This window comes from Argiope bruennichi, chromosome 10 (assembly GCF_947563725.1).
Source record: "Argiope bruennichi chromosome 10, qqArgBrue1.1, whole genome shotgun sequence".
Taxonomy (NCBI): Eukaryota; Metazoa; Arthropoda; class Arachnida; order Araneae; family Araneidae; genus Argiope; species Argiope bruennichi.
In genome coordinates, this window is record NC_079160.1 from 27,056,321 (window position 1) to 27,184,020 (window position 127,700).

The window sequence follows — 127,700 nt, forward strand, 5'->3', positions numbered from 1 at the left end:
AATCTAAAATATCCAACTCAAAGAGTATTTTTTCCAAACAAGTTTCGGTGATTCATTAACCCCACCAAACCCCTCTCGTGATGTACAAAGACAGTGACCTCTTCAGAGAGTAAGGGAAAGTTTTATTGGTTAATCGTTTTATTGGGGGTGGTTGATGGGTCAGTTGACCGCACAGTTTGGCGTACATTGTAAAATCGCCAAATCTTACATGCAAAGATAAAGTTTATAATGTGGTAGTCTTTCTTGACACTTGAGCGGAAAGGGGGAAATTTATCGAGCGCAAGTGGCATAGAAGCGTTAATGATACAACTCCGTAAAAATGCAATAACAGACGATAAAAGGTTGAAAGGCAGTTAGATGCAAGTAAAAAGGTAAATTGCTTTTAAAAATGTAAAAATATTTGGGTGGTATTTCTCACCCACCAAGTCGATTAGAGTGACGGATGATGTATTGAAAAAGCTGACACGATGGGGATGGTAGGCAGGACATTCAATTAAAACATGCTTAATACTTAAATCAACATGACACTTCTGACACATTGGTGCCCTTTCGCCAAAGATCAGATGTTTGTGAGTATAGCGCGTATGTCCTATACGGAGGCGTGTTAGCTTGACATCTACCTCACGGATAGGAAGAGGTGGCCACATAGCAATGGACGGCATGACAGAGTGCAATTTATTGTGGGTCAATAAATCCCACGTTTCTTGCCAAGTAATCAAAACACGCCAATAGTCTCTTGACATCACAGTATGGGAGTTCTTGGTTTAGGAAGGAGGATGCAAATTTAACTAAAGAATCCGCCATCTCATTTCCAGGGATACCAACATGACTTGGCACCCAGCTGAAAATGACATTAAAACCATCGGCCTTCAAATGACTATGGATTACTGGGATCAAAAAGTATCAGGAATGCTTGCTTTATAACGCACACTAAAATTCATGTGCAAACTCTTATAAAACATTTTTACAAAAACACTTGCAAAAGCATCCGATAAATATTCAATATTTCATTTCTTATTATTTTCTAAAAATAAATTTATTTCCGCAATGCAATCTCTACTATAAAAATGGTTCAAAAGAAAAGAAAAAAAATTCGTGTCGTATAAAGTGTTTTAAAGATTATTGAAAGTTTAGACGAATTACTCTGGTGGATCATCCTTCTCATTTAATCAAATCAGCGATTTGATGTTTAGCGGTAGCAAATAAACAGGTTCTACTATTCTGTGAGTTTGTATCGAAAACAATTTGCAATGTGGCGAGGTAACTCGTTTAGTTTAGTTTAGTTATATTAACGTCCCGTTTGAAGCAACACAAGGGCTATTTTTGGACTGACCTCGTTATTTTGAACCGCGGTCAGATGACGAGGACGACACCTGAGCTGGCACCCCCCTCTCCGCACCACGCCACACCAACGGGAGGACGGCGAGGTAACTCATAGTTTTGTTTCACGAAGACATTATGAAAAGTGCCTTTATTATTCGTGTATTTTTACAAATAAATAAATACGTTACCAAAAAGTGGGCTGTATTTCCCGAATATAGAACCGTGGGATTGTTCTTATTTTCACGATTGAAACATTTTTATCATTTTGAGTCTATTGGTGCAACAAAAGAAAATTCGAAACGAATCTTGGAAGAGTTTTTACAAAAACAGCCTTAAAGCTTATTCGGGAGGCTCAAAAGTAATTTTGGTTAAAGTACTTAGTAATCCGAAGAGATTTTTCTTAAAGAAGATATAATAAATGTTTATTAATATGGTGATAGCTCTTCTTTCATGCCATCATTCCCGATGATTTCAGATCATAGTAGTAAGCCGGCATTTGCTGATATACATAATGTTTTTCGATTAAAAATTGGAGATTATATTTTTCAGAAATTAAAATAAATTATGCCATTCAAATATATAAAATCGTGCAGCAAGTAAATTATTCCCCAAAGAACATTGAGAAGAATGCAAAATTATTGCATTGTATCGTGAAAATGAGAGATATATACAGTACACTCCGGAATATCCGGCCTAATGTTTCGGAAGGGCAGGCCGACTAACAAAAAAGGGGTGTAAATCAGAGTTCTATGCCCACCGATACCAGAAGACAAAGTTTTTATACCAAAACTCACTCGTATTATAGGTATTTTCTCACTTCTTATTGAATACTATACCTTCTATTTATCTCAAGCCACGTAGAATGTGAACGCGGCTCGGTGAATCATCGAAGCAGTTGCCGGTAATGTGTCAAGTTAAAATAAAAGGCTCTGTACTGATAGTTTATATATATGTAATGATATTTAAAACTTTTAATTTCAATTTAATTAATTTCCAAGATTTTATCTTAATTTAGCTCATAGTAACTTCATTCTAAAATATTCTCTTATTTCGTGATCCAATTCCACTGTCTCTACTTAATTAATTCAAGAGAAGCTTCGTTAAATTCCTGAATCAGCTAAAAGTCTAACTTTCCCACATTTTTAATATGTAACATCATTTTGTTTGTGAAGCGGGATGCAGTTTGAAGACAGTAAAGATACTTTTAACATTTTTAAATTCTTTTTAATCCATCGGAAAAGCATAATTATTTACAAGCAGAGACGCGGATAAGACGTTCGCCACAGCGCAATACAAAAGCTGAAGTAGGGAGGAAGGGACGAAATAAATTATCCCTCGTCTTATATAACCTTAGATTTTGATAGGGAAAATATTTCTTTACAGTGCTAATATATAATGAGATTTCGAGAGGGATTTTCGTTACACACGCGGAGAAGGCAGGGGAAACACAGGGAAATTTTAAAAAAGAATTTGCCTCTTCACGCGGAATGTGGGAAAGTTAGACTTTTAGCTGATTCAGGAATTTAACAAAGCTTCTCTTGAATTAATTAAGTAGAGACAGTGGAATTGGATCACGAAATAAGAGAATATTTTAGAATGAAGTTACTATGAGCTAAATTAAGATAAATCTTGGAAATTAATTAAATTGAAATTAAAAGTTTTAAATATCATTACATATATATATATGTACTGCACTGCACGTTTCAAGAACTTACTAGAGAAAAAGTATGTTACAGTATATAAACTACTCACATTTTAACACAAGTTCTGCAATGCCCAACTTAAATACAGGAAACACAAAATGTTAATGCAAATTGTAGGCCCTAATTCTTAAGAAAATGAACTCAAACTGATTTTATTTCTCGCTAATAAATGATTACACGGATATGAAAAGGTATCCTTAAGACAAGAGTCAAAACTTAGTTTTTATTTTTGAAAAAGTCCTTAATAGATGATTGCTTCTGCATTTTAGTTTTCTTATTTAATTACGATAAAAGAAAATTAGGTCGGATATTCGCGAAGTGTATTGTATTCATAAAAGATATTTAGGGTCTAATGATAACTTAAATACTAATTGTTTTGAACATAAATAAAAAGGTGATTGTATAGACTTAGATATAGAAAAATAGTATTCATTTATTGAAGGACATAGGATTACAATAGTTAAATAAACATATTTACACAATCATATAAGTACAGTATTATATAAACAATGCATTTGCAGAAGAATGGTAGCAAAGTAACATCAATAAATATATTTAAAAAAAAATCGGTATGATGTTTTAAGTCTCTTAAGAGGGAACTAATCAAACTCGTTGACACTCCTTTGCAGATGCATCAGAAAATTAAACATTGATCTCTAAATTAACCCTTTCTAGGGTCGTGGGAAGTATGCTTCCCACCAAATTTATCAATCTTTGTATGAATTTATGTAGGTTGGCATAAGTTCTGACAAAATTTTTTAGAAAGACAGAAACTTAGATGCTTCAGTTCTTTTTCTCACACAAAATGATGTGTCTTGTTTTGTTACTTAATTATTAATTAATTAAATTTATCTAATAAGCTAAATGAATCCCTTTTCTTATTCTAATTTCAAGCCTAAAAATATTTTAACATAATATGACTAGAAAAAAGGGCCCTTTAAAGGGTTAAAGACAATATACCAAATTTCAACCGTCCAGCTGTCAGACGATGACGGGATCTGAGATAATCGATGCTAATCTGGATCCAATTATAATTTAAAATCATGCAAGTATAGATAACCTATAAACTCCTATATTGGGCAAATTTTCATTTTGTAGAGAACTCTACAATCCATAAATTATACCAATTCTAAACATATTCACATCAGTCAATTTATTTACTTAATTTACGTCTATTTTGCCAAAGCCTCACATTTCTCTCCACATCAACAATTTCTATAAATTTGTTCAGTTCCAACAGTCAAAATTTCCTGAAATCTAATATTTTATTGAGCAAACTTTGCTTCCTGTAATTAACTTTAAAAATTTGATTTTTTTTTTTTTTTTTGATTTTAGGAATTATTCAAATGAAAAGGAAAATTAAAAATGGAGAGACATTTTGATGCTTTACTCCTTGCGGAACTTTGATAACCGTTCTGTTCCTTCTCTCTACAACAAGTTGGGCCGCGGTGGCCTTGGTAAGGTCTCGGCGTCGGAGGGCTTGAGTCTCAAGACCAGATTCCACCGAAGAACCGTCGGGTAAGCGTGTCTGGTGCACGTTAAATCTGTCGAATCCAAACGTCCTCCCACTGGTGTGGAAATGTGCGGAAGGGAGTTGCCAGCCGAGGTGCCGTCCTCGTCATCTGACAGCGGTTCAAAATTAGAATTTCTGTTCCAAAATCCCCTAGTGTTACTTTAAAACGGGACGTTGATATAACTAAACTCCAGAACAAGCTGGTTTTGTTCAGTGATTATTTTTTCTAGCCCTGCAGATTCAGCATCAAGCAACTGATGAAAAATGAGGAATTGCTGACGTTTATGATAAAATTCCTGAAGCGCACCCCCCCCCTCTCAAATATATACGGGGAATAACACAAGATAAAAGGAAAAGTAGAGGAAAAAAGAAAAACTACAAACCATCCAGGGATCTATACAGAGAGCCCCATCAGTGAGGGGGGGGGAGGTAATGGGAGTAATCTCTAATTGGGATGCGTTATCAATGCCGGAGTAGTGCAAGAATCCGAAGTTGGACCAATTTTGTTCAATATCTACGCTTATGACATTCCCAGCTTTGAATGAACTGCCAGATCGAAATCTGTAAGTATATTTGCCAACGACACTGCCGTTGTGAGGACATCTAGAATGGTAATGGAACAACTAAATAAATACCTGGACCAATTGGGCCAATGTTCATGAGAAAACAATAGTTAACGCAGACAAATGTCAAGCAGTGTATTTCACCAAGAGAAAAAGAGTTCTGCACCTCACCCTTCCAAAAAAATTATATAAAAGAAAACACAATTAAATGGAGAAATAATACAGAGTACTTAGGAGTAATACTCAACAAAAAACTAACTTATAAGATCATATCATGCACGTAAGAAAGAAATTGTGGGCCATGAAAGCAAAATTATACCCACTTATAGACAAAAAAAAAGCAAAACTCTTTCTGAGAAACAAGCTCTTGCTCTACAAGGCAACACATAGACCCATCATGAGCTACGCACCCCCAGTGTGGGGCGCAGCCGCCGAAACTCACATCAATAAACTGGAAAACCTACAAAACATAGTTGCAAGGCAAATAACAGATTCCCCATGGTTTATCAGAAATAAATATATCCAAAAAGATCCAAACCTTCCCTCCATAATAGAATAGAAATTCTTAGAATTTCTTCAATAAAATAGACAGCCATTCTAACCCCGCGATCAAAGCAAAACCGACCTACTATCCTCTGAACCCAAATACGAAAAGACCTCGTGCCCTAATCGCTTAATTGAATAGCTGTGGGGCCCGTCGTTCCCCGCCGTGATTCCAAAGATCAGAGGTCAGGACGGGGAAAATCACCGATGTGTGTGTGTGTGTGAAAGGGGGGGGGCAGAATGTGAAAGACTTTTTCCAGCTGGAATAGTTAGGAATTTACAATAAAGGAGTTTCGACTGAAAGGAAACGGGGTCAGTTACGGGCTTACAATCCTTTGAAAAGGGGCTAGAACTATTTGAAGTTAGAAGTTTTGCAGTTCTATTATGGAACTCCGAATGTGAGACTCAGACACTTAGTAATAATTTTTCTGTTTCTGTTAGAAGATTCTGTTAAAGCTGCTAATAATCAAGTTGGAAAAAATAATCGATTGCACCAAAACTATATTTCCTTAATAAAGGAACCAATTCAAACCTAGTCCAAGATACCGGGAAAAGAGGGGTATCGTAACTTCAGAGGGTAAAGATCCCTGAGCACCCAAAGGCAGAAGTCTGGTTGTCGCTCCACAGGGGAGGTTTTTTTCCACACACCTCACAAATAGAAAACAGGGTAAAGAGCAATCATGCCCGAACCAGGACTCGAACTGGGACGCCCAGACCACGGGGAAGACGCGCTACCCCTAGGCCAGGACGCCGGCAGATTTAGAAGTAATCGAACCTTGCAATTTAAAAGAATCAAAATAAAATTCCTATTACATGCCAATTAGAAATATAATTAAGAGAAATAAAAAGTAGCTTTGTTACATAGATGTTTTTCCATTTATCTTAACATTTTTTGAAGATTTTGAAAAACCGCCAAAAGCGACATGTGTAGGCTTTTTTTTTTTAATTGGCTATTTTTCAACTAGTTGTGGTAGAAAGTTATTTCATAAGAAAAATTGTATTAATTAAAAAATTTATGTATATACGAGTTTTGTGAGTTAAACTAGCCCTCGATGAATTTCATCAAGGAACTTCTCTGTTAGTCACCTCATTAATGCAAAGAGACACTAAATGTGTTTTTTAAAAAAAACTTGAAACTTAAAATAACATAACGAGATTTTTTGGGTAAATGTCCTGGATGAAAAATTTTATACCTCAGTATGAAGGGGGTGGGGGATATTATTATTTTGTGGCTTGCCAGATTTTGACATTTAGTTTTATGCTTTTAAAATGTTAACACATTTCATTATGTATAAGTTGGTTTAGAAAGACTATTGCGTTTCTAAGAGTTTTATTGATAGAAACACAGTATGAGGAAGGAGAGTAGTGGATTTTATATTTTTGTACTACAGTGAACATAATTTGAATAGTATTTTGACACTTGTTTGCAGCTATAAAGTTGAAAATTCATTTGTTAAACTTTCTACATCATAAACTTTCAACTAAAAATTTAGTGTTAAAGCCAATGATACACAATTTTTATTTGTTTTCCCTGTCCCATCTCTTTGTTTACAAAAATACAACAATTAACGATGATTTAATTCTCCTTTGTAAAATATAATACAGTTTCTAAATAACAAAAAAGATCATGCTACAAAGACAGTATTTCTAATGATATTTTGCTACTTTATTAATCAGTTAAGAGAAGATTTGAATTAAATGCAGTTGTAAAAACATTCAATGCAATAATCTCAGACATTCGTACGGTGCTTACTTACATTTGACTGTTGCCATTCGACAGTAAGTAATACGAACAATTTCTATGCTACACATTAGTGTTTTTTATACATAGAAATATACATATATCAATGTTTTAAATTATTATTCAACCACGGTTTCGAGAAGTTTCATAAACGAAAATGTAACCAAGACAACTTTTGAGATTTATTTATGAATTAAAATTATGTACATAAATACCTGTTCATTATTTCTTTGTTAATATTTATTTATACCAAATCGGAAATCTAAATATTTTTATTGACTTAATACTTAATCCTGTTAATTAGAAAGGCGAAATCTAAATTATACCAAAATGCATCACTGCTCATTTAAAAAAAAAGTTTTCTATTACTGCAAGACACCATTTGTAATAAAAACGATTTAATAGCGAAAAATTAAAGGAAAATCTCCAGAAATAAAAAAATCATGGCTAATGAGCATCAATTCAGTTGCAGCTTTTTTCCAGCAACTGCTGACGTAGTACGGAAGGTTTTTAATGGGAGAGGAGGGGATAACGGCTCAGGTGTCAGTTTTGTCATATGACCATGTTCCAAATGTGATTTACGAGTTCATTTTTTTTACGCAATGTCCCATTTCAAAGCAACACTAAGGCTGTTTTGAGACGGACATCGTAATTTTGAGCCGCAGTCAAATGACGAGGACAGCACTTGGGCTGGTACCCCCTCTCCAAAATTCACCAGCGGGAGGACGTTTGGCCCCGACGGATTTAACGTGCACCAGACCCGGTTCTTCGGTAGAATCGGGTCTCGAACCGGAAACCCTCCGGTTCCGAAGCTGAGACCTTACCACCAGACCACGGCAGTCCCATGTGATTTACGAGATCCATCTAAAATAGTATTAATGGCGTTTTAAAATGAGATGTTATCAAGTTGTTATTTAGATGAATTTGGAAAACTGATCGGCTCATATTTCATTCTTCTATACTGTACGAACTTGAAGACATTAATTTTTATTAGTATATTTAGTGTGCGCCAGTGCCACAATAGAGCTGATCTTCGATTGAATTCGAACCCACGATCATTTGATTCGAAGTCAGGACCTCACCAGAGTATCAAAGGCTTTGTAGTAAGAAATTCGATTCCATAAGTGCTCCGTGTACGGCCTTGTCCACTCTGAATCTGATTTTGAGATCGAATGTCATCCTCTTGGTAAAGTAAGGAAGCTTAAAGATGCCGACTCGGGTATCAACCTCGTCATCTGAACGCAGTTCAAAATAATGGCTGCCACACAATAGAATGGTCTCTGAAACTTTCACGCATATTCTCTTACGATTGAGTAGGCGGGACGTAGAGCAGGATGTCCTCATTTGCATGGGCGCCCAAATATTTCTTGGTAAATAGTGTATTTTGTAGCTGAGAAAGCGAAAAATCTCTTGTGTAGTTTCAAAACACGATGATAATATTAAATTGAACCCACATCTTTCAGTATATCAGCACATTCTTCCTTAGTGTTCGAATCCAAATATCCAACCTTTTTATGATTTTTTTTTTTTATCAACCGTCATGATTTCTGAGCGCAACCTTGAAGAAATTTCTAGAAGAAGAGCATCACGAATTAACTGGAACTGTCTTTATCTTGCTAAAGCAGTGCAAATTAACTAGTTTCCTTTTGGTCGTTTATTGCGTGATATCTTATACAACACTGATAGAAATTATAATGGCTTGAGAATGGTTTAGTTCAATTTTATTCGTTCATTCTTTGCTGATTGCTTTGTAGAGTAATGGTTATCTAGTTACTTGCCCTCTTTTTCTTATTTGGCACCATATTGGAACTTGTACGTTAGAATACAGCGGAAAAAACAAGGTAAGTTTATTCTTTGTTCATAAATACGACGATAATTTTTTAAAAGGGTTTTTTTCATTCTATTAAATTGGATTTGATTTTACGAGTGAAATTTTTGCTGTATTTAAGAAGTAAAAGTCGTTATTGAATGAAATTTCCGAAAAACCACTTTCTCTAGGTGAATTTTTATATGCAGAAAATGTAAAAGTTATCAACTTTTTATTTTGTATTGAATATTTGTGTTGAATTTTGTATTAACATATTTGTATTTTCGCCGAAAATATAATACAAATATATTAATACAAAGCATGAATTGATTGGTTAGTCAAAATTAATCCACTAATGAATAGCTAGTTTTACTCTTTAAATCTCAGTTGCATTATTTCGTTCGAATCTTTTGTACTACTTCCTTGCCTTATTAATAATGTTGCTGGAAAAAAGATTAGCAAGTATTCTTAGTAGATATTGAATAGATAGCGGGTCATTGTCTCTCATTTTTTTTTTTTTCCTACAAAGACGAGAAAGATTAAGATCTCGAAATGTTCAAGAACTTTGGCTCTTTTTTAGGATTCGGGTGCTTCAAATTCTTCTGGTAAAATTATATATCTGCCCGGAACTTAGAAAAAGCGAAACGCTAGCTCTAGAAAAAAATATACTGTCGCATTACTAGTTAGTACGAGCAGTATTGTGCTGTTACTTTTATTTTGGTGAATTGCTTCGGCTTATGTGCTGTTGATTTTCAGTTCGTGTTGATAGTTTCGGTGTCCTTTGTGTATATCCTGGCTACTTTTGTGCTTCATTTCGTGTGGAATAAAATGCAATTTGCTATTATCTAATTTCTAATTAAATTCATCATGCAACTACAGTTCGATTTGACATGACAAATTAGGTAGGGCATTTGTTGTCTTAATTCTTCTTTCAGGCATTAGAAAGTTATGTTTCTTATAGAATACCGATTCATATTCAAATCGGGATTATTTAAATAACACTGTCTTTTAAGACGTAAAAAGATGCATAAAAGAGAACTTGTAATTGAGATTTCATCTAACGACTATTTTGGCAAGTTTTATTGCTATTAATGCAATTTCCTTTATTAATAATCTTAAAAATTTTAAGAATGCTATTATATTTTAAATAGAATTAAAAACCATCGTTGGAATTGTAAAGGGCAAATGCTTTTATTGTGTATTTTCGTTATTAATATACACTTATTTCATGTATGAATATACGTCTCTAATTAAAAAATAGTCGTATGGCTTGATTGCGAGTATGAAGTATACATTATAAATAGAATTATGTTCACTGAATATTCTTTTTATTAGTATTTTGACAAACTCGATTCGGTCTTTTTCTTTGCATCTTTAAAGGAATGTGAAATGATTTCACATTTGTTTTCGATTAAATTAAGTAGAAAGGGAGGTAAAGGAGGCATTAATTTCTGCATTCTAAGAAGTGTTTCTCCATTAAAGGAATGGAGAAATAATGATTGAGGTAGAAAATTCTAGTATTTTAGAACAGGGACGGGACTATATCATTAGAATGGGAATCGGAATTGCGATGAAGTAATATGAATTAGAAGCATATAAATAATGCTTTACAATAGTTATAAAAGAAATTAAAATCGGTTGAAAATACCATCGATATTGAAACTTTGATAGACAATTGCATCCATTTAAAGATGATTATAGTTAAAGTGTTAAACTATTTATCAAGATTTTCATTTTACTGCAAATTATCTCTATGAATTCAAACGAAATTTAAAACGTTGTAATCAATGTTTTCTTATAATAATTTTGCATCAAAGAGGTATAATGTTCAGAAACTTTCTTCCAAAAATTGAATTTTTTTATTAAGTAAAAACTTGCGTTTAATCGCAGTTTGCATAATAAATTTATAATGGCTTTATAACAAATAAAAGAAACTACGATTATTAGGATTTTTTGTGCTGAAACTTCCCAGATTACTTACGTAAAACCATCTGCTGCCCGAAAATATTTCAGAAATTGTCAAATTTTTTTACAATGTAAATTTTAAATAAATTTGCTATTTTATGTTTAAATTATATTTGTATATTAATATTATGCACATTTAAAACTTGTTTCACGCATTTTTTTGATTAATAATTTTTGATTATTTTTAAATGTATTGAAGATATGAATATTTTTTGTTGCTTATTATATTTATATAATCAGGCACTTCTACAGTTTTTATATACACGTTATCATTGCTATAATTACGAGTAAACTTTGTAAAGTAAATCGCAAAGATAAACTTCGAAAATCTGAATTAGTTTTAAAAAGATTAAATACTTCTTAATGTTCTTTGGGTACCATTATTTCTATGAACTGCGTAATGTAGAAAACGTCACTCGCAGAATGCAAAAGTTGATGCAGTCAAGCCAGGTGAATTTAATACAGAATATCTAAATACATTATGCTATGATGTTAGATTCGAGATTACTCTCCTTTAAAATTTTACAGAAAATCTTACAGAAACTAGCATATTCAAAGCCTTTAAATGAAAGAATATTTAAAGTTGTTAAAAATTTTGTGTATTTTCATTACTACACTTAAATTTAACATTTATGATGCTGTTGCTTTTGCTCAGTTACTTTAAACTTTTACATTCTGGAATGTAACAAGATGCATAAACATTCACTTAATATTAGAGCTCATATCCATGTTGCGAGAAGTAGAAGAATAGAGTCGTATAAGCTGTATAGTTTCTCGAAAAACTGAATTCCGAAAGTAATTGTCTTCCAGAAATTTCAAAATGGTGCTCCGTTTTAAATAGTTCCTCTGAACTGTCTTTGGAATACAGAATATCATATTCAGCTTAATATCGCTTGCAATAATATAGGCCAGTGTTTTTTTAAACTACAAATCGCGACTCGAATAGGATAGGCCAGGAAAGTAATGAAGGATATGAAATCATTTGAACCATTTCTTTCCGATTCGTCAATGTTTTACTCAAATGTTCATGGATGTGGGAACTGTTGACAGATCTCATTCCTGTATGGCGCCATGTTTGCCATGTAGCGTCATTAATCACATGCTTTCCCGCCATTATTGGAAGACGCGAGTTGGGTAGTGAGATTGAAAGACGTGCAGCACACGCTCATGTATTTTTTTGTTCTATGTTAGTAATGTTTTGTCCTTTAATCTTAAATATATTTCACATATCGTTCACAGGTCGTTGCCTTTCCCCACATATATAAATGTTTGCTTTGCTAAATTGGTCATTTTTAAAGTTATCTTAAGATATTTTTTAAATTTTGGAATGAAGGCAAAATTTTTAAGGATATTTTTTCTCTCTCAAAAATGAGCTTAGTTTGCAATGGTTCAAGAAATTCGAATTCAAACTAATATTAATTTTTAATAAAAAATATTATGACAGAATGATAGTACAATACCTAAAATCTTTAAGCATTATATTAGCAGGCTTAATTCGTATTTTTAAAGCTTTTGATTCAAATTTGATCAAACAAACGATTCACCGAATAGCGAATTTATTCTCTGTGGATGTAAAATGAGAACTACTCTTACGTTGTTGCCAGTGTAAATGTCTAATGAAAAATATATAGCATTTGTCAGAATGCAACGCACACGCAAATAAACGCATTTCTTAAACATATTTTTTATCAGAAAAGTATGCAAAATATTATAAAATTATCTTTTAGGCATCTTTTTTGACTAAAATAGGGATATTTGCACAAAACATCTTTTAAATCTCGAAAATTCTCTCAAATTAATTTTTAAAGAATTATAGAATTTTATAAAATAGAAGAATTTAGTTAATTTCAAAGAATTATTTAATCACTTCGATGGGTATCTCAGAAACAAATAAAATTATTTAAAATGTTTAAAATATTTTAATTTGGAAATGGCAAACTAAAGATAACTTATTCTATGCACGGAAATAATGTTTTAATAAGAGATGTTTACAATTTTTAATTCATACTGAAGTCTACACTAAAAGCTCTTATGCGGACAGAATCTGAAGAAAATATTTGGATTTCTAAGTTTACAGTCCGTCCATGCACCTATGACAAAGATAATTCAAGAACACTTTGAGCTAGACGGATGAAATTGGTATACGGTCTTTATATCAAAATTTTAAAAATTTCTGTCGCATTCTGAGTAAAGACGGAGGAACTGCAAAACGAAGAGGACTAAATGGATAAAATCAGATTAGCAGATTTAACGTCAAACACCTGTCAAAATTGGAACGAAATTCTACAAGGGTTTGGCTGTCTGTTGGTTTGTATTTTCAAAAATAGGTAAACTTGATGCCCCGAAAACGCAATGACTTAAAACTTGAGATTTTACCATCAGTTGGGGAAAAACTTGTCTAAAACACAAATTTGAATTTCGGATAATATTAAACGCATGCCAGGGATTAATCACCAAAAAAATAGTCAAGGATCTATAACTATTTTATATTTATGCCATGTAATGTCTTTTCTGGGATAACACCTTTATTAAAGAATGTGCGAGAAAATTTCGGGGAGACCACTTCTAAATTTTATCTTACAGTAAAATCGAATGATTACGGTGCAGATGTGAATGCAATAATTTCAGACCTAGTCCAAGTGATAATGTGAAAAATTCGCCATTTCTCAATACTCTCGCTTTTATTTCTTGGTTAAGTTGAAATATGTGTACTTTCACGATATTTTCAACTAAGAAAAATTTATTTTCATTTCAACGCTCGGAGCAACCACTGGATTTTTCTATAAGATTTGACTATTTTGTGTTAATTATAGCATTTTTTAATACTTAAAAAAATTATCGACGGAATATATATATATGTAAGCATTATTTTGTTTGAAGCAGAAGGCAGGTTTGAATACATAGATGAAGCCTTTTGATTTCGTGACGTCGTTTTATTTCATATAGAAGTGCGCATGATTATTTACAAGAAGGCGCGGACCTTGCACGTCCGCCACAGTGCAGCACAAAAGCAGAAGTGGGGAAGAAGAATGAAATAAATTATCCCTCGTCTTACATAACATGAGATATGGATAGTTAAAATATTTTACAGTGCTAATATATTAAGATTCTGATAGTTTTCTGACGCATGTCAATCGCATGTAAAGGAAACACAGGGATCTTTTTAAAAAAATGTGCTTACTGGACAGTTTTTCTGTCCCTTCACGCAGAGCGTGTGAATGTGTCGGCGTTTAGCCGATTCAGCAATTTTATAAAGCTTCTCTTGAATTAAGTAGAAAAAGTGGAATTCGATCAAGAAATAAGAGAATGAACTTACTATGGGCTAAATTAAGATAAAATCTTGGAAATTAATTAAATTGAAATTAGAATTAAACTATCATTACATATATAGAATGTTTCGGCTTTAAATCTTTGCTACAACTGATACTATTTCTTTTTTTCAGTTTTAATACTTCACAGGAAGGTGATGGATGTCTGATATTTCTTCAGATTTCAAACAATTATGTTCAATATTCAAGTAAAACTGCTAATGCCTTTCAGGATGAGAATGGCGTCTTTTAAAATTCCATTTTCATTGTACATTGGTGATGCATTAGCAAGTATTGGATACGGATAATTTGTTACAGAATATGGTTTTTCTTAATGGGGATAGTTCAGGTGGAATGCTTCCATTAATAATGAACTAAATCGAACAAGACGGCTAATTTTCGGAATTCGGGTCGATCCTCAGTTCATTGTTAAAAATTTCGAAGTTCAATATAGTAGAGATAAGTGAAATAAGAATTGATGGAAACTATTGTCTAATTGTCAGATTAAAGAAGACTAGATATGCGAAGGTGCAATGAGAAAATCGTTCTTATGCAGTTGATAAGGTCAATATTTGCCATGTAATCGGTAACCTAAACATCTTGCCTCATTTTCGAAACTTAAAATTTCTGTTTGACTAAAGAACTTCACGATTCTTGCAATATTTGGTAAATTCTATGAATGGCAACTAATTTCATTTTTTAAAATGAATACCGATGGGTCCAAAGGGTTTTTTATTCAATGGGATTTCATTTCGGGACATTTATGATGCTTATTTTAATGCATTTGGAGGTTAATGAGTTTCTTTTGGCTTTGATTTTGCCGAATTCATCACGCTGGCGCAAAATTAAATATAATTTGATACATGTATTCAATGCTTTTTAAGTTTTGAAACTTCAGGCTATGAAGCTGATTAGAAAACCAGGTAGCAAAAAGGTAATTTATGACGTTGTATAATAAAATTGTTCTGAAACTGTTCCGTATTTGTAAGTGATCAACTTAGGCTGAGGTAACATTGATATGTTCCATCGTACATAAGCATTTAAAATTTAAATACGAGGCTGGATGATTACTGTATTTTATATTTTAAAACGGGGAATAAAATTCCGACATTTAAAAATGAAATCGGCTGCATTTCAGATGCTTCTGAACATTCTGAAAAGACAGTTTAGATAAAAATTAAGTAATAAAATCAGCTGGCGTGTTTCCCTCCGATTTCCTAATACGCGTGCACAATATGAAGACATTTCTCTTTAGTTTCGTAGGATAGTTAAAAGGAATGGTGTATGTATTTTGAATCTCTACCTGTTCATCGATCGAGTCCAATATTCAACATAGATCCGATTTGGGTGGCAAGACCATATACAGAATTTTTATATTACCTAGCTTATATGTTATTCATTGATGTTGACATTACACACGGACAAATAGTCTATCCGCTGTCTAATTTCCCAAAATTAAAGATAATTGTATTTTATAGGTAAAGTTTTAAAATTGAAACTCGCTTATTTTCCTTCTTGCATTCGAGTTTTCGCATTTATTGAAGTATCAAACATAACTTCGACAAAAAGGTCTGAAATTGATATAAATCCATAATTCTGGTGATAAAATCATTCGAATCTCATCTATGTAATTCGATGCGTTGTTCATTTGATGTACTCGTAAATATAGCGAGACAGTCAACTTCCATTAGATGGATTGTCCAAATTAGGTAAAAATGTATAACTTGGTTCTAATGACTGCTTAACAAATAAGTTTAGCTTGCCGCGCTTCTAAATCATCTAATTAGCAAAGAAATATTTCCATATATATAATATTTATTATATATACATATTATATATACATATAATATACATATATTTCCATATTCCAGAAATATTTCAAAGAAATATTTCGTTTTTTGGTTTTAGGAAGGATTAAAATTTGAATGTCCAGAAGCCCGATGTCGATTTTTGTGACGATATTGCTTCTTGCTTGAGTATGCAAGTAAATAAATTCAGATGGCAGAAATATTTAATAAACCCATTTAGTTCAATAAACTGATTATCAGGACTGAAAAATATATATATAATACTCAGCGATACTGTACATTTTTTTAATTTTTAGATATATTTGATATTCAGGAGTTAGAAAAGACTTGATTTTTCTTTCTAGAAAAGGAAATAATCGATGTAATCAATAAGAGTTGGGATTTTTTAAAATATGGATTGGACAATTATAGTATAGAACTTTGCAAATGTACCAGAAATCTAAAATTTCAACTTAAGCAGTCATTTTTTACACGGTAAGGTAAGTTTTTTTGTTTCTTCCATAAATCCGCGATTTTCAATAAAGCTGGTCTAATATTGAACCATTTCTTGTTGGAAATTTGGGTTATTGAGAGGAGATTTTGAAAAAGATGCCGAAGGAGAAACTCGAGAGCAGGATCTGTAGAAAAAAATCAATAGTCTCTTCGAAATACGCTTACAATTTTCTGAAAATCTTGTAGACCACTTGACGTGTGATAAATATCAAATTCGCTCTTATGTGTTCACATAAGATGAAAAAAATGTTATTGCAATAAAAATATAAGGAATAGTTTCAGATCAATTATGCAGAGTTGATAGATGATACTGGTAAGAAAAGATTTAGATTTTTTGCTTTATCTTCAGAATATCGCTAGGTATATCTTACGCCATGTCATTTTGGTATAATGTCCATTTCTGTTCTATATTTGGCGTATCTATACGTGGATAAATACCAAATGAAATATACGGAATATTAGGATTGTAAATTGCGTGATTGGGCAATATTTGGAGCAAGAGGACTGTGGCTGATGACGGTATGTTGTATGTGGGTAATTCTTAGTGTGAGGAATGAGAATTATTGCAATGTCTTATGAAGTGAACATTGTACTGAATTATGACAAATGAATGTATGGAATTTGAACATTGAGATTGTGAATGAGAAAATTGATAAAATGAAGGCCAATGGGAAGTTGGCAGCTATGCATCGTGGAAGTGGATATCTACAGAAGTTAGAAATGTGAGATGTATGGAAAGTGTAATAAGTGGAGGAATGGATAATGCGTGGGGAGAGCATCGTCTCGGTCTTGGAGTGGGTAATGCGTGGCGTCTGTGATGGCTGGGTCGGTGGAGAGTGGGTAATGCGTGGTGTCTGTGATGGCTGGGTCGGTGGAGAGTGGGTAATGCGTGGTGTCTGTGATGGCTGGGTCGGTGGAGAGTGGGTAATGTGTGGTGTCTGTGATGGCTGGGTCGGTGGAGAGTGGGTAATGTGTGGTGTCTGTGATGGCTGGGTCGGTGGAGAGTGGGTAATGTGTGGTGTCTGTGATGGCTGGGTCGGTGGAGAGTGGGTAATGTGTGGTGTCTGTGATGGCTGGGTCGGTGGAGAGTGGGTAATGTGTAAAATATGGTAATTGTGTCTTGTGGCAGATGACATTTTAAATTCGGGTAATGAAAGCAGAAATATTTGTGGAAGTGAAAACTGTCGACAGAGATGGTATGAAAAGAAAAGTGAGTTGTGCGGCGTGAAGAGTGAAGTATTGTATAGTGAAAAGTGTGAATCTTTGTGAGTGTAACTGTCTGTCGGGAATTATTTGAAATAAGTGCTGCTGGATTTTAATAGTTTCATGTGATCTAGAGGTCGTGGTAAATGTGTCATGCGATGTAGGGGTCGTGGTAAATGTGTCGGTTATGGGTAATGCCTCAGTTAAGCGATTTGATTTAGGGAGTATCAGAAATTCGGAAGAAAATTTCATTCTTATTGGTTTATAGTATGCAAAGAGCTTGCTATTTTGGGTAACTGTATATTTTTAGAAAGTATTCTTAAATTAAGAAATGTTTACATTTCTTTTGTCATGAGGCAGCTATTCTACTCGTATTAAGTGAATTTGGGGAAAGTTAACTTTTTGAGGCACTTGATATTCACTAGTGTGTTTAAACTCAAAATTCTAAGTTTTTTTTTTTTTTTTTTCCTACTAAGAAGAAAAATTTATCAATCTGGTTTCCTTCTTTACGAGTAAATCAATTCCAATTGTAATTGCTTAATTTCTTGGATTAGGTATTCATAATTCTTTGGAAGCATAGTGTTTCATGTTTGCGTTTCCAACAACCTATTTTAATAAATAAAATCATTCCTTACAGTAAAGCAGTTCAAGTATTTCAGAATTTTTTATTTTTAAATTTAATTTTACATGACAGTAGCAGTAACAAGGCTTATAAGACCCTTCTAGGCTTTCATATTCTGTTTTATTTTCTAAAGCTTCATTCCAAACTCAAGAGTTTGGTAAAAGTCGCAAATAGAAATGTTCAAATTTTCTGTCGGTTTTCTTTTAAAATTCATGCCAAAAAAACAGCCTTGTATACTTCCGTAAGGTTTTGCAACTGAACAGGTATCCGAGTGCAAAATCAACCTTTCACTCAGACAGCTTTGAATAGTGATCAATCTCTACCTGGTTACAAAATACTCCGTTTGCGATAGATAGTTCAAGCTCTACTGCGATACATTCTAATTTTCAAAACTTTTGGAATCGGTTCACTTCCTTTCCGACAACTTTTGCTAATAAGTCGGACAGTTAAGAAAAAATCTGGAATCTGGGTGGATGCTAGCATTCATTGAGTTACTAACATTGAATTGAAAAACATGGAACCTATTCAAAAAGTTGCGATCACACGGCATCGTACAAGATCCAAAAATCTACCGTTCCCGAGATGAATTTTTCTTTAATTTAACATCTAGACGACCGAAAACAAATTTGAAGCAGTATATTGTCTTCCAGAAGGAATTTGTAGACTTAACGAAATATTAAGAAAGAAATATCATTTCTGTAAAATTGGCTGTTTTGGATTGTGTTGTATGACAATCAACCACAAAATAGGAAGAATAAGGAATTAAATTGTAGTTGACATTAAACCAGATATTAAGGCATTTGAGATTTTAAGACAATGCAGTATACATCAGAGAACCTCTTATGACTTGTAAATTTTAGTGAATTGATGATTACAAGTGATAATTGCGATTGATTATCTTTATAATGTGTGAAAATGAATTTTCGATGTTATAAGATTTGACATTTAAAGATTCATCAATTTTACGAAGGAACACAAATTCCGATTTCTACGTAGCTTCTGCGATTCATTTTGGGTGAATCAATTTTCTGAAATTCCTTGAGGATACGTTGGATACAAAATCGGGAGCTTCATTTAATTTAATATTTCGCATCAAAAAAATTATGGAATTTCTTAGAATTTTTGCAATTTTTTAATGCAATACTCGTTTATCCCAAAAATTAATCTGCTAGGACCTACTTGTAAATTTAACTTTCAATTCTGAATATATTTTTATATCTACGCAACATGCAAGACTGTTGAAGATTATCAGTCTTCATCCATTCCTAGTCCTAAAAACCCTTTCGTAATTATTTTTGAGTATATACGGTAACTCAAAAGCACAACGAACTACACTAATAGAATTCGTTAAACTTTATTAGGTCCAAATTGTGTTTCTTTTAGAATTTAGTCAATTCGTTTGCTGGAAGTTGTATCCATGCGTGTTGACTGTCAATTATGCATCTGAACACATCAAATGAATAGCTTAATGAACTACATCGATGAGACTAGGTATTTGAATTTACCAACAGAATTATGATGTGTATCAATTTTTGATCTCATCGTCGAAGATATATTTATCGATACTTCTATACATGCGAACGCGAATTCAGTAATTCGAATGCAAAAGCAAAATGTCTGAGGACAGACTATTCATCTGTGTGTAATGTGAACATAAATGAACCAACACATAAACTAAATAAAAATTCTGTATATGGTCTTGTCATCGAAATCGGATCTGTGTAGAATATTGGACTCGATCGATGAATAGGTAGAGGTTCAAAATGCATACGCCATTCCTTTTAAATATCCTTTTAAATATCCGAAAATAAGGAGAAATTTTTCCGTATTGTTCATGTGTACGCGAAAATCGGAGGGCGATTTCTCGAGTTGATTCATTAAATTTTTAGGTAAGTGGTTTCTCTAAATTGGTCAAATATCTTGTAAATATAACCAACTCATTTAATTCAAAATGTTCAAATTTTATTCCCTAAAAATTATTAAAAAGTATATAATTAGGTAGGTTTCGTTGCTAACTTTTCTTAATGTGGTTAATTATCCATGTGAACGTTAACGCTTGATGAATCGCATAACCTTAAATTTTTTTCGTGACGATTACAGAAGTCTTCCTTAGAACTCGAACATTCCAACGAAACGAACATTTCCGAAATCAATGCATTTAGAATGAACTGTCATACAAGTGGGTGAAACGAAAATCAAATTTGAATTGGATGATGAAAATAAGATTGTTATTCAGACTTAGAATTTTCCTGCTAAAACCGTGCAATGAAGGAATTAATAAGAATTAAGTTTGAAAACTTGTCTTGGAATTAGTTTTAGAATCGATAATTGTAAGAACTAAAATAAGCGGATATTAAAATTTTCGAGTTTTCCTTCGAATTTTAAGTTCAGTTTGTAAGTAGTACTTAATTAGCTATGAATGGTGTTAGATTACAGTATAAAACCAGCTTCTTTACGAACATTATGATTTAGAAACATGGCTTGATCTTTACATGCAGTATAAGACAGGACTTCAAAACATGTTAAAGATCTATCTTTCTAAAATTCATCTTACAACTTCAGAATCCAGGCCTAATGGATTTTAGCTTCTAGGTTGTCGCAAGCAAGTTTTTATAAATATAGCATAATTTAAATAAGACTGCCAGATTAAGATTTTAAATAAGAAACGAGGGCTGTACTTTTCCTGTAGTTTTGCTCGCTTGATCAAATGTAAGGCCAGAGAAATCAAGTATTTTACCTTATTCATTACGGAGTTTCATACGAGACTAGAATTGACACACGAGGCTGGTTTCTTCATTAATGCCATTATTTTTGGCATGAATGGATCTGAATGAATCGTCTCCTTAATGAAGACATGACGCCATTCTCAGACGCTGATCTTCGAATATCTTCAGTCAACATTTTGTTCTCTTGGATCTTCAAGAAATGTGTCAGATGTTGAATTCAAGTTCAGACTTGGTAAGTTATAATAAAGATATAAAAACTAATTTCATTTGTAAATATATTGTATATTCATTTATTATGTTCTATTCAATTTTATGTGGTATCTTATAACTGCACGCAAACGCATCGAAGACAATGAAAAAGTTAATGTTTTCCGAAATAATTATTAAAGCTGTTTAACGTTTATTTAAAGCATTCCATTGTATCTTGAAATGACTTTGATGAATATTTAAATAAAAGCTTTATTAAATTAAAGGCAAATTTTATTGTATTTAAGAAAATTCCAATTCGCGAGTTACCACCATACATAGAGATGCATTCTGTTCAATATTGCAGTAAAATCTGCTCTGAATAATTGCAAATATTTTTATTGTTGCAGGTTTTACTCAATGCTGACGCTTCATTTGGAAGAACAATCAAAACAATACCGAAAGGTAACTGCTTGCACATTGGCTGCCAGTGGGTGGTAATTAATAAAGCCGTCTAATAAATGCAGTCAATTACCTAAACAAAGAATAACCTAAATGATCTCGCATTCCTTCCTCGTAAAAATCAAGAATTCTCTTCAGTTAAAAAAAAAAAAAAGTCCAAGAACTGGTAAGTGAAAGGCGGGTAGGAGGTAAAACATCGATAAATTATATTAATAGAAACTCAGATAAGACAGGTTCTTGTGAAATAAAACTATACAAAGCAAGCTTAAGATGTGATGTATCTTTCATATAATTATTGATGAGACCTCATTTTCTGGTTTACGCCTTACTCAATAATTAATGTAAGGTAAGTTATATAAATTTGGATACATAATTTTTTAATGCATGATGTACTATTAATTGCTTAATGGGTCGAATTACTGACTACTACTTCAATCAAAATACTGATATTTTTTTTATATAACTTCTTCGAAACGTGTAATTGTGCAGAAACTATTTTTACATCACGTTTAGATAAAATTCTCAAATTAAAATTTTACTTCCGTGCAGTTTTTAAAATTTTATAAAATACGTTTAAACACAATTTTATAGTAATACTTCCTTTTTATATAACCACTTGAAACAAATTGATAAATAAAATATTTATTACATAGTTGTCATGAGACTCAACAAAAATAATTTCTCAATTTATAACTAAAGTTCAGACTTGTTTAAAATTCTAGATGTTTTAACAACGTTTTTATGTTGACTTTCTTAATTTAAATTAAATGAAAATCGACTCTTGCTTGTCCCCTCCAGAACCGCATTGTGGTTATACAGAATTTTCGAAGCTGCAAGATGAATCATCACTGAGAGAAGGGTATTTCCTAATATAATATTTCAAGTCAATTTATTTTTAGTAATGAAGCTTTTAATGAAAAACTTCTGGATGGATTTCATCGAAGGAAAAAAGGTACGCATTATGAAGGCAAAAGAATTTCAGATGTTAATTTTTATAATTTTCCAACTTGTTTACTAATTAAGAACAATATAACTAAAGAACGAATCTTGTGGCAATAAAATACTTTTTAAGAATTCTGTATGAGTTCTCACTTTGTACAACATAGCGCGTTTTTAAATTGAAACTGGAAGTAATTTGGGGGAAAAAAACAAAAGGCTTCAGATTTGCTCCAGATTTTGGACCTGTTCAATTGTAGATAGTTTCGAAATGTGGTCCAAGGAGGGTTTGAAGCTGTCTTAATCGTAAATAGGATCGTCTTGTGAGCTGCTGGATTGTAAATAGGAATATATTTAGGAGTTTGTTTCGAATGCGATACCTTATTTTTAAAAAAATAACAATCGTGAAAAAACAATTCGTCCTCGAGATTGACTAGTCTCCACGTTTCAGACAATCACGAATCCAAAAAAACCTTTTTGGATTCATATTTGTCTTTGAACGTTACCAAAATGCTTTGAGTAACAAATTAGTGGTTATTATATTATCAAATTTGTAGTTTTCTATTGAATTTTGAACAAATCTATTCCCATGAAGTTTGTCAAAGTTAAAAACTTTTAAACTGAACATTATAACTATGAAATGAAGTAAAAGATAAAATTTAGTGTAGTTTTAGAATCTAAATTAGATTTATGCCAAAATTATAAAGCAAATCCATCATTTGGTTGATCACCCGACTGCCTGTATATTCGAATGCATATAAACACAATAACTTGAAAAACACAATTTAGGTAATGAAATTTAATGTGCGATATCGTTACTAAATGTATAATTGTGTAACAATTTTTAGTCAGCTAAAGTCTCCAAAATGCATATTCGGTTTTCTTCATTGTACTACTCAATCACAAAATAAAAATCTAAGCATTCGGCTTTGTTCCAGATTCAATTTTATATCGCGGAGGGAACACCTTTACTTGGGTACATACGAAAATTTTCGAGGTGAGCATTCTTATCGATTCTTCCTGCCTATAATCATCTTAATGTTTGTGCAATGTGCTCTATTATTTCTTTTATCATACATGCCCACTTTGATATATATTTTTATTTCTTTTTAGTTGTCTAATCTGGACATTTTGGACGTATATATCGGCATGCATGACGAGATCTCGGCTTATGTATGGTGCCACGAAATGTAGATGCAGATGGATCTTCCTAAACAGGGCCAAGAATTGCCGTGACCATTACTAAGCTCTTCCAATTCTAATCCTTTGACAGAATATAGGAAACGGTAGGCACGTGAAAAAACAGCTTGAGTCGAGGGTTATGGAATCTTATGAAGCTATCAGTATAAGATGTAATTGTCAGTTGTACCAGCAGTAACTTGGAGTTCCCAAAATATTATCCACGCAAACGACTCTCGTATATGCTGAATCTAACGCTTGAATAGATTTACAAAGGCTTAGAGCATAGATTTACAAAGGCTTGGAGCATAGATTTAAAAAGGCTTGGAGCATAGATTTACAAAGGCTTGGAGCATAGATTTACAAAGGCTTGGAGCATAGATTTACAAAGGCTTGGAGCATAGATTTACAAAGGCTTGGAGCATAGATTTACAAAGGCTTGGAGCATAGATTTACAAAGGCTTGGAGCATAGATTTACAAAGGCTTGGAGCATAGATTTACAAAGGCTTGGAGCATAGATTTACAAAGGCTTGGAGCATAGATTTACAAAGGCTGTCGTATATGCTGTATCAAAAGGCTTAGAGCCTTATTAAGTCCAAATGCAGCAGTATACTGTACCAAATACAGTACCAGATATGAAATATATTAAAATGCCCAGTAATGAGAACAGAACCGTTTCCCAGGGTCTATCTTTTAATCGAAATTTCCTTGTATATTGATTTTTTTAAATATTTGCTCCTTCCCTTTTGAAACACAGTTGCTGTTAAATGTACCTTATTTGACTTTCTTGCAATCTTCAGTGCAACATTTTGGTTAATGATTTAGAACGGTTTTTTTTTTTTTTTTTTTTTTTTTTTTGCAAGTCAATATATTTTTGGATTATCTAAAAATTAATGTCTATTTGGAAATTCAAGGAACAAATCGTTTGACAATTATATTTAGATGTATTGAGATGTTTACTCAGAATTTTTCTGTTTAAGTAACGTTAATTTTGGCCGATTCTTAGAAGCTTATGCCTATATTAAGCTTCGAGAGAGAATGCGTCTTTTGGGAAAACTAAAATTCAGTTTGAGGCAGGTGCGCACAAATTTTGATCTAAGTTTTTTTTCCCTAGGAGCTCAAATTTTCCTAGTCGATTCAGTTTCTTAACCGTAACAATTTTTTTAACAGATAACAATGGTTAATCTATCTTCGTAAGTATAATTAACATTTTTGAGGTTTCACATAAGAATTTTTCTTTAACTCGCTCTTTACACATAGCTCTAGTGGACTAAGTAGTAAAAGCAGCAGTCTGAAATTATAACTCTTATAGAATGGTTTAAAAAACATATAAACATATGTTTTCCTTACTCTCAAGGACCTTAAAACTTTCAAATAGGTCAGTTTATCTCGATATAATTTAAGTATGGCAATCTCTGTAAAAGCACTTAAAGTTTAAAAATATTAAGAACTCGTTTAATTTTTAGTAGACTTTCGATTTTCGCCAATGAAATATTGCTAAATTCTATTTGTCAGTTTTTAATTTTCTTGAGTGATTTCATCTGTATTTGTCTAAAATTTTTTCATTTATTGATATTTTCGCAATGATGCTATCTGCATATGCAATGTTTATTTTAAGACGTATAAAGTGGATGTTTTCTTCCCATTGATTGTTCGGATAATTGACTCATTTTTGGTATTAATTTATGCTTTATAATGGAGACTTAGTGTTAAATTATCGTATATCTTTAAAAAAAATTAGTATTTATCATATTTGCATTATTCGAGACTAAATTTCTTTTCTGGTTACGAAATTGGTTATTGTTTATGAAACAAAAATTTGTTACAATATATCTGATTGTAATCTTGTTGAAAAGATCTTGATCCAAGAAATTTTTATAATTGTAACTTGTAAATAAGCAAATGTGCCCTGAAAATCTATTGGCTTACATGAAACTAAGCTGAATATTGTGTATTAATTTTAATTGTTAATTATGAAGTATTTTAGATGTTTAAAGCATAAAATGACCATTTTAAAACTTAAAGAAAAAACCTCAAAGTAATTTTATTGACAGTTTTTTATATAATTAAAAATTGTTAGTATTTTTGATGAAAACTGAAAGATAAGCCCTGCGTATCAATTATTGGTTAGTTCAAACAGAACTTAAATATATAACAGTTAAAGGCTATCTTTTAAAATTTTTCTTTTATCACTTTTACAAGCAATTTAAAATATATTGCCATTTTTTGCATTCTTAAACATTTTACAAAGTCCCGCTTATTTAACTTTATTTTTAAACTTAAAATTTGCATCCAAAATTTAATATATTAAACTTCTTTCATTTTGTTAATATTCTTGTGTTTGTAGGAAATTCTCCTTTCTAACGGTTTTCGCGCAGAAATGTCCGATTGGCTCGGCCGGCCAGTCAATCGGATATGCTTTTCATCTAAAAAACTTGATCATCATGCTTGATCAACATGATGATCAATATATTTTAAAAGAAAAAGAATGTGAAGTTTCATAGAATTAACTTTAAAGTTAAAATGATTATAGATAGCTTTTGACGAATAAAATATTAAATTTCTAGAATTATGGAGGCGAAGAATGGCAATGGTAGAAAGCGCATACTTTTAGCTTTTATTTCTATTAATCTTAATAAAGGATTTCCTTTCCAAAATTTTTAAACTTTTTTTCTGCTGAATTGCTAAAAAATATTTTAAAGCTAAATAAAAATACTCTAATATTTTCATTCTAAAAAAAAATTAATCGAGTGATTTTAAAAATGTTATTAGGAATTTATAGTACCATCATAGAAGTTTGTAGAAATATAATTAATTTGCTCTTTCGAACATTTATATTCTATGATTGTTTTACTTTGGAAATTTTTCAACATTATTTGCATACTGAAACTTTTTGATTATTTTACCATTTGAATATTTTTATATGCTTCTAATTTGTTTCAAGTTTGTAAAAATTAAAAATTTTAATATATTTTTCATTTCTACAATACGTTAAATTATTGAAATTGTTCATTCGCATTCTCGATGACCATGTACAATGTTGTAAGAATTTATTTGATTACATTTTCTATTTTGTATCAGTGGTGCCATTTTAATTTTTAAAAAATAATTCCAATACTTTTATTTATATTATAAAGTCTTGAGTATTTTAACAAGTTTAAGACTATTTTATTAACTTTGATTAATTTGATTTATTTTATGTTTACGAAGATGGAATTCCGTAAATGATCTCTTAACTCATTTTCTGGTGTTTGGTTATTAAATAGCGTATACTTGTATGTTCTTGTTGGTAAATATTTTCGTATTGCTTTAATTATAATTTAATGCTTGATAGCAGAATTTGAAGTTTCTCTAACACTTATAAACAAGTAAGAAGACACATTTGAGGTAATTAATAGGATCCTATTAAGTAATAATTACGACCTATTAAGGGATGAAATTCTCCAGATAGTTTTGAATGACTGGTATGCGATATGAGTGAAATTTGAATTGAACGATAAAAAATGAAGTCGTTCTTCAGCCTTTGAATCTGCGTTCAAAAGGATGCAGTTAAAATAAAAGAATGCATAAGAACAGAATGGGAAGTTTGGTCTTCGGAGTCATTTTAGAATAGACAGCTGTAACAACCGAGGTAATCGGATATTAAGTTTTGGTGTCTTTCTTCGAAGTTATTTTATTATAAGCTTACTTCACATTATAAACTGAACTCATTTGGCTTCAATAATGTTAAATCACAATACGAGGGCAGCGCAATTCATAAAGATTCGTAGTGACTTTACGAATACTATTGTTTTTGAAATGATTTGATTTCTACCTTGCTTTCAGTGCTACCTGCATACAAAATTCTATTTCTAGAATTCACTCCAGAGCTTTAGAATCCAGTCCTATAGATTACTGATTGATACTAGCTTCTAGATTTTAGAAAGTGTCTGCAAATGTTGCATGTGATGATTTTAAAGAAGCGAGGATTGTACTCTTACTGCAGTTTCTCATTTGATAAAATGCAATGGCTGAAAATTCATCAAGTATAGATTTTACCTTCTCGTTGGTTTCTTGATAAGACCAAAATTCACAAACAAGGATGGTTTATTCATTCATGTGGGTGAAGATATGACGCCATTCTTAGGGACGTTTATCCTCAAATATCTTCAGTTCACATCTTGTTCTCCTGGATATTAAGGATACTTTTCAGATGTGGTATGGAAGGTATAGCAGCTCAAAAACTTGGTAAGTAATAAAGTACAATTATGATCCAAAATTCAAATTTAATTGGATGTTATGTTTATTTAGTATTTAAATTCTATTCATTTTTATTTTATGGATTACTTAATATTTGCACATGAAGGTATCGAAAGTAATGAGAAATTTAAAAAAAAAACATTTTTACAATTAATAAAATTATTTAAAACTATGTTTAAATCGCTTCGCTGTACATTAATTTTTTTCCAGATATTGATGGAAAAAAAGCTTTAGTTAAGTTGAAGGAAATTTTTTTATCGTTTTCAACTACTGCAATAACGATAAAATTTCAGTGGTATTGTGGTGGATTGGAATGATGCGAGGATAGAACTTGGGACCTTGTGGTTAGCAGCCGTGTAATATGACCACAATACAAAAGCAATTGCTCGTTCAGCGAAACTGTTAACTGGCTAATAAGCTTTTCACCACAGTATAAATTCACGATTTATCAATCTATTGTAGGATATATTCTCATCAGTACTGACTTCATATCTGTTCTAAATAAATATAAATCTTTTTTTTATTTTTCCAGGTTTTATTAATGCTTTGTTTTCAAGAAAAACGAATGTAAAAACCAAAACCGCTTGAAAGGTAACAGCTTGCCCACTGATTGCTAGTGAGTAGAAGCTAAAACCACTTCTTATAGCAGTCAATTCTGTACACAAAGTCTAAAGTACCTCGTATTTCTTCTAGTAAAAATCGAGTTTTCTTCATTTGAAGTCGAGGAATTGGAGAGTTCAAGGGGAAAACACATCAATAAACTATATTAACAGAAGCTCTTAGAAAAGACAGGCTCTCGTGAAATAAAACTACACAAACCAAGCTAAAGATTTGATTATTCTGACCGCATAATTCCTGATAGACAAGCCGAGTATTGTTTAGCTTACCGACGCCTCACCTGATTATTAGGTAATATACCGAAACTTAAATACTTAAAAAAAAATTAAGTGTTTATATGCTGGCGTACTAATTGCATACTGTTTGATAAATTGCATAAAGCACAAATTGTTTTAAACGCATTGCAGGCAGACATTTGGATTATTAATTACAATTAAGCATTTATTTATTACTTCTTGGGTCTTCAGTTAGAAATGATTTTTAGGTAAATAAAAAAAATGCAGTAAAAAAATTCATTCGATTTTTTTTAAAAATAAAAATCAATCTAAATGTTAATGCTTTGTCTATAACCTCTAAACGTATAACCGTACAAAAACCAATTTTAGGCCACGTTTAAATGAAGATTGTTCTAAAATATAGATTTAATTTCCGTACATTTTTTTGATAAGTTTTATTAAAATTTTATAAAAGTTTTGAAGACAATTTTGTAGCAATGCTTTCCTTTCATATAACCACGTGAAACAAAATGGTACCCTTGTAAATAAACTATCAATATTTTAAATGCTGTTGTGTGAAGCAGCAAAATTTTCTCAATTTATAACTAACATTTTAGCATGTTTTAAAATATTGGATGTTTTTTTAGCATGGCATTTCTATATTGGTTTTCCTTTTTAAATTGCCTGAAAATTTTCACTTGTTTTTTCGCTATATAAAAACTCTGTATGATCATGATACAATTCTAAAGTTGTAAGATGAGGTAAAAAATGACTTCTAAGAGGAGAGGATTTCGTGTAATATCTCAACTCAATTTATTTTGAGTAATGAAATTTGAGATGAAAAACTTTAGAATAGGTTTAATCGATGATAAAAGGGTAAGTATTACGATGACGAAAGAATTTCAGATGTTAATCTTTAGTTTTTCCATATTTATTTACTAATTAAGAATTCCCGAATGAACTCGTATTTTGTGTTGCATAGCACATTTTTAAGTTGAAAACTGGGTGCTATTTGTCAAAACTAATGGATTCTGATTTGCTCCAGGTTTTGGGTCTTTCAACTGCAGGAAAAGTTTCAATAATGTGATCCACGAATAGTGGAAGCTGTATTCAGGAACTTCTGGATCATAAGTAGGAATTTTTTTTATAAGTTGATTATCAATATTGCATTTTTTTCAAACAGAATTTGCATATGTAATTTTTAAAATTCATTGACCTTGAAATTTTGACTAATCTCCACTTTTCAGATCTCTATGAATCCGAAAACTTTAAGAATCATGCCCATGATGCGATAATTCAGTTATGTTCCGAACTTGACGAATAAAAATGGGTGGTTGGTCTTAACACGAAATTTGTATATTTCTGTCGAATTTTGAACAAAATCCATTCTCAAAAAAGTTTTCACTCTGGGGAAACTTTTAAGCTGAACACTATTAAATACAAAATGAAATAACAGATGAAATTTGGTGCAGTGTTAACACTTAATTTTAGATTCATGTCAAATTTTAAAGCAAATCCATTATTTGGTTTGAACATCGGACGGTCTATATATTCACATACACGTAAACGCGATAACTGAAACGCATCTATTTCGATAATGAAATTTGTTATGCGATATTACTAAATTATAGTTATGTACCAATTTCGGTTCCAATCAGTCGAAAATAAGATTTCCAAAATACATACTCGGTTTTTCCTTAAAACATACTATTGAAGCACAAAATGATCAGTCTCATGCCCCATGTCCGCAAATTATATGCAAGGAGTAAGAGGGGAAATAACATTTTTATTAAGGAGTATAAGTCAAGTCAACCATCTGACTCTCCGACCAAACATGAAGGCACACGGATTTAAACCATAAAACTGAATGACCGGATCGTCGCCACAGCAACACTGGCGGGAACTGTGGTTGAGTCCTAAGTCATTACCAGCCACGGTACAACCCTCCCCAAAGGAAGTATGTCTCGTCATCGATGGGAGGAGTCAGATCCCCCTTGTATTTGTGTACCCTCCAGGATGGCGAGATCCAACCACCATGCCGGAAGCATCTCATCTTCATTTCGAGGTGCCCCTCGGGGGTTATATTAAGGAGAATAAGAAAAAAATTCTGGGGATCAATCTTATTGTTTTCCCTGCTCAGAATTATTTTAGTGCTTGAATAATGTTATTTCTTTAGATGATTATTAGATGATTTTTCTCCTCTTTTAGGTATCAAGTCTGGAAGCTTTGGATATGTATATCCGTATATATGGCAAGACCTCAGCTTACGTACGGTGACACTATATTCGGATATAGATGGATGGATGTTTTTAAACACGACCGAGAAAATTTTTCATGGACCATCATCGAATTCTCCCAATTCCAATCTTTACAAAGAACATAGGAAGGACATGACAGTTTGGCACCGACAGTTGTAGAATCTTGTATCAGTATTCTGTGCCAGATTTAAGTATAAGTCGTACAGGCTGTAACTTAGAGCCCCTGCTTAAATGAGGGTTCCCAAAATATCGAAGAGAACTAATATCCTACATGCTAAATGTGCTATATAAATGGACTTATAATGATTCGACATGTGACTTTTTTTTTTTTTTAACATTTTTACAAAATTTTTTGAACTAGCTTCATGTATGTTTGTATAAATTTTCCATTTATTGACATTTCCACGCTTCCTACTTGCATATGAAATGCGTTTTTAAAATGCCTCAGACACGTGTGAAGTGAATATTTTGTTCCATTGTTTATTCATGTGTTTGAACTCTAAATTTTCAGTTATCGGGATTTGGAAACCAAAATTGATCTTGTTTACAATAATCAAGATTCAACTTATGAAAACTAAATTGGATATCTTTGTTCCTAATGAAGGTGAAGAAAAATGTGTTGAAATAATGTCCGATTATAATCTTGTTCAAAAGATCTTGTTTCAAATAACTAGCTTCATATTTGTGGCTCATAAATGAGTGAATGTGTCCTGAAAATCTGTTGGCTTACATGAAACCAAGATTTTTGTTGTGCATTGATTTAAATTCTTAATTATGCAGTATTTTAAGTTATGAATGCTTAAGGAAATAAAATCAATTAAAAACCTGACATGTAAAAAAACTGCTATAAAAACAATTTCTAATTGTTTTAGAATATTAAGTATTTTTGTTGAAAACTAAAATATAAGTGCTACAAGGTATTATTATAAACTTAAATAAATTTCAATATAAATAATCAGTTCAAGCATATCTTTTTAAATTCAAATTTCTAATGCGTTCTTCTATTATCTTTACTAATAATTAAAATTATATTGCCATTTTTTGCATTCGTTAATACATTTTCCAAAGAATTAGTTTCATTTTAAAATTAAGCTTAATATATTGAATTTCGAATATAAAATTTTAAACTGTTTTTTATATTTGATTTTATAGGAAGATTAGTTAAATTAAATAAAAGGAAATTAGTACAATTCTCCTCTTTCAAACAACTTTCGCGCAGAAATGTCCGATTGGCTCGGCCGGCCAGTCAATCGGATATCCCCCATAAATAATAATAATAAATATTGATCATTATGCCTGATCAACATGATGATCAATATACTGAAAACGTGACTTGTCATAGAAACTGATGCTAATAAAAATTAAACTGTCTATAGATAACTTTTAAGGCATGAAATATTGTTACATTTTTGAAAATATTTGAATGCGAAGAATGGTAGTATTAGCGATGTATACTTTTAGTTTTTATTACTATAATTATTTCTATTAAATCTTGATAATCTTAATGATTGATCTCTTTTTAAACATGTAACATTTGTAGAAACTTTTTTTCTTCTGTATTGCTTTCTGAAATTTTCATTCTAAAAAAAAATTATCCTTTCGTAAGTTTTTTAAATAAAATCTGTTGAATAACAAGTACAAGGAATTTACAATTTCAAAGAAATGTACAATGTAGTTATAAAATAACTATGCTCATTCAAACGTTTATATTCTGTGATTGTTTTACTTTGTAAAATTTTTCAATGTCATTTGCATCAAATAAAAATTAGATTTTCTGATTATTTTACCATTTGAATATTGTTATACACTTTTATTTAATTTGTTTCATATTTATAAAATAAAATTTTTGGAATCCATTTCTTCTCTCCTTCAATGCCTTAGATGATTGAAATTGTTCATTTGTGTTATTCGATGGCAAATATTAATACTGTCAGAATTTAATTGTTAGTTTAATTTATTTACAACTTTTATTTTGTTTCTGTGATATAACTTTGTATTTAATTTTAAAAAAATCATTTCACATTTATAAACTTAAAAGTAAAAAAAAAAAAAATCATTAAAAATTTCTTAGTAACATATAATATAGTTACTATTATTAATTTGGCTTATTTCTTGTTTAAGATGGAATTCTGTATTTTTTTCATTCACTATTATATTTGACTTTTAAATATTGTATGCTTGTATATTATTGGGAGTCCACTATTTTAATATTGCTTTAACTTAATTTTTAGTTAACCGATTCATTCAATTATATTTTTATTACACATTAGATGGTACCAGAGATATTTGGAAGATATTAATTACAAAATGTTGGAATATCTATTATTCATGATTAAGAAGAAAATATTAGTATCGCAAAAAAAATTTTATATAAGTGTTTCTAAATATTGTTTTATTGAAATTTTTATTCTACATAAAATTATTACGAATTTATTTATAGTCCTGTTGTCCTGCAAATAATAGGTTATATGTATTATATTCCCAAATAAATTTTTCTGCTCTCGAATTGTCTTGTTTTCATTTATTTAAATAAAATTGTTAACTTCTCAATGTATACGAACAACTTTATTCACATGGCATAGTTTATTAAGATTTTAAAATGTCTGAAAATTTATAAGATGAGGCTTCTAAAAATGCAATAAAGTAATATTGAGAGATGCAATGATTTTGACAACGAATTCCTATGCGAGTTCAATTTTTTTCATAGCTTTTTATGGGTTTTTTTCCTTTGGTGGTTTTCACTTAAATTTGTTTATGTAATTGCATCAAATTATTACCATTCTATTGTATCAAATTACTTGTTTCAAATCAATAAACCGTGAATTGCATATTGTTTTCTTGTGTATTAAGTATACAGAGATAAAGTATTACAACCATAAATAAATTCGAACTGGAGATTTTGAAGAATTTCTAAGGTTCAGTTTTTCCCGAGGCCGAAAAAAAAATTCATTCTTGCAATTATAGCTGTTAGCTCAAAAGGTTTTGAGTTAGGCTCACTAACAGAAGGAAATGTGGTATTTTTAGAATTCTATCAATATGTCAATGAAATCTATTCGCTGGAAGTATATCACTGTTCGATTATGAGCGAACATGATATTTACAAAATACTGGAAGTTAGAATTGAGGACCATATTCTATTCATCTATGTGAAAACAATCTGCCAAAAAATCAAAGGAATGGGAGATCTTATTTAGCAAACAAAAACACTCAAGAACATTCTCCATAGTGCCTATTAAAATTATGCCTTCAGAAATTTCTTTTAAAAAAATCCAATTCACCGTAAAACAGATGGCTTCTAATGAGTCTTACCTAATAAATTTTCTGTTTAGCACAATTTAATTTTTTAAAACTTGATACAGATATAGCATCTTATTAATCCCCCCCCCTCTAGAATACATAGTATCAAATTAAATTGCCTGTAGACTTTTTGTTTAATAAATATTGATAAACAATGATAATTTTTAGAACTCCCAATTATCTCCTTAAATGTCATGTCATTGGTTTAGCTATTGGACTAGCTTGTGTTGTTGCGACTTCTGGCACTTTGATAGATAACTGTCAGCTGGCTTATAATGATTTAAGCCGAGTGAGCGTCTCTTGTTTTTTCAGTAGCGCCAAGTAGAGCCAAGAGTACGACTGAGTTATTTCATGCGTCACATTCGCTCGCGCAAACCTTTTTTACAGATTTGCACATTTACACACCGCACAGATAGAACACAAAACAAGTATGCCCGAACCGGGACACGCAGATCACGGGGAAGACGTGCTACCCCTATGGCAGGACGCTGGCTCGAATAGCTTTCAGTATATAAATCTAGGTTTTTAAAATATAAACTTCCTAAACTGGTCAGGCAGAATTTAAAATAATCATGGCGAAAGTTAATTTATTAACATACCTAAAAAGTATCTAGATACTTAAATAAGATTTAAAATATTTAAATTAAATTAATAAAATTTAGGCATATAGAAAATGAAGCATTGCATTTATCTTCAATAATACTTTTTAAATACTAACTTTTTTGAAATTTACTAGAATGCTACTTATACAGGATGGAATACCTTTTCTTTGTCAAAACAGTTTAAACGAAGATAGATGCACAACATTATCTTAACTTGTATTAAGATATATTTCTTGAGAAAGGGGAAAAGAAAATTCATTGAACCACCATTTTCACATATAGGTTCCAATTTATTAGATAGCAGCGACTGTGGGTGCAGTATTGCATTGAAATTTCGATCTATTTAACATTTCATTTGTTTCATTTTGATCTGTTATCTATGAACTTCGAAATTCCGCATTCTGAGAAATATTCTGAAAAAATTAGAATAAACATTAATTAAATTTGTTTACTTTTTACGCAGTTCTTTTTAAAATTTAAGTGCTTACAAGAGAACCTTCTTCAAAAATTGTAAAGTCATTTTTCGAATAATCAAAGCGTTAATTTTAAGTAACACCAATATAAAGATAAATTTAATCTTTATTTTATATTTTTTTTACGTATGAGAAAATTTATATAGAGGGAAAATTTCTAGAAGAATAAAATAAACTTCAGAAAATTTTTAATCGTTGTTCTTTGCATTAAATTCATTAAAGTCAATTTATTCAAAATAACATTTCATATTTCTGAAATGTTCTTAGAACAATAAAATCTTAAAATTAGATTAACACCAAGGAAAATGTACAACATTTAATTAATGATGAACGGAAAGATAAATTCATCTTTTATTTTACCTTTTTTTCTTGCTAGTAAGAAAAAGAAATCTTTCTGAAAAATATTCTTTAAAAATGCAATTAACTTTGGCCAAACATTTTGCACTCCTGCTTGTATTTCATTATAAATTAATTCTTAAAATATCATAGCATTTATGAGAAAAGTTTCTTCGAAATTAAATTGCGTAATATTCTTAAAATAAAACAATAGTAAAATTTAATAACCACCATTGGAAGAAAAAACAGCTTTATTATATCACCAATAAAGGTATAAATTTTTTTTTCTCATCTCGGGTATGTTCTAAAAGAGTAGATTAAAAATTAGATACATTTCGTCAGATCTTTGTTAAAAAAAAGTAATAGTATTATTATTTGAGAAGTACAGAATTTAAAAGAGAAGTTTCCTCATAAAAATAATTTGCAACGTACACAAATTACGTATGCCATTATCCGGCAGATGCCAGACTAAAAAATCTGCTGGATTAATGAAACAGACAAATTAGCCAAGATTCATTAAAAAACCAGTGGAGTCTCCCCAAAACTTTCTCCCACATTTTCTAATAAACTTGTTATGCCAGAGAACGCCTTACATGGCACTGACGTACAATAATTACGAAATATTAACCTTTGGCGTGAATTTAGCATTTTTATTAAATCTCACATGCCAAATTTGATATATTCAAGTCATTGTGTTTTAGAGATATCGCGTTTACATGTTTCTAAAAGAATAGATGACAGACGGTTAACCCCACTTGTTGGATTTTCCTAAAAATTTGATTGGTGTCTACTCTAATTACGCATCACTTGCGGCATCACGTTTTGAAGAAGAGATCATAAGCTTGGTTCACCAATATGACAAATGTCTGAACCTTCATGGCGTAGCTATTGAAAGATAGCCATATTTGTAGATAACTTACCGTATAATTTGATAACTTTTCTTATTCATTTTGTTATCCACTCTTATCTTTTTTTAAAGTTCTATCGGAGTTACATTTAAAAAAAAATACCCTCGTATAAGCAGTAAACACTTTTCATCTATCTAAGAAATGACCTTTTTTTTTTATTCTTATAAATGTATACATTTACCCCAAGTCTTCACACTTGCGCAGTAAGATGATGAAATTTCTTGCTTTTCTGTATTATGCGAACCTCCAAGTATAGCCACGCCTACTCCTGTATGATTGACATTGCGAGCTCCATCATTGCATGCCATTTTCCCTTCCATATGGCCTATTCTAGAATTAGAAGTTCTTTTTAATTCACAATAGTATCAATATGATGTACCAATAAATTAGTAATAAATGTTCCTATTCCGCATAGCATCAAATAATCCTTAACACTAAGTTTTACAACACGAAATATAGATCAAAATAATATCAGTTTACAAAATCTGGAAATAGATATAAATGTCACCCGATCGATATTTGGGCTTCAGAAAATGTTTTCCACGAGTAACATCCGATCGATATCTAGGTTTCAGAAACAGATGTTTTGCAAGAAATAACAACCGATCGATATTTGAAATTCAGAAGCAAATGCTTTTGAATTCCACGTGCAAAAAGAGGATAAATTATTTATTACAATAAAAATTTATCGGAAAGTAAATTTTTACATTTATAAATAATGAAAAAATATTTAAATATATGTATTTATTTTTTAATCGCTAACTTATGAAATGGTGATATTTCAAAAAATATTTGGAATGTTTTATTTTTTATTTTTATCGCCAAATGCTATGTTAGATACATCTTAAAAATTCTACGAATGTTGACATTTTATTGCAATAAAAATTTATTGGAAAATGAATTTTTACATTTATAAATAAAAAATATTTAAAAATATGGATTTTTTTTTTTTTTTTTAATCTCCGACTTTTGAAATTGTTATATTTCAGAACATTTTTGGGATGTTCTCTTTTATCTGCCAAATGCTGTGGTAGATATATCTTGCAAATTCTATGAATTTTGCCATTTTATTGCAATGAAAATTTATCGGGAAGTAAATTTTTACATTTATAAATTAAAAAAAATTAAAAATATGCAATTATTTTTTTAATCGTTGTGATATTTCAAAAAAATTTTGGAATGTTTTTTTTTATCTGCCAAATGCTATGGTAGATATATCTTGCAAATTCTATGAATTTAGACATTTTATTGCAATGAAAATTTATCGGAAATAAATTTTTACATTTATAAATAAAAAAAAATATTTGCAAATATGCATTTATTTTTTTAATAAGTTGGTGAACTTATGAAATAGTGATATTTCAAAAATCTTTTGGAATGTTTTCTTTTGTCTTTCTTTTATAGATATATTTTGCAAATTCTACGAATTTTGTGAGGTATTTTTTTATATTGAATTTTAAATTTAAAAAAAAACTGTTTGAAAAGGAAATGAAAATATTCTGCATGTACAAGAACTAAAATATGCATTCGAATTAAAGCTATTCATTTCGATTTGCTGGGGGAAAAAAAAAGATAAAAATAAATGTTAACATGTTTTGTAAGCTTTTTATTTCTACGAGAGGAGTAAAAATATGTTTTGTTTTTTTTAATCACCAAAATGGTGATATTTTAATAAACTTTAGGAATATTTTTTTAAATTGAAATTGCCCAAGTGCTATGATAGATATATTTTTCAAATTCTAAGAAACTTGTGAGGGATTTTTTTACATCTAATTTTAAATTTAAAAAGAAAATTGTTTGAAAAGGAAATGGAAAATATTCTGCCTGTACAAGAACAGCTAAAACGTGCATTCGAATTAAAGCTATTCATTTCGATTTCCCGGAAAATGAAAGAAGCTAAAAATAAGTAATTACTGCTTTTTGCAAGCTTTCTATTTCTAGGATAGGAGAAAGGAGAGACGAGGCATCATCAAATACAACGTGACCGTCTGACTCATCTATATCGATTGGTTTCGTCAGTCGGAGATCTTTTCTGGGAAACCTGTTGAAACTGGAGGATAGGAGGGATCAAAATTCCCAGGGCACGAAGATAGGAGTGTGCAGAAATATTGATTTTATGTTGGGTGTGGGAAAAGTGCATTCAACCGGAAATTTCAAACCTGTTGAAACTGGGGGACAGGGGAGGGCAAAATTCTCAACCCCCGGTATTGATTGTAAGTTTGATGCCGAAAGATTGCTCTGGGTGGATTTTATTTGAGTTCCAATGCAAAGATAATTACTGCATTTTGAAGCTACATCAGGGAAAAAATGGATAGAAGAACTTATTATTCTGAAACTTGAAGAAAATGGCAATTTCTTTAACATCTGATGCTCCGAATTTCTATCTCGCATCAATGTGAGAACGTTTGATTCTTGAAGCCGGTTTTAAAATGCATCGAACTACAGGTGGTAGTAGCTAATAAAAGCATACATTTCAGATATTTTTAGGTAGATTCCTATAGGAAGACTACCTATTGCAATAGTTCTCATAACACGATTTTAGGAAAATTTCTTCAGATCTTTACCTTATATGGTCCCTATATGGTCCCCTTCAACAGGTTTCCCAGGTCCCGAATATGGTCCCTTCGCATGTATACATATATATATGCGTATAACGCTTTTCTATCCTATAAACAAGATAACTGCAGTAATTTTAGAAATATAGTTAAAGGGTCATCAGCTCAAAAGGGGTGGAAATGATGTGTGTGAGGGTGAAATTTGCATTTCGCTATAACTTCTTTAATATTGAAGAAAGAAAAACAAATTAAATTAGCGAAATTAGTACCTTATTAAGAGGAACACTTTTTGTATTTAAAGTTTTTTGATGACAGCAATATCATAGAAGTTCGGGTCTAAAAAGTGATTTTAAGGCCCTAATTTTGCCTCATATTAGATTCCTGTAATGTTAACTTAGATGAAAAGGAATCTATCCCTGCCTTCCATCTTGCCGAGAGGAATTTTTTATATTATACACGGGGCTAATATAATCACTTGAAGAATGAAACGATAGAGAAAGAGTAGCACAGACGAATCAAAATCACAGTTTAACATATTGATATAAAATACTCTTTAAAATAATTTAAAAAATTTATTAAAAATGGATAATTTTTTTAATTTTAAGATGAAAGAAAAATCATTTTTTATAGCATTTTCTAAAATTATGGTAAAAAAAAACACCGCTGAAATTTCGCTTAATTTTTTATTACTTAAAATTCTTATTAACTGTTTTTAAATATTTGATTCTTGAAATCTATTTTAAAGTGCACCGGTCTACATGTGGTAGTAGCTTATAAAAATGCATCTTTCAGATTTCTTTCTTTTTTTTTTAATATAATACACGGGACTAACATAATGACTTAAAGGATGATACGATAGAAAAAGAGTAGAACAAACGAATCAAAATCACAATTTAACATACTGTTTTAAAATATTCTTAAAATAATTTTTAAAATGTATAAAAATATAGAAAAATAATTTTTGTATTATAGCATTTTCGAAAGTTATGGTGAAAAAAACACCAAAATTTCGCTTAATTTTTAATTACTTAAAATTTTAATTAAAAGTTTTTAAACATTTGCTTCGAGGTGTACATTCTAGCAAAGCGTTTTTGAATTTTCGCGTCATAGGCAGACATAATTCCTAAAATGTATTTTTTCGGCCTTACTGAGATATGAAACTTTTGTATCGAGATATGGAAAATCTGGTTTCCAGATCTACGTAAAATCTTGACAAATCTTGTGTACGAATTTTTGACGATTGAAAGTCATCTCAATACTTTGTATATGAGAAAATAAAAAGGATACATTTATGAGTCCAAGCTTCTCTAGAAACATGCTAACACAGATTTCTCATCTGCAGATTAAGTCATTAGTGTGATTCAATTTAGAACGCTATCGAGATATCTTCTTTTATGAAGAATAAAATATTACTTTTTTACCGTTTTGAAAAAGTTTGAAAACTTCAAGCCACTTTCAGAAAACTCCGGGCTATGGAGGTCCGAATTAGTAAAGTGTCCGATTATAGAGGTCATGGTAATGTTATGATAAACCGCAAAGATGCGCCTTCCTTATTCTTATTTAAGTTTAAAGCCCTGTTTTTAAAGCAACACAAGGGCTAATTTGAAATGGACTTTGTAGTTTTCAACCGCCGTCAAATGATGAGGGCGACACCTGATATAGCACCCCCTCTCCAAGCTTCCACATTACACCAAAGGAGAATGTTTGACTTCGACGGATTTAGCGTGCGCCAGACTCGCTTACACGACGGTTCTTCAGTAGAATCGAATCTCGAACCACCTCGGAAACCCTCCAGTTCCGAAACCGAGACTCTACCACCAGACCACCGCGCGGCCCGCATTCTTATTTAAGAGAGTCGAGTAGATAAAATTAGAGAGAATTATTAGATAAAAATTATCTTCATCTTTTCTTTCATTATTTTCCCCATTTATTTACCATTACATTCCTTTATTTATCTAAAAACTACTACTTATTAAATAATCTCATTGCAATGCCATTATTTTATTCACCTGTATGTCCGAAGTTTAAGAACCTTGAGTTCAAGAACTCCGCTATACTCCCCTTAAATCGACAAATCAGTAGAAAAAATTTGGAACCATATCCATCAACGGGTTTGTCGTCTGTACTTTCTTATATGTGTAAATGCGGCAACTGAAAAACGCAATTACTTAAGTAGATGAAATTTAATATGTGGTTTTGTGTCTGAAATTATAGTTTTGTATCAAAATTTGATTTTAATCGGTGTGAAAGCAAGTGTCCAAAATGCACATTCGATTTCTTGTATTTCTTTTTTCTTTCATTCTTCTGAATAATAATCATACAGATTTGCAAATTTTTAAAATTGTAAAACAACTCTATAAGAATTTTTTTTTTCACTTAGAATTCAAATAGAAAAGTACTTGTAACTTTTTCCCGACAAGCGTTTCCTTCCTAATTAGAGAATTTTTTTCGAAAAATAATGCGGACATCTATTGCAAATTCTTACAAGAAATTTCCTCCCTCACTAGAATAGAACTCTGTTCTAATGAAGAGAGAAAGTTATTTTTAGTTATAAAATATTCAGCTCGATATGTTTATCTTTCTGCTTTAGTTCTCAATGAAGAAATTCAAATATTTCTTTAGTTTACAAAATGAAGAAAAATTGTTTTGAAACATTATTTTGTTGGCTGCCCTGTTTAATTTTACTGAATATTATTTCTCTTTTTATAAAGAGGAATGGAATATATTATAACGGTCTATGTTTTACTTAATAAAAATGCACAACTATTTTAAAAACTGCTTATCAAATATAAATAAAATAAAAAATTTCAATAAATGATTTTATATTAAAACACCAATTATATCTAATAGAGTGGCCATTAACTTAATACAGCTGTAATAAAATCTCTACTTTATAAATATCCAATTAATTGTAATTTCGGCCCAGCTTTAACTAGCTTTATTTTGCAAAAGACTTCAAATAGGATGACTGAAATGGCACTTACTCTTCAAACTCTTACGCCACACCAACAGGAAAATATTTAATGAAGTCATTTTTCAGTATGCGTGGCGAAATTATATATATATATGTAATGATCTTTTAAAATCTAATTTAAATCTTGATTATTTTCTAATTTTCATTCGAAATTAGCCCATAAAAGCTTCATTCTAAAATGTTCTCTTATTTCCTCATCCATTTCCCACTTTTTATTGAATTAATTTCACACATTTTTTATAAAACTGCTGGTCTCAGCATTTTCTCACGCTCTGATTGAAGGGATAAAAATCCTTAATGCTTACAACATTCTTTTAAAGATACCTAAGATTCCCTTGCCTAATCCGACCCGTCAAAGAAATCCCTATGAAAATCACATGGTAAAATGACTGAAGGGGAAATTTTCTCTTTCTTTTGCTCTCGTATCGCGGTATCGCGATGTCAATAGATGTCAGATTAATCATCGCTTCTTGTACATAAAATGCCTCCCGTAGTGAAATAAATCCGTAGTGAATGCCTCCCGTAGTGAAATTTCAAAAGTTTCTTCTATTCTGCTGCACAACTGCTAAAATATGTTTACACACACACATATATATATATATATATATATATATATATATATGTATACAGACAGATTTCAAGTTATACAATAAGTTAAAGGTATACTTTCATAAAACTGGAAAATATTAAATTATTATTTTGGGGAGTTAATTTGATTTCTGAAAGAACAAGCCGTAGTTAGTGAATGTAGTTTTTTCCAGTTTTTATATACTGTATACTTTAGCAAAACTTCATCATTAACTCTTTCAAGGGCCACGAGAAGTCCGAATTTATCAATTTTTGCATGAAATAATGCAGATTGACACATGGTCTGATAAATTTTTCTAAAAGACAGAAACTTAGATGTTTCAGTAACTTATCTCACACAAAATGGTGTTTCGTGATTTGTCATTTAATTATTAATTAATGAATCAAATTAAATTTATCTTACAAGCTAAATGAATCATTTTTCTTAAGCCAATCTCAATTCTAAAAATATTTTAATATACCATAGCTAGAAAAAATAGTCTTTTAAAAGGTTAACCAAGATATATGGATCTCGAAGAACAGTCATATATTTTCTCTTAAATATTTCAGATATACTAGCATGTAAAACAAAAATTATAGGCTATTACTGTATAATATTAATATAAATCGCATGAAAAGTCTATACTTTTACTTTGAAGTTAACCAAATTTCTCGTGTTTTAATTTGTGCACATTTTCATCTTTTAAATAAATTTGCTTTTCATTTGTTCCTTTTTTTTTCTTTAAAAAAAAGCTTAATAAAAAGAAAACAATTAAGAATTATTCATGTTTGTTTTTTAGTTTGCAAAATATTCATATTTGAGATTTGTGCGAAAACAAGATTGAATCAAAAGTAATGCTTAACTAACAATTTTTGTTTTAAAGAAAAAGCTAACATTTTTTTAACTTTCTATAAAAATTAAGAACTGGTTTTTCTATAAAAGTAGAGAAACTGTTTCTCCAAATAGAGACGTAATCCAAGAGGGGGGGGGGGAAGAAAAAAGAAAGAAAAAGAAAGAAATGACAATGAATGGTTTAGAAACTTTTCAGTATTAATTAAAATCTAACTTTTCACATTTTTTTATTTTCAAAAAAAAAAAAAAAAAAAGGAAAATTTTCTATTTGTAAATAAAGACTATTTCTTCATTTATGGAGTAGTGAAGAGTAGGTACACAATGTAAACAATTGTAAATAAATAAATGTATAAATTAAAATTTAAACAAAAAAAATTGTGAGAGCAGTGGGGGAAAAAGAGCTAAATCAAACATATAAAAACAGTCTGTCTAATTTAATAGGTTGGAAGGTCATAGAATTAAGTAAAAAAGATTTCATGCATTGTCTTATCATTATGCAAAAATAGAAATGAAACAAAAAAGAATATTTCATTGACGCAAGTGATGTTTCGGTGTTCTGCGCTGTGATAAAGTGGTCACAAGCCCCCCTACATCACAATTTGGAATAGTTATTATAATTTGTAAGTTTAGGGAAAGATTTAGGGAAAGTTTAGGGAAAATTAATTGAAACTATTTCAGACGATCGCATAAAGCTCTAATGTCATAAAATTTAGTAGAATTGTTAGATTAATATTTTTATAATATAATTATTAATATAAAATAATATTTTGATTATTTATGGGTGAAAGAGAACCTTAAAGGAATTATATTGCACGTGTCTTTTATTATGGCGACTGATTTAACTATTTTGATTAGTTATTTTTGAAAAATCAAGAAATTTCACACGTGTAGCTCATTGTGGCTATCTAAGGCCGAAACAGGAATAATTTTGAGAGTTTTTAATGCACCAGAGTGATATCAGAGTTAGCAAATTTTCAGTCTTTTTATAGACGAGAAATTAATGTAGGAGTTGTCGATAGCAGCTCTAGGTATTTTTCTAGAGCTATGCACAACAGTATCATACGCTGGTATATGAAGTAACTAGTTATGAATCTGAGGTAATTTTTTGTAGAACTTAATTGATGTTTTTTTAATAAATTCCGGTATTTCATTGACTGTGTACCATAAGGGAAAAAAATTAAAAATACAATATTTTTAATTTCAGTAAATAAATCCTGAAATCATTATATTTATTATTTTGATAAATTAAGCCAAATGAATAAAATCTTATTTCCCATCAACCATTTTCATTTATTGACCAAAAGAGTAAACAAAAAGCAAAAACAAAGATTCTCATCTTATCTTCATACATCTAGAGAGAATAATGGAGATTAAATTGGTTAGCATAAATTCAAATTTTTGTCTCTTCTATTGGAAAAAAGTTGTTTTTGCATATAAAAAAATATGTAGTGACATTTATTAAAATACCTACAGAAAATTAAGCAATCAACTGAGGGAAATGAAATTTTGGGACTTTTTTCTACAATATATAATATTAAAATACTCGCCAATGCGCGAAAAAATCGCCAGGTCATTCATTTTGAAACGAGAAACGCGGGGGCGGCAACCAACGCTTAACGTATCCCCTCAAAAACTGAGGACAATATGGCGACAATAAAAGACACCGCTTATTTTCATCCCTTCCCCAGCCCTGCGCAACCACCACCTGTTTTCCCCCCACCCCCGAAAGCTTGGGTTCGAATGGCGGTGATATTTCGTTCTCTCCAAACCAGTTCGTTGCCGCAGTGCTACAAGGAACAGTCCATTTTCATCTCATCCCACGGATGCAAGTGGTTACATCCGGAATCTACCGTTCACTTTGCAGAACCGCAGATCCGATCTAAAATGGTCGATTTATTACTAATTCACTTTCTAATAGTAACGGACTAGTTATGTGAAAAACACTCAGTTAAAATATGAAAAAAAATTTTAAGTCGCTCATTTACCAAATTGATCATTTTGTTTTGCAGTCGCTCGCAAACGAATGCTATGGACTCGTTCATTTTCGAAAGAAAGAGTAAGTTCACCCGTTCGCGAACGAATAAATTGGACTCTTCCGTTCTGGAATATCGATTTGTTTTCATCTCTAACCAAACCGGTGCTTTCCGGATTTATTGATTTAGATGCCAAAATTGGATGGCGCGCATGCCTAGTCTTTCTTCATTATTCTCGGAAGCGCTTTGTGAGGGATGTCGGGGAGAAGGGTATTTTGTTACACAAAAACACCGGGGAGGCCATTGTATGGACTGAGCAGTTCCCCTCCTTCCGCCATTTTCTTTTTGGGCTGTTGAGTGAAAGAAAGAGAAAAGAGGGACGGGGATTTGTGATTTGAATCGTTTTTATTATTATTCGCTTCGCGATTATCGCTTTTCATTAATAGCTTGGAAATTTTTTCCTAATGAAGGCGGAATTTTTTTTATTAATAAAAGTTTACATTTTTGATGTATAAATTAGTATGTCGCTTGACAGTAATAGATCCTCAGCAAATTTTTGTGAGTGGGGCTTGTAAAAAAATTTTTACTCATCATTTATTAATGATTATACAAATATTTCGTTTTCTGAAATACTGTAATTAGCTTTAAAAGATCTTATAATTTAAAAGGAGGGAGCTAAAAATAATGCAGTATTTATCTATATTATCTTTCATTTGTCTATTACAAAAAACAAGCCAAAACTTGGCGGTAGGAATTTGTATTCTTATTTTGTGCTATTCGGATAGGCATTGATTCGTTGAATAGATTTATTTAATTTTGGAGAATAGGATAATAACAGTGTCTATTTTCCTCTGTAATTATAACATATTTGATCGGCCCCCTAAAAATGTGTCCATCCAGGAATTTTGGGAACTATAGTAATGTACTATTTTCCATGTATGATAAAATATACTTTTTTCTAAATATTTTAATGTCATATTGTTTATAGGTAGGTTTAGTAAGGTTATAGGTAAGTATACACACATTCAGCACACACTGTTCAAACACATTCAGCAATAGTAGCGACTCATAATTTGTTTTAAAAAAATTGAAAAGATGACAGAAATTGTTTTTTAAAAAGAAGATTAAAATGGCAGAGTGTCCAACTCAAAATTTATAAAAGCACCCCCCCCCCCCCCAGTGTTTATTTATTTATTTTTTTACTTTCTTGTGGATCACCCTAATAATAAATGTTAAATAGACCACCTCTATGCACTCTGGGAAATTTTTCAATAAACAGTTGAACTTGAAATTATTCGAGCTATTGTGACAGAAGTGCAGACTGAATAACATATTAACTAATCTTACATTGATACAAAGCATGCAGAATTTCCAACTCTTCATTGGTCGGCTCTTTCTAAGTCATTTGTGACATAATTCAATGCAAGATTATTATTATTATCTTTGGTAAAAGCAAAAGATTTTTTTTTTTCCATTTTCTTTGTCATTGTAATTAAAGAAGTGAATAAGTACTCATGCAAATTTCATATGAATTCGATTGACACTTTATTCGGAACTTATCAACTTGACGTGAGAGCGATAATAATAATAATAAACCAGCTAAAACGATACTAATACTTTATAAACCAGCGAGAGCGATCCCCCTGCAAAGAATTGTGGATTTGGGGTAATTCAGAGAAAGGTTTGAGTAGCATTGGTGTAAAATATTTAGGAAATATTAACCTTTGGTGTGAATTTAGCACTTTTACAGAATCTATAGCGTGATCCTTGGAGAGTATTTTTTTTTTCGATAAATTCTGGCATATAATCAATAGTATCCAAAAATTGAATTTGTGTTTTAAATACGTTTTGCTCAACTGACTGAAACCAAAATGTAACACAGAACTAACTACAATTATAGTTAAAAAAATCACGTACTAAATTTGATATATTAATTCATTACTACATTTATCTGCTTTGGAAAGTACAAACTGTCAGTACCGTGTAGGATTTAGCTCGCAATTTGATAGATTACACAATAATTTTATACTTCTTACTCATTTCGTTCTGTAGTTATTGTGTTAAATAATAGTCAAGACAGACAAACTTCTTTTGAATAGTTTTGCTCAAAGTTTGATAGAAATCTACAAATTTAGCGTGGAGACAGTATACCAAATTTCATCCAACTTGCACAAAGCTCTTGAGTTATTCTTGTTACAGACGAACAAAAATGTGCTTTTCGAATTCACGGAGATTTAAAACACAGATATTCGCCGAAATCTCGAGTTTTGACATTTTTGTCGATTATAATAACTTCTGTATACTTCGTGTACAAAAAAGTAAAAATATATCAGCTCATGAGAGGAAAAAAAATCGATGGTTTTATCTGTGTTTCTGATGCAGAACTGCAGCCTGCTTTGTAGTCAAAATTACTTTTCTTCCTCTTATTGTAAATATGGAGGGAGGAGGCGAATTAAATTATTTATTCTCTAAACCATTAAAAATGTTTGATCATAAAATAATAGAATTTAAAAAAAATTAAAAAATAGTATTTTAAAGAAAGATTTATAAAAAAAGTAGAAGGGGTTTCTTTTTTTGAAAAGCTATTTAATTTCATCGTTGTACTCACATAAATACTGTGTATGTGTACAACGTAACATGTAAACTTTTTTTTTAGCAAATATTTTGTTGTTGTTGCGAATTTTAAGAAATTGCATCAGTACTTAAGTGAATGTAATAAATTTTTTCTTATTCATTCAAAATCACCGTAAATTTTTTTTTTCAGTTATATTATTATAAATATCTATATTTAAGATCATTAAAAAAATGTAGTACTAAAATAAAAATAAAAAGTAACGATTGTTTTTTCCATTTCCTTACGTAAGAAAACATTTTTTGGAGTGTTCTACAAATATAACTGATTCGATTAGTTAATCTTTTGAAAAATATTAATTAAATTTAAAATACGTCACATTCTTCCAGATTTGCAATACTATTACATTAAATTATGTTTAGGAAAAATTATACAATTTCATTTTTAAAAAATATTTAGCATCCAATGAATTGCATTAATGAATATTTTCGTACTGAACAATTCGTTATTTATACTGTGTTTCTAGTTTTTTATTTCCAGTATTCAATATTATTTGATATAAGTTTAGATTTTGTAAAAAGTTTTCTAAGATTGCGATTTTAATGAATAGAATGGCTTTATATCGATAATGAAAATTTTTTAGAACTCTTAAAACATATCATAAATTTCATATTTAAAATTTATTATTATTTAATAATCACTAATGTAATGAAAGCATTAATTTGTCGGTGGACGTTAGAATATATACGTTTTGATAGTTAATACAGTATATTTCTTATATTCTAGTCTTGGCCAAATAAATATTGGCATTCATTACGTATCATTATGATAAACATTATATTTCTCATATTGATACGAAACAATACGATATAACATTTGAGTTTATATTTTTCACATGATTTATGTGTGTGTGTTAATTGCATCTAATTATATAGCACTTTATTTATTTTTATTTTTGTTAATAAATATTAATGGCAATAATAAACAATTAAAAATCACTTACTGAAATGAATAAATTACTCTTTTTTAGCTGAAATTAATTGATTTAAAGGATGCATTTTAATTAAATCAATTTCAATTGTTTTCTCATCACTGCATGAAAATTTTTCCATCCAAATCAGGCAATAAATTTATTGGCTCTACTCAACTTATAAAATCACTTTTATATTTCGAAATAATGTAAATTTTCATTACATATATTTTATGATTAATAGAATTAAGTTGTTTACAAAAGCAGCGAGATCCTTTTATAGTAATAAATTTCCATTTAAACATAAAAGATAGAATAAGATAGTACTGCCATCTATTGATAATAAAGTAAAATTTTGATTCGGTTTTATTTTTAATATTATGCGGATGATAGATGGCAGCCCAACGGATAATCGTAATATCTAATAGTGAAATCTTTAATTATTATCCCATTCTGAGCAATTTGTATTATCCTAGGAATATTGTTATGTTTTTGATTTATTTTTTGTCAGGTTTTTTTTTTTTTTTTTTTTTCATGTAGAAGATATTAAGGAAACTTTTGCAAAACAAATTTACGGACATTTTTGAAAAAAAGATAGAAACAAAGAAAATAAAATTCAAAAAAAAATTAAGCAATAATAGGCATGTGTCTGTAATAATTATTATTAATAAATTGTTTAGAGACTGAATAAAACTTTGACAGAGTCTTAACCATGATTTTTGAAATCAGTACGGGGAAAAATGACAATTATTAGCATATCTTAACCTATTTGCTCTAGCTGATAAATATAATTATTTGCTTCTTACACATAATTGCACTTTATTTCAAACGAATCGTAGTGAAAAAAAAAATTTTTGCAAAGATATTTTTTCTAATAATTTTCAATATTTGAAAGTCAAAATGAATAAGAGAATAAACATGATATCATTAAAGTTTACCTAAAAATTGTTTAAATCAAATGTGTTTATTTTCACTAATTATAAATGAATCGTTTTTTATTCATTCATTAAAGGTTTTTCAAAAATTTGATATTTTTCTCACAAAAATAATCTGTGAAGGTTTATCATAATCCAAAAGAAAATGTCAGTAAGAAAAGTTTAAAAGATCTTATTTAGCTTATGACTAAAAAGATCTTTTAAAATTTTATATCATCATGTCTAAGTCTTTCGGCTACGATCAAAGTCTATTATTTAACCTATACGAAGTTTAAAAACATGACGAATTCTGAAATAAAGGATCGTTTTGTAAGTTTGTCATTCATTCCGGTGTTCTTATGCATTGCAGTTTAATCGTTTTCTTATGCACATATTGCTATAAAACGGATATCAATCTTATGATTTGGATGATTATTGCATTTTTTCAAAACAATCACACATTGAATATCCTGTAATCAATTTTAAAGTTCATGAATATGCAAAACATCGTGTTGCTTCTGATTAGTGTAATATCAGAATGAATAACACCGTAAATAATTTTGTCTACATTATCAGATGTTTATTAATGAAACTACCAAAACATGAAGGACAACTCTAATTATTATTCAACTGTGCATTTCCAAAGACAAATAACCAAATATAGAACACGCTATATAATTTTGCCACGCTTTAAGATACTAATTATGGAACCACCAAACCTGCGAAGGACATTATAGATTGTAATTTGCCAACAATGGCAAATAAAAAAATTTTGTAATAGTTTTTTCCTAACAAATCAGACATTATATTTAAAGGTTGTTTTTTTTTCTCGGAAGATAAACATAATTAATTTGACATAAATCATTCAAGCTGGAAATTTCGTAGTATGTTGTTATGCAATTCATTTTGATCGTAGCTTGATTTTATCGTCCGAGGGTTTTTGTCGAGCACAAAATATTAATTTGTACACTTCAGATGCTATACAAAGGAAAAGATTGATCTAAAAAAAGGCTCGTTTTAGTTTTACATATCTTAATCTTTTATATTCGTAATGAAAAAATTCAACAAGAAAGTTACAGGAAATTACCTCACATTCAGATGTGGGTAATCAAATAAGTATTAACAAATACTAATTTTTAAAACGCATTTTTAATCAATGACACTGAAATATGGAAAAAAATGTTTTACATCATTTAATGAAACTTCTTATACTTCATCGCATGGAAGCACAAAAAGAATATCACATAAGAAAACACACAAATGTTGCATTCCCTATAGAGACATAAAGTTATCACCATGTGTATTCATTACAAAGTTTCAAGTCTGATGTTATAATATTCTATAAAAGGATTGAAAGATTTGTAAAAGCAATAAAAATACATCCAATAATGTGATACTAAATAACAACCAATTTTTTCAATGAGTTATTAACACAAAACGTGCTAGCAAGTAAAAATACATCCTTCTTACAACTGCAATCTCCGTGTATACCTCCATATTATTGGCAAATTAAAATTATTTTTATAAAAGGGTTTTTCCCCAACTAGTAATCCAGGCATCTTATATGTGAAACAGTGAATTACTGACTATGCGAGAAAACAAACAATTACTCAACGAGAGATCTAAAACAATGGTAGATTTCCAACTAAGCAGCCGCCTATTTGGAAATGATTGGCGAGGATTTAAGGGAGGGGCCCCAAGCAAGCCATTTAAAAAAATATATTTAGCTTAACTATCAAATAAATAAATATGTAAGAAATATTGTTTGATTATAAAATATTAAGACTACAGTATTCGCACACTTTGAATTATTAAAATCATTAATACATAAATATTTTTTATAATATATCAGAATATTAACAATTAATTAGCTAGTTGCATTTATTCCATCTAGATAGGTCCTATTGAATAATAATTTTTAAGATTATTTTTATTTGAAATATAATAAATTTGAAATAATCTTTTATAATTATTAAATTCTTGTAAATAAAAAAATCATTCATTAATAATTATGGTTCATTTTGTAAGAGTTTTCCTACTCTAGATAATTTTATCCACGATATGAACGCTAAAAAGAAAAAGAACAAATATATTTTATCAAAATTATTTAAATAAAAAAATAATCTAAAATATACCACTGATCAAGTTGACTAAGCTGAAATATGAAATTGAATTGACTAGTCATTAAAAGAGAGACCTCACAGCATGAATTGCCTCGGGTCACAAAATGATTAAATTCGCTTTTATGATCGAAGGAGCCAACAGGTCGTCTTATCTCCTGACAATTTGAAAAAAGGTAAAGACGATTTTTTACTTCATTGTTAAAATTTACCCTATTGTCAAATGTTTAATAAGTCTATATAATATCTTCAATATCTATAAGTCAGATATCTAATAACTCTATATAATATCTTCAATATCTATAAGTCAGATATCTAATAACTCTATATAATATCTTCAATATCTATAAGTCAGATATCTAATAAGTCTATATAATCTCTTCAGTACAAATCAGTATTAGTAATAAAAGCCTCTAACTCAGATAACACAAAAGTAACGACGAACATACTGCAAATGGAATAAGATAAGCATCATTACTTTTAGTGTATTTTTTTTTTTTTGCTAATAGCGTTGTAAAATTATTGATACATGGATATTATTCTATTTTAATTTTAAAATAAATTGTTGTGAAAAGAAAAAGTGAAGAATGAAAAAAATTCTTAGGGGATGAAATGCAGATAAAGACACCAATGATATCATGCAGAATAAAAGAACAACTAATGAGAAAAAATATTCTTCACTAGAAACATAAATTATTTACATGATTATTCGATGTTCTAATCTGTGACACAGTAATATAAATTAATAATTACAATAAAAATATTTATGATTTATATCATGTGTGAGACATATTATAAAATCAAATTCCAAGAATATTATTCTTTTTATATTCGTTATCTTATATAACGTAATTCGTTCATGCAATCTCATTTTATATCATTTAATTTTGAGCTTTTTTTATATGGTTTTATTTAATTTCACATTTAAAACACTGGAATTTTATAACCAGTTTTGCACTCATATCTAATTACTAGAGTTTTGAAATGCTATATACCTTCTCGATAATATCATATTATTTTTGTACTTTCAGAATTTAACTGTCAATTAATTGATTAATAGAAATAAGTTTTGAATTTATTACAGTGATCCACTTGATGGACAATTTGAGAATTTTTTTTCTCAAGATATCCAAATATTGATAATAATGAATTACGTATTAAACCTGAAAGTAGGAAGCTATGAAAATAAAAAAATACTCTTCATTTAGAACTTCAATTTATACCATTTTATTAAACTTAACTATTTCACATTTGAAACATTGGAATTTTTTAATCAATTTTGTGCTCATATTTAGATTGCTAGAATTTTGAATAAATACATTCGCGATAATATCACACTTTTTATATATTTTCAGAATTTAATAATCAATTAATCGATTAATGGAAATAAATTTTGAATTTATATTGATGATGCCCTTTGATGGACATTTTGAGAAATGTTTTTCCAAGATTCCATAATACTGATACCAAAGAATTACATTTTAGGCCTAAAAGTAGAAAACGATTAAAATAAAATAAAATAAAAATATGTTCTTTAGTATAATTGTAAAAGTGGTGTGCTTTTAAAAACAATATTTATCCAATTTGCTTTATTTTTAATATGTCCTTTTTTCTTTTAGTAACCTTATTGCAAACTGAGATCACTTTAAAAATAGTGTAAAAGTTCTTGTTGGTTTGGCATCATACTCTTTCCCATTCTAATTCTTCTAAATGGTCTTCTCTAGCAGATGGTTTGATGCGAGGATTGATTAACCCTCTCCCAACCGGGTCCAAAATCTCGGCATCTTTTTCAGAATCGCCTTCATCAACAGGTACAAAATCACGCCGCTTGTTGTCACGAAATGTTGGCAGATATTTCCGGATCTTATCCCAAAAAGGACTAAATCTGCCCATGCCCTCTTTCACATCAAACTCGACGCCCACGGTGCCTCCTTGAATGACATTATGCAGGTGTTTGGAGATTCTAGGACCTACGTAGCGGGGACTGTCAGGATCAGGGCCCTTGGAAAACACCCGGATGGACCGGGGTACGACGATGTGGGTTGGTTCGTCCTCGTAATCAATTTCATCTTCTTTTAAGGCAGTGGAAATGCATATAAGAACCAAAATATGCAACAAAAGTGTCAAGTATCTGAAGGAAAAAAAGAAAAATTAATTTACTCAGTCTTCTACAAAAAGTTTATCAAAAATAAACTTATATAATAGAAAAAAAAAATGTGACTAAATGAAAGTATAAAAGATTTGTAGTAAAGTTAATGAGAATAAATTGCGCCCGAAAAATAATCGATTTCCCCTCTCCCTTAATTATTCTCTGTGGTTTAGCAAGTGTAAGTGGCATCGGGGTATAAGTTCCTCTTCCCTCTCTCACATCCCATCGAAGGGCACATCGAAATGAGGACGAGAAGCTTCCGGTATAGTGGTTGGTTCTCGCCACCCTGGAGGGTACACAAAAAAGTGGAGGTCTGACTCCTCCCATCGATGAGGGGAAATACTTCCTCAGGAAAGGGTTGTACCGTGGCCGGTGATGGTCCTTAGGACTCAATAACAGTTCCCATCAGTGTTGCTGTTGCTGCGGTCCGGTCATTCAGTATTTATTTACTGTGTGTCTTCGGACAGGTCGGAGAGTCAGTGATATGAATTACAGATGTTATACCAAATTTCACCAGTCAAGTTCAAAACGCTTATGAGTTGACTTCCTGTCTCACAGAATTTGCTTTAAAAAGTGATATAAACGCACTAATATTGTATTTTCATGTCATTTCTTAAGACTGGCTTCCGAAGTGTTCGGTTCCCTTGCTTCGTCGTTGCTACGCCACTGATAAGATTATAAAAGTTTAAAAAGATTCTTCTTAAAGAAATATGACATCGATTATCATTCCAAAGAATGTTCCTTGCTTATTCAAAATTCGAGATACATTTTTCTGTTTGATCGTCCTTGTGTACATGAATATGATGACTCAATGACACACTAAGCTAAATGGATGACATTTGGTTTATGGTTCTTTATCACTGATATTGAAGATTCATGAAAAATTTTGAACCAAGCATGTCTAATAAGTTTCTGTCTGTTCAGTTCAGTTCAGTTCGTGCGCATGTGAATGAGTCTTTACAATGTTTTATTTTGTAAATAGCATTTTCCTCCTCTCATTTTAGAATTTGCCCTTTGTCTGTTTTTGTTTTGTCTGTGCTTTTGTCATGTGCAATTGAGCAATTTGAGGGTAACTCTTTTATCACCAAAGAAGTCAAAGAGATATCATTCTTTTTTAGAAGTATGATTTGTCTTCCACTTCATATCCGTGACACCGCTTAAATAGTTTCAAAATTATTATAATAGTAGCATGGATTGGTCTTATGTTAAGTATGTGAATACAACGATTTAAAGAAAGTGAATTTAACATGAAATTTGTATAATTAAGATTTCAAAAGCTGGGCCTAAAAACTCTATCGGTAAAAGAGATCTTTGCTTATTCGATTCTTTTTTACCTAATCGTATGCGAAGTATAGAGAAAGTATAGTAATCGTCAAAAAATTCGAACTCGAGATTTCGACGAAATCTCCAAGTTTTAGATCTCTTTGAGTTCGACAAACACATTTTTGGGAAATGCGTATCTGCGTCAAGAATAACTTAAAAGCGCTTTGAGCTAAATAGATCAAATGTGGTATACAGTCTTTACATTTAATTTAGATTTTGAGCAAAATCTCTTCAAAGAAAATCTCTCTCCGATTGTTCGAATGTTATTTAGCACAATAACTACAAAATGAAGAGATCTAGATGGATTAAATTCGGTATACAAATTTAGCATTTATAGAGTAGAAAAAAATCCAACAAAGGGTAAATCAAACTTTGAAGAAAATCCAAAAAACCTTGTAAAAGCGGTAGTTCAAAAATACAGTAACTTAAAAGTATTTAGTATGAAATTTTGTGAGTACAATAGTAGTTCTGAGTCAAACTTTTGTTTCAATCAGTTAGGAGAAACGTGTTTATTTAAAATACCAATTCAATTTTCGGATACTTTTAACCACATGCCAGTTATTAAAAGCCAAAAAAAAAAAAAAAAAAAAAAAAAAACTCGCCAAGAATCAAAAATAGATTTAGTAAAGATACAGGATTCACACCAAAGATTAGTATTTCCTAACTATTGCACGCCAATCCTCTCGAAGCGTTGTTTAGAATAACACTTTTATAAGAGAATAGGCGAGAAAGATTTCCTTTTTTCAATTCCTACTATTAGTTAACACTCTCTCTCTATATATATATAATCTTGTTCAAATTTTCAATCTTTAATAAAATACGTTTTATTCATCCACTCAAGTTCAAACACATTTTTTTAAAACTTGTAGTAGATGATACTTGATGTTAATACAGTTTTTTTTTCCAAATATTAATAAATTAATTAAATTTGTCCAGTAATTTCTATTTGGTCGCCAAATCCGTCGTCATGTCGCCAAGTTTGTCGCCAAGTTCTATTTTGCCACTTAATATTATAATTCTGTCATACGTATATACATATTTATATTAATTGCAATTATTTAATAAAAAGTAACTAAAATAATTTTTTTTTCTATACCTAAGTAGGAATTGACTTAATTTTTTTTTTTTTATATGTTGCTTGTTCTCATATATGAAGCATATAAAGAATTGTAATCATAGACGAGATCTTGACGAATCTGCACGTGCAAGACCTCTCTAAATCCGCCAAAAACTTTTTTTTTTTTTTTTTTGTACTTATATCTTTCTGTAAACACAACTCAAAAATATCAAATTTGTAGATTTTTGTCAAATTTTGAGAGAAATTTACAAATGTCTGTTTAATTTTGAAAGATCTTAAGAGTACATACCTATCAAATTTGGAATTACATCTGTCAATAGGTTTAAATACGTGAAATTTGGTATGTGATTTTGTGACTTAAATTGCAGCTCGCTTTAAATCTTGGTTTCAATCAACCGGAGAAATGGAGTTCATTCGATGTTCAAGTAATTGTGTATAAACCACATTTCTGCGATTAATCGCCAAAAAATCGCCAGAGTTTGCACACTCTGAAAGTTTTTTCGTAATACTAAAAAGCTTCGGGAAGACTACGCATGTTAGTTTAACCATTCGAATTTGACATTTTTAATGTAAATGTATTAAACAGATATTTACATGCAAATGTAAAGGAAGTAATTCGAAATTCAACATAATTTTAAAACTTCCTTGCGCAAGCACTGTTAATTATTATTTTTTCAATACTTCAGGATTTTTATCCCTAAAGCTCAGTTTGAACAAATTTTCAGATACGTTATCTTGGACAACAAAATTTTCCTCTTTCCTTCAACTCCGGATACTACGGATTGATTTAAATTTCTAATTAGATGAGACATTTCGTTTTGAACATCTGTTGTCATTTCCACATATATAAGAATAAAGGGAAAAAAATCGCAAATACTTAATCACATCCATATGATTTTTGTCTTTTAAAATTAATTGTTATTTTAACTTAAATATAGGCTTAAATGTTAAATTTTTCTGCAAGGCTATGCGTGTTTCTAATATGCCATTTCAAATTAAGAGGTTAATAAATTTCATATGTGTCTTTTAAGATTCGTTTGCGCATTATAAAAAATAAAAGTTAAAATAATGCTTTAAAATTCATATTTGTCACCAGTTCAATCGTATTACTAAAAGATGTCTCTTCTTTTTCTGATATTAAATTTATTATTATTTTTTTTTTCAAAAAATAAGGTAACAATTACATAAAATGCGTGAAGAAAAATATTTCTCATTTTCAAAGGACGAAATGGCAATATGCAGATAAAAAAGAGCTGTAACTAAATGTTTATAAATATTTTTTAATCTGCTTCGTAACTTGCAGGAAAATGAAAACAATTTTGTTTCAGAAATTCGTGTCAACGAACTTTTGAAAGTTTTATTTTCCGAAGAGAGGTTGCATGCAATGGGAACCAGAGGATTATTTTTCCGAAATTGTTTTTTCAAGTTCGTTTTCATTTAGCCACTCATTTTCGAGGTTGGTCATTTTCTTTTTTATATTGTAGCGCGAAACGCTCTTTTGGCTAAATTCGAAACTTACGTTACGTACTTTTTTTAATAAACATCTTCCTTTCATCGTTCCTTTCAATTCAATTTTGGAGAAATTAAGTTTATGACACAATCGTAAAAGCGTGAAAGGTTTTCTGGATATGAAAATAGAACCTAATTACTTAGTATTTTGCTTGAATGTGATAAAGTGCCTGTTAATAACATAGTTTTAGTTATGAAATTTTTAGTAATAGCTGCATAGGCAGTAAAGAAAAACGAATATTTGCTTTGAAAAAGTAACTAACGATAATGGAGTGTCTATTTCGTCAACTAGATATAAAATATTTAAGTAGTATCAGAAATGTGCAATTACAGAACTCACTTTTTTAAAAAAAATTTATAATATTCTTCTGCTTATTACTACTCCAGATAATTTTTCTATCCTATTTCAAAGTAGAAAACTGTGGGAAACGGTTTCATATTATTATCATTTTTTCATATATTTGTAAATTCTGTACATATTTCTGTTTTATCTTCTGTAAGTATTCTGGGGTTTAATAAATTTCCCATAACATGCCCATCAAACCGTTTATTGACCAGAATGGTTATGGATATGGGGGTGTGAGACGGCGTTTTGTTCTGTAACCTCAGAAATAATTTTAAATAATTAATTCTTAATGTTAACTATGTAATTTGAAATTAAAGAAAAAATTATTTGCATTCTTAACTAAGATTTCCTATTGGAATAAATTAATGTCAAAAATATCTGCTTTTAAAAATGTGAGGCATTAAAAAAAGGATGTTTCTCTTAGATAATATACCATTATTTGATTTTTTATTAATTTGTAAACATTAAAATTTCGACTTTAACAAATAATAAAGTTTTTGGCAAAAAGTAATTCTTGTTAATTTGCTTAAACAAAATAATTTTAAAAACTTTTAGTTGCAGATTTGTATCGACTAATTAATTAATATTACGACATCGATTAATAATAGGACATATTTCAAACACTTGAATCAAAGTCAAAAGTCTTTTCTTCGAATTCAGGAGATCTCGATCGTAAGATGGTAACTGTAATGATTCTTTGTGATCCTGGGATATTTTTTTTAGAAAAACTGTGCGAAATTATTTTTGTGTAGCACAGGTTAAATTTTGAGATCATTTTGTATGATTTTCTTTAGGTTTCATTGTAAGATAAATGTTTACGATTGTCACTATGATTTCCTTTAGTTCTCTTATACTCACACAACTACAATTTCCGCAGACTTTTGCACCTTCCCCCCCCCCCCAAAGAAGTACCTCTGTTTTAGTTATGCAAAAATACAAATTCTGATACAAATCCGCGGCGCAATATAATGTATATAATATTTTCTTACATCATTAGTGACAAAACACATGTTAAAAAAACCTTGAAAAGATTGCACTTTTGTGTTTAGTTTCACGTATATAGCGAAGGAAATTGGATGTCCATTATATATATATATATATATATATATATATATATATGTTTCCAACTTTGACATATACAATTGATTAAGATCTCTAGTATCGTGTTTGGACCCTCATGCACAAATTTTATATTCCGTTTGTTGCATGTTTGAGCTCAAAAACAGTACATAAGATGTCCCAAAATGGCGACTTAAATTCAACATAGTACAATTTTTCATTCTCAGTGGGTGAAAAGCGTTAAAAAAAATTATACTTTTAAGGTTAATAGAGGCATGGTTTTTTAATCACTTATCCTCCGAGATTGAGAAATCGCGCTATGTTCTGTTTATGCAATCATTACACAAAGGGACTTTATATGTAAAGACCTCATAAAGGATAAAATGTTTGCAACGGTAGTTGTAGATAGGATCTCAGATATGATATCTAAAGGAAAGTTAGGATACCGTATGTTTAGCTTAGTTATATTAACGTCCCGTTTTAAAGCAACACTAGGGCTATTTTGGTATGGGCATCGTAATTTTGAATCTCGGTCAGATGACGAGGACGATACCTGTGCTGACACCCCCCTCTCCACACCACACCAGAGGGACAATGTTTGGCCTGGACGGTTTAATGTGCACCAGACCCGCTTACACGATGGTTCCTCGGTGGAATCGGGGCTCGAATCTAAATCCCGCTGGTTCCGAAGCCGAGACCTTACCACCAGGCCACCGCGGCCAAGGATACCGTATGATAGGAAAGTTAGGATCTCAGATACGGTGTTTAGTGTGACAGCCGAAAGGTTAAACATTACTTGGCGAGAAATGGAATATCGCCTTGACATTCACAGAGCTATCAAGGGTGCTCACATTGAAATTTACTGACGTAAGTAATTTTATTAAAAACGATCATATGCCAAATTACAATAGTTTCCTTTACAATATTTTTTTTATAATCAGGGAAAGATTTTATAGTCATTCTGTATATAACGCTATTATTAATTCTGGAAGAATGCAACAATACAATATTATCCATTCTACACTCATGTCCAAAATTAAGGTCACACACATAAAATCTGAGAAAAATGGAAAACTATTCACTGTGTTACCACGAAATTTGGCACAGAGGTACACTACAATTGAAGAAAGGGCATAGACACATAACAACATGGAAAAGATTTTAATTGGGAATTAAGAAACAGGGTATATCAAAAAGTGTTACATTATGAATCAGAGATAAAGCATTTATCTCGGGAAAAGTCTGTCTAATATGGAGTGTGACCACCGTGCACTGCTATAAAGGCTTCACAACGAGCTTTCATACTGTTTATGAGGATGTCAATAAACGCTTGGGGCAGCAAAGACCATTCTTCCCAAAGCGCGGCTTTTAATTCTTGGGGGGCATTAGGAGAGGGGTTACGCTGTGCAATGGCTCTTCCGAGACTATCCCAAACATATTGAATAGGATTGTGATCCGGAGACCTCGAGGACCAGTCCATACGTCGAATATCCTCTTCCTCAGGAAAAACATCAACGATCTGGGCTCTGTGTGAACACGCGTTATCGTTCAGAAATATGAAGTCTCGGCCAAAAGCACCCCGGAACAACCTCACATAGGCTTCAAGGATCTCATCTCTATAGAGATGTGCATTGACAGTACCCGCATCGAAGACAGTGGTGTACGACTGCCCAACATTATGCCATCCCAGACAAGGATTCCTCTGCCATCAAATCTGTCGATTTCTTTTACGTAGGAGGGATGATATCGAGCTCCTCGCTCTCTCCAGATGAAGATTCGACGAGTGTCACTCTGTGTGGTAAATCTCGACTCATCACTGAAAAGAACACGCCCCCATTCTTGCTGTGCCCAAGACTGCCGTGTTAGGCACCACAAGAACCGGGCTTTTCTGTTGGATGCAGTGAAAGGGGCGCACTCAACTGATCGCCGGGCATAAAGGGCCCTCTCTGCTAGACGTCTGTATACTGTTTGTCTGGAAATTCTTTTCCAGACGCAGCAGCAAGGTCAAGAGCAAGTTGAGGAGCCGTTGTCAGCCTATGCCGTCATGCGCTTAATGCCAAATAGCGATCCTGTGCAGACGTCTTTGTTCTGTGACGGCCTTGGCCGGCCTTCCAGGTTACAGTGCCACTTATTTGGAATTGATTCCGCAACCTGGATACCACTTTCGGTACCACTTGTAAACACCGAGCCACCTCCGCTGGAGACTGCCCAGCTTCAAGCCTGCCGACGGATCTCCATCTCAATGAATCGTCTAAACGATTATGAGAACTCATTCTCACTGGAAAGATGTCAATTATTTTTGTTTTAATTCAATATTCACAAAATTGCAGGCAAAAATCCCAGATGCCTAAACAGTCTAATTTCAGTAGTTCCTCAAAAACTAATGCTAAACAACATTTTTTCCCACAACAAAGGTTAATATCGTGTTGCTGGTCCTTTACAAAATATAAAATATAATTTGTTTAAATTTTACTGGTAACCATTTAGAATTACTTTGAAAAACATTTTTGTGACCTTAATTTTGGACATGAGTGTATTTGAGAAAATTATGATGTTTTATAAAATTTGTGTTTAAGATGATTTTCTCTTGTGCAGCTGGATTCAAATAATAATTATATATTTCTTTAAAAAAATTTTAGATTCACATCTAAAATTACATTTATCGTTGCTCATAACAAACTGCATGTGATTTCCGACTCTCGACTTCGTTTGCAGCCACATGTTATATGCAAAATATTGCTTCATTTTGTTCTGTCACTCTTTAATCTTTAAGTTATCGATTCTGTGACATTCTTTTGATTTTGACAGTTCATGGAAAATCCATCATCATGACTAAGACACTCTCTAGTTCATATAACATGATATAACATGAGTTATGATATAGGTCTTGTCCTTGTTATTTAACCACGGTTCAAAATTAAGAATGTTAAGATTCGGGTAATTATTTCTGGGCCACCCTTTAGAGTCAATACATATATGATTCTAGTAATAATGATCTCGTATTGAGTCATACATTCCTAAAACTGTTGTGGTATGGAACATTGTGCATGAGTTGAGGAATTAAGCGTCGTTTTCGTTATTTGACCAAGGCTCAAACTTAAGTGATTCATCTTCAACAGCCCTCATCATATTTTATAATGCGACTTTTATTTAGTAAATAAATGCTACTTGTAGAAAACTTAATACTTTCGACATCTCAATTTGGTACAATGGAAACTCATTCTACAAGAAGAAATTTCACATCACTGAATCTTTCTGTTATATACATTGCTTATATATTATATCACCTACGTCCCCCCCCCTTTTAGAGCCAAAAGCATTTCCATTTTTGGATAGATGGAAATGAGTTTTATTTTTTTAAAGAAAAATGTAAAGGAAATGAATGAAATGAAAGATATTAGCACATAACATACAATAACAAATGAACGACGAAGAAGGAAGGAAATGAAGGAAAAAATAACAATAGAGAAGTAAACATTTCTCTACAATGAGAAGATTTTGAATTGCTGTATTCGCATGTAAGTTCTAACGACTTTATGTTCGATAACGCTTTCCATCAAGGATGTTGTTCTCATTAACCCTGAAGCGTATTAGAAGTCGAGGTATAGTTCTCCATGAGTCATTTATAAAAATATTTTAAACCATCAAAAATTATTTCATTGCATAGGAGTGTGGAAATGACAAGATACTATTTGTAGATACTTTGTAACAAATTGTATTTCACATCTTTTTCTTCACAGTTGCAATTATCATTCCTCCAGAGACTGAAGCGAAAAAGATATGAAGGAAAGTGATATTGGAGACTTGAATGGTAAGGCAATATTCAAGTTATACGCCAACGTGTGTATTGGATAACCTTGTTAAAAAATAACATAATGCCTGAGATTGTTATGACAAATAATAGACAAAAGCCATAGTCTACAATAATAAAGATTATTGTAAATTGCGGGGTTTAAGAGTTTTCATATTTAAAAAAAGGACCCAAGGCAAAATAAATTTTGAGATACAACTCTTAATGATAGTGCCCTCTAATTTATCAGGTTGATGTTCTTGGTTACACTTCTCTAAATGATTTTATCAGCAATACCGAGTTTTAACCGATTTTACAGATTATTTTCAGTTGGGCCCCGCATTAGAATGCAGTCTACGCTTGGCTCAATTTAATGACGTAACTAAAATAAGATAAGATAAAATTTACGACCTGTGCACCATTAGAAGAGATTCGAAATCCTTAAGAATCTGTAACGAATTGTTATGAGCGAGGATAGAACCTGGGACCTTGTGGTTCGTAGCCGAGTAACAAGACCACAAGACAAAAGTAATTACCCGTGTTTCGTGGCTGTTATCTGGATTATAAGCTTTTCACCACAAATCTAAGAAAAATATCCTTTGTTTTAATAACATTCTTATAATCTTTAATAATCTATATAGTAACATCCTTATAATCTTTAAAAATAATAGTTCCAACCAAATTTGGGAGAAATTAATACATATAGTTAATTTTCAGCCTGATTTTGGATGCTGGTTATGTCAACATTGTTTTTATTTTTTATTTCGCGTTGTAACCATATAATAATAATAAAAAAAAATTTCAAGAAGAAATAACCCATACAACAAATAAACCATTCAGGAAGAAATAATTTTAATCATATCATTTATGAAATATTTGATACATTTACACAAATATTTCGCGTGAAATCATGTTTAAAGCATTCAGAAATAAGCAAAGACGCAAAACCTTTATTAAAATTTTATTCGCCATTTCTTTTAATATGCAAATTTTATTATTTTTTTTTCCTCCAAAGGAATAAATGGTCCATAAAGAAAGTTTACAAAGTGCTGAGCCATTTATTTCTAAGGATATAACGTACAAAACAGTATAATGTACTGAAACGCTCTTTATTGCTTTCCTCTGAGACACAACACGTTTCACTTTCCTTCTACAAAGTATGACGAAAGTGCTGGAACGCACTGTATTAATAATGTGCTGTGATTAGCAATCGCAACTAATCACTGCATTAGTGATTAATAGTGGATGTGTGAATGCACTATTATGTGTACAAAATACGAAATAAACATCAAGCAATTTAATTCGGAATCAGAAAAGGCAAACAGTTGTTAAAACAAGTTTATCTAATCTAAAAATAGATGTACCACACTCGATTTTAAAGAAATAATCTGCATAATCAGTTGTATTTCAAAATGTACACAGTCCAAAGAATTATACTTCTAACAAAATTTACAGTGGGTTGAATATTTGAAAAGACTGGGATGATATTTTCAAAGAATACACTGAAAATGACTGGTTCAATTATAATTTAAATACAGTAGACTTTCTTTAATCCGAATCTCGTTATTCCGGCACGTCTATGAGTCTGGCACACTTATTGAAGCACGTTTTCGTATACCCTTCTTACTTTTTGAAATCTTCATCCTTTCAGTACAAGATATGTCTGTTTAATATGCTTCTATTTAATATTTTAACATAGTAATTTTCCCCTTAACATATTATTGGCTGTTTCTAACGTGTAGAAAAATGTATCATTTATAATTCAGTGATGTCTGTATGAATCTATAATCTGGACACTGTCTCTTCCGTTTCCATGTATACCAATTTAGAGAGAGTCTACTGTAGAGCATTTCACAAATCTTGTCTATATGATTTTTCAAGTCCTAGCAAAAATTTTCAGTATTTCAAATTGTTACTTATTTCATGCTTAGATAAAATTGCGAAGATCTTTATCCTGTTTAACCAATACTCTTGTACCATCCAATACAACTTATCATTCACTTGATTTTCCGAAATATCACGTGACTTTCTGCCTCTCTCCCAGGTGGAATCAATGATATAATAAAAAAAAAATAGAGCCTGGAGGTTGATATTATTTTATACTCTCATCACATTAGGATTGTAAGAAGTATCACCCATCTTTCTCTAATATTTTGATTCAAAGTCACCAATTAAATTTGAGAAAAGGTGCGTCTATAGCATTTTGGTCCCCCTTCCTATTCATTATACCATTGAGATTTCAATTTATTTCTAAGATATGAATTATATAATCAAATTAAGCCCATAACAAAATAAAAATCCATTGCCCCGGACTTTTATTTTTATGGGCTTTTTCGTTTTTGGAAACTGCCATATAAACGAAAATTGTTCTTCAAGTTAACTACTGTCCATTTTCATTTAGAAGTCAGTATTTGAGTTTGAAGATTTTAAAAACAGAAACTTAAATGGGTAAAAAATAGTCTGCAACCATTTTCGGTAATTATTAATCATTTCTCTCAACTTTCGACTCATCCAGATCGTTCCTACGTTTGATCTTCACTTGGTAAGGTCGACCATTGGAACGATACAAGAGGGGAACATGGTAGATTTTGGACTCAATGAATCTCTTTGGCCTCAATCGAGGTTGAATTATGTCTTCAATAGGGACTTCGGTGCTGTAATCTTCAGGATTCTCTCCAATATCATCCCATGAAGAACCGGCTGGTTTGTCTGGTTTATGCTTTACAGGCTTTTCTTCCTCTGGTTTCCACTCTTTGTGTGCTTCCTTCTTCGGTTTCTCGTATTCCCAGTCCCGACCTTCATCCCAGTGATCATTCTTGGGTGGTTCTTTGTGGCTAGGATGTCCCATCGTATCTGTAGATCCAGGAATTACTTTTTTTGCTTGTCCGAAGATGCCGTGGACAAGTCCTAGGGGTTTGAGTGGATGAAACTCGATGCCTATGCTCCCACCGTGAAGAACAGATCCTAGATGAGGTATGAGCCCTGGAGAGTTGCTTTTATCAGCATGAGGACCTGGTCTGGAAAAAATGGTGAAGGTCTTTGGTTTAAGAAGTGATGGCTTGTCTTCGTCATCGTCTTTGTTGAAAAAGATCGCTGAGCATGTACAAGTCATTGAGGCTAAAGCCAAAATGAGGAAAGATGTCCCCCTAAAAATACGAAAAAAAAATCTTTAGATTTACTATAAAATCCAAATATTCTGATTTACATTTTATATAAAACAGCCATGAAAGAAAAGGAATAGTTTCAAGCAATGCTACATGCAGAAAATTTTAGGCAATTATAAATATAATTTTTTTAAAAAAAATTAAGAATGATTTAGGTGCCGTCTTAAAATATTTTCTTATAATAATGAATAAATGAAATATACGAAGTTCATTTTCTTAAATGGCAATGAATTTCTAATAAATTTTATCATTGCTTTCCAATATAAAAACAATATCAATGTTGATGCAGTTCGACAGCACAAACATTGTTATACAAATTTCTCTTTTTTTTTTTTCAAGAAATATCTTTATTTTTAGAAAAATTTTAGTTCTTTATTTTTTAAAATTATTTTTATTAAATATTTAAATTATGGAGGATGGTAGAATCATAATATTCCCCCGACGTCCCAATGCATTTTCTTTCTAATACATTTGAATCCAATGCCAAGAACTTTTGTATATCACAATTTAGTGATTGCATTCATAATTAAATGCTTTTTCCCCTAAAGTTTAAACCACTTTTAACAGCCCGTGTTTTTGGTTTTAAATTAATACGATAAATTTACAAATAAAACATATTACATATTTTCATCTTACTAAAAGAAAATCTTTAATTGAACTTCTTATTCAGAATTTATTTAAATGATATCGTCTTTTGATTCATTTTAACTTCTGTCTCATAGTAAAAGCGTGTACATTTAATCAATATTTCTTACGTTCCGATATTTTGAAAGTGTTTTCTTTATTGTTATCTAAAGATTTATTCGCTGTTAAAACAAAAGAGCTTACAGAATTTTAATAAAAAAGCGAAAAAATAATTTGAAATTCAACAAAACTGAATCTCAAAGCTATTGAAGCAACAGCGGGGAAAAAAAGCATGAGAACAAGGAAACGCATTTAAAAATCAGCATAGCTAAAAAGCAGATGAGTTAAACGGAAGCGCTTACCTTCACCAAATATGTTAGTAAAAAAGGGACCCATTGACAAAAGAAAGGACCAGCTGCTTCATGTTAACCGAAAGAAATATTTCTGTTACAGAGACTGGCTTATAAATAGGGGTGAAAGATATATATGTTTATTTAAGCATTAGTCTTGGGTGTTTAAGAAAAAAAAAGATATCAAATTACAATATTTAATAAATTTTTGCAATATAATTTAAAATTCCTAAACAATTTTCATAATTGAAAAACATATATTTTCCGAAAATAAGTACTTAATTCATGTATTAAAATAAGTTCATTACGTATTCATTATAAAATAAGTAAATAACAAACTGTTACATCCTTATTTTTAAGCCAGACTCTTAGTTGTAGAAAATGTTAGTAAATGAAATGCTAACAGAGAGAAATTATTCTTTTTCCACAGGAAGTCTTGTTCGAAGAGATTGTATTATTTTTTACAAGCGGCCATGACAAACTTTTCAACTGAAATAATAATAATAAAACTTAATAATAACAATTTAATATTTCGATTGTTATTTCCTAAATTATCCTTTTATCTTTTATTTAGCGTTCCTTTTACCAGAACTTCTGCATTTTATACTGAAAAGAACCAATTCATCCTCACGTGACATGCGTCGAATGTTTCAAATGAATTTCATCAGCGAATACATTGCAAATGCTACACGAGGAATAAAGAACGTAGCATCATCATGCCAATAAAATTGCGCAAGGTTCAGATGCTTGGTGGCATATGTAATGATGTTTATTATGGTATCAGGATCATATGATTTGACCTCACTGATTTCAATCGACGGACTCAAATCATATTTGAAAGCGACTTGAAGGGGAAAAAAAAGTTCCGAAACATTTGTTTACATGTTGAGGGAACTCTGGTGAGGAAACAATGGTGGATTTAGACATTTTCCAGCCCTATGCAGTGCGCATTATGAGTCATCTTTTAATAAATTATTTTTTAGTTCCACACTTCAACACATTTTTAACACGTAAACGATTTGTTTCAGGTAAATCAATCTTCGTTTGTTAACTTCATGAAGATGCATTACTTTTTATTTATCTATTATAACTGCAGATTACTTGCTGTTTACATTTATACATATTATAGAAGCAAGCATTCGTTTTTTTATAAGCATTCGAATAAATAAGTAAACGGTTTCTTTTATTGCACTCATGTACTAAAAACATCAACCATGAAGAGTCAATTTCAGCCATAGAAAAATCGCAAGGTGCCATATTTAGTACACACAGAGCTTATGGAGCTGCATTTTGTAAATCTTTTTGCAAAAATTCCACGAATAATAATTGCACTTTAAGAATGGAAATTATAGTATTGCAAGATTCATGAGTTATCTCAATACAATTTATAAAGTTTTTGATATATTTCATATAAAAGCTTGTTCAACAATACATTTAATTATTGAAAGATAATAAATAAATCATCCACCAAAGAGTAATTAATCTATGATGTTTCTCTACCTTCTTTCCGCATTTTATTCCACTTAAATACTTCTGTTTTTGATGAAAAAGTTGCCACTAAAGGCTCTTTGCAGCAGAATTTGTGTTGCGAAAACAAATATTAACCCTTATTCCTTGCGCAATAACGTTAGCCAATTTGTAAAAGGATATAAACAATAAATTTGATTTCGTTAAAAAGATATTTTTTTTAACGATATATTGTTAATTCAACATTATAACGATATATCGATAATCGAAACAATTTCATTAAAATTCAAAAAACAGTATGAAATCAAATGCTGAGTTTCCAAATGTTTATATGTAGATATTTAAAGTAAATATTTTGAGAAACTTTGAAAATGATTTCTAGAATTTATTATTTTAGATTTAGCATTTTGATGATAGTTATCTATTTCATAAAAAAGAAGACTATAAATTTTCTTATTTTAATTAGATTTTTGTTATTGAAGCACGAATGTGGTTTATTTCATTCGCGATTTGAGAATTCATTTCTTATTATCATTAATAGATATAATTTAAGAATTAAATAAGAATAGTAAAGCTTTTTAAAATAGTATTGTTTTATATATATTGTTTTTACATATTATTAATATACTCTACAATATAATAATATAATAAATTTAATACACCATGCATAGTATTTTGCGACTCATTTTAAATTTAAAAAAGATATATATTGTCTTTTTTTTATATATATATAAAAAGAATTGCAGATTGCCGACCCTTGGTCTAAATTATCCGAAATTCTTTGCAATACAAACCTTTTACTTATGGGTTGATTTAAAAAAAAGCGAGTGCTACGGACTTTTGCTTTAATAAGCAGTTGAAAATAAATATTAATATCATAAAAAGATTTCACGTAATATATTGAAACATTTTTATGGGTGTAAGGAATTTTTGAAAATACTGTAGAAGCACCATAAAAGAAAAATGAGTTTAAACTTCTAAAACAATTTTAATTTTCTATCATTTTGGATTATTTTTTCCATTATTGTCATAGAAAGTATTGGACCGTATGATTTAGTTCCGAGATATTTTGTTAGCTCGTGGCTTTAAATCTAATGTCTAAAATACTAAAAAATATGTTGAAATTTCAAACACAAAAACACTTCAATATTTTTTGTACCAACATATAGAATTCCCGAAAATCGTTTTTAACTGAAAAAAGAATAATACTATAATATAAAAGGGGCGAGTATTCTTTCCTCTAATTTCTTTTATATTTTCGCAGAGCGGCTGGTTAAATAAGACTCGATCTATATATAAAAGAATTTTTTTTAAACCTCTTCTTTGTATCCGATTTAATCTAAAATGAGATCCATATCTATAATTATACTGCACAATCCCAAACCAAATTTTATTCAAGAGGTTTCATGCATTTTGGAGTTATATTCCACGACGAACGAGTCTACTGGTCAATATCCAACTACTATTACTACTGGTCAATAGGTCTAAAATTCATCAGTTAGTTGCTTTTTTACGTAATCACGTACATATGCATGCGGAGGGACAGACAGACAACTCGCTGGCGGATGACAGACATCTACAATTTCGATACACATACTACATGTCAAATTTCATTTATCTAGCTTGTTCCATTGTTGAGAGATTACGTTACACCCACACACACACACACATTTTTTATTATTTAAGGACGACTTAAACGTGCAGGTTGAACAAATTCTCGATGTCACTTTTTTTGGAAGGGGGAATACAATAGTTTCTCTGATTGTATATCTTGCAAGAAAGACTTTACAAAATGGAATTTTTTTAGAAAGAACTATATAAAAAAAAAATTTCATATAAATTTCGCAGTCTGCTAAGCAACATAAAATTCCGAATCATTGCAAATTTCTGCTTTTGGACAAAATTACATAAAAGACTGTCATACAGATATCACAATTTTCTAGGCAACATGAAATGGCAAATTATTGCAAACTTCTACTTTTTGACAAAATTACATTAAAAAATTTCATACAGATATCACAATCTTCTAGGCAACATGAAATGGCAAATTATTGCAAACTTCCCTTTTTCACAAGCGAATGAGATTATTAGATGTATTATCAGCAAATCCAGTGACAGGAAGTGCATTGACAGGAACTTCGGGCAGATAGTTCATCATCCGTTTTCCTCTTCAGGTATTTATTAAAAAACACCTTTGAAAGAAATTAAAAGTAGCACAACTGTTTTTTAAATAAGAAATTTAAAAAACTCATTTTAAAAAGAAAACTGCTTTGAATATTTTATTCTATATTTATCCAACAAATTAGTTTAAACAAGTTCTCTTAAATTCCTTTTTAGAAATGCATTTTTATTAGCGTTCTAAAAAGTAGATATTTTTCTATTTTAATCATTTTCTACCTTTTAATCTTTTATTTATAATTAATTGATATAAATATTACAGAATATTGAAGTCAACTATTTATTAAACTCAATACTAAGTGATTCCACTAATATATAATCAAAATTTAGTTAAATGTATCGGTTGATTCCTGAATTAATTCTAACCTTGAAAACTTTGTTCTAAATATGGCAATTTCAATCCGAAACAATTAATTTTTTCTTCTTCTCTTTTTCCATTAATGAAATAAAACTTTTATCCAACTTAACAATCATTGACTCCAGAAGCAACATTCTAAGTAGGTATGTCTGACCATTTTAAGTGAAAAGAAAAAATCTTACAAGAAATTAATACAATTTTTATTCCTATTTTCAATTTAATAAAATCGAATTTCTAAACATTATTATCAATCATAACTAAATTTGACCCTTTATTTTCTACTAAATTATGAAATGACATTTTTCAAAAAGTTGTGCATGCATAATTCAAGCAAAGCTTGAATAAATTTAAAAAAGGAAACCTGAACATGAATTAAAAAAAGAGAAGTTTTTAAGGTGTAGATAAAATTTTGAAACTATTTTAAATATACAATAGCAATAAGAATGCATATTTAACCCTTTCAGGGGCCGTGGGAAGTATGCTTCCCACCAAATGTTTCAGTTTTAGTATGAAAATATGTAGACTGGTCCAAGTTCTGACAAATTTTGCGATTAGAAAAAAACTTAGACGTTTCAGTTCTTTATCTCACATACAATGGTGTATCTTGATTTGTTTCTTAATTACTAATTAACCATATTAATTCATTAATCAAATTAAATTTATTTAATAAGCTAAATGAATCACTTTACTTAAGCCAATCTTAATTCTAAAACTATTTTAATATATCATGACTAGCAAAAAATGGCCTTTTAAAGGGTTAAGATAGACGACTATCAATATTTTAAATAAATATTAAATATTTTTTAACTGAAAAATTTTATTTTTTGAACTATTTTTTCTCTAAAACCATTCGAATTTTTATTTAATTTCATTTTTTCGGCTTTTATTTTTATATTTGCATATTTCAAACTTTAAAACTGTTTTAGATGTTTAAATGCCATTTTCTCAAATTCTAAAATTTGTAAAATCATCTTAAGAAAACCTCTTAAATTAAAATATAAAACATTTTGTAAATGTTAAAATTTGGTATAATAATTTCTTTATATATTCTACTGTTTCTAAACTATAGGAAAGGAAATTTCTTTGTTTCGAAAATTGTGTTAGCTATCATTTGAACTCAGCATTTAAAATTTAGATAAATATTTAGCTTATTTCTTATTTTAGGATTTAGATAATATATTTCTCACATTATTTGCAAGATTTTGAACAAACCATTAGATAAACTTATTGAAGATTTATACTTTATAACACTTTTTATCCGAAAAAACCCTATTTCTCTCAATTTTCAAAACGCATTTTTCTTTTCATATATATATTTTTGCTTTTTGTTTCATAAATGCTTTTTCAATATGCTTTATACAAAAATTTAAAAATAGAAGTATTTTGTAACATTTTTGTAAAAAACACTCATCCCAAATATAATCACATGCCATAAAAGTGGGCTCTATTAAACACTTTTGGGAATTATTCATTAGGATTATGAAGCTTTTTATGTATATGTATTAAAATATAAATATTCAAATTTCTTAAAAACATTTTATGAAATTTAAAAGCAGTTTTTAAAAAACAAAATATATTAAAAAAATTTAAAAGATATATAATTTTTAAAAATTTTAAAATATCCCAGGCGATTTAATTTTTAATTTTTTCTATTATTTTTTTCTTATTATCCAATGTAAATTTATTTGAAACAAAACTACGTATAATTTTGTAATTCTAATTAAATGCTAATTTTTTTGAAATTTTTTTATGCACACTTATTGAATTTTTAGAGGAATTTTATGTTGTTGTTTTTTTTTTTTGAACTAAAAATGATTTTTAACTAGCTAAAAAAACTCGGAGCATAAAATGCATAACCCTATTTTATTTTAATGTTTGATCAAAATCTTTATTATCAATTTCATACAATTTCTTCAAAAACTAAGACACTTGGAACATTTCAAAGATATTTTAATCTAATTATAATGTCATTTTGAGAAAAAATCACTAAGATGTACTTTTTTCCCTCTTGATCCTTCAAATTTTGATTTTATTGAAAAAAACATTTTATAATGCTATTTTAGTGGAATATAAATATATGTATTGGTGATGAAATGATAAAAATAAAATTGCATGTTTTCGCCCATTTTTGCTTTGTCCTCTTAAGATACAAATAGCTCAAAATATAATATAAATTTCAGTGAAAAATAATTGTCAATCTCTAAATATTTTATTTATTTCTTTGGAAGAAAATATTTTAAAATAAATAAAGTGAATATTTTAAATTTTGAATTTTACTTTTTGAAATAATTTGAATATTTAAATACATAGATGCATGTTGTTAAATTTCTGCTTTTCTTTTCCTTATTTTCATTGATCCAACAAGCATCAGAATTGCATAACAAATTCATAGACTGTTCTTCCTTTCATTGCCGGAGCAAAGGAAAACTAAATGAGACGAAGCCTCTAGAAAATCGATATAACATGTACTAGTATATCATCTCACCACAGTACGTCGAAGGCCCGGTGGCGCAACGGTAGCGCGTCTGACTCCAGATCAGAAGGTTGCGTGTTCAAATCACGTCCGGGTCAAAGTGCCAAGTATTTTGGCATTAACACATTTTAAATTTATTAAAACATGCCTCCTGACCTTGAACAATTTTTGTCCATTTTCCTCATGACGGCATAACAATTTTCAGAAGCATTTATCATTTTAAGACATTCATAAAGAACTTAACGGAAAGATAACTAAATATGATTAAAACAACTTTCATAACACAAATTCCAGCTAACACTTTACATGAATTTAAATATATATATATTTTAGATGAATTTCATCAAATCAGTAAAGAAAATAAAGAAAAAAAAATTAAACCATTAAAATATTGGGAAATTTGAAAATCAAAGATTATTTTTATGTAAATTATAATGATCTCACCACGCACATTGTATAAACAAGGTCTAAAAATATTTGATAAAAATGGCTTATTTAAATTATTGCATTTCTTTTTCGAAAAAAATAAATATTCAACAGTATTGAGTTAAAATAAAGAGCCAAAGCATTATTTTTATTCAAATAAAGTTGTTTTTAGTTTTAATTCGAATAATTTGGGAACAATCATGAAAATAATTCTAATTAATTAATTTGAATGTACTGCAATTATGAAAGAATATTGCAGTAACTAATAAATCAAAACAAAATTAAAAATTAATAATAATGAACACACTAATTATTGTTAATATGTATTAGTTAATTAATAATAATTTTAATACTGATAATAATTAACTTACTAATATGTAATAATTAATAATTTAGCATGCTAATAAAAATGTTTTTTTACAACTATTTTAATTCAACGGGTTTTCATAAGCTGCAACTGCAGTTTCATAAGCTTCGAAAAGCATTTTTTTAAATCTCTTAATTATTTTAAATTACTTTTTTTGGTTTATTAAACACATTAATATTGTAAATAAAACAACAAAAGCTGTCTTAGCACAAACGAAGCGATTGTGAATTTTCATTTTATTAATTAAGGAATAGTAAAAAAAAGACACTTCAATTAAGTGAAAAAAACTGCTGAAATGGTGAATTGTTATAGCGATTAAAATGCCTCTTAAAACTCTTTTTAATTTAACGGCAAGCTGAATGCTGTTTCGTCAGTTCCGAAAAATTATATTTTAATAACAGAGCTAAAAATTTAAAAATGACTATTTGTAAAAGAAAAATAATCAATTATCAAGTAATAACTTGATAATTAATTAAAAAGTCAAAAAATTCGTAAGTCAAAAAAAAAAAAAAAATTGTCAGTTGTCAAGTATTATCAAGTTGAATCCATATAAATATGTTAAAAGAGATTATAAAATTATATCGGAAGCTCAACAAATTTACTGAATTCAATTTTGGAATTTTGGCAGTTGTATTTAATTTATTGACTTTAAAATAGTTTGTGTAATACTGAAACAATCCACAGTACTTTAAAAAAAAAAAAAAAACGTGGAAAAAAATTAACTATACATTCACATTTGCAAAGTCCAAATTTTATCCAAAAGTTTTTTTAAAAAAATGAGAAAGTTTCTTATTATTTCTTTTAAAAACACTATGCACTATCTATGCTTTAATGGCCTTAAATATTGTGCAAAAGTGCAACGAGTGCACAAAGGACATATTTTTTAAAAACAATTCAAGAATTTAAAAAAAAAATTCTTTATTGTTTTTAACATCAATATCATACCAGAAAATCTTCCTTATTAATTGACTCTACCAATAACTTGTTGAGGAGATCAGGACTTACTGTTATTAAACCTTTAATACGTGAATTTATTTAAATCCTTTGACTTCCATCATATTTAAATGACATTTATTTCTTTTTTAATTAATAAAAGATTGTAAAAGTCATCTGAGATGTATAAACGTGTCCAAATTACACCTGATTTTTAAATTAATTGTTATTTTAATTTAAATACTGATTTAAACATTCAAAATTAAGCATTTCGATACATATGAATTGTATGCAAAGGAGTTATAAATGTGGATACTTCCCTACCAACATGCTGATGTAGAAATTCAAGGAATGTGTTAGCAAATTTAAGCGCCCTGAACTGCCAATCAAAACAGTAACTAGAAGTTTGAATATCTTTTAATAACGAAAATTCCTATCTAATAAAATAATTGAAGAGCAAAATATAACAGCCAGCTCCCTGATTAGAGCTTTATAGTTCTGAACGTTTCTAAATAGGATTTTGCAAACCAGCTTCCATCATGTATACATAATTAATTTAAATTGTTACATTACTAAGAAATGTTTTTTTTTCTACTCTATGCAATGCATTAGTTTAATATAAAAATACAATGATATATTTATATTCAAAATAACATATATAAACTTTATCTATTTTATTTAACATTTATTTATTTAACTGATACAAAAATATGCATTTTAATTTATAATATAAAAAACACATTATTCAAGTAAAAAAATTATTTAAGTATAATAATATAAATGAATATATTTATATATTCATCATTATATAAATGAATATAGTTACAATAATCTACTATAATACTGTGTTAAAATAACAATGAAAATGTTATTGGTGCATAATTAAAATAAAATTAGAATAAATTTGGTGCGTAATTAAAATAAAATCTTGAAGTTGCTTTCAAACATTTGGATTCGACTCGTTAAGATTTACTGAAATGTAATCGTGCATTTGGAGATAAATTCTTTCTATTTTGCGCTGATTTAGGGGTTCACGTGCGATAAGCGATAGGTTTAGCCCCCTAGTAACATTTATTTATTTATTTAGCCGATACAAAAATATGCAATTTAATTTATAGTATAAGAAAAGCATTATTCAAGTAAAAAATTTATTTAGATATAATAATATAAATGAATATATTTAGATATCCATCTTTATATAAATGAATATAGCCACAACAACATCTATAATTATGTATTAACATAACAATAAAAATGTTATTGCTGCATAATTAAAATAAAATCAGAATAATGAATTTTTAGACGCCATTTTTCCACGGATGTCTTATTTCAATGATCTTAGATCCTAACATTCCAAAATGACTTATCAATACCCTCTTATCCAATAAAATGGTTCAATTAACACACTGGACGAATTTCAGAATAGGATTTAATCAGAATTTGATGGTGCTTTAAACTTCATAACTGTAAGAAACAGCATAGTTTCAAAGCAATCTATCTTTAACCCATTAAAGGGCCATTTTTTTCTATTCATATTATGTTAAAATATTTTTAGGCTTGAAATTAGAATAAGAAAAGGAATTTATTTAGCTTAATAGATAAATTTAATTTGATTCATTAATTCATTTGGTTAATTAATAATTAAGTAACAAATCAAGATCATTTTGTGTGAGATGAAGAGCTGAAGCATCTAAGTTTCTGTCTTTCTAAAAAAAATTTGTCAGAACTGATGCCAACCTACATAATTTCATACAAAGATTGATAAATTTGGTAGGAAGCATACTTCCCACGGCTCTAGAAAGGGTTAAAATAAGAATCACTTTGTGGCGCTAAAAGGCTTTGTAAGCTAAATGGCATTTATAAATAATCAAACAAACTACAATTTTCTCAAACAAACCTCCTCTTATTATCACACAATAACAAATACTTTTTATGTTGTTTATACATAATCCGATCCATAATCCAAATACCAATACCTAATTATTATCATCATTACAAGTCTACTGCATGTTCTTGTTTCATGTAATCTCTGAAAAACATTCTTTCATTCCAGCACGCAGGAGATCGGTATCATAAAAGCACATCCCTATGCTATTATGTAGAAGAAAAGGAGAGAAAAAATATTTAGAATGTTTTAGAAGGCAATTAGTTGCTCCCTGTCAATGTCTCCCAAAAGCGATGATAACCCAAGAATTTTCTTTCTTATTTGTAGAAACAAATAAAACATTTGGAAAATGCTCCAGAAAGTCATATCATTTGAATAATAATTTATACAATTTAAACCTTTCACGTACGTCGCTTGCTAGTTCTTCGTTATTATTAGAACAATGTCTACTCTTGGAACCGATTCATTCTTATTTATTTCAATATTTTAGAATTATTTATTTCAATGTTTATTCAGAGGTCTCCCTTAAACTTTCGCGCACCCTTCCTAATAAATATATTATTTTCCCTCCAGCAAAAAATTGGGCAAGAACAAAAATTCCATGAGTGCTCAAGGTTTATTTATTTATTTTGAGTCCCGCATGTAAGTATTTCATAGTATATTAAAGAAAGCTGGCATCTTAAAAGGCCCTTTTATCCAACCATTTGTAGCCAAATTTTGACAAAGAGCTACAACTTTAATTACAAGATCCGCACGTAAGTGTTCTGTGTTTCATAGTATATTAAAGGCATCTTAAAAGCTCTTTTATCCAACCATTTGTAGCCAAATTTTGACAAAGAGCTACAACTTTAATTACAAGATCCGCACGTAAGTGTTCTGTGTTTCATAGAATATTAAAGGCATCTTAAAGCCCTTTTATCCAACCATTTGTAGCCAAAATTTGACAGAGAGCTACAACTTTAATTACAAGATCCGCACGTAAGTGTTCTGTGTTTCATAGTATATTAAAGGCATCTTAAAAGCCCTCTTATCCAACCATTTGTAGCCAAAATTTGACAAAGAGCTACAACTTTAGTTACAAGATCCGCACATAAGTGTTCTGTGTTTCATAGTATATTAAAGCCATCTTAAAAGCCCTCTTATCCAACCATTTGTAGCCAAAATTTGACAAAGGGCTACAACTTTAATTACAAGATCCGCACGTAAGTGTTCTGTGTTTCATAGTATATTAAAGGCATCTTAAAAGCCCTCTTATCCAACCATTTGTAGCCAAAATTTGACAAAGAGCTACAACTTTAATTACAAGATCCGCACGTAAGTGTTCTGTGTTTCATAGTATATTAAAGGCATTTTAAAAGCCCTCTTATCCAACCATTTGTAGCCAAAATTTGACAAAGAGCTACAACTTTAGTTGCAAGATCACATACCAAATTTCATTTATCGAAGAAGTTTTGCATTTTGCATGCATGCAAATAAATGACAATTCGTGAACTAGATTTGTTAAAAATGGGATTGAGAGCTGCATTTTAGATGCTAAAATTATGCAATAAATTTTATGAATCTATCCCTTTACTTTTTGTGGCTATGAATTGTTCATTTGTGCTCTTTGATCACACTTTGATTCATTTTGTAGAATTCACTTGCACTCGCATAGACAGACAGACAAACTTTCTGTGAATAGATTTCATTGAAAATTTGTTCGAAATCTACGAATTTGGCGTAAGTCTCATCTGTCCAGTCCAAACTGTTTTTGAATTTTTGTATTCATAGACAGAGAGATAAACATCGTATCGTTCAAAAAAAAAAGTATTTTTCACAGTTAGGGAGATCTGAGTCTTAAAAATTTGTCAAAATCTGGAGCTCATATTTTTTGATGATTATTATATTTAACACGCATAGTATACGAAAATATAAAAAAAGATATTAGAATTACTGAAATTATAAATATTTTAACTTCTATCGTCTTATATTATATGCATAAGACTGTACTGAAATGAATTATGAAATTTCATCATCAAAGTACATATTTTGTGCTGAAGGGTTAAAATAAGAATATTTTATCATATTGCCGCATTGAAAAAGGGCAGCCGACTCTCCCTGGTCTCGAATGGTCATAACACTGATCTTATAATCAAGAGATCATAAGTTCGAATCTCGTTAGAGACAATGCGATCCACAGTTTGTGTAAATATTTAATTTCTTGATTTTATTTTCCAGAAGATTCTGGCCTTTTCTTTAGTTTACCAGACAAGTGCTTTGGACTTTTCTTACTGTCTCCAGAAAAGTATTCTGGAACTTTCCCTGCCAGTATAAAAGCAGAAGATTTGTCAGTCACTGTGTTCTCAGTTCAGAGTTGAGTTAATAAATTGGTTTAGCTCTACTTTTTGTGTGTGTCATTGAGTTCCACACTAGAGTACCTACGTGACAATATATTGAGCCCTGATTCAGCCTGTAGGTCTCAACAGTACACAATTTTGGAGTGATTTTCCTTGAACAAGGTATTAAAGATTTTTTACAGTATAATGAATAAACCATGCTGGGGATAAGTGAAGGCTTAAAAATACAGTTCTTAATGAATTTGGCATTCGGTTCCTAATATAATTCCAACTAATAGGAGTGCTCTCATAAAACTTTCGCGCATACTCTCTAATAAAGGCGTTATCCTATATCCCTCAGAAACAATTGCTTTGAGTAAGGAACAAAACGCTTTGCGAGGCATTTAAGTAAAAAATTTATGCAGTATTCATCTTTGGTGTGAATTTAGTATTTTAACTGAAGCTATGTGATTCTTGGCGAGTCTTTTTGTGATTAGTCCCTTCATTTAGCAATTTGTGTTATAGGCTCGTTTTTCCTGTCCGATTGAAACCAAAATTTGACATCGAATTTTAGTCATAAAATCAATACTAAATTTGATATATTTAAATTACTGCATTTTGAGTTATCGCGTTTACGTGCTTCTGATACTTCAGACTGATAGATGTTCAATCCCTTGTTGGATTTGGTTTAATATTTGATAGGTGTATACATTATAGATATTAAAATTGAGTACCGAATTTCATCTATCTAGTTCTCTTCCTTTGGTAGTTATCGAGTTAACTTATATTCGAAGAAGTAGCCAGACAGACTTCTTCTGAATATAATTTGCACAAAATGTGACAGAAATCTTCAAATTTGATGTAAAAACTATCAGGTTTTGGCTCAAAGCATTTTTGAGCTATCTTTGTCATGGACAGACAGATAACATAATGCCAAGAATCTGTTTTTTAAAAGAAGGAAAGTCTAATAAATGGACATTCTACAAACTCTCAAATTCTAATTTTTTACCATTACAATAATTTCTCTATAATTCGTATTCGAGAAAGTAAAAAAGCACATTTCACAACAAACCGGAAGCTCTTTCGCTTAGGATTTCGAGTGATAAATTATTTATACACCCGCAAGCAATTTAGTTCTGCACCTTTCCAAAATAATGATTACAGCTCACACGTAAAAATGAAAAGGAAAAAGAAAAGAAAAGCAAGTTGAAGGACAACAGGTCGTTGTTTGCTTCCAGGAGGTCAGTTTCATCCTGGGTGATTACAATCCGATGCGTAATTGGCCACCAAAGATCGAGGAAGTGTTTTTCTTAATTGGAAACAACGATACTTATCGATCATCTCGAGAATTAAGAAAAAAAAACTCATTACATCATTTCATTCATAATCACATGGATCAGTAATGAAAAAAAACTTTATATGGAAGATCAATAAAGAGATCAAACTGGTCATTTAGTTTCCGATCAAAATGAGTCCTAAGCAAAGGCATCCGAAGAATAACATTCTCTCTCTTAGTGTTCAGAATATGTATATATTTATAATAATTAGCAAGCCAAAGAATCAATAACTCAGCAACATTTTCTCTACCGATTTCACCGATATTTACTACAGTATCGATTTTGCTTTTTTATTTCACATGAAAGCTCAAGATCCTAGACATCAATGGTCGCTTGTCGCTTCCTTTTCCCCTCTACAGACATACACACATTGCCACCATTTCTGAAAGAAATCACATAATATAACTTTGATAGAACCTCCAATCTTAACAATTAGGCTGATTTCACCAAATTATTCCATTATTTTACAAGTGCAGCTAACCAGTTAGAATACTAAATGTTTACCGAGCAATTATAATTCAAAATAGGAATTTTCGTTGTGATAAGATTTAATTCATTAAAGTTTAGCTTACATGACTAAATCAATATTGTAAACATAGTGGACGAATTGCTAGTCTCTAAAGACGGCTAATATGTATTCGCCATTCTATTTTTCAATATACTTATGCAATATGGAATATTTTATATTTAACTTCATAGTAGAAAGAAAGGAAATGACTATATGTTCTGACTCTTATTCTTTGATAATTTGCTACAAAAAAATTTGATACAAATTTACAATGATGAACATTTAATCTGCATGCAAAATTTTATTCATTTCTCTGTCGTGTTCTATTTTTACTTTCTAAATTTAGGAATTTAGAAAAAGTATTTCAAAAAAATAAAAGAAAAAAACCTGAACTCGGAATTTTAACAAATCTTCATGCTTCAAATCTTCCTGAGTGGGAAAAATACATTTTTGGAATAATATCTGTCTGTGAACTCGAAAAATGCCCAGAGCTAAAAGGATTAAACTTGGCATGTGGATTTATGATCAAATTTTTAGATTTCTATCGATATTTTAAACGAAATCCATTCAGGATAAGTCTGTCTGTCCGAATATAAGTGAACCTGGTAATTTCAAAGCTTAAAGTACTTGATGAATGAAATTTGAAGCACAAGTGGGACATCCAAAATATAAATTCTTATCGAATTTTGTGCCAAATCTGTCAAAAAAAATTGCCATCTGTCGGTTTCGCATGAATATAAATGCAATAACTTAAATCAATGAATTTCAATAAGTGATGTGAACTACAACTGTAGTGCCGGCGTCCTGGTATAGGGATAGCGCGTCTTCCCTGTGATCTGGGCGTCCCGGGTTCGAGTCCCGATTTGGGCGTGGTTGTTCTTCCTGTTCTATCTGTGAGATGTGTGAATGTGCCCTTCTGTAAAAAGGGGTTGTGCAAGCGAATGAGTGATGCGTGAGTAGTCAAGTCGTACTCTTAGTCCAAGATGGCTCTACGATAAAAACAAGAGGCACTCCCCCTTAGGCTTAAATCGGCTGTCTTCGAACAACGGGCTTGTCCGTGGCAAGTGCCATAAGAAACAGCAACTGTAGTTCCTTGGCAAATTTGGTGCCAATCGTTTTGCAAAAAGATATCCAAAACATATATTTGCATGACCGATTTAGTTAAAATAGAAATCCACGGCCAACAATCTACACTTCATAATTATTATTCGCTAATGCCATGTAAAATATTTGTGGGTTTAACAAATGCCCCTAGTTTATGAGGTGGGGGGGGGAGTAAGGAAATAAGATCAATATTGGACAGTTTGCGAGAAAGTTTTGGGAAACCACTCTTACTGATTGAGTTATCATTTTCACTTGCATAGAAAGCAATAGCGAATCCTCCATTGGATGACTAAACTTCATAGAAATTGACATTGTTGGTGTAAAGGCCAAACATTAAGTATAATCTTTCTAGTTCATTGAGTAGTTCATTGTTATTGGTGGTAGGGTTCTTCTTAGTTCATTGCGCGGTACTTTTAAAAGCACTATGGAGAAGGGGGAAACAAACACTATGCATTTTTAAGACAAAGAAGAAGTAAAAATAATAATTAGAATAACATGCAACGGACGCCTCAGGTTCGAGCTTGGTTCCAATTAAGATGGACCCTATATAAGTAAAAGTGTCAAACGCTCTCAATCTGATGTGGAAGATTAGAGAACGGGTGCCGACGCAGGTGTCCGATAATTGCAAGACCCGCTTTCAATAACCTTCAACTTCAGTATCTGACCACAGTTATTTAAAATAAGTGAAATATTATGAATGCTTCAATCGCAACCTTCAGCAGTGGTTTACAAACTGTAAAAGCACTCGGTTAGTGGAAATAATTTTTAGCCATCCTTTTTACTTCCTAGAACAAGAAGTATACAAACAGAAGTAATTGAGTTTTCCAAAGTTTCGAATCGAAGTTTCCAAATCAAGATTTTGTCGAATCCTCACATTTTAGACCACTCCTCCCCTCCCAGACAGAAGAACACATTTTTGGAATTATGCCTGTCTGTAAGTATGTTTGTGAATTCGATAATTCCAAAACGACTTGAATTAGGCTCATGAAATTTGATATATGATCTTAAAATTTAATGTAAGGTTTCTTCAAAATTTTAAATGAAATCTTTTTTACAGTTTGCCTGTCTATCGATCCGAGAGCAATTGAATACGATGATTTCAAAATGTAAAGATGTAGACAAATTAAATTTGGTACATAATTTTAATGTCTAAAATATAGATCTGAATTAAATTTTGATCCAAATCCATTGATCGGTTGGCCGTCTGCGTTTTAAATGTGTTAACTCGAAACGCAATGGCTTAGGTAAATAATATTTGATAACTGATCGTACTGAAATTGTATCTCTGTGTCAAATTTAGGTTTCAAGTGTTAGGGTAAAAGCACCCACAATGTATTTTTTTACCGTACTACGAAGTGCAAAATGCTCATATGCGAGATTCTGGTAATAAAAATCTAAGGAATTTTAGAGAAGGCACCAATTTTTATTCGAAAGTTCCTTGAAGGTTCATTTTTTTTTAATTTTTTTTTTTTTTTTTTTTTTAGATTTGGCCTCGAAAGATGATATAAACACAATAAACTGTTGTTCTTGATGCCCCTTAAAACTGATATCTACCCTCCCTCTATTGGATCCCCCATTGGATTTAAAATATTTTCGTACCTACTTAAGAAGATATTTAAAAATAATAATAATAAAACTTCAAAGTGGTGTATTTATCAAAATAATAATACGATATAGTTCGTGCACAAAATTAGAAAAAAATAAACATTAATTTCTCTTAGAATGTCTTAGTCTTTTGCTATTCACAAATAATTTCTCCATTTTCTATAAAATACCAGAGACTTAATAACTGAAAAAAATTTTACTCGTGCTATATAGCTATAAAATATAAAGTGTATTTTATAAAATATAAAGTATAAATATAAAGTGTATATAAAATATAAAATATATTTTGTGTTTCAAACATATGTTCAAAGACAAATAATTGTTTTTTAACAAATGAAGCAAGTACAACGCCTTCATATTAGTAACAACTTGCAGCTGTTTATTTTAGATGTATGTACATATATAATTATTTATAAATAGTAACATTCAATGAACCTTGAGCCGTAAAATATTGCCTTTGATGCTAATCATGAATGGAGTATAGGATTGCAGATAAATACGCACCGACACACAGGCATGCAGTTTTACGCTATGAGTGCAGAAAAATGGTTGTTATAATAATCGTCTTGATGATATATTGTTTGAAGAGCCGAAAGTGCGTAATAAACCCCATTAAATGAAATAACCATGAACAATTGTATTCATAACCATTGGAATTGGAAAATAAAACTAAAAAAACTGACGAATGAATAGAATGAACCTTTTTAATATAATATGATTGATGAAATTCTGAACCGCACAATTATGCATTTATCTACGCTTGAAATAAAAGAAACCACGAAAATAACTTTCATCCAATTATTTCAAGGATTTTCTTTTAGAGAAAAATGTCAGAATAAAAGCTTTGATTTGAAGTGAATATAAATGAATAATATAGAAATCTATTTATTGTATTCGAATATTATGCAAAGTTTATTCGCCTTTATAATTATCAAATATAATAAATATGAAAAATAGCAATTTATCCTACTCGTTGATTTTATAGAATCACGAAGCCATATTTTTTAAGTAAAAGGTAATTTTAGATAACAGGTAATATTCAATAAAAAAATCTTTATAATGATAAACTTCTGGATCCGATGGAGCTGCTTCACTCGGATTTTTCTAATTCTAATTGGTTTAGTAGGTAAAATTTATTTTTTCCCAATTTCCTTTAATTTGCTATTAGTATATAGTTAAAGTATAATTTTAAATTAAAATTTATCTCAATTAATTCTAAATGTGAAAAATATTCTTTTTAATTTCCGAATTTCTTCCTTTATTTAAATATGCCCGTATCTTGAACCCCTAGTTGTTGTTTATAATGGCATTTGCCATGGATAAGCTCACTGACGAAGTTAGCGATTTTAAGCCAAGAGAGCGTCTCTTGTTTTAGTAGCGCCAACTAAGGCCAAGAGTACGTCTTAGCTACTCACTCGTCACATTCGCTTGCACAACCCCTTTTTACAGGGGGACACATACACACAGATAGAACAGAAGAAGAACAACCAAGCCCGAACCGGGACTCGAACCCAGGACACCCAGGTCACAGGGAAGACGCGCTACCCCTACGCCAGGAAGCCGGCGAAACCTTAGTGATAGTAAATAAATAATTTTTCAATATCTTTTTCTCTCAAGACTTTTATTCCGTACAAAATTCTGTTCAACTTCTTCTGAACAGTTCAATGAAATGATTGAAACCAATTTTTCACTTTAAAGAGAAATTTTGCACTTGTTAGATGTAAAATGTACAGTTTATTGTTACTTTCTCAAATACGAAACATACAAAGAAAAAATATTGTAAATTGTCTAAAAATTCAAATAATATATATTTTAAGCATCTATGTTTCAGACTTCCCTCAGTCTGAAAAATAAATTTTCGGAATTATCTCTCGGTCTCTTGAACACATGTTTGAACATAACTCAAAAATGCTTTGCGTTATCATGTTCAAAGGACATGAGATTTCTGTTAAAGGATGAAATTTCTTATTTGTTTCTGCAACAAATATGGCGATATTTGTCAAATCTTGAGCGAAATTCATTTCCAGGAAGCCTCAAATGAAATCTGGTTGCCTGGCTGTTCGAGTACATCAGAACGCAAGAGCTACAAAACATAAAGCGATAGAAGGGAAAGGTTTGGTTATAAATATTTAGCACAAGTGTAAATACATGTCAAATTTCGAACTAAATCTGTCAAAGGATTGACCATCTATTGATCCGTATTTTCACATGCATGTAAGCAAAAATGTGTTGATTCAATTAAATGATTTTTTTTTTTTTGTATCTGAACTTATTACTGAAATGTTAGTTACGTGTGAAATTTCACTTTCAATAGGAAGGAGAAAAAAACGTGCATATGCGTGTTTAGTTTAGTTTTTTTTAGTGCGTTTCTTTATTAAATTAGATTTTCTTCATTTATTAGAACACAAAATTCTAATATGCGGGACTTGGGGGGGGGGGGGGGGGTAGAAAAGAAAACACTTTTACTAGATTTGGCGAGAAAGTTTAAAGAGATCTGTCCCATTAGTTTAGTATTGTTGTACAACTACTGTATGCTTTTTATTAATATTATGTTTTTATTATCTTTACATACATTATTTTTTTATTAAATTACTAAAATTATTATCAAATTACCAAAATTTGTAATCAAAATTTTTATTAACTTATTTTATTTATTTATTTATTATTATTTATTATTTTTTTATTTTATTATTAATAACATTTTAAAAATAATCATTAATTTAATGACTAAAATTACTTTCTGTTTATTTATTCTGTACTATTAATCAAAAATTTTAAATAAATATTTATTTTAATTATTATTATCGGAAAATAAATCTTTATTGCCATTTTTAGCTTTAAAATTCGCTTTTGTCATATTTAACAGCCTCCTGGCTGTTATAGAATTTTTAGAACCAGCTATTCTTAATTTGAAAGCTTATATAAATTGGATTTTTACTGTGATCTTGTCAGTTTCGAATTAGAAAACTTCACTTTATATAAAATTATAAGTTATTTTTTTTATCGTAGATGAGCTTTCAATTTTAACATTTTTATTGTCCTAAAATTTGTATTGAAAATCCCCCAATAGAAGAATGCATATTACAAATACGTTGAATGTTTTCTACTAGACAGAAAATGTTTTTTAATAATTATTGAAAATCTTTTTCTCCGAATTTGCAATCTTGGAAAACATTTAATTTTATTTAACAAAAATATCCTACAAGAATGGTAACGATTTTTAAATCATTAAAAAAAATTCATTTGTCCTTTTATTTTATTTTTAACCTTCAATTCAAGCATTGCAAACATTTTTTTTAAATGCTTGTAGGGGGAGGGGGAGAAAAGAAACTTAATTGATGAAATTTTTCATCTGGAATCTCGTTTCGGATACTTTTAATTTTATTTAATAACAACATTCTAAGAAAAACTTTTACGATTTCTGATACAAAAATTTATACAGCGAAAAAACTTTTACGACCTTTTATGATTTTTCCTACAAGGAAAAAAACCCTAATACACCCTTTAATATCACTTTTAATATTCATTTTCGGCATTGTAAATGCTTCTGTAATTTCAACCTTGCTACGATAGCAACAACATTAAACGCAGTCAAGTGAATGAATGTTTTGTGAGCTGCAATTCGGCTTCTGCATCTCATTTTCAGCATGTTGACTCATCTTTAAAATATATTCCATGTGTAAATGAGAATTGGTCACGAAAGAAAACTCAAGGTCACGAATCAATACTATGCGTTTTATTCAAAAAATAACCGTCGATAATTGCTTGGCCTACTGGTTGATAAAAGCAAAAATAAAGCACAGCAGGTTATGATTGTTTGAAATTGCTTTAATTAGCGCCAATTTTAGATAATAAAAAATAGAAGAATGGAATATTCTTTTTTTAAATTATTTATACCACCACGATTCGGGAGTCTTAAAATGATCTAATTTTGCCTGTGAGTGCCTTCAAGGTTTTCAAGGTCTTTCGTGACTAAGCTGAGCACAAGAAAGTCTCGATTTTTAAGAGAAGAAAGTAGAAATTTAAAAGCCAGAGGAAGTATAACATGATTGAGATAATGATTCAATATTTATTTCGGTGCCACTTGATTTTATTTATATAAAATCATTTACTTCCAAATATAAAGCCACTTACAGAGCGCCAATGTGGCACAAAAATTGCGTTTATTACTTAACTACCCGCCTTTGGCAACCAGCCGGTTCGCCAATCTTAATGTTCGTTAAAATTTTAATAATTAAATATTTTATGCAATTCCTACTTTAATAGCTTCTTCATCAAAATATTTTAAAACTTCAAATTTTGATAGTCATATAATTCACTCATAATATTATAAACGCCTTAAGTCATAACGTAATATGTATCTCTCTAATTTTCTGTCAGCTCCAGTAGAATTTATACTTTAAATTAAAGTGGAAAGAATTAATCTGCAATTAATATAATAATATTTTTTACTGAAACAAATTATTTTTTTGTAATATGAAGACTGAAAACAGTCACTGAGCGTTTAAACTTTATGGCATTTTAAATGCATCAAACACTCAGAAAATAAACAGAATCGTTTAAAATAATCGGTCGAAAACAGGTTTAAAAAACTACTTAAAAACCGATGTGCTTAAAACTATAAGCATATACAAAAAATGTGTAACTAACATAAATACAATTTAATTACAAAAGCATACAACTAACCTAAAAATAATTTAAATAAAGTCAACATCCGTTGAAAATTTTTGTCAATAATCAGAACAGAATGCGCATGCGTGAATTTTCAACGCCAGTTACGGTAACGCAAATGCGTGAGTTTTTTTACTCCATTTGGGGTAACGCTATGCAGATTAGAAATTTTTAATTTCCTTTATTCTGTTTTATTTTAATTCAAAAGTACTTCAGAATGAATCTGAAAGATCGATTCATTAACAATGTTTAATTTTAAATGCATCAAACATTAAGAAAATAAACAGAATCGTTTGAAATAATCAGCCGAAAAATCTTAAGCCATTACTGTTGGGAAAAAAAAACTGAACCCTTATTCATTTGGCGGTGGGGAAAATGAAGACTTTTTTTGGCGGGAAAGTTAGTTTTTAATTAATAATTAAAATTGTAATTAAAAATTCAAAAATAGGGACCCAAGGAGCACATTCCCGACCTCCAAGGTATACATGTACCAAATTTGGTAGCTGTAGGTCAAATGGTCTTTTCTGTAGAGCGTCAACACACACACACACACACATTGAGCTTTATATATTAGTATAGATATAGATATAGACGCTGAATGATAATAATCAAATGTAAACAAAACCATCATACGAATTTCACACTACTTCGTTGAACATTTTTAATAACAGTTTCTGTAAAATGCAGGAATTTTATAACTGCCTGTATTATTTATCCAACGCTTCGTTTTGATAATTAATGAAGTAGCAAAATATTATTAGAAATTTTCTCGGGATCATTCACCTTTTCACGGAAAAGTATATTCAGAAAGAAGAAAAAAATAAAAGAAACTAAGGAATAGGCTTCAAACAAAAAATTTAATCGAGCACAAAAACAGACTTAACCCTCGCCAGCTATGGCTTGTTTACGAAATTAATATTCATATTTTTCAAAACAGTCTATATTATTTTAAGATTCACAAAAATTGCCATTTTAATGATATCAATTTCATTTCCGCATATTTTTTCCTTTAATTTTAATAATATTTTTAATTCGTTTTGGTATACCATTCTTAACGATGTTTTTAAATGCTATAATGGAATTCAAACTCGTCCATCAAAACATTCAATTGCGTGCTTTTATCGATCGTTAACTCCGTAACAGAATTTTCACTTCCGCTTTTATTTCGTAATGTATACACCTTTTAATCTGCAGTAAGATTAATTTTTTTAAATTTCAAATCATAATAAATAATAAGGTGAAATATTTTTTTTTAGAAAAATTCATTCGATATTAATCATTTAACAGCCTAAAAAAGGTCAATAATCTGGACGAACAAACTGGTCGCCAAAGACGGGTAGTTTTATAAAGTATACAAAGAGAAAATAGATAATCATCAAATCTCTCTTACTAGAATAAAGTACACTTGTAATTTCTTACTAGAATAAATTAAAAAAATGTACCTCGCCATTATTCAGATGGGGAAGTTAAAAGATTGATAAGCTGTTAAAATTTAAGTACATCTCACTTTATAGTTTAGTTTAGTTTAGTTATATTAACGTCCCGTTGTAAAGCAACACTAGGGCTATTTTGGGACGGACCTCGTAATTTTGAACCGCGGTCAGATGACGAGGACGACACCTGAGCTGGCACCCCCTCTCACGCCACACCACACCAGCGGGAGGACGTTTGGCATGACGGATTTAACGTGCAACAGACCCCCTTACACGACGGTTCTTCGGTGGAATCGGGTCTCGAACCTGAAACCCAACGGCTCACAAGCCGAGACCTTACCACCAGGCCACCGCGGCCTCCATCTCACTTTATACATTTCTAGGGTTGCGGTAACCAACTAGTAGAGTCGGGGGTTCGATCCCCGACTCTAAGTGTAAACGGGTTTAGTGCGTATTAAATCCGTCGGGACAGACATCCTCCCGCTATTTCCATGCGAAATTCGGAGAATGTGGATGTTCGTCAGGTGCCGTTCTCATCAACTGACTATGGTTCAAAATCATGAGATCTGTGGTGAAAGCTTATAAGCCAGTTAACAGCTACAGTACACGAGCAATTGCTTTTGTATTGTGGTCATTTTACATGGTTGCGAACCACAAGGTCCCAGGTTCTATCCTCGCTCATACCAATCTGCCACATTGGTCACCTCGGACGATGAGCCTTCAACCTTCGTACAACTGTTGGGGCGCCATCTACCCACAGCAAACCAAAGTCGTCAGATTCACTTGATGCATCAACACAAAAAGGCCGCAACAACACAAAGTCTTTAGATTCACTTGACGCAACAGCAACCACTCACCCACACACGCTCGCCATAACTCTTGGCACTTCTCAAATGGGTACAAGCATATTAGAATCAACAGCTAATACATCACCACTCAACAGCCCTATCGTTCGTCTCACCTCTGACTCACTGGAGGGAGAGTCTGTGGTGAAAGCTTATAAGCCAGTTAACAGCCACGCTACACGAGCAATTGCTTTTGTATTGTGGTCATGTTACTTGACTGCGAGCCAAAAGGTCCCAGGTTCTATCCTCGCTCATACCAATTCTCTACAGATACGTCACAAAATATCCCTAGTGTTGCTTTAACAAAAGGACGTTAATATAACTAAACGAAACCTAATACATATCTCCAAAAATAATAGCAAGTCTTGAACTCTTTTTTGCTCCAAACGACCATTATGGCTTATTTTCAGGGGATGTCTTACTTTTTCTTTATGAATTTTCATTTATTAATATAAAAGAATAATTTATTTTCTATATATTCATGGACATTCATTTCGAACATTGTTATTGAATTCTATAATCTGAGTGTCTCGTGACTCCATTTCCTGTAAGACCACTTGCCCTATAATCCCATCTCCAGCTACGGGAATAAGCAATTCAAGTTCAATAAGTAATTTTGAATTTCTTATTTTTCGATTATGTCCTATTTTTACAAAAACAAACAAGTAAGACATGAAAATTTGAAATTAAAAAATGCCGAAGGGAAAATTTTTGGTTTCTTCTTCTCTTGTGTCACGATTTAGACTGACGTATTTCTCACCGCTTATTCTTTGTATATGTAAATCACGTGTACGCGGTGAAATAAATCGAAGTTAAAATTTCAAAAGTTTCTTCTATTCTGTCACGCACCGGTTAAAATATGTTTTACTTACATATATGTACTCTTAAGTACACACACACACACACACACACACACACACACACACATATATATATATATATATATATATATATATATATATATATATATATATATATATATATATATATATATATATATATATATAGAGAGAGAGAGAGAGAGAGAGAGAGAGAGAGAGAGAGAGAGGATGGGAGAGACATAGTATGTGTGTATGTTGCTTCAAAAATTTGCTCCGAAAATATATATCCTATATTAGTATATATATTTATTACATATATACATTGGTGGCCAAAAGTGTGGACATTTTTTGAAAGTTTCATGTTTTTCAACACAAAGAACACATTAAATGATCAGAAAATCAATGGAAGCAAGTAATCTGGAGCGATGAGACTAAAATATCGCTCTTTGGTAGTGATGGTAGAAAATACGTGAGACGCAGAGTAGGTGAAGTGCTTCATCCTGATTGCATTGAAGCTACTATAAAAACAACAACAAATGCCATGATTTGGGCATGTATGTCTGCAGATGGTGTGGGCCGAATTCAAGTGATTGATGGCATCCTGAATGCCAAAAAATACATCAAAACTGTCCTGGAACCAAAATTGATACCTTCCATCAGGGATTTCTTCCCCAACAAAGCACCATTTATTTTTCAGCAGGATTAAAAATAAATGGTGCCACACAGCAAAAGTATGCAAAGCATGGTTTCAAAATAAAAGCATAGATGTATTACCATGGCCAGGGAACAGCCCTGATCTCAATCCAATTGAAAATTTGTGGCGCCGTTTGAAAATTCTTGTACGAAAAAAACGTCCATCCAATAAAAGACAACTTGTTGAATCTATAATTGATTCTTGGCACCATGTGATTACGAAAGATGAACTCCAAACACTCGTTCATTCGATGAAAAGACGCTGTGAAGCTGTCTTAAAAAATAAGGGTTATCCTACTAAGTATTGATTGTGTAAGTATCACTTTAAAAAAATGCAAATCTAAAATGAGCGTAACTATTTTTGCAATGCAAATATTGTAATACTGTTTTTGTTATTAAATTCTACATTAAATTACCTTCAATTTGATATATAAACAATTTGTATTTAAGTGAAAATTAATATATTCTACAAGCACGCAAAGTTGAAAAACATGAAACTTTCAAAAAATGTCCACACTTTTGGCCACCACTGTATAGTATATTAACAATATATATTACTTATACATAATTATGCATATCGCCACATAAGAAAAAAACTATCTGCTTCATCTAAAATTTGACTCAATATCATACGCCACAAATCTTATGCTTTTTGGTTAGAAGTTAGTAACTAGTTAAATGAAGGAGTCCTCTTGATCAGAAACTTCATTTTTATTTTTTAGTCTTTCTCTCTATAATATTCTATTTTTACCATACGTCGTTTGAACCTTCCAAACCAAGAATCCTACGAAACGCCTTCTCCTAAATTTATGTGCCATAAAGAAGTGTTTGAACTCTTGTATTAAGGTTCCTTAAATGACAGAGATGTCCAAACTTTACCTTCCTAACCCCAAGTGTGGGACAACATGGCCCAATAAGTAGGAGTAAGCGGTTAGAACCTACGCACTTGAATAAAAACATGTTTTTGTCTTTGCCAATTATTACTCTTTTTTTTTAACCTGTTGCATTTCGCTTTCGCAATACTCCCGCAGAAGACAATAGATGAAACAAGAGCTGTTCAATGTCTTATGCAATGCCGCCTTAACGCCCCACTGAGCACTCTGCGATGCGATTCAAATCTATACAGTGATTTCGTAATGTTTTAGGAAGATATAAATAGAAAATCCTCTTGGAAATAAGAGAACTTAAAAGATTGCTATTCAATCAATACACGAATCAAAAGTTGTTTATGTCATATATGATTCATTTCTTAACTGAATCAATCTGGAGAAGAGAAAAATGGCTTCAAGTATTATCTTCAACGTTTAATAATAATGATAAAAAAAAAAAAGACTAATGATTTTCACTATTTTCGAAAAAGTTATTTATATTCATGGGCATTTACTTAAGCATTTATTCATCTTCAAGGTCTACCATCACTTGGATAATGCGATTAGAAACCAATTTGAGCATACACATCTTGATATATAGGTATTCTCTATATTTAAAAAAAATCTTGATGCTGTACTTTTCCAAAGTTAAGTGTAATACAGTTAACAGAGTATTGCGTCACAAATTGAAAGAAATATTTATGAATCTGGAATTAATCTGGCAAAGAGAAAAGTGCCTCCAAGAATTATCTTCAACATTTAATAAAAATATTTTAAAAACAACGAATGACTTTCACATTTCAAAAGCTGTTTATAATTTCGAGCATTAACGTAATCAAATAAAATAGAACCCCCTCATTTCTAAGATCTACCATCGGATGGATTGTGCAATTAAGAACCATTTTCAGTATACACATTTTGAAATATAAGTGTTCCCTTTAACCTTAAAGAGCCTTGATGCAATGCTTTTCTTAAGGTAAGAGTAACATAATTGTTGTGTCAGAAATTAAAAGAAATATTTGTCAATCTAGAGAAGAGAAAAGAAGTTCCAAGAATTATCTTCAACATTTAATAAAAATATTTTAAAAACAACGAATGACTTTCACATTTCAAAAGCTGTTTATAATTTCGAGCATTAACTTAATCAAATAAAATACAACCCCCTCATTTCTAAGATCTACCATCGGATGGATTGTGCAATTAAGAACCATTTTCAGTATACACATTTTGAAATATAAGTGTTCCCTTTAACCTTAAAGAGCCTTGATGCAATGCTTTTCTTAAGGTAAGAGTAACATAATTGTTGTGTCAGAAATTAAAAGAAATATTTGTCAATCTAGAGAAGAGAAAAGAAGTTCCAAGAATTATCTTCAACAATTAATAAAAATATTTTAAAAACAACGAATGACTTTCACATTTCAAAAGCTGTTTATAATTTCGAGCATTAACTTAATCAAATAAAATAGAACCACCTCATTTCTAAGATCTACCATCGGATGGATTGTGCAATTAAGAACCATTTTCAGTATACACATTTTGAAATATAAGTGTTCTCTTTAACCTTAAAGAGCCTTGATGCAATGCTTTTCTTAAGGTAAGAGTAATATAATTGTTGTGTCAGAAATTAAAAGAAATATTTATCAATCTAGAGAAGAGAAAAGAAGTTCCAAGAATTATCTTCAACATTTAATAAAAATATTTTAAAAACAACGAATGACTTTCACATTTCAAAAGCTGTTTATAATTTCGAGCATTAACTTAAGGAAATAAAATACAACCACCTCATTTCTAAGACCTACCATCGGATGGATTGTGCAATTAAGAACCATTTTCAGTATACACATTTTGAAATATAAGTGTTCTCTTTAACTTTAAAGAGCCTTGATGCAATGCTTTTCTTAAGGTAAGAGTAACATAATTGTTGTGTCAGAAATTAAAAGAAATATTTATCAATCTAGAGAAGAGAAAAGAAGTTCCAATAATTATCTTCAACATTTAATAAAAATATTTTATAAACAACAAATGACTTTCCCTTTTAAAAAGCTGTTTATAATTATGAGAATTTACTTAAGAAAATAAAATTAAACCATCTCATCTTCAAGCTCTACCATCAGTTGAATTATGCGATTAAGCACAAACTTCAATATACACATCTTGATATACAAGTGTTCTCATTTTTTTTGCTGCATTTTGCCAAAGTTAAGTGTGACATAATTAAAAGACCATTGTGTCAGAGATTAAAAGAAATATTAATTAACCTGGTGAAGTGAAAAGTACTTCAAGAATGATTTTCAACATGTAATAAAAATATTTCTTTTAAACAGATAATGAATGACTTTTCCATTCTTTTAAAAATCTATTTTTAATTATGAGCATAAGGAAATAAGGAAAATTTATATTTATGAGCATAAGGAACATAAGGAAATAAAATTGAGCCACCTCATCTTCAAGGTCTACCATCACTTGGATAATGCGATTAGGAACCAACTTGAGTATACAGATTTTGATATACAGGTATTCTCTATAACCTTGAAGAATCTTGATGCTGCATTTTTCCAAAGTTAAGTGTAACATAATTAATAGACTGTTGTCCCACTAATTAAAAATAATATTTAGTTTGGAATAAAGAGAATGGTGTATTGCGAAGAAAATATAATAACTCTTAATTACAAGCGTTTTAAATACAAGGTGATTCGTATTGAATGAGATAAAAATAAAGCACGCCTATGAACTCTGTAATTAATTTATTTTGATATATCAAATTTGCCATCTAAGTTTCTATAATTGTTCTATGCATGCCCTTCCAGTAATACGGCAAATATCTAAGTGATATTCCAGTTCCTGTCACACTCATGATAGAATATTCCCTATTAGTGAGTCTAACACGTCAGATATCCGCTGTTTCAATTGCATAAGTCCTGGGGAAGAGGAGGCACTCCATACGAAAAAAATCACTAGGGATTAGATCTAGAGACCTCGGCGACCAAGAAAGCAATGGAATATCATTTGATCCAACACGGCCAATACAGAGATGAGGCAGCCATAAACAGATGCTCCGATCTGCCCGAAGGCTTATGGAAAATCTGAATAACCGGACGCCACGACAATATTGGCGGAACTAAGGTTGAGTCATAAGGGTCATCACAAGCAGGTGCAATCCCTTCCGCAAAAGGCATATCCCCCTTTCCCTACAGCATTGGGGGATTGTCGATCTTAAATTGTTATGCCTATGTGGTGGAGCACCATCTTGCTGCAGAATGAACCCTGGAACCACTTCCACAAATTTAAAGAACTAAGAACATGTCATAGTAAATCCACTAATTAGTCGATATTTCCACGAAAAAAAAAAAGAAACAGCAGTAATTGTTTCTTATAGCGCAGAAAATACACTGATCTTTGAAGAACCACAGTGAGGTTCCATTAGGTTCTAAGTTAGGTTCTAAGTTAGTTTTCTATGCCCCACAATCGTAAATTGTGGCGATCAACTTTGTCCCATAAGCGAAAGGTAGGTCCATCCGTAAACACAAGTCTGTTCGCGAAACTAACCACTTCCAGCTTCAAATTTACATGAAAATCTTTAGGCAATGGATTGGCGATAAGATAGATCGAACAATTTCTCCTAATTGCCTCTAGGGACGATTTCTTTCCTAATAGAATATTCGCTGTTGCCAGATAAAACTTTTATAGTGGAAATAAATAAATAAATTTGTTTCTGCTAAATAAATCAACTGCAGAATTCGTACTATGCCATTGATTTTGTAACAAATTCCTTCGTATATTGATATCAACAATTTTTTTTAAAAAAATTACGAAGGATGAGATGGGAATGTCATGCTATTTGCATTTCAGTTCAGCTTACCCTTATATCTTACCTTTATATCTTTTTTTACTAGCTTAATGCAGGCCGCGGTGGCCATTTGGTAAGGTCTGGACTTCGGATCTGGAGGGTTTCAAGTTCGGGGTCCTATTCCGCCGAAGAACCACCGTGTAAGTGGGTATGGTGCGCGTTAAATCCGTCTGGCCCAAACGTCCTCCCGCTGATATAGTCTGGAAGTTTGGAGAAGGAGTGCCAGCTCAAGTCTCATCCTCGTCATCTGACCGCGGTTAAAAATTACGATGTTCGTCCCAAAATAGCCCTAGTGTTGCTTTAAAACTGGACGTTAATTGTAACTAAAACTACTGATGATGATGTCGTGTCCGCGTTACCACGGAAAGGAGGTGCAGTAGCTTCTGAGGGTAAAGACCCCTGACCACCCGAGAGCAGAAGGCAGACTTCTAGCTCATATAAAGATGACACACACACATTCGCTTGCACAACCCCTTTTTACAGGGGGGCACATTCACACACCTCACAGATAGGACACAGATGAAGAACAACCATGCCCAAACCGGGATTCGAACCCGGGACGCCCAGATCACGGGGAAGAAACTAAAACTACTAAATTAATGGATAAGAGCTCTAGAAAACAGCTTAAAATTAGATAATAATATGATTTCTTTTTGTATTGTTAGATCAATTAATTGGTAAGAAGAGCTCAGGACAGATCAAGAGGGAATAAACTGAATTGAGAAAGCAACTAATGATGATGATGCAACAAAATTAAAGACACTTCAAACTTTACGTTAAACTAAATACACATTGGTAGAGTTTTTAATAGTGAAGCGGTGGATTTTCTATTGTATAGCTTCGTCCAGTTATCACTAAGTTACTTCAAAAAATTTTAATGATAATTAGACTTTTTTTCCATACAGTAATTTTAATTTATAATTCTTTTCTACGTTTTAATTTCCTAACGCAGAATTTCAAAATGGAATTTGTTTTTTAGGGACTAATTTTTTGAAAAATTTCAGTAATTATTAATTTTCTTCATTCTATCATACAGTAAATGATAATGATAAAAAATGAAAGTATTCTGAAGTTTTAAAAGATATCAAAACTCTTAATATCATATTTTCACATTTCGTAGACGAGTTACTTTCTCCTGTCAGAGCTCCAGAGTCTTTTATTGCCGATTTCAAAAAGGTCTATTTCTTACAGTCCCTACCTTAAAAAAGCTTAATCACATCATATATGTCTCTCAGTAAGATAAATTGTTTGGAATTGTCCTGTATATTAAAACTGAGCGAAAAAATGCAGATCATATAACTTAAGTCGAGTACTTAAAATTCTTTAGAAATAGTGTATAAACCTCAAAGCAAGAAATTAATAATAATTAAACCCATTCAAATACTAAATAATACGCTTTAAATCAGGGAGGAGCACACTGAAAATAAAATGTTTTGACAGGTTTCTGTCCTTTACTGAAGAAGAAATCCGAAAGAAGTATTCGTTAAGGAATCTGAAAAAATCAGATACAGAAAGGGAAAATACGTGATTCTTCTCAGTATAAACATATGCCTGCCATGTGCACCTGCCATACGGGATAATTGATTCTACATAATCAATCTTGGATAATTCAGGTGATCCATTTAAATTAATTTCTCTCATTGGCAGCTTGCTGGTGCATTTTTTAAAAAAGAAAATGAATTGAGATTAAAATAAAAAAGAAATACCCTCTTTGTTAAAACAAGTCACGAGAGTTTTGATTTATGACCGTGGAGTGATTAATGAAACCTGATGTAATAGAATATTTTATTATTCTTTTTGCATAAAAATTCACTTGACTTTTTGTTCCGAAATTTTTGAAATGGTTTGATTATAAAGATAGCATTTGCGCGTATTTTTGTAGCTCTAAAAATAAAGAGATTGAGGATATAGTTCAGAATCTTTGGATGAAATTATAATTTCTAGTTAAGATTTGAAAATTAAAATAATTTGGAATATTTTTGAATTTTTTTGAAAAGCTATTCTCGAAAATTATTCCATTAAATTTATGGTTGCTAAATAAAGTTTAAAAGCCCAAATAATTTGAAACTTTCTTAAATTTTCTTTTTATTAGACTACTTACTCGAATTGCTTTACAAGAAATGGAAATGAGAATAAAATTCTTATATTTCAATCTGGTTTTTAAAATAAACCTTTACAATGGTAATATAAAAAAAAAAATCGGGAAAAACAAAACGTTTTACTTAATTTACTCAATCTTATACGGTTGGTAGTTGAAGGTTAGAATTAGAATTAGGTTAGAATTATAAATTAGGTAGTCTTTATTTTGTTCATTATTTGATGATGATGCTGATGTCGTGTCCGCGTAACCACGGAAAGGGGGTGCAGTAGCTTCTGAAGGTAAAGATCCCTGAGCACCCGAGGGCAGAAGTCTGACTTCTAGCTCATATGAAGATGAAATTCACACATTAGCTTGCACAACCCCTTTTTACAGGGGGCACATTCACACACGTCACAGATAAAAAACAGATGAAGAACAACCATGCCCGAATCGGGATTCGAAACCGGGAAGCCCAGATCACGTGATCATTATTTATTTTTACTTATTTATTAATTTATTTTTACTTATTTATTAATTTATTTTTACTTATTTATTAATTTATTTTTACTTATTTATTGCTTAGTATATAAAAATCCATCCATCCAGGATTTCGTTAGTTTTGTTGAAAATTTCTCTTCACTTCAGCTTTCGGGATAGGGCTATGTATATAGTAAGAAACAAAATTTTCAATAGACAGCGCATAAAAGTATTATATATATATAAAATATTATCATTAATAAAAATCCCTAATCCCTTAATATCTAGCAGATCCTTGTTGATATGTTTCGGATGACCGCTCGCACATAACTGAAATAATCTTTCATCATAAAAACTGCACTCATTTTTTAAAAGACTCAAAGCCAGTTCTGAAATTTGAATCCGGGTTTATGAACGATTTAAAGTTCTTAAAAATTTCTATCAACAAAATTAAAAAGAATAGTTGTAAAGTTACTTTCAGTCAAAAAAGATTTAATGTTGGGGAAAGCGGCAGAAAGGAATTTTGATCATTAGAAGCAACAATGGATGGTTGCTGCACATGAAAGAATTTTTCTATCTTGAGATCTTAAATGAGGAATCATTCAGAGAATATCTTTCAACTGCTTTCTAAAAGGGTGATAAAATCCCATAGAAGCATTTCGTAAAATTCAAATTGATTTATTACCTTAAGACTAGTAGCAATGGTCAATCTAGTTGAATTGTATAGTGAATCTGAATTTCATCTTTACGCTTTTTAAAAAGTCACTAAAAACAGACACTTTTAATTTTTTTTTATTTTCTCGTTTATGAAGTACAGTGGAAATATTGTTATCATCAAAAAATTTGAACTCGAGATTTTGATGAATTTTCACGTTTCAGACCTGTCTTAGTTCGAAAATTACATTTCGGGCATTATATCTGTCTTCTGTGAATATAATAATTCAAAAATGCTTTGAGTTAGAAGGATGGAAGATCAAATTTTGGATATTTCTATCAGAATTTAACTGAAATCTATTCAGATTAACTCTGTTTGTTTAGCTGTGCGAATACAAATGAACTCGATAGCTCCAGAATGCAAAAAATTAGATACATAAAATCTTGTAGAAAGATTTCATACCTGAAATATAGTTTCTGCTCAAATTTTCAACGAAATCGGTCAAAGAATTGACCTGTCTGTCCGTCTATACTCTTACGTTCATGTAAACGCAAAAACTCATAAATGAAATAACTTAAAGTAAAGAAATTCGGTATGTTTCTTGTATATCTTGTAACTACAATGTAGTTCCGAGTCATGTTTTGGTTTTATTTGTCTGCAAAAAAAGTCGCCCAAAATGCATATCCACATGATAAATTTAGTAACAATATTTAATTCACACCTAAGATCTATTCTCTGATGTCATCCAAGGTATTCGCAGCCTTAACTCAGGGTCCATAATTTTATGTAGGGATGGGGGAGTAAAATCTTAAATCTAGAGTAGATGAGAAAGTTTCGATAAACCACTCCCGTTGGTTATTTGTGAATCGATTTGTTATCGAGCAGTCGATAAGCTGCTGTAAATGAAAATTATTGGTGATATTTTGTTTCAGCATTTTTTTTTTTTTTTTTTTTTTTTTTTTTTTTTTTTTGTACACGACATTTCGTTCTTTTCTGTTAATGGATCACTATTTACTTCGATTCCATTTCAGTGATTAGTTTTGATTTGATTTTTCATAAAAATTGTGGACAAAGAAGATACCATTAAAAAGAAACAGAATTTCTAAAGTTAATGTATGTTTACATTCAAATTGTGCTGCAGCCGGCGTCCTTGCATAGGAGTAGCGCATCTTCCCCGTGATCTGGGCGTCCCGGGTTCGAATCCCGGTTCGGATATGGTTGTTCTTCATCTGTGAGGTGTGTGAATGTGCCCCCCTTTAAAAAGGAGTTGTGCCAGCGAATGTGTGAGTTTCATCTTCATATGAGCTACAAGTCAGACTTCTGCCCTCGGGTGCTCCGGGGTCTTTACCCTCAGAAGCTACTGCACCCCCTTTCCGTGGTAACGCGGTCACGACATCATCATTGTGCTACAAGTAATATTTTTGGTTTGTTTCTTAAACACTCTGCAACTGTGCTCGATGTTTTCTATGGCAACTTTCGCTACTTATTTTACGATAATCAGATACCGAGATAATGTTAGAAAATAACAACCATCCAGGCGGACTCATCTTTTAATAAGATAGGAAATGATACAGTTAAAATTATAATATATTAATTTGGCAATATGGTGTTCCCTTTTATTACTAGTATAAATATCAGAAATAATTATTTCACGATATTTACCGTTCGAATTACTAAATGCAAGTCATAGCCAGATTTTATCATTCTGTTGATTATTATTTATATAAATATTAACAGTGAGAAACAGTCATTATAAATATTTTTATTAAAGAAAAATGAGTTATGAAATAAACATGGTAAAGGATAAGGATAAGGCAGACTTTGAGCTCAAAAACATTGGCGCAATTATGAAGAGTTCATAATCATAATAAGACTTACTAAAATGTGCGTGTGCTGTTTTTGATATTCAATAAAGAATTACTATTCTATTCAAATCAATGGCATAATTTTAATTATGAATGTGAATGCATTATAAAATGAAATTTTTAAAAGAAAATAAGAACCAAATAATTATTTCATGCACAGTTCTTCAGCATTAAATCATACTGTGGTTGTTGTTTCTTATGGCACTTGCCACGGACAAGCCCGCTGTTCGAAGACAGCCGATTTAAGCCTAAGCCTCTTGTTTATATCGTAGAGCCAACTAGGGCCAAGAGTACGACTTGACTACATACACGTCATAACCCCTTTTACGTGACGGACTTCATTGACGCATTTTATTCACTCATCCACAGATCGTAATTTAGACCTAAACGATCACCCCTGATCCAGTACCCCCAGTGGTATTACTCTCGACATGGAGGACTTTGTGGCCACGACAGATTTATACGCACCAAGCACGTGGGGAATCTTCGGCCGGCGAGGTTCGAACTCGCAACCTAAGGGACGTGCATCCAACGCTCTACCAACCAATCATACTAAAAAGAGTTAAGAACCAAAGTGGGCCACCCCTAAATTTCACTAAACTGAGCTTGGTTGAATAGTATTGAGGATACCATATTAAATAGCGTGTTTTCTTTTAAACTTTGAATGGATCGGAACAAAAATGAATATAATCAAGAATAAAAAGTTGAAGTGCATTAAAAAAAGAAAAAAAAAAAAAAAGAATTTTTAAATAAAGAGTACAATTCATATTGAAATAAAAAGTATAAGAGTACCGAACATAAACAGACAAATAAAAGAGAATATCTCAAAATAAAAGGAAATTCATCAAATCTTTGAAAAAAAGTACACAATATTTATCCCAACTATTCAACAGGTTGCGTAGTCCCTGCCTTTCTACAAAAATAAAGGATGTTCACTGTCCAAGCCTACCATCGCAATACATCAATAACAAAATGGACGTAAAGCTCTAATCAACAGCAATCATTCTCATGGTTCTTAATGAGACGTCGGCATTTCGTCTGCCAACTGAGCAGCCATTAACCCACTCATCACAGGAACAGACACCCACATCTGCAGGGAAGGTCCCTTTTGAAAGTGGGTCATGGCAGGATGGAGGTTCAAGGGTGGTCGCCTGACATCACCCTCGTGATCCTGCCATTATCCGGAGGTGCTCGAGAGCAAATGATTTTTTGACGGATGCGGAAGTGAAGTGAGAAGGTCGGCCATGAATGGCGGAAGGTTAAATGCTCTCGATTCTATAAACACTTTCTATGATTACAGAGTGGCTGCAGGCAATACCGGCAAACGCTATGCACATTTTTAGGAAAGAACAGGAAAAACGATTGGTTGTTGCAAAACGAACAGACATATAAAATACCGACTGTATAGAAATTGGTTGAAAAGACAGGCAATGGTGCAAAAACAAATTTATTCGCTGGACCATAAAATGTATAATTGGAAGCTGTGTGAAAATATTTAAAGAAAAATCTCAAAAGAAAATGAAGTTTTATTGGTGTGGTTTTAAGCTGTATACAAATATTCCTTTTGTATCCGCTAAGGATGTATCATTATTTGGAGTGGTTTTCAACATAAGGCACGTGAATAATAACAAACAAAGATATTTTTAGATGCTCATACTTTATTGTTATTCTGAAAAAAAAAACATATAAAACTACCATCTTTTTAAAAAATGCTTGATAAAGATAATACGACATTGAGACGAATTTATCTTAAAAGGATGAACATAGTCAGAACTTTTTGAAAATTAAATATAAAACTCCTACGAATATGAAACATATAGTTGTGATTCATTTTATATTGACGCATTTAACTGATTTTATATTCAGATAAATTCACGAGAGCGTTTAGGCTTATTCAGATGCAACTCGTTCACGTTAAAGTTATTTTCTGATTACTGGTACGGACGGGCGAGAGATTTAAATTTTATAATAATAAATACTATAATAATAATTATAATAATTAATACTTCATAATAATTAATACTTTCATAATATTAAAATTCAAAGTCATTGTTGGTGCTGTTTTTCATTTTCATTCAGTTATATTATTCATTTTCTATCTTAAGTGCTACAGAAAATGATATTCTGCTTGGAATGTAATGGAAAACTACGTTTGAAGTATAACAGAAAATTATTTTTATAACATAAAATTTTAATATGATTCATTTGTTTCTAAGGTGAAGACTGGAAACTTTTTTAAAAACTTAATTATTTAAAATAATTTGACTCATGAAGCTTACTGTTGCTACAATGTCTATAGTTCACTACAGATTTATTTTAATTATAGTCAAATCCAAACCAAATCGTTTGGTAGAATATTAGAGTTCAAATTAATTCATTCTTCCGAATTTCTAAATACTTGACAATAAAAATGAATTAGAAAAGCAAACAAAAAAATGGGGGAAATTTTTATAGTTAAAAACCATCGTTCTTCCTTTTTTTTTTTTTTTTTGTAACATACTTACAAAACTTATTTTTATATATAGAGATGGGCTTTAAAACTTCTTAGAAAGAGGTCGATCGGCGGGGGAAAAAATGTCCTTGTATTGTTAAGGTCTAATGTTTTCACAAATTAGGTATCGAATTTTAAAATCGTAAATTTCTGATTTCTAACCGCTAAAGAAACATAATTAAATATTATTTAGGCAATACATCATAGCATTTTCATACAACAGTTGAACATACACGAAATCATGATAATACTTCTCAATTTATAATTTTAAGTATTTTCAAGATAACTTCGTGTTTTTCTTTTTGTAAAGATTTCTTGGATTTATTATAATTAATTATTTACTCGCCTTCTGAAGGGAAAAAATTATGATATTTTACACATCTATAAGCTTCCAATGGCAATACAATGCTTTAATATTTTTTGAAATTAATTATGACTTAATTGAATTAATTTCAAATGAATTTTGGTCGCTTGGATTGGAATTAAGAAAAAAACTGATAGCAAAATTCCATAATAGTTATAGTAATTGATAATGAAATGCATAATAAGAAAAATGCAGGAAATAATATAAAAATAAATTGTTTTTTTAAGATGCTAGATGTTCAAAGAAAATTATAATATTTTTTTCAAAAATCTGAAAATTAAAAAGTGTGGAGGATTTAAAATGATATTGTAAGAAAATTAAATTGCAATAAATAACATATATTAAGGATTGCAATATAGAATTCCACGACATTTTATTAAAATTATATAATAACTGAGATTAAAATTTCAATTTACTTAGAGCATTTCTATCAATTATCTCACTTTGGCAATGTTATTTTTACATACACATTTTTGATTAAAAATTCTTTCTATTTTTAATGCATTAATAAATGCATATTTTATAAAACAAAAAACAAATATTTTAATTACAATTTTCATGCTTTTCAGCAGATAAAATTTTAAATTATTTTTCTTCTTAATCTAAATTCAATGAGATTGAAATCAATAAGTTGAATTCTGAAAAATTTAAAGGAATTCAATTACATCCACAAGAACTGGAATTCTGATGTCATTTTACTTCCAAAAGAAATAAAACGCGAAATAATCATTCGTATGAAAAATGTCAGGGAGAACTTCAATTCCAGGATGCTGAAAGGATGTTTTTTTTTTTCGATATTTCACATTTACGTCAATTTAATTCTTAAGTATGCAAGCAGGGTGCAACGGAAAGTTTCCTAACGTTTTCTTGCTTTCTTCTTTAGAAACTTTTCTTGTTACCTGACCTTGTCTACTTAGCAAATTAAGTCTGCTTTAACTTTTAGAAAAAGCCTTGACCTTGTCCTATCATACTTTCTTAAAACGACACAATTTATTCGGTCACTTACTCAACCAAGTGAAACAATCAGCTGCATTTGATGATAAAGATAAGCCAACAGGGGTCCGGAATTTCCAACAGAACACAGTTATTTCAAAATCAACAGGTTTTTCTCATATGTGTCACCGTCAATGAGTGAAATTCAAGCAATTTCTTTTTTGTACTAAGCATTATTCTCTAAAGCGTGTAGAATCAATTTTATGTTGATATTCCCGTTCTTATAGATATAGGTTAGATTCCAGAAAAGCTCTTATAAAACGAATTATTTCACTGTAAAATAAAGAAATATCCGAGAGGAAATGGAATTGAAATATGCCAGGCCAAAACCTTGTTTCTTTGAATTATACGGGGTAGGAAGTGAATAACTGAAAAAAAGTGCGAAAAAATTGTAAGGAATGTTGCTGAAAGTAGCGAAAGTGGCTAAAATTGCTTAATTCTCCATTTCCATAAAATATGCGAGTGTGTCTCGGACGCAACTTACCCTAGTTTTATCGAACTGTCGCCTATTTTTTTTTTATTTCATTAAAGTTTTAATTAATTTTATATTATGTAAATTTTTAACTCATTTTATATGACTTTTTAATTAATTTTATACGAATTTTTATATGAATTTTTAATTAATTTTATACGACTTTTTATATGAATTTTTAATTAATTTTATATGACTTTTTATAAGAATTTTTAATTAATTTTATATGACTTCATTCTCAGAGAGCAATTTTCTTTTGCTTGTTATGAAAATATGATAAATAGACTTGATTTTAAAATCTATTGATATTTAATCATTTTCTTTTTTTCTCAACTTTTTCAACTACAAGCATTCCATTTGTAGATAATATTTGGCCATGTAAAAGTCAATGCCCTGAACACCTTCTTGGAGCTTCTTTTTTAAATTTCACTAACAGAAGCCAAGAATTTTTTTTATATATATTATTATTATATGATCTGGAATGCATTTGATATATAACACCTAACAAATGTCAACGGCCTAAAAATTGCCTTGGTATTTTTTTACCCTTTTCTTGACAATCGGAAGTCCAAAATTTTTCTTTATGCATGGCATGAATGGCTAATTTTTTATCAAATAAAAAGTCGCCAGTAGAATTTTTAAGGTGACATATTCAATCAGGTGAAACTGCAATGATCGCCAAAATAACTGGGGGGAAAAAATATTCGTTGGTCATTGAACTGAGGGATAGTTAAGGGACTAACCTGAACTGTGGCGAAAAGTTGTCAGTTAGGACATAATCCGAGTTACTTTAAACTATTCCTTCCAACTGGTGGCAGCTCCTTTTTTTAAAAAAAATACTGCTTATTTTCGTTCATATTGAGAAGAGAAATATTGAATGTATACTGGATACGAATTGGCTGAGCTTAACAAGTGGTTTGTTATTCTTACCTATACAGCCAAACATGAAAGAAAAAATTGTTATAAGATAATGTCTTACACAGAAAAATGTTTCACTTTTTCATAAAAGTTTGACATAGCTGCCCTTAGTTATTCACAGACTATTGCATTTGTTAGTCAGCTCTGGTCATATGTTAGTAAATCTGTTCACGGAAATCAAATGAAGCTGTCCCTTTTTCTGTTCATGCAGTGACTTTTTTCGGATCATTTTCTGGCATTGATGAAAATGTCGCCTGGCACTTTTTTTTAGTAAATGAGTTCTACGAAACCCTAAATTTCGTTTTATATGCTGTTATATGTTCCTATTTTTACGAAAACGTAGAAATTGTAATGAATTATCTCTAAGACAGATGAAACACTTGAAATACCTAAAAACCATCAATCTGATAGATTCTCAAAGGGGCGGAATCGTTCCTCGATGGGCGACGGAATTTTCAATGGAGGCGGTAGCCAGTCCAGAGATAAATCTGAAGGGTAGACAAGAGCTGAGGACCATGGCATGTTTAATTGTTGAGGAAATTAATACAATATCATGTCTGAACCAAAGTATATTTACAAGTCAGTTGCACCTGTAAATATACTGGTCAGTTGCACACCAGAGCATGGATTTACTGAATTGCATTTTTGATCCTTTCAAAAATGCTGATAAAACAGAATCATAAAATTTAGAAAAGCAATTCATAGAACTCATAAAACAGCGAAGAACTAAAAGTAAAATTCAGAAACAGATACCAAGAGTTCTTGCTTTAAAAATCAATGCCAATTTAGCTAACGACCTTATTTACATTCTAAAAAGAACAGGCTACAGAAACCTGAAAATGGTAACTTGTGGCTGGTATTAATAAAATTAGGACCCGATAACAAATTGTTAAAAGTCTACAAGTCTTAGCCCCCTTACTATTATTTTTTTCTGATTGATTTAGTACTTGTATTTAAATTTTTCACAATCAGTCTGTTACAACAATTGATTGTTGCTTTTATTTCTATTTTGTGATTCTTGATAGTTACACAGACTGAAAAATAGTTATAGTTATAAATTTTGGAACAATATTTTGATATTGGATATGATTACAGAAAATGCAGACATGTGAATTCTTTTTTCTATTGTAAAAAGGAGGGTGGTCCAAAAAGGGTTTGGAACCTCTGATCAATGTATTACCTTAAGATACAATACAGAAGCATTTACATTAACCCTTTCTAGGGCCGTGAGAAGTATGCTTCCCACTAAATTTATCAATCTTTGTATGAAATTATGTATGTTGGCATAAGTTCTGACAATTTTTTTCACAAAGACAGAAACTTAGATGCTTCAGTTCTTTATCTTACACAAAATGATGTGTCTTGATTTGTTACTTAATTATTAACTAACCAACTTAATTAATTAATCAAATTAAATTTATCTAATAAGCTAAATGAATCCCTTTTCTTATTCTAATTTCAAGCCTAAAATTATTTTAACATAATATGACTAGAAAAAAATGGCCCTTTAAAGGGTTAAAACAATAGATCCTATTCTATGCACATAAAGCCTGTTATTAATTCTTCTAGAATTTTTCAATCGAACCCCTTCATTTACAAATACACGGTTATTATACTCTATACACAATAAAAACAATTTTTCTTAAACTAATTTTTTAAAATTAAACTGTAATTAATCATTCATTAATTGCTTAATATAACCTATTTACTTAAAAGTAAAAATTGGCATCGATCCGTCATGTTTAATTATTAACAATTTAAATATTAGTACTGTTTGTTTCAGCATTCCGAGACGGCCATTTTTCGACGATTCTATCTCATTAAGGGGAGAGAAGCAGAAAGATGAGCGGATTTCCAAAATTCTTCGTCATTTTTTGACCTTGATTTTCGCCATTAAATAATTTTATGCTCAATTTTTTTCACATGTATATGAATATCGTGTTGTTTCCGACCGCATTATTTTAATTCAGTCTGTGAGTGATCGGAGTTCATTTTATTGTTAAATGTAAACATCTCCCTCCTTTCATCTTTCCTCTCACCCCTAATTTGATGAATTAAACCCATCCTAACGCTTGCGCAAAAGCGCAAAGGGTTTTAGAATCCATTGTCAAACAATATTCAAGACTATTACATTTAAACAAATGGCCATATCTGAAACCAATAGGAATTGAATCATATTTACAAAAACACAAATATTTTCCACACGTGAATATACTAGAGGCGTAATGTTTTTCCGCACGTGCAATAAATTCAACCAAACAAGCTATCATTCCGATTTGCTTCGGTAAGCGCTTTCGTTGACAAGCGCCACTTTGACAATAATTTATTAAAACGAATGCCATAGTCTGCGAATTCCCGCCATTGTAGATGCGCAAATGAATGTAAACAATTCCACGCTACAGCGTTGATTGTTTCAAAAATAAATTGAAAAGCTGTGAGTCAGACTATGACTTCTTTTATCGTAAACCATCCGAAATAAAGTTAGTTCTACAATTAAATTCCACGAAACAGTGGATAATTCGATTTTTTTTCCTTGAATTCTTGTTATCATATTTTTAAAGTATTGTCAACAATTCGAATTTATTTTAGATCATTCAAGGTCGCTTTTAAATTGGCAAAAGAAAGAAAAATATTTTTGATTTCGCAAGTTGATTTTATCCTCATATTTAGTCTTTAATGATCGTAAGTGAATGGTTTTTAAAAGTCCTTTAATTCACTAAAACGGCTTTTGTAGTGATAAAATACATTCGAACAAAAATTCCTCACTTCTTTAAATAATTTTGAAAATTTAAAGAAATTATTATAAAATAAAGAACATTTAAAGAAGTTCATATTAAATTTTTTGTATTCAAAGTATTATGCACTGCTTATTCTTTAAATTTACTTTTTTCGAAACATAACTACTTCTAAATTTTCAATTCTTATTTCTATCGCTTCCATATTTAAAATTATAAATTGTTTATTTATTCATATTATGTTGTTCATTAAAACTTAAGTAAAAATGAAAATAAAGTATAAATAAATAAATAAAATAAAAAAATAAAAATAAAACTTCATTGTAATTTTTAGTTTAAAAATCATCTTCTCTTAAAAGTTAATTTTAACACTATGATTTCCTAATTTGAATTTCTGGATAAAATTCGAATTGAAAAAAAAGTAGCAGCTTTGAATTACTGACCCTTCATCTAAGGTCCATTATACACACATTTTTTAGTAGATGCTTGATAATATTTCTTCTAGAAATATTGGAGCAAGTGATTTATAAATCTGTTCTGATAATTTTGTTAACTATTCTGGCAAATTTTGGATCAGTTATCCTGACGTCTTAATTTCTTTTTATTTACAAAAATAATTTACACTAAAACAATTTCTTTATCCGTTTGAGATAATATAAAGACTATTCAATATTATATAATTTCTCACCACTGACGTTTGCTTCATAAATTTTACGTAGAAAAATCTTTTTTTAACACTTTGAATGTAACTGTAGGAAAATTATATCGGAAGTTGAACACGAATGCTTTACATCATTGGGAGTAAATGAGAGAAATATAACATTATAATAATATAACAGTTAATATTTCAGAAATTATGAATTTGTTCAGTTTTTTTTCCCCGGTAAAAGTCATAATTTTTCCTGCTGTTTAAAATTTTAGTTTTATAATTTCAGAGCGTGAAAGATGAATTTTTAAATTGTAACCTTTTATAAAATTTGTTTAAAACTTTAATTAAACGTTTTAACATGTTCAATATAAGAATTTTATTTTAATCAGCCGCAAAAATGGCTTGTTTTCAAATTTAATGTGGTTGATAAATTTGAATGCTAAATCATTCATATAAGTTTACATCATAATGAAAATGAATACCTAGCATTCATTTCCATGAAGAAATAATGAAAAACATTTTTAAATACAGAACATCCCTGATATTACTCACCATTTTTTTGAAATTTAAAAATTTTTCATTTTAATTAGTAAATTTATTTAAAAATCATGTAAAAAACAGGATAAAACATGAAGAGAGTATTTTTTCTAGAGTATGCTTTATTAAGCATTTACATGACAGAATAATAAACTATGACCTAAAGATTATTAAATAATTAAAAAAATATTAATGAATCATATTTATCAAATAAACAACAATTTAATAAAATATGCCGCCATTTAAAGGAACACTTTTTTTTTATCAAATTTAATTAATTTAATTATTTTCCCTATATTAAAGTATTAAATGTTATAAAATCATATATAATTCAGCGAACTTAAATAAAGTAATTAACACGGAAATTTTTTCTCCAAGTCACCAGAAACATTTCATAATAGTTATTTAATAAAATTATGATATAAATTTTATCAAATAATTAAAAAGTTAAAAATACAAAATCTAACACAACTTATTAAAGTATCATATTTATCAAATAAATAACAGTTTGATGAAATATGTTGCAATTTAACGAAACATTTCTTTTATCAAATTTAATTGATGAAATTATTTTACTGATAATAAATAACATGTTAAGTTTTATAAAATCATATTTAGCAAAACTTTAGTAAAGAAAATTAACACATAATTTTTTTTCCATGTTGCGAGAAAAATTTTATAAAAGTTATAAAATAAAAACTAAAATAATTCAAACAAAAAAAATCTCGCATATCAATTTGTTGGAAAAATATTTATAATAATAACTTCATCTGTCTAGAAATTTTTGCATTTAAAAATTTAGAGCAAATCTTACGGAAGAGACCCGATTAATCACTCACCCTCCGATCTTCATTCTTGATTATCGAGGCAGAGCAACAGGTGTGACGGACGTCCGTTTGTGGCTGCGTTGCACGAGACTGATGCCCAAAATCGAGAATCTCCACCGTTCACTCTCTCCTGATCACGTGCTCGTTAACGGACGGCTATGAGATCTTCATCCGCTGCACGTTTTTCCGTTTCGGTTATTTTTGCTTTCTCCTCACAATGTACATATAGAAGGAGTGCTGAGACTGTTAAAATAAATGCAACCTTGAAATTTTGTTATGTTTAAATGCTTAGACATTCTTGAATGTGAGGGGAAAAGCCCCCCCCCCTCCTTTTTTTTTATTTGTCATAAAAGAAAGTATTGAAAAATATAAAATTGAAAACTACTATCGCAAATTTCAAGTCAATGTTTTCAATCAAGTTTCTAATGTGGGAACATTAGTATTTTTAAGTCATTGTTTGTCTAAACTAATTTAAGTCATTAACCAGTTTAAACCAGTTTGAAACAATCACGTGACAATCAGATTACGCATGCGTCGATATTTAGAAAAAATTATTTTTAAAACGATGGTTGTTTTTTTCGATTTTTCAAGGTAAAAACGATGGTTATTGTGTATATTTATATATTCCCATTTATTTCTCTGTGCTTCTTTGGGCGATAAACTTCTAACGACCCTGCCCTTTATTGGTCAGACAGAAGAATCAGGTACATATCGTAACGTTTTGTTGGCAATATATCGCCAAATGTGACAACCTTCTTTATCATTTTTTAATAATCCTAAAAGCGAAACCCTCAAAAGCGATAAATCGATAATTTTCTGCCCGTGCATTTGGTAGCTTCAAAAACCTGAAACCAACATCATGTTCTCGCATGGTAATTATTACCTCGACTTTTTAATGAACCTCGACCCTTCATATCTTTTCAAGTTCGAGGGTAACATTTTGAAATTCTAATTATTTTCTATGAACATCATACAATGAACTGGTGAAATTTGGTACGCAATTTATGTATTAAAACTGTAAATTTCTATGAAATTCTGGATAAAATTCATTTAAAGAAAGATCCATTAACATGGGAATAAGATAACTTAACAGCGGAATTAACAAATGAAATTTGAGATACATGGTTTAATTAATCATCTGTACTATATATCTGCATTAAATTTTGGATCAACTCTGTATCGGTTTGTCTTTTCTTGTATATGTGAAGATGACGGAATTCAAAATTTTTTATAGTTTTACAGTTTTAATTTAGCATTATATACCAAATTTCATTTGTTTTGTCTCTTGGTTATTTGTTATTTGCTTCATATATTTCAGAGAAAAAAAAAAGAATCGGCCTATCTTTATTCTTTTGTGGATCATTTTACATGAAAACTAAAAATATCATTTTATATTTTTAATTTTAAATTTAGTATAAATTTTGGTTTTAATATCATGATTACATCAGAAGATATTAGATATTTTCTGTTAAGGTGTCGTTTCCACATTTAAATGTGTTAATATTTAAATATTCTCTGGACATCGACAACAGAATTTTATTTTTTTATTTTTGTGATACAGTAAAAGCATTTGCAATCTACATATTAAAAACGAGTGCTACTCCATGCACAACAAAAAAGGTTACACTGAAAATTTTTAGGAAAAGTTTCACTCTTTTCCACAAATACATATTTAAGAGCATTAAAAATTTTGTTGAAATTGCAGTTGAACCTGAACCGACAATGACAATACTCTAAAACAACAGAATGGAAAGTTTTGTTGTAAGAAAAAAATTAATTTTTGAAAGAAATAATTGATAAATTGAAATAATAAATAAAACAATTTTGTTGAAAGAAATAAAATTATATATATATTTTTTTTTATTTTAAAAGAAATATTAATTTTTTTTAATTAATATCTTACCGGTTGATTAAAAGAAAAAAAATTAATGGACTTTTTTTCCCCTTTTATTCCAAAATGTTTTTACTAATATATGTTAGGAAATTTCGACATTAAGGTTATAAATTCCAAATTATTTTGTCTCTCGTATTATTGAAAAATGATGCAATGTATTTTGAACCTGCTTTTGTGCGTCATTAGTATGAATAAATCACTTCACGTGACATTAAACATTTAACTATTTAATCGGTATCGTATCTGATATTTATGTAACCTAGAAACTGTAGCTAATATAAAAATTTTAGAATTAAGACATGGGATAAAATACGTGTCGTTATGTTTGTAAGATGTTTTGGTTCGGTATTGGTCTCAGGTCCTTTAATGACCGTTTATGTATTTATAAGTTTTCCCCGTCATATCTGTAAATAGTTCATCGTGTGTTCAATTCTATTTCCTCGTAATAAATTGTATTTAAATGAAACCTTTCCTTTTGTCGGACCCAATCTTTGGAGACTTTTTATTCGTCATCATTTCCACTGCAATACTCTAATATCAAACGGCTGAATTCCCAGCTGTTTTATAAAATATCATTGTAACAATATATATACTGCACCTAACACCATTGTCTTAATAACACATAAATAGCCATGAAATGAAATATTTAGACATGAAATCTATAAACCAAATTTCACCCGTCCAACTCAAATCGTCAAAGCATAATTCCACAAATGTGTTTTTCGGTTTCAAGGAGGTCTAACGTCGTCAAAATTCTAAGTTATAATTAGAATAAGGAGTTAGAATAGAAAATAAGTTAGAATTAGGTCTAAGGAGATTCGTCAAAATCTCGAGTTAGAACTTTTTGATGATGGCAATACTTTCCTCTTTGTATACTTCGTATAATAGAAGGTATATAAAAAAAAAGATAATTATGAAATATAGTTTGTGTTTATATAAATTTATGTTTATATAAACGCAACTTGTTATATAACGTACGTTTATATAAATTTTATCCTACAGTTGATAAATGAAACCAATTGTCAGTCAGTTTTCATTTCAAATATACATTAGCGAGGAAGTTAGTTACCACATGCAAATACAAAACAACACAAACTTAACTCATTAATAGTCAAAGTGATACTTGTATGTGATGAAGTTTGAGCACTTTCGATGAGTATTTCCGATTAATGGCGATTGGGAACCAGTTTTCCGTCAGAGCAGTGAACTCGAAATGTCACATGCAAATTGCCCTTCATTAGTCATCAACCTGTTGATCGATGGAAGTTTAAAAATAGAACGATTTATCATCAAGTTATCAGAAATTTAAAAATCAAAAAAAAAATGCCGTACTTCTGGTCTTTAAGACTAGCGTATAACTAACGTAATTATCAAAAAATTGATATTAAATACATAACATTTTTTATTAGTTTCCAGTATATGAAGTATACAAAAAAGTATTATAATCTTCAAAACATTCGAACTTGATATTTTGATGAATCTTTCAGTCTCAAAAGGAAAATCATATTTAAAAAAAATTATGTCTGTATGTTTAAGAACACGATAATGCTGTGATCACTTTAACCCTTTAAAGGGCCATTTTTTTCTAGTCATATTATGTTAAAATATTTTTAGTCTTGAAATTAGAATAAGAAAAGGGATTCATTTAGCTTATTAGATAAATTTAATTTGATTCATTAATTAATTTGGTTAATTAATAATTAAGTAACAAATCAAGACACATCATTTTTTGTGAGATAAAGAACTGAAGCATCTAAGTTTCTGTCTTTCTAAAAAAATGTGTCAGAACTTATGCCAACCTACATCATTTCATACAAAGATTGATAAATTTGGTGGGAAGCATACTTCCCACGACCCTAGAAAGAGTTAAGATAGAAGGAATAAACTTAGTATATGAGTATTTTTATCCCAAAGTTGTAGATTTTTATCAAATTTAGAAAGAAATCCATACACAGGAATTCTACCTGACTATCCCAACTCGAAATGTAAAAATTTAAACAGTTAAAATTTGGTATACAGTTTTAACAACAGATGTTTAGATCCGAACCCAATTTTGAACCAAATCCGTCGACGAGGTTGATCTATTGTCGGTGTGCACATTCGCATGCATGCAAACACGATAACTAAAAAACGCAATAACTGAGATAAATGGAATTTGGAAGTGATTTTGTTACTAAAATGATAGCTCTGTGTCAATTTTATGTTTCAGTCGGTTGAAACAATGAATTCTAAATTGCATATTCGGTTTTCTTCGCTATACTAAGGTGAGCAAAACGCAAATGTAAAAAGACTGAAAATAATAGTTCGAGCATTCGTAGCTTTCGTGGCCTTGTTCAAAATCCACAATTTTTATGTTGGGGGTTGAGGGTTAGCATCTTTATTTCGAAAAAAGAACAGAAAGAGTTTAGAGAGAACATTCGAATGTTTTAGAGAGAACATTCGAATGTTTTAGAGAGAACATTCTTTTTGGTTTCAAGCACTAGCATCATTATCTTGATGGTAAAAAGGTAATATAGCTTATTCGCATGTTAATTGGACATATTTGTGGTTTTGGAATGTAAATATAATTTTATTGATTGCGTATTCACAACTGCATTTAGTTTTAGTTTGATTAATGCCCTATTTTGAAGCTATTATATTGTTTTAATAAAACTCTTAATCGTCTGTTCGCCTTGTCTGCCTAATAGGAAACTTGATACAATTCTTACCAGATTAAGAATTGGCTACATACGGCTCACCCATAAACATTTGCTGTTTGGTGAACCCGCTCCCCCCCCCATGTACACTATGTCAGTGTTCTATCACGATTCTTCACATTTTAATAGAATGTCCACAATTTAACAATGAACGCATTCGCTGCTTTCATTCTCCCCAAATCAAATTAAAAGACATTCTTCATAAAGTTCTCCGCCCCCCTCTTTTTATCTTTTTAAAAATGATTGGTTTTTACTTTTCTATATGTTTCTTAAATAACTAATCTCTAATTATGCTCTAATAATGATAATTATGCTCTCTCTTGATTAGTTAGGGAACCCTGATTGCAACGAATCATCAAATGATTTCTTCGTAGTGACAATCTAAAAATCTCTAAAAAGATAAAAATGTTTTAATAAATTCTTTCTCAGACAGTTCTCGCTTCAATGCAACGCGCTCGTGAATATCGAATGTCAACAAGTGTGTAAACCGAAAGAAACTGGAAATACCTATCCCTATTACGCCTTTCGCCATTGCAATTCTCTTTACAAAAAGGCAGAGGAACATGTTTTCCAAAGCAACTTTCAAATCGTTTGCATCAATTAATTACTGACTGTACGAATAAGACACTGACGGGAACCACCAACCGACCTTCGGACCCATCCGCGCACGTCATGTTCTTTATCTATATAGTTCGGAAATGACGGAACAGACATCAAAAACCTGTAAATGTGAATTCGAGGCGAGTTTAGGGGAAATTTGCATTGCTTCTCTGTGAAAAATGCTTGCCGGAGGTCATTAGGATACAAAGTCCGATGATATCACCTACAAGATGGTACATCCTAAAGCCCAAACAGACCGTGATCCCTTGTCTGGGGGTTGCGACAAAGGTTAAAGCGAGTGTCGAAAGGTGGCGCTTTTTTTTTTTTTTCGAGTTTAAATTCCAACTACTTTTATTTTCAGTCCCCCCCCCTCTGACTTCCTACATCCTTGTCAGAATGTTTTTGATTTCGTCATGCCTAAAGTTTACTAACGTTGTTGGTTAAGTGGGAGGGACTTAACTGTCAAAGAAACCATAATATTAAATAATAAAAACACCTGCTAATATTTTATGTGAAGTCATTAAAAAAAAAGCCGAATCTCAGCTTTCTCTACTTTTTTAATCTTAAATCGAATTATAATCGTTAAAATTTCTACAGAATAGGTTAAAAAAAACATTCCTTCAACTGTGAATCAGCATCAGTTTTTAAATTTTTACAAAACAAAACTAATTAAACAGTGAATCATAAACGCAAAAAAAAAAAAAAAAAAAAAAATATTTTTGGAGTGAAAAAAAAAACCCTTGCTATTCTCAGGTTCTTTATTATCTAGATAAAAAAAAAATGTTTTAAAAGCCATCTCTTTTTTTAAGAAATTCATAAAAGCTACATTATTACAATAATGGTTGAATTAAAAAATAAATAACAAATGCTTTGAATTTGATTTCAGTTCTTTTTTTGTCATTATATCTGGATTTGTTCTGGGTGAGTGGGTATATCTGAAGGTTTTTTTATTAATAAAAGAGTAACTATTTAAATAATTGTCCCAAAGTTTTCATTAAAATCTCCCTTATGTTGTTGGGCTTCTAAATAAAATTTAAAAAATTATAAAAATTGAAATCTGCCATCTCAAATTTCCAGTTATCATGTGAGTTCAAGTTATCAGAACATCAGCTTCTCATATGAGTCATATTTTTAGACGAGCGACGGATTTTTTTAAATTTTGATTCATAAAATTTAAACAAAAAATTTTTCTCGAGGTCAGAATGTTTTTTTTTCGTGAAAAACCAGTTTAAACTGGTTTTAACAATCACATAACGCCACTTCTGGTTACCCAAATCAATTTTTTAAAAACCTAAAGTTTTTTTTTTTTCCCCATAAGTTATTAATAATTTTTAGAGGATGATACAAAATTTAATCAAGCATGACGAGTAACAATTCAAAGTCAAATAAATAAAACGATTTAAACTATCTTCATTGTTTTCATTCACTAGGAAAGACAGTACAAAAGACAAATCATGTTTTCTAAAAGCGAAAGCATAGATTTTTTATTGATAAAAAAATTAACAATTTATTTAATTTTCATGAAAGCTACTCTGGAATATTCATACTATTTTTCAGCACACTTTGAAAAAAAAATATAACCTGCAGATAAAGTTTCTATAACATACAATCTTTGAATTTTTCTCTTATATGTAAATAAATATCTGTTCATCAAGAATAACAATGACAATGGTTAACCAGCAAAAGTTTCAAAAACCGACACTTTTTCGCACATTCTCTAATAAATGTTCTTGTATATTATTAACCGTATGCCATTGGAGTTACAAAAGAGTCCATGAGAACGCGAATCTTTGGCTAAAGTTTTGGCCATTTGAATGCGGTTAATAAACAAGTACCAGCATACTAATATGCATTTTGGACGGGTTTTTTCCCGACTAAAATCAAAATTTGAACACATTACTACAACTGTAGTCACAAAATCACTTATCAAATTTCTTATATTTAAATCATCGCGTCTTTGAATTAACGCGTTTACATGCTTGTTAAAGTATAGATCAAAAGGCGTGTCAACCTCTTGATGGATTTTGTTTCGAATTTGAAACATATTTATAGTTTAAATGTAAAACTTGTGTACCGGATTTTATTCATTCAGCTCTTTTCGTTTTATAGTTATTGTGTTAACTTAAAGACAGATAGACAGACGTCCTCGAAATAGATTTCGTTCAAAATTTGACAGAAATCCACAAATTCGGATTACAGACATTGTACCCTCCCCCCCCCCTCTTCCCGGAGTGCACCTCGAAATGAGGATGAGATGCTTCTGGCATGGTGGTTGGATCTCGTCACCTTGGAGAATACATGAAAATGTGGGGGTCTGGCTCCTACCATCGATGATGGGACGTACTTCCTCAGGGAAGGTTTGTATCGTGGCCGGTGATGCTCCTTAGGACTCAACCACAGTTCCCGCCAGTGTTGCTGTTGCGGCGGTCCGATCATTCAGTATTTATTATCCGTGTGTCTTCGAGTGGGTCGAAGAGTCATTGATATGACTTACAGATTTTATACCAAATTTCACCAATCTAGTTCAAAACGCTTATGAGTTATCGTATTTAGTGAGACAGACAGACATAAATTCAATCTTCGGACTCAAAGGGCTCTGAAACAAGAATATTCAACAAAACCTTGAGTTCAAATAATTTTGACGATTTCTTTCCATATTTCGTATATAAAAGGTTTAAAAAAATGTTTATTATTGTGTAGTTTCATTCTAGAATAAAAGAACAGTAGGCGCGTTTTCTGTGGCAAAAGTGTTTTTAATTTAATCCACTTTTAATTCCGGGTGTAAATCTAACCGTTTAGTTTCCCTCAGAGTACCCCGCTTTTCAATACGCAGTGCGTGACATGATCATTTTTGGAAATTCATAATTAGTACCGTTTTCCCTTACACAATCTTACTTTTAAAACTACACCCTAAAAGTTTTGTGCATCGCGTCATGCACCCATCTCCGTTTCCTTAATTACTTTTGTTAAACATTCCTCCACCCAAATTTATCATTTAGTTCCTTACAGTTCCCCAAATCTTAAAAATTTACTATTTAGTTTTTATGAGAAAAAATCACATTTTAGTAACATCAAAATTGAAATTTGTCTCTTTTTTTTAAAAAAAATAGTACTCTTCCAAAACTTGTATTTTAAGTCAATATAATTCTAATGAAGAGGTTGAAGATTCTAATACTCTGGCAACACTGAGTAAATTCAACTACAAGCACATCTATAATCTATCTGTGAGGCTCTATGCTAAATTTCATTTACCTAGCTTGATGCATTCTTAAATGATTATGTGTGAATATAGAAGAACGGAAAAAATATTTAAAATCTACTTGTAGAAGATTAAGTAATATAAATACCATTCAAAACAATAATAACTTAAATGCATACAGTAAATAAATATCTGACCATAATAAAATTCAAAATAAAAATAATATCGCTCATTTACTATTCAATGATTATAAGTGCATATAGAAGAACGAAAAAAAATTTCAAAATCTACCTGTTGAAAAATAGGAGCTTTTGAATTTCCTCATCTTTAACCAATCAACGGCCGCCTCCAATTTGAACGTCTTTAAGGCAGCGATTGATATAATCTAATATAGGCTTCATAATAAGAGTCGATTTTGGTCTCAGAAGAAAGGGAGTTTTTCTTTTAAAATGCTAGTGTTTCTAGAATATTTTAATAAGGATCTAACAAAACATGCTAATAAAACAAAATTGCGATTTCGCAATTATTTTAGGAGTGTTTTATATACAGAAAAAATAATTATTTATGTTATTTAAAGACTTTTCCCAATTAAAAATGCATACTTATCTCTCACAATTTATAAATGAGCTATGCTTTTATACTTATCTCTCACAATTTATAAATGAGCTATGCTTATCTCTCACAATTTATAAATGAGCCATGCTTATATACTTATTTATCTATTACAATTTATAAGTGAGGTATGCTTATCTCTCACAACTTATAAATGAGCTATTCTTTTATACTTATCTCTTACAATTTATAAATGAGCTATGCTTATATACTTATTTATCTCTTACAATTTATAAGTGAGGTATGCTTATCTCTTACAATTTATAAATGAGCTATGCTTATATACTTATCTCTCACAATTTATAAATGAGCTATGCTTATATACTTATTTATCTCTTACAATTTATAAGTGAGGTATGCTTATCTCTTACAATTTATAAATGAGCTATGCTTATATACTTATCTCTCACAATTTACAAATGAGCTATGCTTATATACTTATCTCTCACAATTTATAAATGAGCTATGCTTATATACTTATTTATCTCTTACAATTTATAAGTGAGGTATGCTTATCTCTTACAATTTATAAATGAGCTATGCTTATATACTTATCTCTCACAATTTATAAATGAGCTATGCTTATATACTTATTTATCTCTTACAATTTATAAGTGAGGTATGCTTATCTCTTACAATTTATAAATGAGCTATGCTTATATACTTATCTCTCACAATTTATAAATGAGTTATGCTTTTATACTTATCTCTCACAATTTATAAATGAGTTATGCTTATATACTTATCTCTCACAATTTATAAATAGATATGTTGCATATTTTTTTAAAAAATAAAATGTCTCTATTCACATGCATATTGACATTTCATTGAATTAAGTTTCATATAATTTTAATTTCAAATCTTACTCGCAAATGCTGATGTATAAATATAGCAAAGTCTTCGTAATAAAGAATAACGTGGTCAATGATGATGATGATGACATGCAAATATGTTCATTCGGATGAACATAAGTTATATCAATTAGAAAATAGATAACATTTAATTAAAAAAAGTTTCAATGATTTACAAGATTTGAGTATATTTCTTTGGGTAAAATCTAAGCAATTTGCTCCTCCATTTTCTTTTTATTTCCTAATGCAACTGAAATGTTAGGGGTTGTCCAAACTGTTCAAGGTTGCTTGAATACAGGATACTTTACAATTGTGACAACAAAATTACAAGTTCTGTTTTCCAAGGACACTGTTTTTGCACACACACAAAAAAAAAGAAAAGAAAAGAAAGCGTAAGCTTCTTTTCTTCGCTTTTTTTTTTTTTTTTTTTTGATTACACATTATGCTGCCTTTGTTGGGTCAAGCACGATTTAGTTCTTCCGTAGTAACGTTTACGATAAAAAAGCAAATGCTACAAAGTAGAGAAAAGAACAGAAAAATTTATTTTATTTCCAATTTTCGGGGATTTTTCTTGATTTTTACCGCATGATGAAATTATTTTTTGTTCCACGTTAATATACAGAATGTAATGTAAATTCCTTTTTTGTTCCATTTTAATATACAGAATGTAGTGTTCCAATGTAATCCAAAATCCCAAATGAAAAAAAAAATGTTCTCTGACCAATTATTTATATTCTCACTGCCTGTCTGGGCCATTATGGCCTTGTAGTAAAGTCCCGGCTTTGGGACTTTGATTTGGGTTACAGATTAGAGGGCCGCGTTGACCTGGTGGTAAGATCTCGGCTAGTGAGCTGTAAGATTTCAGGTTCGAGACCCGATTCCACCGAAGAGCCGTCGTGTAATGGGGTCTATTGCACGCTAAATCCGTCATGACCAAACGTCCTCCAGCTGGTATGGTATGGTGTGGTGTGGAGAGGGGGGTGCCAGCTCAGGTGTCGTCATCGTCATCTGACCGCGGTTCAAAAAGACGAGGTCCGTCCCAAAATGGCCCTAGTGTTGCTTTAAACGGGACGTTAATATAACTAAAACCAAACCATCTTTTGATATATCACCAAAATCTCCAAATTCATCAATGTAAAAATCTTCCTGCACTTTAAAATCAACGCTTCCAGACGCAATCATCGAATTCATTAGTCCTGAGCGGTGGGTTACACTCATTACATTAAAATACATTCATTAATAAAAAAATATTTAAATAATAGAAATATATTTTCCAACATGGATAATTTTGTAGTGCATATTACTGACATTTACTACCCGTTTTCTTTTTAAACTTTTTTCAATTTTATATTAAAAAGTAAATTGTTAAAAGTGTGCAGATGATAAAACTTCAAGTATTGATAATAATTTTCATCAGATAAGAAGTCCCAAAATAGCCTTAGTGTTGCTCTACAACGGGACGTTAATATAACTAAACTAAACTTGGGTTACAGATTTAAATTTTAATGCCAACAAAGAAATATCATGTAAGTAGACCTTGGCAAGTTAAACCGATCCTGATCAAGTCTTTTCTCACCGGCATGGTGCGGAAGTTTGTTGAGAGGAATGTCGATTTAGGTGTCATCTTCTTCGTGCATTCATAGTACAGATTTATGTTCTTCCAATGATGTAGCAAGAGTAACTGTCACCCGAAGCAAATTATGATTTTTTCGCTCCGTATCGTTATAACAGTTTTAGCGAATGCAAATGACGCACAGAACCCCCCCCCCCAGATATCAAACTTTCATAAGTTCCATAAACACAGTAATGCTTAGTCCCTATGTAGCCCACTAAGAATGGAACTTATAGCTTTTATGCACCACCCGTCTCTCCCCGTTTTGTTACGTCACTGGGTACTTCCCAATAATTGCACTGTACAATTTACAGTACACTCCTGGCTATCCGGCCTAATGTGGCGGAAGGGCAGACCGGATAACAAATAAGTCGGATGGGTCGGTATTCTACGTCCACCAATACCAGAAGACAAAGTTTTTATACCAAAACTCACCGTTATAATTTGTATTCTCATTTTTTATTGACTACTAAGCTCACCATTAGGGATTGCAATACCGGACCAAAATTTCAATACCGGTATTCGGTATTTTTTACATCTTAATACCGGGATACCGGTTTTAATACCGGTATTAGAAATTTTAGAAAAAGAAAGAAAACACAGGTGTTTCTTTGTTTTATTTGCCAGTTTTGTTAGAGAGTGTAAATATCACAAAAAATGATTTGTAACTTATAAATTACTAGCCGCCTTTGGCGACCAGCCGGTTCGCCAATCTTAATGCTCGTTAAAATTTTAATAGTTAAATATTTTATGTAATTCCTACTTTAATAGCTTGTTCATTAAAATATTTCAAAATTTCAAATTTCAATTCACTCATAATATTATAAAGACCTTCAGTCATAACGTAATCTGTATCTCTCTAATTTTCTGTTAGCTCCCGTAGAATTTATGCTTTACATTAAATTAAAGTGTAAATGATTAATCTACAATTAATATAATATTTTTTACTGAAACAAAGCATTTTTTTAATAATATGATTACTGATAATAGAGTCACTGAGCATTTAAACTTTATGGGCACTAAAGAATATCTTTCTTAATTTATGTATTATCTCAAGAATTTGTCAACAAAATTTTCTCAGATTCATCATGAACAGATCGATTCATTAACAATGTTTAATTTTAAATGTATCAAACACTAAGAAAATAAAATGAATCGTTTAAAATAATCGGTCGAAAACAGGTTTAAAAAAACTACTTAAAAAACGATGTACTTAAAACTATAAGCTTATACAAAAAATATATATAACTAACATAAATACAATTTAATTACAAAAGCATACAACTAACCTAAAAATAATTTAAATCATTGAAAACAGGTTAAAAAAAACTACTTAAAAAACGATGTACTTAAAACTATAAGCATATACAAAAAATATATAACTAACATAAATACAATTTACTTACAAAAGCATGCAACTAACCTAAAAATAATTTAAATCGTCCGTTGATAATGGTTGTCATGGCAACAATCGGAACAGAATGCGCATGCGTGAATTTTCTTTGCCAATTACGGTAACGCAAATGCGTGAATTTTTCTACGCCAGTTGGGGTAACGCTATGCAGATTAGACATTTTTAATTTCCTTTATTCTGTGTTATTTTAATTCAAAAGTACTTCAGAATGAATCTGAAACATGGATTAATTAACAATGTTTAATTTTAAATGCATAAAACATTAAGAAAATAAACAGAATCGTTTGAAATAATCCGCCGAAAAACGTTAACCCTAGCCTCATTTCTGTTGGGAGAAAAAAAACTGAAGCCTTACTCATTTGGCGGTGGGGAAAATGGAAGATTTTTTTGGCGGGAAAGTTAGTTTTTAATTAATAATTAAAATTCTAATTAAAATTTCAAAAAAAGGGACCCCAGGTGCACATTCCCGACATCTAAGGTATACATGTACCAAATTTGATAGCTGTATGTCAAATGACCTTGCCTGTAGAGCGCCAACACACACACACACACATTGAGCTTTATTATAAGTATAGATAACAATATATAATCACAAAAAGTAAAGTATCTTATTTATTTAAATCACAAAAAAAGTGTAAATATCACTATTCAGTCTGTGGTACTATTACAAATTTTTGAAATGTGATCTTAAAAAACATAATGCATCCATTGTACTGTCATTAAGCCTGAAAAGTAATTTTGTGTAAAAATGACCAGCTGCCGAAAACGCTTTTCGGCATCTACGCTAGTTGGTGGTACTGTTAGCAATGCGCGATATACTTTTTCCAAATAGTTACCTCTAAATCCCTCATCTTCAAATAAATCGATTTCTCGTCGGATGGTTTAGGATATAGCTGATTTCTGTATTGTATTTTGGTTCGTTGAAATTTTTTTATTTATCGCTAATTCTAATTTTTGTTCGAGAGACAATTCCTTTTCACTATCGACAGTAGTGACATCATAATCTTCGATAATTGAACCGAATTCTTCTGAATGTGGATAGGTTTGTGGGTAAAAAATTTTAAGAAAATTTACTCTAAACTTAATCAGATTTGAATTGGTTATTTTATTTACTTCTTTTTCATTTTCATTTGTAAAATCATTATAATTATGGAAATACCATAAGACATTTTCTATTTCGGTATGCCTTTCTTCTGTGCGATTTTTCAATGCAATATATAATTCTTCAGATAGTGATGTGTGCTGTTCTTTCAGTGACTGCAACATGAAATTTATTGTTGCATTAGCTGTTATTAAATTAGAATCTCTCCGACAGAATGCCTCAGTAGTAAGTTTTATTGAAAGTAGAGCGTTATAGTTCTGGATATTAAGTCGAATTCACTATCTGAAAAATTAATTTACAGGTTTAAGTCGATTATTACTTTTTTGGATTGGATTTCTCAGTTTCAAAAATCGTTCCATCATTAGGAGTAAACTGTTCCAATGTGTTTTAGAATCTAATATTAACATATATTCTGTTTTATTTTCAGTTAGTATATATTTTAGTAATATATCCTTTTTATAGGGGAACGTTTAAATATCTTAACAATTTTTCGAACTTTATAAATTATAGGAAGCAATTCTTGATAGGTTAATATTTCATCCTCATTAGCAATATTTTCTTCAACAATTACATTGTCATTATCTTCATTTTCAATATCACTCTCA

General features: G+C 30.5%; 1 protein-coding gene and 1 non-coding gene across 3 annotated transcripts; one reads left to right on the forward strand and one right to left on the reverse strand.

The window, feature by feature from the left end:
• Positions 1-51,573: 51,573 nt before the first annotated feature.
• Positions 51,574-113,337, reverse strand: LOC129988436 (uncharacterized). Of its 2 annotated transcripts, none has more exons than XM_056096664.1 (2): positions 113,128-113,337; positions 51,574-54,656 (listed from the first exon to the last, which is right to left on the reverse strand). In XM_056096664.1, the coding sequence occupies exons 1-2, from the start codon at positions 113,139-113,141 to the stop codon at positions 54,206-54,208; spliced, it is 465 nt and encodes a 154-aa protein (XP_055952639.1). In that variant the 5' UTR covers positions 113,142-113,337; the 3' UTR covers positions 51,574-54,205. The 2 variants fall into 2 exon arrangements, with proteins under 2 accessions (XP_055952639.1, XP_055952638.1); XM_056096663.1 differs by lacking the exon at positions 51,574-54,656 and adding an exon at positions 64,615-66,925 and having other exon boundaries at positions 113,128-113,284.
• On the forward strand, positions 74,420-74,491 carry Trnaw-cca (transfer RNA tryptophan (anticodon CCA)). Its single transcript has one exon. It is a non-coding gene; the product is annotated as a tRNA-Trp (tRNA).
• Positions 113,338-127,700: the final 14,363 nt, after the last annotated feature.